This window comes from Panthera onca, chromosome A3, assembly GCF_046562875.1.
Source record: "Panthera onca isolate mPanOnc1 chromosome A3, mPanOnc1 haplotype 2, whole genome shotgun sequence".
Classification (NCBI taxonomy): Eukaryota; Metazoa; Chordata; class Mammalia; order Carnivora; family Felidae; genus Panthera; species Panthera onca.
Window position 1 is genome coordinate 19910123 of NC_138341.1, and position 118885 is coordinate 20029007.

The 118885-nt window shown below is 49.0% G+C and overlaps 2 protein-coding genes across 5 annotated transcripts; one reads left to right on the forward strand and one right to left on the reverse strand.

The window, feature by feature from the left end:
- Positions 1–602: 602 nt before the first annotated feature.
- Positions 603–83172, forward strand: EFR3B (EFR3 homolog B). 4 transcript variants are annotated; one of them, XM_060650095.3, is made up of 23 exons: positions 603–953; positions 36398–36474; positions 37479–37606; positions 44657–44807; positions 58385–58506; positions 59319–59468; positions 60731–60865; positions 61347–61425; positions 62149–62284; positions 62542–62703; positions 63464–63575; positions 63967–64018; positions 65995–66167; positions 66283–66358; positions 66995–67156; positions 68349–68480; positions 70667–70734; positions 71498–71625; positions 72390–72481; positions 75439–75487; positions 76748–76854; positions 78172–78221; positions 78620–83172. In XM_060650095.3, exons 1-23 carry the CDS (start codon positions 869–871, stop codon positions 78723–78725), a joined length of 2532 nt encoding a protein of 843 aa, XP_060506078.1. In that variant the 5' UTR covers positions 603–868; the 3' UTR covers positions 78726–83172. The 4 variants fall into 4 exon arrangements, with proteins under 4 accessions (XP_060506078.1, XP_060506086.1, XP_060506095.1 ...); XM_060650103.3 differs by having other exon boundaries at positions 62176–62284; XM_060650112.3 differs by having other exon boundaries at positions 62179–62284.
- Positions 83173–85955: 2783 nt separating this feature from the next.
- On the reverse strand, positions 85956–89053 carry POMC (proopiomelanocortin). Its single transcript, XM_060646045.3, has 2 exons — positions 88933–89053; positions 85956–86875 (listed from the first exon to the last, which is right to left on the reverse strand). The coding sequence occupies exons 1-2, from the start codon at positions 89051–89053 to the stop codon at positions 86133–86135; spliced, it is 864 nt and encodes a 287-aa protein (XP_060502028.2). The 3' UTR covers positions 85956–86132.
- Positions 89054–118885: the final 29832 nt, after the last annotated feature.

Here is a 118885-nt window from a genome sequence, read left to right on the forward strand (position 1 = left end):
TCATTAGGGTGTGGGGCGTGAGCGTTCTGCCTGGGGTCTGTTTCTCACGCGGTCACAGAGGGTGAAGTAGGCCTGGGGCACAGGCGAAGGATCCTGCATGCAAATCGTACGATTTACACGTATAATCCGGGAGAGGTTTACAAGCAAGCGGGCTTCCTGCAGCAACTAGGGGGTGCGGTGGGGTGGGGTGCGCTTCCCGCGTCCCAGGCCCAGGAAGGAAGCTCTTTGGTAGCAAGCACCCAGCCAGAGATTGGCTGGAAGGCGGAGTTCTTAGTTCGGGAATGGGGCTTCGCTAAGGGAGCCAAGGAAGAGAGGAGAGTTATTCCTCAATTCCTCTTCCTTGCGCCCTCTGGCTTAGCCTACGCATCCTGGACAAATCTGCGGGAGGGTTGCACCTGCAGCTTCGGGCGCCCCTGCTGACCCTCGGGGCCCATTGGTTAGGGGTGATGTCTGTTGTCGTCCTGCGCATTCCGACACGAACGGGGAATTTGAGTGGGTGACTCCCCCAGGAACGCCGCATCTAGAAAACACGCCGCCCTGGACCTGGGGGCGACAGGCTGGGAAAGGCGCGTCTGGGGGCTCTGGTTTCTGGCTGGGCTGCCGCTGCAGGCGGTGGGCGGGAATTTGCCAGGGGCGGGGCGGGGCGGGGGTCGGGGCGGCCTGGCAGTGGCCGAGCCGAGGGGGAGGGACGTTCATTAGCATAGCCTCCTCCCCTCCCGGCGCGGCCCTGCCCAGCAACCCGAGCGGAGGCCGGCGGCTGAATGGGCGCTCGGCTCTGGGCCCCGGCCCTCCCGCGTCCCACCCTCGCTCCCGCTCCCGCCCCGCCCCGGCCTCCGCCGGCGGCCGCCATCCGCCGCCCCGGCTGTGAATGAAAGGCAGGCGCCGCCGGCGCTGGCTGCAGGCGACTCGGCGACGCGGCCTCCCAGGAGGCGCTCGCCCCGCAGAGATGTACGGTAAGGAGGGCTCTGCCTCCGGGCTCGCAAACTTGCAGGGCGCGGACCATTGTCCTCCTGCGGGGCCCGGCGAGGCCAGGGGACGCGGTCTCGGTGCCCGGCTGCGCTCTTTCTGTCTCTCTGTGCGCGCGCGCGGGTGCGCTGAGAGGACAAAGATGCTTAAGCCCGGAGACCCTGGGGTCCTCGGAAGTCCTTCGGGCCGGTCATTTGCTGCGTGGGGCGGGTGGGCGGTGGTCCGTCAGGGGGCTGGGGGCTGGGGTGATCCCGAGCGGCTGCGTCCTGGGGAAAGCGGGTCTCCCTTGGAGCCGAGCTGGCAGAGAGCGTTGGTGGAGGTGATCGTGTGACAGCATTTGCAGAATTAACAAAAGCGTGTTGTGCTGGGGAGTTTTATGCGGGAAGCCGGTCTGGAATTGCGGTGAGAGCTCGCTGCCTTACGCTCGCCTCTGAGGATTTGGGGGGCGGCGCCGGTGCAGAGGGCTGGGGCACCAGCCAGTTCTGGGAGCCTCGTGTCGCCGCCCCTGGGTGGACGTGGCCTCTGCCTGTTCCTGCCGCCCGTGGGTCCCAGGTTCCCTAACTTCCAGCTGTGCCCTCCGCAGTGGTGAGGGGAGGAGACGCTGCTGAGGGTGCAGCGCAGCTCTGGGTCGTTAGCCACCTTCTGGCTGCCCCGACCTCTCTGCCTCCTTTCCCCAGCCATCCCCTCAGCTGACATGCAACAGTTAGCCAGACCCTCCTGATGCACTGTTCTGCTTCAAAATTTGCCCGGCATTTCTCTGGTTTGGAGGCAGTGTGGATGAAGAAAAGAAAGCGCTTTGGGTCTCCCATTGCACCTGTAATGAATGGAACACTGGAAACCCAGAGCAGTTTTGAAATCAACTGCGTTGCAAAGCCTCCAGACGCTCTGAGCTGCGGTGTGTGTGTGGGGGGGGGGGGGGGGGGGGGAGGGGGAGGAGAGGGAGAGAGAGATGTGATCCCAATGGACATAAGTCCATCAGCCACCAGGACTCAGGTTCTGGCAGCTATTTAGGGCCAGAGAAAGAACTGGAGCTGTGCTCATCTCCCATCCCCACCATCCCCTCTGCCAGGCTGGGCACCGGCTCAGGTGGCACCTGAGAGGTGAGTGTTGTGAGAAGAGCAAGTTCCCCATTTAACCCACCACCGAGGCCGGCTCAGCTGCCTCACTCTGCACACAGACTGTGAGTCACAAAGTTTGATGGAGGCAGAGGAGGACGCTGAGCATGGTACGAATGCTCAGCGACTGGTGGGCCTCACTATTTAGAGAGAGAGAGAGAGAGACATTCAGCCTTGTCATGAGTGTCCTTTCCTGCCCCGTTGGTCCCACATCTGCATTTCTGAACCAGGTTGAGACATCAGCAGATCCTCTCCGCACGTGTTATTTCTCTTGGATGCACCAAAGGGAGGGAGCTCGACCCGAGAGTGTGTTCTGCTGGCCAGTGGGGACTCTGTAGGAAAGTAACAGGATGGCTGTTTTATAAGCTAGGAGGTTGTGAGGCTCCCAGAATAGAGGTATAGTTTCTTTCTTTCTGTTTCCCTCCCTATTCTTCCCTGCAGACTATGCAGCCAGAAGCTGCAGATCACTTGACAAAAGCATGTGACCGACTGCAGGGCACCTGCAGTGGGGAAGGAGTTAGGATAAGGCCCATCAGAATGGGTAAGAATTAGGAACCCTGGTTCTGCTGGGCCACCTCCCTGCATTTAGCCTGAGACAATTTTGAAAACTGATCCCAGATGTCTGGACCTTGGGGGTCCCACCCTGCCTCTGTTGTATGAAGCAGATCAAGGGAGCGTTGGTTGGTACAGAAAGGTGAACTGGGAGGCCAACATATCTGGAGGTTATTTTTGGACGCGCCACAGATTTTCATTTCTCTGTTATGTTTTTATTCCTCCAGATGCAAAGAGAGATGGTACTTCCTCCTAAATCATTCATAGAAAGATTGGAAGGAAGGGATCCTCTGTGCAGTTGCCTGCAGCAAGGGAAAATCACGGCAATGCTGGTTGGGAGATTATTCCCGAGTCTTGCTTAGCGCAAAGCCTTGTCTTGGAAGGTGTAAAAGGGAGCCCACTCTCCAAGGGGAGGGCTCGTTGGCCTGGATTTTAGTCCTGTCTTGGTTTTTGTGAAAAGAAAGGGTCCATGTGATACTTACAATCATTCTCTCTCCAGAAGTCAAGAGCGTGATGCAAAAAGGAGGGGACAGGGAGGCTGGAAAGGCAGAGAGTCACAGAATTCTTATAGTTGGTTCTTATCTTCCCATATTTTCCAAGTGATTTGTCCAAGGTGACACAGTTAGGTGGAATGGGGGAAAATGAAAGCCGTTCAGTGCACCCCCCCTCCCATGCCTTGGGTAAATGCTTACTAGGAAAATGCCACTAGGAATTTTATTGGCTAATGGGCCGCGAGTCCCCTATGTATGGCCAAAAGTCACCTAAGCTTTGGATAAAGGTGTCTCTTGACCACTCACCTTGATGACTTGATCCGCTATGAATTCGTAAAACCTGATTCCTGTTGCCACCTCTCAGCTGCTTGGCGATCCTGAGCAGATCTCCCTCACCTCTCCTCTTCTCCCCTCCTCACCTTACCTTGGACCCCAGCAACTCAGTCTTCCTGTGTCGTCAGTCTCTTCCATCCCCTTCCTTGTGTCTGTGGGAGAATAAGGGCCCCTTGTCTTGGCTGTAGGATACAGTGCCGTCTGGGACAGAAAGACTCCTAGAACTAGGGTCAGACTTTCTCAGTCTAAGAGCCAGTTCATGGCTATGTAACTGCAGACAAGTGGGGCCATCTCTCAGAATTACATCTCCGTATGAAGTGGTGGAATGTCTCCCAGGTCTGTGGTGAGCCTCAAAGCTGGGCAATGGATGTCACGGTGTGTCAAGAGGTTCTGCGCTCACAAGACCGGTTGCTCGAGAGCCTCGCCCCTCCAGGTCCTCTTGGCCCTTTACGCTTCTCTCTTCCTCACTGCCAACCCCTGAAGATGGCTGTTTGCATCTCCTCCCACCCCGGCTTAACCACATAGGCCATCTTCCCTCGCTAGCCATTCAAGCCCCTTCTGCTTTCCCTTCACCAAACTCAACCTCAGCTGCCTTCTCTCCACTCACTCATTCCTAAAGCCCAGTTGCTTTCTGGAAATGGCTCTCCTAAGGGACACAGGTGACTTCCCACAGTCTTGTGTATCTCCATGAACACAGATTGATAAGGAATCTGGAAAAATAAAAGCACTTTGTACTGAGGTAGAAAGGGTGTAGGCAAATTCTGTGAAAAAATGGGTTCCCCGTAGTGTTTCTTTGTGTCAGTTTCCCTATTCCTCTCTTTTGGGATTGGAGCCATGGCGGTCCTGTCCAGGAGTGTCCCACTTACCCACTGAGGGGAGACAGAGCTCTCTGAGAAATGCTACGAGGGCAGTGGGCCGTGGAGAGCAATTGGACAGGATGTCCCCAGAACCACAGTCCAGACACCCCGATCCCGCCAGAGCAGAAGCTGTTCCAACAGCTCGACTCCCATCCTCTAGGTGCTGCCTCATCCTCGACATCTGCCCTTCTTCAGGCTTTGTGATTGAGAACGCTGACTGCAGGGAAGTGAGCAACGGTGCACAACTTTCTGTGAAGATGCCTTACAGAGCACACACATGTGGCACCCATGTGGGTGGTGTGGAGAGGCTGCAGGGTGGAGCTGAGTCCCCCGGAGATGCAAGGCTCACTGCTGCAGAAAAGCTCCGTACCTCCTGCCACTCCGTGTGGTAGGCAGCTCCCACAACACGCACACACGCACGCACACACACACACCTGCACACGCATGTGCAACCTCCTCCCCCAAATCTTGAGTGTCCCGCAGCCCTGTGGTGTCGCGTTTGGCTTGGGACGGGAGCTGGGTGGCCCGCCTCCCCTCATGCCCGCCCCCACTCCTCTGGTCCCCTCAGGAGAACAGGATCTCTCTTGCAGCTCACTGTTCAGCGAATCCGAAAGCAGTTTTCTTTTTGCACATGTATAAAAGTAGAAAGTTAATATTACCCTATAGGCAGTCCAGAAAAAGGAGGAGGGAAAAGACTGTCCACAATCCTACACACTAAAACCAACCTTTAAAAAATTACTATTACATAAATTACCACTAAGAGTTTGTACTCACCTGCTTTTGCCCATTGCTTGAGGTTTCTTGCCCCATCCTGGCTGTGTTACCCTGGGCATGATGGTGAGGGAGCACCCGAGAGCCTCATAGCCTGGGTCTGAACTCTGACTCTGCCCTTCAGGCGACCTAGGACCTGAGCCTTCCTGAATCTGTTTCCTGGCTCTACGATGATGACAACGGCCACCCACCTCACTTCGGAGATTAATCAGGATAAGAGAGCTGCCCCCACTTTTTCCTTCCTTTCCCTCAATTCTCTCTCCTCTCTGTTTCTTAAGAAAAAGGTTGCAGGGAAACAAAAATATATGTCCCATAAGCTTAATGTTAGTGCTTGTGAGACCTGTTCCTTATATATATTTAAAAAAAGAAAGAAAGAAAATCTAATTTGAAAAGCTTCTTGTTTTTCCTGGTAGTCATCCAATCTTTCTAGAAAATCTGGAAAACACAGTAAACTATAAACAAGTATAATTGCTTTTACTGTTTTGATAGATTTCCTTCATGCATTTGTTTATGTGGTTGGAATTATTCATTTTACATATTTTTATATTGTATTTTTTTCTACTTAACATTAGAATATAAACATCCCTGCCGCTCCAAGTTAATGGCCACCATTTTTAATGTCGGTGTAACTGTCCACTGAGCGCAAGTGTGATTTCCTTATTGCACATTTAGGTTGTACTTACAGTATTATAAGCCTGGGAAAGGTACCTGGTACCCAAAGCTTTCTCTGAATTTTGGGATATTTCCCTAGGCTATTGCCCTCCAAATGGGTTGATCAAGATATATAAACATTTAAAATATTTGTTACATATTGTCAAATTGTTTTCAAATTGTATCAGTTATAATCCCACCAGCAGTCTTGAGAGGACCTATCTTCCTGTACTCTCAAAAATATTAAATATTGAGATTTTTTTTTACCCCTAATCTTTGCCAATTTGATGGAAGAGTTGTATCATTTTAACTTGTATTCTTTATTTCTAGTGAAGTTAAACACCTGCTGTGTTTTTTAACCATTTGCATTTTGGTGAACTTTCATAAGTGAGTGCTTGATTTATTGAGGATATTAACTACTTGCCTGTCATTTGCTTTATGCTTTGCGTTTTGAAGGGAAATAGGTATAATTTGTCAAGTATTTGTGGAGTGTCAGCTACATATGATATTCCATAGAGCATCAAGGGGGATACAGAAACATATAGAAGTTTTTTCCATCAAGAAAATTGCAATTTCAGTAGGTAACCAAGTGGTAAAACATGCAAAATTGTGAATGATACAAAGGTAGATTCAGTGTTGCAGGTAGAATGGAGTTACTCATTAGACGTTCAGCCAGCAGAATCTCAAGGTGGAAGAGAGCACTGCGAGGTGGAGCCTTTTGGGAGGACTTCAGAGGGAGTCCGAGGGCTGGATGGAGAAGAGGGTAAGGGTGTGCCAGGTAGAGGCCCCAATGTGAGAAAGTGCACTGGGGTGGGGAGAGAGCAAACTTATCCAGAGAGAACTTGGGGCAGGTACTAACGAGGTGAGGTGGAGAATGACTCGACGGATGAGATTTTGTCAGGATAAGGGCTGTTCACTTATCCCTACGGGCGATGGGAGCTATTGAAGATTTTAAACTGCCAAAAGGCTGATTTGCTCAATTGATCTTTTAGGGAAATAAAGCTGGGGGCACTGCACAGAATGGACAGGGAGATGAAGTGAAATGAAAAGGAACAGAGGTAGTTGTTGCAACCACAGGTGGTAGCCAAAGGAGTGAGAAAAGTTTGGACCAGTTACAATTGTGTATTTTCAATGGAAATGTTTGCCCCTTAAAAAAATAAAATAAAATAAAGGCAGTAGGACTAGGGGCGGGGGGTAGGGGGATAAGGGAATTGAAACTTTTATTTTTGTTAAAGTTTATTTATATATTTTGAGAGAGAGACAGCACGAGTGGGGGTGGGCAGAGAGAGAGAGAGAGAGAGAGAGAGAGAGAATCCCAAGCAGGCTCCGTGCTGCCAGCGCAGAGATCAATGTGGGGCTCAAACTCCTGAAACCGTGAGATCACAACCTGAACTTAAACCAAGAGTTGGACACTTAACCAACAGAGCCCCCCCCCAGGGGCCCTGGGAATTGAAACTTAAAAAAAACAAAAGCATTCCCATGCTTCATAAAATGTGGGTTATGTAAGCACACATAGAAAATAGTTTATTTTTGGGAACAAACTGAGGGTTGATGGGGGGTGGGAGGGAGGGGAGGGTGGGTGATGGGTATTGAGGAGGGCACCTTTTGGGATGAGCACTGGGTGTTGTATGGAAACCAATTTGACAATAAATTTCATATATATATAAAAAAAAAGAAAATAGTTTATTTTGAAATAGGTGCTAAATCACTTAGGGCTATAAAGTTATTATAATTTAACTTGTTCTAAAGATGATTTGGAACATATAATTTATACACATACATACACACATATAGATATACCTGTTCTACAATAAATAAAGAGATCAAAGCAAAGAAAATCTAAGAATTATACAGAAAAAAGTAGAGCCAAGTATAAAGTTATTTCAGGAAAAAAAAAACACATACCAACAGGCCCTGTTGTAAATTCAGTTTTGAGTTTCCTACAGGAAATTCAGTTCTGAGCTTCCTGTAGGCCAAAATAGAGGGGAAAAGTCATTTGTAAGACTCATAGCATCTGTAGGTATTTTTATTGTTGTTCAATTGTCTAGGCCAAAACCAGCTTTTTGAAATGCTGAGATGTGAGAGAAAATCCTCCCTGAGCTCCTCCTAAAAGAAGAGATGTTTCATAAATATTGGTCTAAATTAGATTTTTCTGTTGCAAATATAGTTCCCTTAATCTGCTCTATACCAGTTTGGAGAGTATTAGGACCTGTCCAAATACAAGTTTATGATTCTGGTTCCTCACCTTGAAATTGCTCCCGGCTCTGTCCTCGACTTCCTTCCTGGTTTGACACAAGCCAAGTCTTGCTGAGGTTCTTGACCCACTTCACGGCTGCAGATATGAGTTCTCCTTCCATGGATGAATGTGAGTCTTCTAAGGGTTTTCTCCCTGGAGAAGCCATTCTTGTCTTTCCAGCTAGAGAAGCCGTCTGGTCACTCTCGTTCACGATCCTTAGCTTAACTCCCTGCACAGCTGTTTATCACCATCTAGTATCTCTCTTGTCTGTGCTCCCCTAGACCATCAGCTCCATGAAAGCAAGGAACTCATTTCTCTCTTTCCCTCCTGCCTTTTTAGGGCATAAGTCACTGCCTGGTACAGAGTAGAGCACTCAGAAACCTCACTGAATGAATGAATCCTAAGTTAAGTGTCATCTTTTTTATTTACCTCTTTGTAACTTTTGATCCATGTTTCAGCCTTAAATGTGTTTTGAATAGCAATACAATTACTATTACTTCAGTTCCCATTCATTGGGCACTACTGTGTACCAAGCAGTAGTCTAAGCACTTTTTATGTATTAACTGATTTAATCTTCCCCAAACCCTATGGGTCAGGGATTATTATTTTCATTTTAGAAATGAGAACATGGAGGCATTGAGAGCTTTAGTAACCTGCCCATGGCTACACAGTCATGTGATGAGGCTGGGATTTCAACCTAGGCAGAGTGTGGACTCCCCCTCCCTGACACAGTGCTGTCTCCATAATACTCTGAATGTTTCAGAGAATACAGGCCTTTCCTTTGCAGAGCTCACTCTACCTCACAGACTCACCCATGTGAGTGCAGAGCAGTGCTGGGGAGTGCAGAAGACACAGATGAACCCCTGAGGAGGGTGTGCCTTGTCTTTGGTCCCAGGCCAATCAACACAGATGCTGAGAGCTCTCACTTCTGAGTCTGATCCTCTGCCTCTGGGTACCCTTCTCACTTCCTTTATCATTGTTTTGCTTTGTGGGAGAGAAAGGGCCCCAGGAAAGCCCTAGGTGTGGATAAGTAAGTAAGAAAGGAACCAGGAGAACAGATTGGTGAGGGCAGAAGGTGGATACAGGAGCCGGTGATGGCATGAGAATCAAAGAGGCCTGGGCACTCATCTCAGAGAGAGGGGCAGGTAGAGGAGTGGAGTGGGGCTCTCACAACCACCACTGAGTCACACAGTGGTGTGGTCTAGAGAACAGAGACTGGGGACCTTCTTTAGCAGGAGTACCTCCTGCTTCTCTGACAGTTTAGCTGGGAATTAAAACTCCTGGGGCACCTGGATGGCTCAATCGGTTACGCATCCGACTTCAGCTCAGATTATGATCTCATAGTTCATGGGTCCAAGCTCCATAGCAGGCTCTGCGCTGACAGCTCAGAGCCTGGAGCCTGCTTCAGATTCTGTGTCTCCCTCTGTCTCTGCCCCTCCCCTGCTCACACTCTGTGTCTCTCTGTGTCTCAAAAATGAATAAACATTAAAAACAAAAACAAAAACAAAAAAAACCCCCTCCTTCCCTGTATCTTCAGGACCAGCCAATCTGGATGCAGTAATCACTGCCTCTGAGGGGTGGGTTAGGACTGAGCTGTGTGTGTGAGAGGACAGTGGCCCCAGTCTCACAGGGCCACTTTCTAGCCATAGGACCCTGGACAGTTCCCCTCTCTCTGAGCCCATTTCCTCCCATGTAAAATAGGGATAATCAGTCTGCTTGATGCAGTGAGGGTGAATTTGGGGGGGGGGGGGTCAAATGAGATAATGTCTAGGTGCATGTATTTACATTATTGGACATTATGCCCATTAAAGGTGATATTATCCCCACCCAAGCAATTCTAATGGATGCTTCTGGGGCATGTCCACTACCTCTCCAGAAACAGTGAGCATCCCTGTGTACAAGGATGGAAATGTCATGTTTAGACTGTATTTGTTAAATGCCTTAGATGGAAGGGTCTGATACAAACAGTGTACAACCAGAGAACTGCTTCCTTATTGTGAGCTAGACACCTGTCTCTGAAATCTACCTGCCAGATTGGTCCCCCAAGACGCAACAGCGGTAACACTGATCATATTGAGCATTTTCCTGTCTCCTAGAGGACCATCCATGGATTGGACCATCCGTGTCACACTGGTCATGGTCCATGACCATGTCCCTCTCATTCTAGCACCAGAAAGATGAGAAAATCTCTTAGACCACAAAGAGGATAGACGTGGAACCTTTAGCTAAGTCTTACACTATGCTAAGTTCTTGTGCATTACTGACATTTAGCAATGAGTATTCCATGTCATTCTATTCATTACCTCAACTCAGAATAGCCCTTTGGTGGTGGATGCCATTTTCCTGGGGTTGAGCTGACACAGAGATTCAGAAGTCCAACAATTTGCTCAAGCTCATGCAGCTGGTGGAAGTCATTTCTCTCCATTGTCTCCTAAGCAGGCCCTCATAGAGCTTCGTGGGAGATCAAACACTGCCTTTGTACCTGGTGGCAACTAATGTGCCTTATGCCAAACAGCAAATTTCACTATAAGGAAGAATTCCAAACTGAACATTTTAGTAGATTTGGCACAGTTTCGTTGTAGCTTTACATCTAGGACTTTTAAGCTCAGTGCCCTAATGCACCTCTTGTGGTCTGACTATACATCTGAGAATTAGGGCTTCTGGGTTCAAATGCTGACTTTGTCATCACCGTACAGAAGGACCCAGATACATTCAAGCACCTGGGAAGCAGGAGTCTTAGACTCTTAACTTGGCAGAGCTCTACGCTTCATCTCATGCTTAGTGAGAAAGACTTTGCTCTGTGTCCCAACTTTCTTTTTAGGTGGATAATGCTTTAAATAACATTTATAAATCATGTGAAGCAGAATCCCCAAATTACAGGAACATTTATAAAGATCTTGGCAGAGATCCCTTAGAAAGGAAATACCTGTAATAAAGTGACGTCTTCTCATTACTTTGTACAGGAGGGATGCTTCTAGGGAAGAAGCATACAGGATAATGCTGAAAAAATCCAAAGCCGTGCACCCTCCTGCCACATCTTCACTGTATCTTTGCTGTTATTTTTGTTATTTATTTGTCACACTGAATGTCATTTATTTCTTCCTCCACTAGATCTGTGAACCTCTTGAAGACACAACCTGTACCTTAATTTTCTTTATTTTTCTTATCATCCAGAAGAGATCTTTGGGATATACTATACTAAGAGCTCAAATGTTTGCATTGAACTATAAAATCATTGGATGTTTCATCCATCCATCCATCCATCTAGCCAGCCAGCCAGCCAGCCAAACCGAGCAGCCTATGTTTCTAGGGTACGAATGGTAGTGGGTGGGGGCAAGGTGGGGGGGATTCAGAAAGAATCCTGTAGTGACAGCAACAACATTTCATCATCTTACTTTGTCTTCCCCCATTGGTCATAAGAATATACCAGAATATAGCCATTTGACTTTTCCTCTAGACTTTGATGGTGTTTAGTCATGAGAAACAGCCACTTGACCTGCCTGCTGAAACGGTGAAGGGCAGTGAGAGATACATTCTCACACGTTTCCTCCTTGGTTTGTGGAGCTCAGAAAAAATGCCACAGTCTTTTTCTTCAAAAAATGAAGGTCACTTCGTAGTATAATTATGGGTAAATCTTTATTTTGATTTCCATTCATATCTTTTGTGCATTATACTTTCACAAACCAAGGAAGATGAAAAGGCCCTTTAAAAAAAATTTTTTTTAATGTTTACTCATTTTTGAGAGAGAGAGAGAGCATGAGCAGGGGAGGGGCAGAGAGAGGAAGGCACAGAATCTGAAGCAGGCTCCAGGCTCTGAGCTGTCGGCACAGAGACCGATGCGGGGCTTGAACTCATGAATTGCGAGATCATAACCTGAGCTAAAGTCAGATGCTTAACCAACTGAGCCACCCAGGCGCCCCGAAAAGGCCCTTTGAGGCAGAGGCAATGAAATGTCTGTTTCTCATTGCTTGGAAGCACCTGGCCTGAATGTTCCCGGGTAAAGCACTACATGGCCTTGTGCACCTTCAGTCTCAGAGCTGGAGTGTGGAGGCACCGAGTGGAATAGCGGGGATGCGAACCTTGGCTGAGGGTCATCGACAGAATAGAAGGGGAACAAACACCAGGGTCTTCCCATTGTTTCCATCAAACTCTTGAAAGTGCGTGGTCCTATTAGCAGCCTGGCCCAGCCCCTGACAAATACAGTAAACACGTCCGACTGTCTTGAGAAGTTTTGTCCCAAAGCTATTCCACAGCACTGCTAGGAATGTCCTCTTCTCCCCCAGACAACACCATCAGAGAAGAACAAGGGTGAGTGTTCTGGAGAGGAGTGGGTGGTGCTGGACGTCGTACAACGCTTTCCTTCTGCTTGATCAAGGACGTTCACTTCTGTGTCGGGAGGGAGAGCTGCCCATCAGGGCTGATTCTGGCTCTGTGAATTTGAGCAAAATTCTCAACCTCCCTCAGATTTAGTTTCGCCATCTACAAATTGGGAGAGCTGGCCTGGATGGTCTTTAAGGGTCTCCCAGTTCTTAGATCTGCTAATGGCTTGAAGGAGCTGTCTGTCCCAAGGGCGAGGGAGCAGGGGCTGAGGGTATACCCACAGCAAGAATCTTCAAAAGATCTGGATGGCAGTATAGACACCTGTCTCTGAAATCTACCTGCCAGATTGATCTCAGGTCCTCTATGTAAACTGGCTATGCATCCATTTCCTCATTGATAAGATGAGGATAATGATCTCTTTGTTAATCCAAACAGTGTCTGTCTTGGGGTCCTGTTGACTGGGGCGATGCAAGCTGACGAGTATGTTGGGGTGGGTGTGGGTGAGAGCTGTGTGGCTTCCAAGTGCTGGGCGCTACAATTTTGGCTTTATGTACATTCCAATTTCACACAAATCCTGTGTGGGGTGTATTCCTTTCCCCTGGCCCATTGTCAGATAATAATAAGAAAGGTCAGAAAAGGGGATGCCCGATAGTCAGTTGGAAGGGCATGGGACCCTTGATCTCAGGGTTGTAAGTTTGAGCCCCACATTGGGTATAGAGATTGCTTAAAAATAAAATCTTTAAAAAAAAAAGTTCAGAAAATTCAAATGACTTGTTGGAGGTCAACCAGCTCATAAAGTGGCATAGCCAAGAAAAGAACCAGATCTATTTCATTGCAATGTTATTTTCTTCTATTCTGCCTGGATTCTTATTGAAAACACCATCATTAATTGCATTACATCAAAATTTAAAACTTCTGGTACCAAAGGGCTTTCAATTGCCTGCTCTGAGATGAGCAACAGAGTACAAAGGCAGTCCGTGGAACGGGAGAAAATATTTGCAAATCATACATCTGATAAGAGATTACTATCCAGCATATACAGGCAGTGCCTAGAGTTCAACAACCACCACAGCAAACTTGTTAGAGAATGGACAAAGGACTTGAACAGACATTTCTTGAAAGATATATAAATGGCAACAAGCCCATGGAAAGGTGTTCAGTGTCACTAATTACTAGGGATTTGCAAAACCACAATGCCATAGCACTTCAGCTCCTTAGGATGGCTCTGGTGAGAATGTGGAGTGATTGGAACGTCCAGGCACTGCTGGGAGAATGCAAAATGGTGCAGCCGTTCTGGAAAGCAGCATGGCGGTTCCTCAGAGAATTAAAAATAGGATTACCATACGATCCAACAATTCCACTTCTGGAGATATACCAGAAGAAGTGAAAACAGGGCCTCAAAAAGGTATTTGTACACCCACGGTCATAGCAACATCATTCAAAATAGCCAAGAGTGAAGGCAACCCAAGTGCTCATCCACAGATAAAATAAGGAAAAGGTGATGTATACATACAGGGGAATATTATTCGGCCTCAGGCATGGTTGATGACCTGGCATTAGTCACCTGATTGCTCATGGGGCGTAGAGAAAAGGAGACTGGAAACTGACGTCATCATGTTCTTTGGATCACTGAAAAACTCCTCCAACTTCAACGACGAATGTTAACTTGTTTTTTTTTGTTTTTTTTTTTTAAAGAAAAAAGATCTATATAAATAAAACTGAGGGCAGGTCTGTTACTGCATTTGGTGAAAGGGGCTGGAATGGGGACGACGTTTGGCGGACGCGGCAGGGGCGGTCTGCGTGGAGCAAACGTGCATTCACCCGGGTTGGGGGTGCGGGGGTGTCCCATGGAGCTAGCCCCCGTGCTTCTGAGCGGTGAGACTGAAGCTCCGCAAGAGGTCTGGCGGGAAAGGCACGCAAGACATATTCCACAACGGAAAATAAACAGTGGATTCAGATGTTGACCTCAACTGACCCACAGGGGCTGGCATCTCAAATCGCAGGTTGATTTTTGCCGCAGCCGCCTCTCACACAGGCAGCTCTAAATGGCCTGCTCTGAGGTGAGCGGCAACAATTTTTATTTATTTACAAAAAAGCTTCGGCTCCTCGAGGGAGCCAGCCTATAGTCAATGCGCGTGTACTGGCCCTGAAAGAAACCTGCTGGGATACTGACAGTGGTTATTTCTAGTGTGCTAGGATCACGGATGATTTTTGAATCTTCTTTAAAAAAAATTTTTGCATTTTACACATTTTGTATAGTCAGTGTGTATTTTAATCGCAGGACACAAATATAATTAAAAGCATTTTTCGGGGCGCCTGGGTGGCTCAGTCGGTTAAGCATCTGACTTCAGCTCAGGTCATGATCTCACGGTCTGTGAGTTCGAGCCCCGCATCAGGCTCTGTGCTGACAGCGCGGAGCCTGGAGCCTGCTTCAGATTCTTTGTCTCCCTCTCTCTCTCTTCCCCATCCCTGCTCTCATTCTGTCTCTTTCTCAAAAGTAGATTTAAAAAAAAAAAACATAAAAAAGCATTTTTCATCATCAAAGACCTGTGGATAGTTATCTAGAATCTTCTAAGTATGTTTTAGAAATGATTATGCAAGAATGCACGCAAAAATGATAGAAATTAGAAATCAGATAGTGGTTGGGTGAGGGGCTTGACTAGAAAGGGGAACACTGAGGGATCTGAAATGTTTTCTCTCTTATTTCAGTGGTGGTTACACAAGTGTATAAACAGTTGTCAAAACTCAAGGCCGTGAACTCTTAAGATCTGAGCATCTCTTGCACGTTAATTATATTGCAACAAGACCATAGGAAACCCAGGAAAAGAAAACACGCATGCAAACAATAGCAGGTCTGTTTTGCATCTCTGGCAGTCGGGTGTGCCAGGAGACAGCCAAGGACCTGTGCCAGCCGGCACCGGGGATCTTACCCGCAGCCCAAGATGGTCCCCAGCACCCCAGTAAAAGCGGTCATTGAGAGCTGCTGGGCAGGGGCGTGTGCTGCTAGACAAAGTACGTGCTGAGCAGAGGGTGCAGGAAGCTGCTCCAGGAAGTCGAGCTCCTCGCTGGCAGCCAGGGAGCTGATGGTGCTGGCGGGGCCGTGGGCAGAGAGCCCACAGAGCAGGGCCAGCTGGTGTAAGGCCTCTCGAGCACTGCCACTGCCATTGCCGACTCTCTGGGACTTTAAACGACAAAACAAAGCCTGGCTTTACCAGCCCTGCAGCACGTCTCAGCGCTGACATAGGCACGGCTGATGGCTGGGCAGGGCCAGGCATGTGTACAGGATTGATTTTTCCATATCCTCCGTGGGGCTTCTGTGACCTCACAGCCCACAGGGATGTCTTTTGTCTAAGAATGCTGAGCCTTTAATGGCCTAATTATTCACCTGTTCTTAATAATTCTTAATAATGTGCTGGCTTGTGCCATTTCTGCACAGAGACCTATATCTTCCTGGCTAAAAAAAAAAAAAAAAAATTCTTTGTCTAATGACACATTGAAAGGGATAAACTTCAGTGTCTCCTTTGCAGGCCGAGGTCAGCTGTGAACAGTCAGACAGGCCTGGGTTTGAATTCCACCTATTTCACGTAACAGTTAAATGACTTTGGATAAGTCCCTTAACTGCTCTAAGCCTCAATTTTCCTCATCTATAAAATGGGGACAGTAGACCACACCTCAATGTTGTCGGGAGGATTACATAAAATAATGCATTCGAACCTCTTAACGGTTCCTGACACATAATGGGAGCTTACATGTTAGCTGCTGTTAGTGTTAACAGGAGAGCTCGTAATAGATATTTTACTATCAACCTCCTCTTTAGTGACAAGATAGCAGTAACAGGGCCCAGGGATATGCTTCCAAGGAGGCATTCCGCGCTCCTCATTGACAGCTTTCTAAGGAGCTGTTCCTTTCCAGCTGGGTTTCTGCTTTCAGAGACGCACCGCACTCTGCTCACCTGCCTTCTTAGCCCACTTGCTTTTTGCTTCATGCGGAGGGCAGAACCTTCTGGAGGGACTGTCTTCCTCGTGCAGGTACGTCCGGAACACCCATGCGCACTGGAACCGCTTCATTAAAAATGGGTCTTGGCTGTGCTTGGCCTGCTGCTTACTTGGCATTTTTAGTATGACTCAACCTAGTACTTGTTTTGCATTTTTGCAGAATTCTGGTGCTTGCTCCTGATTCTGTTTTGCATTTCAAAAGTGTTGCTTCTGAAATTTCCCTCTGGCAGCGAGACCACCCTGGTCCCGGCTTTATTTTTTTAGCAGCTCTGGGCATGGTGCCTGTTTTGTGTTCTGGCACCAACAGCTCATGCTGTGACAGACTCTCTGATTATATATTTGGACTTTTAAATGATTGATCTTGGATTCATAGCCTTTGAGAGTCTGCATCTTAAATCTGCTAGTTCTTCTATATATTTAGAGCACTCACACTTGCTCTCAATCAGTTTGGCTCCATAACAATGAAGCTTCCTCTGGTTTCTATATTTGGTACTGTGTGTTCATTTGGAAAGCTGGAGGTGAGTAGCCCTGCTTTTTATAGGCTGCCTGGTGACCGCAGTAGGAAGCTGGACACATTATGGGAATGGGGAAGGCATACATGTGCCGTAAATCCTAAATCCTAATTTCTAGTTCTTAGCTCCAACCTTAAACCAAACTGCCAGGGAAATTTCTAATATTGTATTGTTTTCATGTAATGGATTCTACTGACTATGTCGCAAGCTTGTTGAGGGCCGGTCTTACCAGAAGGCTTCTTCTCCTCCATAGTTCACGTGGTCTTAAAAAAAAGAATCAAAGGGTGCCGGGTGGCTCAGTCGTTTCAGCATCCGACTTTAGCTGAGGTCATGATTCGTGGTTCAGGAGTTCGAGCCCCGCGTTGGGCTCAGTGCTGACAGCTCAGAGCCTGAAGCCTGCTTTGGGTTCTGTGTCTCCCTCTCTCTCTGCCCCTCCCTGCTGTCTCTCTCTCTCTCAAAAATAAACATAAAAAAAAAAGAATCAAATGATCAGTGTGCTGAGTAGTAGGTATTGAGAAGAATACATTTCAGATGAATGAATTCCCACAGTGAGCTCAGAACACCGTGCAGACAGCTATACACATAAGCAGTAACTTTTTTTCCCCTTTGCTCTCATTCATGAAGATTCCCTGGGCTTAAAACCGCCACAAAATACTTCCTTCCACAAATGTAACCAGTACACTACTTATACTGATAAACAATGCTAATGAAGTAATATTAAGTACATTGGAAAATAGCAACAATGCTCTGTTAACAGCAATTCTATCATCAAAACTACAAAATATGTCTAGGGTCCTGAGGCCACTTTCAAAGCACAAGGTGTGAGGGTCACCTCAGACGTTGGCCACCTGCCCCCCCCCCCCCACCGCCCCGGGGCCTGTACTGCTGATACTGGAGACCGCCTATGGGTCCTCAAGTATGCACACCTGGCAGCCGGGTGGGGGGTTGGGAGGTCATGGCTGGGGGCAGGGGGTGGGGGTAAGCTGCCAAAGCAACGCGTCTGCCATGATGGACGCACAGATAGATCAAACATTACTTTTGCTGTTAAGTAAATGACTCATGTAATATTCTAGGTGCTTCTAAATTAGAAGTGATGGAAGCTGACATTACACCCTACACCTCTTCCTCCCTTCATGGTGGCTGTCCACTTACCCATTGTATTTGAGATTCCACTGTCACCGCTCTACTGAAAACCTGTCCGGAAAGCTGCCAGCAGAGGCCTGACTGCCAAGCCCCATGCCTTTGCTGCCCACTTAACTCTCAGGTTTTTCCTTTCTTGACCGTTTGCACTTCTTGAAACTCTCTTCACCCCCAAACTGGGTGCTCACCTCCGTCTGGTAACAGACGTCCTTGCCTGTCACTGTGCAGATGCTGTGAGGCTCTGTCCTTGCTTGTCTCCAAGGGTCCCCCTGAAAGCCCCTCCACCCCCCGCCCCCGCAGCTGTCAACTCCCCTTGGTGACCTCCACGGGAAAAGGGAGGGAGAGAGGCTGAGGGGAGCCCGCATTTTGCCCATCTCATCTCTGGTCCTCCACAACCGCCCCAAATGTCATCACTCGCTCTGGGGCAGGTGAGCCACCAAGCAGAAGCCCTTCCTTCCTCCTGATTCCCTTTTTACCTGCTCACCACTCCACTGGCAGCGAGAGACTGAATTTGCACACCCGCCCAGTGTGACTCCCCACGTTTGTCACACCTTCAAGTGGGCACCACTAGTTCACAGCTTGTCTCAATCCTCTGCCTGGGAAGCCTCATTCCGCGGCCGATGGGAGAGGCAGACCGCACTCCAACCCCCTAGGCACTGGAAGTAGATTCCTTACACATTCTACAGCACAATGAAAAGTGGTCGAGAGGTGCTTGGCTGTCTCACAGTCCATGGAGCGTGCGACTCTTGATCTTGGGGTCGTGTGTTTAAGCCCCACGTTGGGTGGAGAGATTACCTAAAAAATTTACTAGTAATGATAATTCTCCCCTTGGCCTGCCATCCGAGGGCACTTCACCACCTGGCCCCTCCCCACCACTCCAGCCTCACCAACGCTGCCCTAGATAGACTGGCCATCCCTCTCCCGGAGTGCTCCCTTGGACTCGGCTCCTCTGAGCTTTTGCTGATGCTGTTCCCCCTGCCTGGAATGCCCTCGCTTCTTGTCAATACACTATCTGTGCCTCGTTTCTATTGGGAAGCATCTAAACTGAAGCGACATCTCCACCCTCGGAAGTCTCAGCATGCTGTCTTTCTGGCTCCAGTGACACTTGTACTTCCTTTTGTTATGGCTGTTTGCATACATGCTTTCACTCCGGGGGGATGGTGCCCGTGCATTCTATTTCTTTTCATCTTCCACCACGTCTAATGTACTCGATGTGTTTGCATTGCATGCATGGGTGTGTGCCTGCGTGAGTAAATGAAATAACTTCTGTGTCCTTCATACCAACATTGTGTCAAAATTCTAGCAAGAACCAAGCCGCGCAAGTGCAGAAAAGAGCCCGTGTGTGTGTGTGTGTGTGTGTGTGTGTGTGTGCGCGTGTGTATCTAAACTCTTAGATTCCAAATATTTGAACAGAAAATTGTTCTTACCAGATTTGAAAAGAAAATGGAAAAACATGAAAATCATGTACGTTTATGTATTGCCCATGCATAATACATTTTTTGTATTATTATCATCAACATTGTTATTGGGAGAGGAAACTGAAATAAAAACTAAAACTCTAAGTCAGAGCTGTCCGGGAGAACTTTCTGCGAGTACGTAAATGTTTTATATCTGCGTTGTTTGGTAACAGTAGCCACTAGCCACGTGTGGCTATCGGACACATAAAATGTCCCCACTGTGCCCGAGGAACTGAGCTTTAAATTTTATTTGATTTAAGTAACCACAGGTGGCTAATGGCTTCCATACCGGGTGCTTTGTTCCCTCAGCCCCAGGCCCCGAGCGCCAGCCCCCGTGCTGGAGGGAACCACTGCCAACCTGGCCCTGCCTATCCTTACCGGCCCTTCTTTGCATTTGCAGTCTTTTCTATACACATATTTATGTACATGCTGAGTGTGCTCGGCCTGCACGTGTGTCACACAAACGATGTGATGCCATATGTGTCCTTGTTAATTGGCAGTATGTTTGGAGAGTTGCTGGGGCAGCGCGCATAGCCCTGCTTTATTAATTTCAGCTGCTGCGTAGTGCCCACTGCCTGGAAGTTCCCTGGTTTAGTTGGCCGGTTCCCTATCGGTGAACATTTAGGCTGTTTCCAGACAAAGCCACCAACCCATTCTTGTCTGCTCCCCTGTGCATGTGGGCAGATGCAGAGACTGAGAATGGAATTCTGAACCAAGAAGACGAAAAGTGTCTGCATTCCCCCCGTGGTTCTCCCAGCCCTGGCTCTCCTGGACCATGCGGGCAGGGTCAGGGCCAACAGACGGTGCCTAGGTGCCGTTATTACTATTACTATTACTATTACTATTACTATTACTATTACTATTATTATTACTATTATTATTATTGTTATTGTTATTTGTAGGAAGCTAGCAGCCGTGTACTACTGTGATCTTTGTTTTCACTGCTCACACCGAGAAGCTGAAACCTAGATTTTATCTAACAGGTTGTGATGAGCTCTGAAAATATTGAGACATTAATAACAATTTGAAGATGCCACAGACAGCATTCAGCAATATAAGCAAGCTGAGTTCCATGCAGAATTTGAGAAAGATCTGGACTGTTCAGGGCCTCCTTTTTTGAGTTAGATTTCTAAACGAGGCAAAGGAGGCCCAGGCTGTGGGAATAGCCAAGAGTCCACATGAATTAGAATGAGGAGAGAGGCCTTTGTCTGTTCTGGTGGCCACGGTGTATCTTATCTTGTGCTTTTTTTGTTTTTGTTTTCTTTCCGCCCCAATTGGGAAGCATGTTGCAATAAAAAATTGTTTAAGATTCCATGCTAGCTTTTTTTCCCCACTGGTTACCAGGGCTACAGGTGATTTTAAAGTTTAACCCCGGAGGAGGAACGTGGTGAATAGCAGGTAGCATTCTTTGAATTAGAAACGACCCTCCGCAGCCAGGAGAGGGAATGGGCCGTCCTCCAACCAAGAAGGGAGAAAGGAAAGAAAGTGAGAACAGGGAAGGGAGCAGCAGCTCCGAGGGAACAGAGCCTGCTAGTCAGACTCACAGACCAGCGGAATTGGGGGAAAGAATGCAAACGTCCAGCGTTCGTGGCCATGAAAACAGGAGAAAATTCACTGTGGTTTGACACCCCCAACAGGTCAGTCACGTGGTTTCCTTTCCTGAACATCTCCTGTCCTAATTTAATCATAATTTCCATAGTTTGGGCCATACCGGGGACACACTTTAGTAGGTACCTTTCTCACTAAACACCCCATCCTAAAATGTTTCCATGTTGTCACCTAGTCTTGCAAATTATGCCAGAGAGGTTTGCACTTAAATTACTTATTCAAATACATTTCAGCCCGCTGGCTGGGTTTCACTCCGAGTTCCTTTGTTTACAAACATCGTGGTGAGCGTGTATCCTGTGCCCCTGATCGGCGGACATCTGGAAAATCGGAGTTCCGGTGCCGAGAGGCTTCCCTCCATTGTTTTCCCTCCAGATTTTTATCAACTTTTAGTGTATTGATTTTACTGGATAGTTTTGAGACTCTGGCCTCGATTCACCTTCTTTTTCATGGCTGATCCCAAACATCGTGCGTCACTCCGATGCAGTGCTCCTGAAGCTGTCGTGCCACAGTGGTGGCTGAGTTTCCCACCCTGTTTCCAGGGCCAGTGTGGCTAGTGACGCGCTGCTGGGGATGGGGAGTCCCCACTTTGGTCACGGGTTCCGAGCGCTCGACTTCCACCTCCACTTCTGTGCTGCTGTCAGCCTTGGCCTTGGGCTTTTCTTGTTGAGGGCGTGGCCCATGGGGCCCTTCCTTTCTCTTCTCATTGCCCTCACCCTGACTCTGGCCCTTATTGTCCTATGCCTTGGTTCCTGCTCCTCTTGATGGCCTCCCTTCTTCTGTTCTCCCTAAACTCGAATTCAACTGTCCGCATTACTGTTGTCGGTCTTCCTAATACACGATCCTCACCCTCTCACACCTGCTTTTCAACAAACCCTCAGATAACTCCTCACCTACGAGATACTTTCTCAATATCTGGAAAACTGTCCTAAGGAAATAATCCAGAAAAGGAAAAAAGCTGCAATGTACACGGACTTGTTTTTAACATTTCTAATAGCATGAAAGTGGCAAGAAGATCAATGTCAAATAATACGGAAAAGGTTCAGCAAATGATTTATTAGATCTTCTCACTGGGATTTTAAGCCACGTTAAAAATGATGATTATGGAGGCGCCTGGGTGGCTTAGTCGGTTTAGCGTCAGCTCTTGATTTCGGCTCAGGTCATGATCTCACAGTTTGTGGGTTCAAGCCCCACACTGGGCTCCTCACTGACAGTGTGGAGCCTGCTTGGGATTCTCTCTCTCCCTCTCTCTCTCTACCCCTCTTTGGCTGATGCTCACTCGCCCACTCTCTCTCTCTCTCTTAAAATACATTTTTAAAAAATGATTATTATGATGACAGTTCGGCAACAGGAAAAATGCTTATGAAATAAGTAGACCAGAGAGCTCACATTTATGGAGCACCTACTGTGTGCCAGCTCCTGCTAGGTGTTCGGTTCATCTCTCACCAATGAGGAAACCAACATACGGGCTTCGATGATCTGTGTGAGGTCACATAGTTCCAAGTCCGCGTTTTGCTTAATTTCAAAGTTCCTTGTTTCTATGCTATAAAATATGAAACCGTAGCTCTGTCATGACACAGTTTCTATTTGCAGTGTGCACCTGCTAGGCCCACATTCTTCCAGGCTCTGCCTAAATCCTACCTCCCCCAAGCAATCTTCCTTAACCACTCAGCCTAAGGAGCGTGAACTCTTCTCTGAAGCGCTGTAACATGTGAAACTTCTTTTGAGAAACATCAGTCCACCCAGGCTGGCTTACATTTTCTTTATTGGTTGTACCTTTCTCTCCAGCTAGACTGTCAGAGTTCCAAAAACCAGACCCGTGTCTTGTTAGCACCCAGGCAGCCTTTGGCAAGGGGGCGGGGCATAGTAGGTGCTCCATGTATATGTCGACAAGCCTATTTCTCCCTCCAGTTGTAGCCAACCTAGTGCCGGGCTGGCTGGTCGCTCAGACGGGCAGGGAGAGAGGCTCTGGCATGACGATGGAGCAGATCAGAGTCCTAGGTCAAGGTCCTCTGCAGGTTACCACCTTCATTATATGCCAACTTTCAAAAAACTGCTTTAAAAATTTTTTTTAACATTTATTTATTTTAGAGAGAGAGAGATCACAAGCAAGGGAGGGGCAGAGAGAGAGGGAGACACAGGATCTGAAGCAGGCTCCAGGCTCTGAGCCATCAGCACAGAGCCCAATGCAGGGCTTGAACTCCTGAACCGTGAGTACATGACCTGAGCTGAAGTCTGACGCTCAACCGACTGAGCCACCCAGGCGCCCCAATCTGGATTTGGATTTAAATCTCTAAACAGTTGTTTGTGCTTCACTTCGCACTCCAAGTATAAAATAAAACCAAAAGACTGTAAGGGTCAATCTTGCTCTGAAATTCCATTTTAGGGGCACCTTCATGAGTTTGAGCCCTGCACCCAGTTCTACACTCCAGTGCAGAGCCTGCTTGGGATTCTCTCTCTCTCTCTCTCTCTCTTTCTCTCTCTGTCTCTCTGTCTCTGTCTCTCTCTCTGCTCCTTCCCTGCTCTCTCTCTCTCTCTCTCAATATAAGTAAACTTAAAAAAGAAAAAAGAAATTCCATTTTATTCTGTCTTGCCTTCTCTCTCCTAAGCTGGGAAAGAGATTTTAATAATGATTAGAGTAATGTTGATGATGATAATACCTAAGAGTTTCTGAGTGCTGTCATATGCCAGAAAGAGTTCTTAGAACTTCACCTGTGTTGGCTAAGCCCGTCTTCACCACAACCCTATGAGGTGGGGTTGTTATGCCCATTGTGCAGATGAGTAGCCAGAGACACAGAGAGCTTAAACCCCTTGCCTAAGCGTGCACCGCTGGTGAGAACCTGGAACTGGGGTCAGAAACTGGGCTGTCTGGTTCCGGAAAATAGTCAGGATACATTTTCCCGGCCATCAGTGGTTCCAAGAGACAAAGAATGGAAAAACATTCTGTTTATTTTTAATGAATTTCTCACTTGAAGAGCAATACTGAAGCCCAGGGAAGCTTACAGTTAGTAAAGAATGGAAGCCTGACATGAAATCAATTGGACACATTTCTTTTTTCTTTTCTTTCTTTCTTCTTTTTTTTTTTTTTTTAATTCCCATCCTCAATTAAGGTGGTAATCAGATTAACCAAGATTGGCCGGAAAGCAGTGAGCACGTTGGAGATGCAGGGCACTCCGAAAGGTCAGGCTGCTGACAGCTATTGGTTTGCTAGACATGGTCTGGCCCAAACTGTCTCCCCAGGGAGAATTCAGCTGCTATTTAATTCTATTTCCAATAAGATCCGTCCTGAAACTTGGACCCTGCCTGCTTTCTTAAGCCCGTTTTTGTCAGCACATCCTCTTGGTCTGTTTACTCCCGAATCTTCCTGAAAGCAAGAAGACAGCTCCAGGCCCCTGCAGACCACTCTCCACTGCACCACTAACTAGTCCGGCAGCCACATGTCGCCACTTGATTTCCTTATCGCCAATGAAACCAAACCAGGCTCTCCCTGTGCGATTCCCTGCTTTCATTACCAAGGGCGTATTGCTGCATCCTTCAGAATGATGAAAACTTAGGGACAGCAATGAGAAATGATTAAATAAATCAGAGTCTGGTCAAAAGGCGCAGTAGTGAGTAGCTTAAAATGAGGTTCTGAAAAATATTTAGTAAGAAGGTAGATACAATACAAAGAGAAGAAAATAGATTTTAACACTACATAGGATGATCCCAATTTCATGCATATATTTAAAAGTATGCCCTGGGGCGCCTGGGTGGCTCAGCCGGTTAAGCATCTGACTTCGGCTCGGGTCACCATCTTTCGGTTCGTGAGTTTGAGCCCCACATTGGGCTCTGTGCTGACAGCTCAGAGCCTCAAGCCTGCTCTGGATTCTGTGTCTCCCTCTCTGTCTCTGCCCCTCCCCACGCTCCCTCTGTCTCTGTCTCTCTCTCTCTCTCTCAAAAATAAATAAACATTTAAAATAATTAAAAAAAATAAAAATTAAAATATGCACAAACACCAAAGCAAAAACTAAAACACACTAAATTTTAGTCGGGGCGGGGCGGGGGGGAACCACAAACCTAACAGGAAACTGAACAAGAAATAAGAGTGAGAATTACTTGCGAAAAATAAAAACATGCAATTGTATCTGCAAGAATTTTTATGGGGAGAGGGGGCGCCTAGGTGTCTCAGTCAGTTAAGTGCCATGATCTCGATGTCATGATCTCGAGGTTCTCGAGTTCGAGCCCCACGTCAGGCTCTCTGTTATCAGCGTGGAGCCCACTTCAGATCCTCTGTCCCTCGCTCTCTCTCTATATGCCCCTCCCCCACTTGCACACAGTCTCAAAAATAAACTTTAAAAAAAAAGAATTTTCATGGAACGTTACGACCTATCAAATTAAGATGTCCACATTCTCTAACACAAATGAACGGATCTGAGAAAAGGCAGTATGAACACACCCTAATACAGTGCCACCCAACAGAACTTTCTGTGATGATGGAAATGTCCCGTTATCTCTGTGCTACCTAATACAGAATCTACCAGCCACATGAACACTTAAATACACTAAAATGTTAATAATCACAAATAGTGTGATTGTAGGTGATATTTCCATTCATTTTTACGTTTTCCTGTTTTACACATGTATACACATGAGCACATATTCCTTTTAAAATCAGAAACAAGAATAAAAAGGAAAAAGAGAAGATAGAACCTTTTTGGTTTTCTTACATGTTTCCCCTTTGGGAAGCTGCTGATTTTTGTCTCTGTGGATTCACCTATACTTACCAGCTGTCTCTGCCTCTAGAGATCCAGTTCAGATCTTGCCTCTTCCAGGAAGCCTTCCTGAACTCATTAAACTGCCAGAGATTTCTTCAGGCTTATGGACTCCTTTGTTTCATTGTGACACACCATGACCTTTAAATGTGTGTGGTCTCAACTGGAGAGCAAATTCCTCGATGGCAGAAACTATATATTTTAAACTTCCTTCTCTTTCCCCACCGCACCCAGCAAACACAAGTACTGTGCAATGCGCTGGGTCAGTTAGCATCAGCTGGACACAGGCCTGGCCCTCTCCGGAGGCCCTTCAGTCTACACCCCTTTCTCTCCGAACTTTGTTCTGTTTCCTCCAATTCATCTGGAAGGGGTGTCTATGCTAGCAGCCCTGGGTGAAATTTTATTGTAGATTGCTTAAATAGAATTAGTTTGTTTTGGTAAGGACGATCCAGGCCAGGCCTTGCCTTTACAAGGGGATTATAAAGCTAAGAAAATAAATATGAACTATTTTGAGCCGAAAGGCATTTTTCTCGGTGAATGGGGAGAATACAGTGGATGTTTCTAAAAAGGAAGCCAAGGGCCGGGAGAGGAGGTGACTTCTCTGGGTCTCACGCTGATCAAAGGCATTATACGTCACACCAGCTTTCCTCCAGGCCTGCTGGGCTCAGGATACTGTACTGCAGTCAGAGGAAAGAGACCTGAGGAATTTACAGTTTATCCGGGGGGAAGAAAATATGAGTCACTGGAATGACTTAGGCTGAGCAAGCGGTGGTAAGAAGAATGTGAGATGGTACAATAAAGCAGCTGACAGCGGGGACGGTAATGCCCGGAGCTGGGGTGCTATTAATGGAGGTCATTCGAGGAGGACCTAGCAGGTGTCAGTCTGTGCCTCTCCTGCCTCTTCACCATCTCCAGCTTCTGCCCGGTCCTCGTCACCCCAGCCCCCTCTCATCTGCAGCCGTGGGGCTGTCCATAACCGGGGGGCTCCCCCTGTCTGCTCCTCTGCAGACCCCCCCCCCCCTTCTTACAGCTGGCATGGCCTCTGGCGTCTGGGCTAAGCAGTCGCAGGAGTAAAGCCTGGGGGAGAGGCCTGCCTACTGCCCCCCGGGGGGGGCATGCAGACCAGAGCACGCACCCCCCCCCCCCCCTTTATGGGCCATCCCCTGTTGAATACAAAGTGGAAGTGATGACATCTAATGTAGTGGCTAGCCACACTCACTGCTTGGCTGTGAAACTAAACCCAGCAACAATTTGCCTCAAAAGTATACAGAGAATGACGTGAAGCAAGGAGACCGGCCAAGTGGCATTTACAAGGACTGGATATCAGATGCCAAGGAGGCATCCTAGCACAGTGGCTGTGGCAAAAGAAAGCACGGGATGAACCTGAGAAATTGCTGAGGATATATTTTAGGGAAAGTGATGGGAGAATTAGAGAAGCCTTATGGCAGAATGTCATGTGCTGTGTTACCTTGGGCAGGGCACTTAACCTCTCTGATCCTGCTTCTTTATAAAATGAGGATAACAGTACTACATACTTTATTGCATTGTTAGGAGTATTATAGTAAATATTTGTAAAGTGCTTGTTGTGGTGCTAAGCACAGAGAAGTTAGTAAACCCTGGTGTTTTTGTGTTTGTGTGTGTGTGTGTGTGTGTTGTGTTTGTTTTTTAATATTAAAGATCAGCACATGAGAAGCTGGGGCAGTGACGAAGGACAGGAAGGACTCCAAGGGAATGAAAATGAACACTGTATCTCAGGGGGCCTGGCAGATGATTCTGTGTTAATGGGACCCTAGATGTTTTAAAGAATGATGTATTTAGTGTTTGAGGTTTTCTGTTTGTTTCAGACTCCCAATTGCCCTGGTTAGTGGGTGGCCCCTATCAAGGGGACAGATCAGTAGAGGAGACAGGATCAGGCAAACAGAGCAAAGGAGAAACAGGGCTGCAGAGCGTAGGAGTTGCAGGGACACAGATGCTGCTGGCAGGGAGGTGAGAGGTCCAGAGTCCCCAGAGGCTGCCAGCAGCACTGAGATCTGCCCACACATGCTGGGCAGCAAGGAGCTGGGCCGGTGCTTCTGCCCCTGGCTGTGTGCCCGAATCACAGAGCGACCCCTCTGGCCCCTCCTGAGATTCAAAGGTGATTCTGATGAGCAGTCAGGGCTGCAGCCACAGGTCAAGGTGGGGCGGGGGGAGGGGCAGTGTGTGGCAGGGGCAGGGCACGAGGAACCCTGACTCCAGGCTGCCCGCCCCCTCACTCCGCCCCCCCCCCCCCCCCCCCCCCCCCCCCGCCTGGAGGGAGATTGGCTCTGCGAGCCTACCCTCAAGAGGCACAGGGGGTGACAACCCCAGAAGATGGGCTGGAGCCAGTGGTTCTCCAACACGCCCATTTCCCTGGGCCCTGCTAGGGAACAGAGGTCTTTTGCTAAATGCCTTGTCCTCCCCTTACTGACTCTGAAATTCATGATTCCTTTTCTGCCCAGTCGCACACTCAATCTTCATTCAGCAAATATGTACGATATGTACGATCATCAGCCCCTGGCCCCAAAAGATTAGACCCTGTCCAGGCTCTGGGATTCAGCAGGAACAAACAGGCAAGGTTCCTGCTCTCCAGAAACTTACCTGCAAGTGGGGGAGACAGAGTGCAGACACATAGAAAGTGTGTCAATTGGTAACAAGTGTTGTGAAGAGGAATGAAGCAGGGGTAAAAAATCTGTACAATATGGCTCGTACAGTTAGGGCAGAATCAGTCACAGGGAGATGGCAGGAAGGGAGGGGTAGAGCCACTGGGGCAGATCTAACTATTCTTAGAGTTTTCAAGTTCGAGGAAGCCACTGAAATCCTGTCATCGGACACTGTTAATCCCTACTGATGTGATTTCTCAGTAACCAGAGCAGCTATGTTCTAGTGAAGTTGGCCATATCATTTGTCCTTCTCTTTCTTAAAATAGGTATAAAAATATTAGGCAAGACAGGTCCCAGAGACAGAGGAGGACCCTTAATAAATTTATGTTTAGCTTCGTGTGGTTGGATCTGCTAGACGTGATCCCTGGAGAGTACGAGAGAGCCCTAAGGGAAAGTACTTCTGCCTTAAAAATAAAATGGCTCAGAATGTAAAAGGTTCTTTTACAGGCACATGGCGGTGCGTTAAACCCCACCTACTTCTATGTACTAACATTAAGAATAAGTATTATCAGTAGCGGGACTAAAAATATATATATAAATGTGTCACTGAATCTCTCGTGGCAATGAATTGTTTTCACATTCTTTTAAACGTCTTCTGTTCTTTCGTTTATTTCCCCAGCTGGGTTGTGGCTACTTTGAATCCATTGTCTTCTGGTTGGAAGCTTTCTAGCGGTGCCTGTGGGTTCCCATCACCCCCTGAGCTGCTTTGGCACCTAGAGGCCAGGGCCCCTGACCAAGCCCTGCCAGCTCTCTCCCTTATGAGAGAGGCGACTTTCATCTCCTGCATTCGGCTCTGATTACTTACCCAGGAAGTGCAGACTGCTGCTCAAGGCTTTCTGCCCTCTCGCTGAGATTCCAAAAAATCTCTTTAGTTATATGACTGGTCCCTTTCTAACCCTGAGCAGATAAGACGGTACATAAATAACATTATGTTTCTTTTCCTCAGTGATTCTTTCTTGCGTTTCCTCCAATCAGGATAGGGTCAGCTATATGGCTTCAGAGTTGTCCACCCCTCCTCTTTTGAAAGTTACCTCTGGTTGCTTAAAAACAAACAAAAAAGCAATTAACTTTTTCTATACCTCCTCTCTGCCCCAAAAGAGCAAGGCTATTAATTTTGCTTCTCCACCTAATTTTCCTTAAAACCGGGTATGTAAAGGGTTAAAAAAAGGCAACAAAAAACTCCAAGTCCAGCATAGCAGATCAGTTTACAGACACTTGTATACTGGTTTCCTCATATAAACACTCTACCCCTGCGCCATGCCTCCAAGATTCTACTGTTAGAGATTATTTTGTTTAGCTTTTAGGGCTTTTTAAAAAGATGCATATGCCCTCTGGAAGACTGTTCATCAGCTGTTAGCATCTTGTGAATTAGATAATCAGATCACTGAAGCAGACAATTTTGATTTTCAGCAGGGTGCTAATAAGGGCATGTTCCCGGGACCGATGTGAGCAGCCTGAAGGTCCCAAATGCCTTAGTTGGAGAGCTTTAGGGAAGGTGAGAGAAATGAGGAAAAGGTGAAATGCTTTACAGCGAAGTAGAGGGAGGGGAAATAGGAAGAAAGCGTCAGAGGGAAAAGACAAGGCAGCCGTCTTCGGGGGGGCCCTGACTTTTGCTCCTCCTGCCCATTTGCCCTGAGCCATCGGATCCTGTCTGAAAGCACTCGTGGTCATGTCTGGGCTGACAAGGCTCCGAGCTCCAGCCTTGGTGTCTCTCATAAGCCCTTGGCCTCCTCACCAACTGCCTGCTAGACGCTGACCCACCTGATGTCCCCCCTTCCCTGGCCACAGCCACCCGTGTCTTCTCCGGTTCGGTGGAGGGTGTTGCTGGCCTTCCGTCATTGTACCTGAAAGCCTGTGGTCCCACGTGGTACCATCCACCTCTCCCCCCACCCCCCCCCCACAGAGCCCCTCCAGTCCTGCTGATTCTGCCCCTCCCTCTCCCATCCGGATAGCATCCCTCACTGCAGGCATTTGCCCTCCAACCTGGGGCGATCCACTCACTCATCTCTGCCTTAAATCTCCGTGTCCAGTCCTGCTTGCCACCTCCAGGTTGACGGTCACTGTCACCCACTGCTCACTGCTCCCAGAGCTCCCTGGTAACGCAGGCAAAACCTAAACTTGTTGGCCTGTTGCTTAAAGCTGTCCTCAGTCTGGCCCAGCCTGGTCCCCTGTGTCTTTCCCTCAAGGGAGTTGAAGAGAGAGGATGTCGAGGGCCGAGGTATCCCTTAACCCCCACCCCAGCCCCCTGGGAGGGAACCATGACCGTCTTCATTTTTCATGTGAGGAGACTTGGCTTTAGGTGAGATAACTTATTCAAGGTCAAACAGTAGGAAGTGGGGAGAGCTGGGACTTCAGCCTAAGCCTGTCTGACCCGTGAGCCCAAATTCTTAACCACTGTGCCCGGGTGCCTCGAAGACTCAAAGTGCGGTCCCTGGTCCAGCAGCACCGGGGAGCCGTGTGGTGATGCAGCCTTTCAAGCCCCGGCCCTGGGGGCTCAACCAGGATCTGCACGTCTGTAAGTTCCCCACTGGCGTGCACTTCACAGTTGGAGATTTTAGGGAAGAAAAAAAAGCGTTCCTTACCCTCTGAGGCCTGGGTCTGAAAATTAAACTGACAAAGACAGGGGCACTTGGGTGGCTCAGTTGGTTAGGCATCCGACTCTTGATTTCGGCTCAGGTCGTGATCTCACGGTTTCGTGAGTTCAAGCCCCGTGTGGGGCTCTGCTTGGGATTCTTCTCTCTCCTCCCAGTTTCTGTCTGCCTCTCCCCCACTCATGCTGTCTCTGTCTCTCTCAAAATAAATAAATAAATAAACAAAAATAAACTGACAAATATTAGCGGGACAAAAGCGCATACATTTGAAATTTTACACGGACGTGGGGGCCTTCACTAGAGAATGCGACCCCAAGATCTGAGAAGAGCAGGAGGCTTTCATACCTTTTAGGCAAAAAAAAAAAAAAAAAAAAAAAAAAATCGAACCCAAGAAATTTGTGAAGAATTGACAAGACAAACGGGTTGGGGCTGAAAGTGATGAAAATGGTAAATGGTGAAGAAGTAACTAGGGAGATATGGGTTAGCTTAACAAAGTTTGTTTGCAGATTCCTCGGGTGCCTTCTCTGCCTGCAAAAGGAGATTCTCCTGCCTTTATGCAGAAAAGGGGGAGTTTTTTTCTACATTTATTGCTTCTTGATTACCTTCAGGTCAAAATACGTTTTATGTCAAAGAGGCATATTTGGGGGTGATGTATTGTGCTTTCCTCCAGGGCACAATGCCTTGGTGGTTCTTCTCTTTCCGTCTAAGCCTCTGGCTCTCCCAGCTCCGTGGCAGTGCTAACCCATCCCCTCCCTGGTATGGTAGTTAAGAACATCGTGGCCTCTGGAAGTAGATTTTGGGGGTTCAAATCCTGGGCTGCCACTTATCAGCTGTGTCGCTCTAGGCAAGTAACTTAACCCTTTGCTGCCTCAGTTTCCACATCTGTAAAATGGGGATAAAATAGTGCCATCTATGGGTTGTTGTAAAGATTTAAGGAGCTAACACTTGTAAAGTGTTTTAGCACACTGTGCCTGACATGTGAGGAATAAAGCACCCACTGTGTGTTTCACCCCACATCTTGCTTGTCCCTCTTTTGAGAAGCCCTTCCCCTGACCGTCAAAGCTCTAGGTGATCTCACCTTTTCTAAATTCTGTGGCAAATTCCCTAAGAATTGTATCTTAGGGAAAATCTTTTCCTCTTATTATATTGATGAGGAAACAGTCTCACAGATAAAACGGCAGAATCAGGACTTGAACCCAGTACTTTTCAAATCTAAAATTAACTCTTTCCAATGTGCTACGTTAATACACTTTCTATCCCATTGTGGTATGCCGTGCATGTGCCTTGGAAAAAGAATGTTAAAAGTATTCATCAAGGTGATATTTGTAATTGCAAAAAAAAAAAAAAAAAAAGAGAGGTTGGCTTGAACATATCTCCACAGATTTCTTTACTTTATGACTTTCCAGAGGCTGTAACAGGCTGATTTGCACTGTGAATCTGGAATAGGGAGATTTGGTATGCACACTTTCACATTTCATATATTTGCTCAGTTTCATATATTTATTTGTCCTTACACCCTTTTTCTGGGGGATTCTTGCTAGCGTCTCACAACCAGTGTGTCACAGAACATGATTTGGGGAAGGCAGCTCTGTTCTCCCTCCACCCCATGTGCTTGTCAGTTCACTGAAGTCTGTCTACCTTCACTTCCACCAGAGTGATGCCGGCAAGTTGGGTGTGAGGACCGAGGGGGAAGTCCCTCAGGACCAGGCAAGAGGGTCTTTGGCTTCACGCTGATGAGCCAGCAGGAGGCGAAAACAGGCATCTTTATTGAAGATGTAGAGAGAGCAGATATAGATGGACCATCCATGAGAGTCGGAAAGAAAAGGGGCCCGAGTCTCGTCTCTCTTTGGGGTCTGGGGGTTTTTACTGAGGGCAATGGTCTGGTGTATGTGTCCTCTCAGGCATCCAGGAACCAGTTAGAACGAAGATGAGAACCCAGGTGTCATTCCTTGGGGGGGGGGGGGGGTGCTTGGCATCGAGATATCCAGCACCTGTGTTCTGGAACACGCATATGATGGCTTCCTCGGTCACCTGGTCCTTCCTTAGATGTTATCTATTCCAGAGAAATCATTAACTCTTTGCAGCACAAGAAGGACATTACCTTTGCATTACAAGGCATGTGTGGAGTAGGGTACGATGCAGGTCCTAGCAAGACTAGAAGCCCAAAAAGAAGCCAAGCAAAACCCCAGCCTTTTCTCTCACTTCCCTTCTGTCTTCCTGTCTCAATGCATGACAGTGGCTGTGCTAGTGACAGACCTTCTGAGGCCCAGTCCTGTGGATTCTCTCCAGTGACCCCCTTGCTTGATCTCGGCTGCGCCCGACTCTGCTCTGTCGCGTGAGCCTCTGGCATGTCACATCTGCATTGGGGTTTGCAGAGTTAGTGCTGAGGCAAGAAGGTTCTCGGGGACGCTGGCTTTGGGAGGGTGCTGGCAGTCACTAGAGGTGGAGGTCAAGTTACTGTGACTGGCAAATACATAGAGCTGCCTTGGGCAGGTGGTACACGTTTCAGACCCACAGGTCAGTGCGGTTTGCTCTGAAGGAACGTGCCTCGAGTCTCACTTCTCAGGCCTTTGGATGTCCGCTGGCCTTGGTCGCTGTTGCTGAGCAAGTGCTCAGCGGGGAAAGCGTGGCGGAAAGCCCCGCTCAGCAAGGGCTCAGCGGTTCTAGGCCCGGGGATGCAGAGGGAAGGACCCTACTGGTGAGCCTGCTGTAAGGGCTTGCAGCCATCAACTCACAACAGCCTTTTGACATTCTCGCCCAGTGTCCTTCCTTGCTCAGGGTCACACATCTGGGAAGCGGCAGGCAGTGCTGGGATTTAACTGGAAAAGCCATGCTGTTGACCACTTTGCCTCTTACGCTCTCAAGGAGTCTGAGGAGGTTGGAAAGAAAAAACAGACTAGGAAGAAGCACTAGGGCGCAAGTCAGGAAGCATCCCCGGAGCAAAAGCGGCTTTGCTGATAAGGGGGTATCTGCTCTCCTCTCTTGTTCTCCAGGCCTCCTTACCTCTCCCTGTCTGGTGGGAAAGTGCCCTGGGGCCTTGAATATGACTGGCTCCCAGCGGGGCCCTATCCTGCTGGCTCCTCCAGGCCTTTGTGCATTCCAGGGAGAGGCCCATCAGAGAAGGAGGCACTGATGCATCCTGAGGTGCACCCCTTCTAGAACACAAAAGAGCAGGAGATCAGCAGGCTGCCTGGTTTCTACTGGGAAGAAACTGAGCCAGCGGGCCTGGCCATGCTGCTGTAGTCAAGACCCCCAAACCCCCTTGGTGCCCCTGCACAGAGGTCTCTACCCTGAGTACCCAAAATGGGTATTTTCTCGACAAGTCAGAGTTTCTAACAACCGTGAGCTTGGCCTCTGTCCTGTGCAGGCCCTGCCTCATCGGTCTTCCAAAAATGTTTGGGGAAGGGACTGACACTGGGGCTTTTCAGTTCTAAGTTCTCTGTGTTGCTATTTTCCCACTCCCTTAAGACACAAAGGGCCCGTGTTCCTGTGTTCCCAGTTTGGGGGGTTTGGGGATGGTGAGGAAGGAGGCTGCCCAGAGAGCAGAGGGCACATCCTGGGGGCATCTTAGGAAGAAGCCTGCTGACAGCTGCACCTGGCAGAGGGCAGGGTGGCCTAAGGGGGGAAGGAGGACGGATTTAAATCCCGGGCTTGGAGGCTCAAGATGGAGAACACCACCCCCGGAGCTGCTCCGTCGTGAGAACTGGCCCTGGATGCCAGCCAGCCAGACCCCTAACGCCTCCTCCCAGGCGTGGGCAGAGAGGGGATGAGGAGATGCCAGGCCAGCCCAGTGAGCCTGACCGGGGAGGGCCTGGCTCTGCAGCCGTGGACCAGTTCTGCTGTCCTCCTGTCCCCTAGCAGGTGGGAGGCGGGGGCACACAGCTACCCGTGGAGTGGGCGAGGGGTGTCATGAATCAGTCCTTCTTCAGGGTGCCCCTTGGCGTCTCCAAGATAGCACCCATTCCCTTGTATCCCAGTCACCCCTATGGCCCAAATCTCTGCTCCTTCCTCCTCCTGGCACGGCCGCCCTGCACCCCCTCCCAATCAAAATTCCCAGAGAGCCTCTTTTCTTCACAGCTGTAAAGCTCTTTGTGTGATTAAAGTAATTCCCACTAAAGTAAGTCATTCTTTTCTGAATGACCCATAGGCTTGATCCTTCCAGGGTGCATTTGCATTTCAACTGGAGAGTTTGTACAAGCAGAATTAAGCATTAATTAGTAGAATGAGGGAGCAATTATTTTTGGGGGGGGGGTGGTGGACTTTCCCAGGCCCTTCCCTTCCCTCCGCTCCGCTCCTCCCCAGAGTGCCCACTCCCCCCACCGGGCAGTGAGGGTTGCGGCTGGGATGCCGAAGGAGAGATCCCTGCAGCCAGAGGAAGGCTAGACAGCATCGGTTCCCAGATGGTTCAATTTCCTTTTCACTGAAAACTTTTTATGACCTTAAAAGAGTCAGTTTTTCATTTTCCCAAGGTTTGTTCTATTATTGCTGATTTCCTAACACCATCATTTGACAGCAGCAAACGACAAAAAGGTCATATCAAACAGTCTTCTAAATGGAATAGATTCAGCTTTCTAAAAATGCACCACATTGTTCTTAGTCTCTCGTTTAGCCACAGACTGGTGGACTCTTCATGGGGTGGGGGGCCGGCCTGCAGGACCACCACCCGGCCGGCCCCTGAGGCCCCGCCCCCCTCCCCGCCCCCCGAAACACCATGGTTTTCAAACACTACCGCACACTGCATTAAAGATGCATTTTCAAATGTTAATAATTAATGGTAATGTTAATTTATCATAGTTTCATCTAACATTCTGTAATGGAAATGGCCCCAGGGGACAGGATAGTAGAGGGGATTGAGGAGCAGAGAATAAAAGAAGTAGGGAGTCCATGAGGGGCATTGGGAGGAACGAATTCCACCTTCCCAGGACACCGGCGAGATTCTTGGGCTGCGGGAGGAGGTTTATAGTCCTGCCCGAGAGAGGGAAAGAGAGAGAGAGAGTCCACGTGTGCACGCCTGCCTGCATGTCAGGGAACCGGGGAAATATATGTAGGGTAGCACCTGACCTTTGGGGAAGCTCCCACCCCTCCAAATGCTCCTCCACGGCCTGGCTTCGTGAACAAGAGCTGGTGTGCTAGCATCACGCTCCCATATGCCACTGTCCTTGACCCCCAAGCAAAAGACACGAAGCGGAAAGGGCAAAGGTTTGGAATGTGTGCCAGTCGTGGGAGACGCCCAGCGCAGGGGCCCTGGCACTCTGGGGGAGGGACCTTTCTGTTTTCCACCTGGGTTTGGCTCCTTACGAGCCGCCTTGGCCTGGTCGCCAGGTCCCCTCAGCCTGCCTGGGAGGCTCCGCTCATGGGTGTTTCTTGCCATTACAGGTGTGTGTGGCTGCTGCGGTGCTCTACGCCCCAGGTACAAAAGGCTGGTTGACAACATCTTCCCTGAGGATCCCGAGGTGGGTCCCACCTCCACCTGGCTTCACCCCGCGCTGTCTCACCCCATCCAGGGCTGCGAGGGGGAGGCGGGTCTCCCGGGCCTCCTGCCGCTGGGCCTGTTCAGACCCTGGTCAGTGGGGAGAGGCGGCCGGGGGCCTGCAAGCAGAGGAGGTCTGGATCTTTCTGAAGTCAGGATCTGCAGAGGGCTCTGGAAGCTTGTTTTGGCACGCTTTGGGCCTTTGCTATACAGTTGAGACGTCTTTCCCACCCATGTCTATCTGAGTGATGGTTCCTTGAACTGCTAACTCCCTTGATGGTTCTATGTCCCTGCCATTTAGCGTGAGTACTTCCATTCTCGGGTTTTGGCTCAGGAGCCCATGTCTTCTCTGCGGCTCCCTCTGGTACCTGTCAGGTGGTTTGGGTGTATGCACGCCGGGGGCCTGGCTTACTGGCTTCCAGGCTGCCACTCCCCACTCAGGCTGCATTACGGGTCGTGTGGTTTTGGAAATGTCAGGATGTGACATATTCTCGACTTGCTCTCTGGAAATCAATGACAGCTTCTTGATAGACAGTTGAAGGGTCACATTTCCAGCATCCTCTGGAGAATTCCCTAATTGCTGCTAAGCTGCCCCCTCTTCCCATTCATGCCTTGGTGCTGGATATCCAGCATATTTTAATTCTGAGTTGCTTTCAATGAAGCCTTATTATTCATACACACATGCATATTTATACATTCATGTATATATATATATATACACATGCACACACATACACATACATATGTACACTTATACCACTATTCTCATTTATAGCTGGCATATTGTGGGCTAAGTTGTGCGTTCCTGGAAGGCAGGAACCATGCCTTGATCGTCCCTGTATCCCTGAAACCCACATGGGGGGTTTGTCACATACATAATGGCACTCTGCTAAATGATGATTAAGTTGGCATATTATTTACTTTTAGACTTGAGCCCTTCTAGCCATGGAACGGCCACAGTGACACATGAGGGCCTGTGTTTTGCAGGATGGCTTGGTGAAGACCAACATGGAGAAGCTGACCTTCTACGCCCTTTCAGCTCCAGAAAAACTGGATCGAATTGGCGCCTACCTCTCCGAGAGGCTCATCCGCGATGTGGGTCGTCATCGATATGGGTAAGAAGTGTGAGAAAGTGAGACAGATACTTTCAGAAGTGGTATTACGTTTTTAAGGCAAAACACAGGGTCCTTTTATGAAAATGACGGTAGACTGGGTTATTGAACAGACTGAGAAAAAGGGGCCTGGGACTGAGGGATGGGCTGCATGGGTTCTTCCAATGGCAGGGTAAAATCTGATGCTGTTGCCAAGATGCGGGAAGAAGGAGATGTAGACTTCCTAGGAGCACCTCTTTTAACATCCATGTACCCCTTGGGTCTCCATCTAGAAGCCCTCATGTGCAGTCTGGGACCTTGAAAAGTTAGTCTAGTCCAGAAAGTGCCATTATTCTCATTCAACCGATCAACCTACTGTCTTAAAAACCATCTATGGATGAGCCCTGTTGTATGGAAACCAATTTGACAATAAATTTCATATTAAAAAAAATAAGCATTTGTAAAAAAAGAAAGAAAGAAAGAAAGAAAGAAAGAAAGAAAGAAAGAAAGACCATTTACATTCTAGTGAAAAGGCAAGGTTAGGGGTAACTTGTCCATTAAAAATACACTTAAATGAAATATTTATCAATCTTCTGAGAGGGAAGACTTGCTATGTTTAAAAGAGAGAAGAAATCTTAAATGCAAATGATCAATGGATTTAACTGTTTAAAAATTTAAATATTTTGATGTCAGCAAAGAAACCATCGAAATTTAAAAGACAAACAACAAAAAGATGTGTTTTGAAAGAGGTGGGGAAGCTGAGAGGCTCAAAAATGTGAAGCAAGGGCCCCCAAAAACCAACCCACAGAAGAGGAAATAGGAATAATAATATTCAATAAATTTATAATCAAAGATGTGCCTTGAAATACTAAGATACCATTTTCACTTATAAACTGACAAAAAAGTATTTCCAGTATTAACCAAGGAATGGCGACATGAGACGCACTTTCATACTTTTCTAGAATGAGTGTGAATTGATTGAAACTCTTTAGAAGGTAGTTTTGAAATATAGGTCAAATCTTCAAGAACATTTATGCCCTTTGATCCAGTAAATTCGTTTTCTATTCATCTATCCCAAGAAATCAATCTTAAGTTATAAACTAGCTTTACACAGAGAGAGATTCATTATGGTGTTTTTTACAAGAAAGAAATAGTGGAAATTAATGTCCAATAAGAGGAAAATAGTTTAGTAAATGATGATGTTTATCATTTGGTGAAATATTATCTATCCAACAAAAATGATGTTTATAAACATGTTTTCCATATAGTAATGAAAATGCCATAAGTACATGAAAAATAGAATACATAATTATGTATACAGTGCTTTATAATCAATTTAAAAAATAAACAACAACAAATCTCAATGCCTAGAAAATATAGTAAAAACAAATATGCCATAAAAGTGAAGAGTGTTCATTTTTTGAGCAGTGTGGCTGGGTGTGTGTGTGTGTGTGTGTGTGTGCACGCGCACTTTGTTTTGTTTTCTATCTACCCTTTTTGTGTGTTTCCTAAATGTTCTCTGTTGAGCATGTGTTACTTTCCAATGAAAAAAGTGAACAGTAGGACCTGCCCTTCCCACACCACAGTTTAGAGCAAAGCTGAATGTAAGAGAACCCAAAGATGTCCTTGGTGATGGGGCGAGGGATGGGGTAGATCCACGGGGCACCTGGGTGGCTCAGTTGGTTAAGCATCCAACTTTGGCTCAGATCATGATCTCGAGGTTCATGAGTTCGAGCCCCACACCGGGCTCTGTGCTGACAACTCAGAGCCTGGAGCCTACTTCGGATTCTGTGTCTCCCTCTCTCTCTGCCCCTCCCCCACTTGCTCGCGCGCTCTCTCTCTCTCTCTCTCTCTGGCATAAATAAGCATAAAAAAAAAAAAAAAAGGATGGGGTAGATCCAGAGCAGTTGTTCCTAAGTTCCAGTGCTTCTATTCTCCACAAAGTCCATCCTGTACTTTCCTCTGCTTCTACCTTTCTTCTGTTGCAGACTCCAGATTACGGACGGCAGCATTAGAAATTGTCTCCCTGCCCTGTCTTTCCTGTTCTGGTCCTTCCAGTCGAGAACTGCTAGCTCTGATCTCCAAAACACAGACCTGAAGCTATCCTTTCCTGGCTCCTTTAGAATAAAATCCAAGCTCCTCAGCTTGACCTCTGGAGGCTTCTAAACCTGCCCCTAACTCGCCACTCACCAGCCATGCTCACCACACCTGCCCTGCCTGCTCTAGACCCACTCCACGTGGACTGGCTGACACTCCTCCCTGGGTCTCTGGGCCTCACACCTCTGGGTGCAGCGCTGTCTCCCCTCGACCCCCGTCATGGGCCCCCACCGCTACCCATCAGCCCTACCACCTGCCAAGGCCCCTTCTTCCTGGTGAAGCAGAGCAAGAGCTGGAGTAAAAAGGTTTACATTGTGCTTATAGGGTGTAGACGTCCCACCTCTGCAGGACCCACCAACAAATCTGAAAGCAAGCTATCCCGAGGATAAAAGCAAGACCAAAAACAGTACATCCCTATCATCATTTTATAAAATAAAAGTAGGCTACATGCTCAATAAAAAGGGCACAAATACACTGTACATGCTGATTATATAAATCGCCTTGACATATTATAAAGCATATTCAGGCAAGTAAAAATGACTTTATCCTAGACTGAATCTAAAACTAATATGCTAGCAATAACATTAAGCATTTAATACTAATTTTATCTGCCCTCTCTGCAGTGACGGTTCTCTTGGTAAAAATGTGCTGTAGCCCGCACAGCCACTTAGAATCATTCCACTGCCCTCAGAACTACAATTCAAAATTGGTATCGTTCTGTTAAAAATAGGCATTGCAGCATCTAAGTAAAGCCTTGAACGCCTCGTTGGAAGCTTTAATCATAAACATTTGGAGAAGAATCTGTTAGATCTGATCTCCTATTCTCTCTCCTTGCCCGCCCCGTCTTTCCCTACCCAGTGCCGCACTCATCATTATTCCCTTCCTTGTCATTAGTATCTTCCTGATGGCAGCTTTGGAAGGACAAAATATTCACATGCAGACAGTCTGAGGGGTTGTGTCTCCCTGTCATCATGCACGTGTCTGTGTTTGCTGTTTGATTTTACGGACGTGAACCTTGGGTGTTCGACCCAAGTCACAGAACCATCATCTACCCCACGGCCTCCCCGCTTTATCACCCCGCTCCAGTTGTGTGTGAACTCTGCCTTAATATGTGCTTAGCATCAGGGGTGATAACGAAATGTGGGCAGAGAGGGAATAAGGTGTGAATTCTAAGGTGCTGCTCACTGACGTGAACGATGATGGGCAGAGATGTCTGCCTTTCCTCTCAGACCACACCTGGTTCCCAGGCTCTGTGTACCTACTCCTTCTTGGTTGAGCACAAGGTGTTCATGCAGAACAAGCTGCCCCTTCTGGAATTCAATAGGAGATACTTCTTGCCTCATTCCCTGTATATTTTCCTCAGGTGTTGTAACTCACCTCCTGCCATGGGCCTTGCCCCGGAGTTCCTGTTATTATAACCCCCAGGTGTCCTCTCTTGGTGTTGGTTGCTGTCCATGAACCCAGTTCTAGCCCAGACTCCTTGGGCTCTGCTTTACTCACCTGCCTTACTCACCTGACAGCTCTGAAGCCCTCCCAGTACATCCAGAACCCTTGCTGCTGTTGTCTGTACCTCGGGCTCCTGCAGCGGGCTAGTCTTCACCAGCACCTTTCTGCCTTGACCCACTCCTAGTACTCAGACCGGTTCAGTTTCCTGGACCTATTACTTCCCTGGATTCCTTCCAGGACACTGAGTCCAGATCACCCAGGCTGACTGGCCCTGGTCCTGTTGAGCAGACATCACCCTGAGAAGGCCATACTTTATTCTCTTGGAGACTATAGGCCCAGCTACAGGAGATTCCTAGGGAGGTTAAGGTAAGGTAGGACCAATGCAGAGAGCCTTGGACTAGGAGGTTCCAAGGTCCCTTTGCCTTCTAATCTTCTAAGATGCTTTGAAAGCTCAAGTTCATCGTTATAATCCTTCCATCCTTAGTATGGGGGCCCAAGATGGGGAACAAAGAATAGTATATTCAAAGAACTAGGCCTTAAACTTCTTGACTTTTCAGTTTCTCTTCTACCATTAATTTCCAGTTTCCATCAAAATCTCCACTCCTGGTTAGTAGCCAATTTTTTTTTTAATTTATATTTTTTAATCCATTCATTCATTCATTTTGCTAGCAAAGGATGGCTTTTCCTTTTTAGGATTTTCTGGGAATTTTTTTTTTTATAGGAAAAGGAAAAGCAGCAATCTAAACTCAGGAATTTGGGAAGTCTTCTAGTTTCTTCTCTTGCCAAACCCCACTCCACCCCTTCCTTTCCCTCATTTGAACTCTGTGAGCTAATGGTGAAGCCTTTCCTACATAGGATGCTGGGATGATTCATAGGAGAATAGAGTTCTACACTGCTTGCCCCCGTTTTCCCACCTGCCATGTTTGGTTGCTCAAATGTGGCCAGGTTTGTCTGCAAGGAAAGCCTGTTTCTTTTGGAAGGGCCCCAGCCAGGCTGCTTCGCTGACCAGGACAGCCAACCTGAAACATGCCAGGACTTCTGCAAGGCATGGCAGCTTTCCTGGACTGTGACTACGATGGCCTCTAAAGAGCCAGGAATGGCCAGCACCGCCCCCCACCCCCTCGCCCAGCAGGACATGGTGGTTCTGATTCACCCGAAGGAGCTCAAAGACCCAATGCTGGCTTTGTCTTTGAAAGACATCCTGTAAATACGAGCATGGCCTGATCCATTTGTAAACGTGCCCAGAGATAACTATGTAATAGCATTTAATGATATTAAGTAATAATTTAATAAGAGTGGACTCAATTCACCTAACATTTTAAAAAAGTGGACAGGATAATGTCAGAGAGGCTGTTTTTCTTATGATTGCTCAACATAGAAGTTAGCTCAGAGGTACCTAAGAAATGGTATCTGATGTCTTTAAAAAAATTAGGAGACACCATGACTGCTGTTACTTTATATATTTGGATTTGCAAAGCTGGCTCGCGCACCGTGAGGCAGTTTGGACACACAATGTCTGAAACTGAACGACTGCCAGGAGAAGCATTGTGCGCCTTGTGTCCTGTCCTCCTGGCACCTCCAGAATTCACCTTGTCATCATGCTTCCTGTGCTTTCTTTTTATTTAACCAAACTTTGTTTTAAAAAGAAGACAAATGGGGAAAGGAAGGAAAAATAAAATAAAAACAGAGAGTGAGGCAAACCATAAGAGACTCTTTTTTAAATATTTTTTTAATGTTTTTTATTTATTTTTGAGAGAGACAGAGACAGAGTATGAGCAGGCAAGGGGCAGAGAGAGAGGCAGACACAGAATCCGAAGGAGGCTCCTGGCTCTGAGCTGTCAGCACAGAGCCCGACGCAGGGCTCCAACCCACAAACCTCGAGATCGTGACCTGCGCCAAAGACAGACGCCCAACAAACTGAGCCACCCAGGCACCCCTTAATGGGAACATTTTAATCATGTGGCCTGACCTAGCAGCAGAAGGGGCTGGGAGGTGGTCTTGATGAACAGCCACGAGCTCAGTTCAAATTCTAAATTACTAGGGAAAAAGAGGGGAAAGAGATTCCGGGGGAAACTCACAGCATTCTGCCTCAGATACCTAACTCCCTAAAGAAAACTACAAAGATTTGAACTGGAATAATTTTGGACAGATTTGCAGCAGCTTCCTCAATAGAGTTCAGATGATAACCTATTCCAGTAAATGTCTACTCTGTTTTCTTTAGTATGCAAGGGCCTTGCAAGTGGGGCATGCACCCCTTCATGCTGTGTCTTACCTGACCGTAGGCTCCTGTCGCCACTGTGGAACAAATGTTGGGTTTGGGCTCAGACGTGCCCTCCTAATTCTCAGCAGGAATTTGATTTGTGGCACTTTTCTGGGGATTCAAGAGAGGGGTTGAAGAAGACAACCACCAGGATAATCAGGGCTTGTCCTGCGAAGGCTAGTTTGGAGAGGATTGGGTATTTTGAGCATAGAGAAGAGCAAGAAACAGGAGATTGCTGCATTCAGGTGGTTGAAGGGCTTAGCCCTCTTTTTTAACTGCTCCCAAAAGTAGAATTATAAATACAGGATAAAGGTATTAAGGTTTAGCTTGAAATATAAAGAAGTTTTAATTTCGTTGTCAAAAAACAGGATGGACTGACTTACTAGTAAGCCCGTTCACCGTTAGATGGTGAGTATTTCTGGTTTCAGAAGATGTTCACTCAGGTTTTAGACTTTAGAAGAATTAAGTAGTTAGGGCCTTAGAGTTGGCATAGAACATCGTCTTCATTAGGTACAGTATGCATTACCTAAATATGGTAATACCATGAACCATATCGTGTGACAACCCTAGGACTTCTGAGGTCTTTAAACACAATACATGCAGATTTTATATTCCTTAACCTTTGCAGTTGACTGGTCCCCAGGCCCATCTCAGATTCTTCATAAACATTCTTCCGAAAGTTCTTCTCTTCCTCCCACTAGAGCTATCCCTCTCCTTCTTTGGAACCCTTGTGAGATGTCCTGCATGATTTTCTTGTAGCGTTTCTTTTTAGAGGAGGTATCTGTGTGTTTATCTTGTCCATCCAACTCCAGGCCCCGTAAGTTGAAGGACTTCCTCCTTACACCCCTGCACTGACTAAGACAGAGCTTTTCTCCCGCGGGTGCTCAACAAACACTTCCTGACCTTGGATCAAATGATTCTCTGATATCATTGGGTTTGGGTTCAGAATTTGCTCTTCTGAGCATCAATCCTTTCTGGTTGTATCTACTCACGAACTGGTACACCTCACCTGTCCTCGTGTTCTTCATCTGTGGAGGGAGGGGCTGGGGGGCCGGTGTCTGGGCTCCCTTCTGGCTCCGTTTCCTTCTGACTCTTGCGCTGGGCTGGAGTGGGCACTGGTTGGAATGGCTGTGCAGATGCTGGCCACCTACGGAAGAGCCTCATTCCCCAGATGCTGCCCAGGTGGCCACTACGCTGCCATCTAGATTGTCCCAGTCACGTGGTGAGGGTGGAATGGGTGTGAGGCCAAGTGACGGTGTTGCTTTCCCCAGGTACGTGTGCATCGCCATGGAGGCACTGGACCAGCTGCTCATGGCCTGCCACTGCCAGAGCATCAACCTCTTCGTGGAGAGTTTCCTTAAGATGGTGGCCAAGCTGCTGGAGTCGGAGAAGCCCAACCTGCAGATCCTCGGCACCAACTCGGTAAGGAGCTGCCCAGGCGCTCTGGAGTGGGGAGTGGGGAGCATGGCGGTGGGGCACGGAGGACGTCTGGGTCAGCATTGTTATCATCCAGTCCCGTTTGGTTTCCGATCCTAAGTACAACTCTCCTCTTATCTTAGTGTCTGTCCCTCTGAATAAAGGGACTTGTCTGAATAAAGGAGCATTTGGGGGTTTTCTTTTATTTAAACAAATACATGAGAAATAAAGTAAATTTTAAAAATAAAATTCACCATAGTAAAGCATATGATTCAATGGTTTTTGATACGTTCACAAGGTTTTGCAACTATCACCATCTACTATATTTATCTTTAGATCTGTGATCTTGAAGCTTTTTTTCTAGTAATAGATTTTTTCCTTAAATAATTTTAAGTGGAGCCCCAGTAGATATAAAAATAGATGGAAAAGGAGTCATTCCTTTGAGGGCAGGGCGTGCCCTATGCTTGGCCCCTGACTCCATAGGGCATACTTTGAAAGCTGTCCAGCTTGTACTTCTTTCAAAGAAGCATAGCACAGAGGCATCAGTAAGTGGAAAGATCATGCAGAAACAGGAAACAGGGCTTCTGGCTTAGTTCTGCCCTTACCTGGCTGGGTAACTTTGACTGGGCTGTCTTTTATGGACCTGTCTTTTCATCCATATCGTGAGCTGATTGAACTTGGTCCGAACACAGTGATGCTGGTCTCCGTACAAGAGGCTGCTATCTTGATAGTTACGGCTTGGGGAGAGAAGGGCTATTAGGTGTGTCAAGAACTCCCTGCTTCATATTTATCTATATATACTTGAATATCCTGGTGGCTTTCTTCAATGTCTTGCCTTCTGCCTTATTCCTCCCCCTTCAGGGCATACTTTCAGCTCCAGGTCTATAGGCAGCTTGGTGTTAAAAGCCCTGATAGGCACCTATTTTACAGACATCACAAAAGAAAAGCTAAAGGTTCGCTCTTAGCATTCCCAGCCTGACATTTCTGAATTTTTATTGCATGGATCACAACTGCCTTCCTGTTCTACCTAAGTTGATTTACCCAGAAGAAGATAGTCTTTAAATTTTAATTTTAAGGAGCAAAAGTGGCAACTATTCCCTTCTCTTTCCTCTCCCTGTGAGCCAGCTGCCTTTGACAAATTTCATATACGGTAGCTGAGGGTGAAGTCTTTTGTCAAGTTGCCCTGGCAACAGCTTCAGATACTGTTTCGTTTGCCCTGTTAAGATAACTCTAGTCTAGGAGAGAACATCGGAATGGAAAATAAACCAGTCATCAGGCATCCAGAGGGCCTCTCCCCATGGGGGACCATAGAAACAGGTGGCTGCCAGGGCTACCTTTCCCCATAGCAAGCCCTGGCCCCGCGGTAGGCGATTGGTTAGTTCCTGCCTTGTAAATTCCCAGATTCCCATCACAGCCCATCAGTGCATCAGCAACAGATGAGAGTCGGCTAATGATTCCTGTATTGCAGACAATGAAGGTTATATAAGGACAAGCAATTATGAGTAAATTAAGTCGAATAACTAGTAGATCCAGAGTCCAACTTTGGAGGCAGCTTTTGCTAGTGCTGTCCCTCATCCACGTGCTCTTGCCAGCTCTCAAAGCCCGGGGACGTCCACAAGGCTCCCTAAGAATCATGTTCTAATGCTCCTCATTGTCTTAGAACTGCCAACATGCTAATACTCGATGTAGTCCTAGAGAGTCTAGCCTAGGAGTTTCAACTGGTTTTCATGGGGGTTCGAGGCCTTGTGGGGGCAAATGAGGACCTGGAAGGAGGACTAGAAAGATCCTATGTGGAGGTTTGCAACCTTTCATTTGGATGAAGGGTTTGGCTGCTAGGAAGTTAACAGAAAGACAAGGAAGGAGGGGGAAAGAGAATATAAGAGGAAAGGAAAAGGAAAAAAAAGACCCACCGAGCTCATTTAAAATCTTCATTTTGCTGGATTTCTCTGCTTGGAAAAAGAAGCCCCAAAAGTCGGATAGCTTGTCTGCTCGCACAGCTGAAGCGCTGGCTTTAGACGGTGATTTATTTAGCCCCGTGCCGTGTTCTGTCCCTAGAGTGCACTCCTGTCCCTAGAGCTCTGCTGTGCCACCAGCCTCCCTGTGGCCAGGCCAACTCCGTGACAGGTGGCCCACTGCCTTGTGGCTGAGAAGTTGAGAGAAACCTTCCCCCTGAGCCAGCTCTGCCTCCCTGTACCTTTTCCCTCAGAACTGGCTTTACTGCCTGAATCCACTCAACAAACCTCTACCTTCTGCAGAGCGTCTCTTCAGAAACCCTAGACACTTCAAGGTCCCAAACCTGGCCAATGACAGAGTCTCCTGCAGAGTTTGGAAACCTACAGATTCTCAGGTTTCAACCAGACTCACTGACCAGCATCTCTGGAGGGAGCACGTGGTCACCTGGGAATCTGCATGTTTTCACCTCCCATGTGATGCTAGCAGTGGATTTGGGGACCACTGACACACTGTAGTCTTCAACCTGTACAGGGTTTCTCTCTCCCTCCCCACCTCCATTCCTTTCTTCATCCCTAATAGATGTTTATCTAGCTTGTAAGAATGACCTTGGGTTGACACTTGTCACAAAATCCAAATTTGCTAATACCGCTCCTGCACATTACATGCAGTAAAGTGTAATTTTTAAAAATCTTCCCTCAATGAGTATAGCTGAGTTTTGGAAGCTGATAAGTGACCAGGAAAGTCTGGAGAAGACAGGGAGCCAGGGCCAGCTAAGCTCGCTTTATTTGTTTGGGGATTTGCATTTGTGCCTCTGCCTCATTGCCCGTGGGGTCTAAATGTGTGTCTCAGGGACAGCACAGTGACCATGTGTCCTGACCTTTAAGATTAGTCACGAATGATGGGCACCTGGGTGGCTCAGTCGGTTAAGGGTCCGACTCTTGGTTTTGGCTCAGGTCATAATCTCATGGTTCTTGAGTTTAAGCCCCAAACTCTGCCCTGACAATGTGGAGCCTGTTTCAGATCCTCTGTCTTCCCCGTCCCCCACCTCTCTCTGCTCCTCCCCCCAAACAAAATAAACATTTTTTTAAAAAAGATCACTCACTAATGATAAACTGAAAATGTTAAATCTGAAAATGCCAAGTTCCCCTACATAACCAATCTACTCTATTAGCCTAATGTATACAAATAGTAAACTCTTATGACGATTCATGGATTACAGTTTGCACTTTTATCCCTGCCTCACAACATATAGAAAAAATAACTCAATATAGACCAAAGACCTAAATGTAAGAGCTGAAACTATAGAACTCTTAAAAGAAACTAGAGGATTATGTGTTCATGATCTTGGATTTGGCAATGGATTCTTAGGTGCAACATGAAAAGTAGAAACAACAAAAGAAAAAATAGACAAATGGACTTCATCAAATTTAAACCTTTTGTGCATTCAAGGACATTACCAAGGAAGTGAAAAGACAACCACAAAACTGGAGACAATATCTACAACTCATGTATCTGATAAGTGTCCGGCAACCAGAATGTATGAAAAATAGCTACAACTCAACAACAAAAAGACAACCCAATTAAAAAATGGTTAAAGGACTCAAATAAGCATTTCTCCAAAGATACACAAATGGCCAAGAAGCACATTAAAAGATGGTCAACATCACTAATCATTAGGGAAATACAAGTCAAAACCACAAGGAGATTCCACCCCACACTCACTAGGATGGCTATTAAAAAAAAACAACAACCTATAAATGACAAGTGTTGGCAAGAATGCATAGAAATTGAAACCCTCATATGTTGCTAGTGGAAACGTGAAATGGCGTCAGCCCTGTGGAAAACAGTTTAGTGGTTCTCCAGAAAGTTAAACATATAGAATTACCATATGACTGAGCAATTCTTCCTAGGTATATACCCCAAAGAGCTGAAAACAGATACTCAAACAAATACTTGCGCACAAATGTTCACAGAAGCACGATTCACGATAGCCAAAAGATGGAAACGACCCAAAAGATCACATAGTGTGTAATTTCTATGAGCTGTCCAGTCTAGGTAAGTGCATAGATACAGAAACCAGAATAGTGGTTGCCCAGGGCTGGGGAAGAGGGGTAGGAGAATGATTGCTTAGTGGGTACAGGGTTTCCTTTGGGGATGACGAGATGCTTTAGTTGCACAATATGAATGTATTCAATGCCACTGAATTGTGCACCGTAAGAGGGTTCACTTTATGTTTTGTAAATTTTACCTGAATTCTTTTTCTTTAAAAAAATTTTTTTAATGTTTATTTATTTTTGAGACAGAGAGAGAGACAGAGTGCGAGCAGGGGAGGGGCAGAGAGAGGGAGACACAGAATCTGAAGCAGGCTCCAGGCTCCAGGCTCTGAGCTGTCACAGAGCCCGACACGGGGCTCAGACCCACAAACCATGAGATCATGACCTGAGCTGAAGTTGGTCGCTTACCTGACTGAGCCACCCAGGAGCCCTGAGTGTCTGACTCTTGATTTCAGCTCAGGTCACAACCTGACAGTTCATGAGACTGAACTGCACGTCAGGCTCTGTGCTGACAGTATGGAACCTGCTTGGGATTCTCTCTCTCTCTCTCCCTCTCTCTTGCCCCATCCCAGCTCATGCGAGTGTGTACCCACATGCACTGTCTCCAAAAAATAAATAAACATAAAACAAAATATTTAAAGTACATTTTTGTCTTTGCTATGAGAAATCTGGGGAAACCAGGCAAGCAACCCATTCCCCACCCATCTCTCAGCTGATGTTTTATCTCAGGTAGCATTTCTCCCTGTTGACCACTCTTCCTTCAGCCCCCCTTGACATCCTGGTCCCATCACCCCAGCTCTTCCCACCTGGTTCATCCTTCTTAGTTTCTGTGGTTGGCTGAGTAATGGTTCCCCAAGGATTTCCATGCTCTAGACCCGTGAACATTACCTGAAATGGCAAAAGGGACTTTGCAGATAGAAATCAGGCTGAGGATCTTGAGATCGGGAGAGTCTCCGGGATTATCCAGGTGGATCTGAGGTAATCACAGGGATGCTTATGGGAGGCAGGAGGGTCAGAGTCAGACAGAAGGTGCAATTTTGATGGAAGCAGAGGGACAGAGGGAAAGATTTGAAATGCTACTCCACTGGCTTTGAAGATGGAGGAAGGCGGCCATGAGCCAAAGGATGTAGGTGGCTTCTGGAAGCTAAAAAAGGCAAGGAAACGCTCTCGTGGAGCCTCCAGAAAGCACACAGCCTGGCAGACCTGTTTTAGGCTTCTGATCCCCAGAGCCATAGATAATAAATTTGTATTGTTGTAGACCACTAAATTGTGGTAATTTATTACAGCAGCAATCGGAAATGAATATACTTTCCGGCAATGATTCTCTTCCTCCACACGCCCCTGAAATGTTTGTGGTCTCCACGGTTGCTGCCCCATCTTCTCAACCCGTGTGCTCCCCCTGGACAATTCATCAACTTTTGCGGTTTTGGCTGTCATCTCTAGACTAGAAACGCTCCCGTATCCAACACCAGTACAGAAACCACTGCTGGAGGTGGGCTCCCCGAAGGCGGATTGAGTCTGAACGGCAAGGCCAGTGTGCAGCTTAGGTCACGGGGGTCAGCACCAGCAAATGCTGGGGATCCCTCTAGAGCAAAGGCAGCTGGTGCTTTCCTGGGTCTGTGTTTGCCCGGCCGGCACGCAGGGGCTGCTCAGGGCCAGAGAGATCACCTTCCCGGGCAGCAGGGACCGGGCTTTCCCAAGAGACCTTAAAACCGAGTCAGTTTTGCAAAGAATCTTGAAAAAGAGAGGGCATAATGTGGGTGGACAAGAGAGGATGTCCTAGGTCTAGGGAATGACGGAGCCTCCTCTGGCCTCAGCAGGACATGATCGATCACATCACAGTGGGGCCGTTTCTCTCTGGCTTTACTGAAAAGTGCTCTGGGAATTTGTTGTCAGCATGAGCAGCTGGCCGTCGGGGCAGGGGGTGTTACAGTCAAACCCGTGTGGTTTACAAGGTCTGCTTCCCAGCGAGGATTTGTCTCGGTGAAGCTAAGAAGCAGTTCCCGTCTCTCCTGGTGGAACAGCCTGCAGGCCTAGACCCCTGAGAGAGGTGGGCTCCTCTCTGTGCCCAGCGTTCCAGACTGCGGTTCTGTTGTTGATGGCAGGAAGCCGCGAGGCTCACAAGCCTCTTCTGCACAAGAGGGAAAGGCTCACTTCTGCTTGGAGACACTCTGTTAGCACAGACGTGAGGCCAACCAGCTCAGCTTCCATTTTCCACATGGGGTGGGGTGGGGGGGAAGAGCTGTTTTTACAATGTCAATATTTGGAGATTACTTTCCCTTTATTAACTCAGGCCCTTAGTAACTCTCAGTATTTGCATAATTGTGGCTCCCCCCCTGCCTGTGCGGAGGGTCGTGATCTGCTCGGGCAAGCGCGCCCTTTGTTGTGTATAAAGAGCTGAAACTTTGATCTTGAAAGGGTGGCCCTAGCCGTGCCTGGAGCCTTTGAAGTGTCACGTGCTCAGAATCTTCCGTTTGTTGCTATGGAGACCTTCCTCATCATTACTATATCTTAGAAAAATAAAACCAAAAGCAAACCCAGCTTTATTATTTCACAATCTTATTCATTAGGCAAGCAGCATTCTAACAAAAGCCACTTGTAAGGTATGAATTAGCAATACTGGGAATGAAGCAGACAGGAAGTCCCTTCTGTCTCATGCTTTATAAAAAAGAGCCACGGCCTCACAGGTAAATGGGCCCAGTGGGAATCCAGGGAGTGTTCAGAGCAAGCCAAAAGTGAGCTGAGGGGAAAACGAGGCTGCACTGTCAACTGGGGCAACTCAGATGGGGCAACTGAGGCACAGGAAGCTTAATTAACTTGCCCCAGATAAGCTTCATAAGTAGAGGAGGTGAGATTCAGAAATGCAGCCTGGGGGTGCTTGGGTGGCTCTCTCGGTTAAATGTCCAACTCTTGATTTTGGCTCAGATCATGATCTCACAGTTCATGAGTTTGAGTCCCGCAGCAGGCTCTGCGCTGACAGCATGGAGCCTACTTGGGATTTTCTCTCTCTCTCCCTCTCAAAATAAAGAAATAAAAGTTTAAAAACTAAAAAAAAAAAAAAAAGAAAAGAAAAGAAAAGAAATGCAGACTGTCTCCAGACCCCTTCTTATCACCATAACGCTGTGCTATCTCTCATTAGAGGGGCGAAGGCCTTACTCACTCTAAAGCCCTAACGTTCCAAACGCACGTCTGCTGGGCCTTGGCATTGCCCAGGCGGACTTCCACAGTGGGTGTGGTGCCTTGACCAGGGACCCCACAAAATACCCCGATTTGACCTTCTGAACCACGGTTACAGAAGGTTCCTGTCAGCCCCTGGAAGACTCAGGAGCAGCTTAGGGTGGGCAATCCCCAAGGGACAGCATAGGCCAACCTTCCCTGACCGGGCAGCCATACTTTCAGACTTGAGAGAGGGAAGCTCCTATCAAGCCATCACACCAAGTGTTCCTAGGGATGTTCAGAAATCTTGGTACCAAAAAGTTACCTATTTTACATTTATAATGCAATAAGCAGGGCACACACCCTCTGCGTGGGAGGTTCAGGATGGGCATTAAGTGCATTCTCATCATCAGACCTCTTAGCAGGGCGAGAGTCCTGGCACACATGGGAATGGAATGGTTGACAGCCTAAGTCTCAAAGCTGTAGCCCCCAGGCCATTCTGGGCCCCAGAGACGGAGCCAAGGGGAGCCAAGGCTGGGTCACCTATCCAACCCTTGGTTTCACCCCAATGACTCCAGTTCGAAGGAGATGGTCTTCGAAGGAGACGGCCATCTATCCAGCCTTGCCTGACCTCCATTACCAAGGACATGCTTCTCTACATTTCCCAGCATCCTGCATAAGCGGGCTCCCTCCCAGCCTGACTGGGAACATTTCCAGATCTACGGGTCCAGCTTGCCAGTAAAGGGACAAAGGACACAGGGTTCATAAATCCCCTGCCCCAGAATTTCCAGGGGGAGAAGTCGGCTGAGGAATGGCTCTTCAGAATGCAGATACCCGGGCCCTCCTCCCTAGGTAGTCTTGTTTACCAGGCTTGGGGTGGCTTAGAAGTCTGCATTTTCTACAAGCTTCCCAGGTCATGCCAATGCACATCAAAATTTAAAAACCACAGGTGGGGATGCCTGGGTGGCTCAGTCAGTTGACTGTCCGACATCGGCTCAGGTCATGATCTCATGGTCCTGAGTTCAAGCCCCACCTTAGGCTCACTGCTGTCAGCACAGAGCCCACTTCAGATCCTCTGTCCTCCTCTCTCTGCCCCTCCCCCATTTGCACACTCTCAAAAATAAATAAACATTAAAAAATAAAATAAATAAGGGTGCCTGGGTGGCTCAGTCGGTTGAGCGTCCGACTTCGGCTCAGGTCATGATCTCACGGTTTGTGGGTTTGAGCCCCGCATCAGGCTCTGTGCTGACCGCTTGCTCAGAGCCTGGAGCCTGCTTCAGATTCTGTGTCTCCTTCTTTCTCTGCCCCTCCCCTGCTCATGCTTTGTCTCACTCTGTTTCTCAAAAATGAATAAATGTAAAAAAAATTTTTTTTTTAAATAAAATAAATAAAAGCCACCGGTAGAGGGTGAAGAACATCAAAGTATCAGAATTCCCAAGTATGGAGCTTGGTGGCCCAGCTCCACCTGTCACAAGCTGGTTGACCTGAAATAATTCCCTTGCTCCCTTAGAGCTTCAGTTTCCTCATCTTCACAATGGGAGCAATATAATCCTGCAAAACTCACTGGTTTGCCAAAAGTTACATTAGATGATGCATGTTTTGATAGACTGAAAAATGCCCACTGAAGGATGTCCACGTGCCCGTCCCTGGGACCTGTGAACATCACAGGTTTATAAGGAAACAGGTTCTCTCAGATGTGATTAAGCTAAGGATAGTGAAATGGGGAGATTATCCTAGATTAGCCCAATAGGCTCTAAATGCAGGCACGAGGGTCTTATAAGAGAGAGGCAGAGGGAGATTTGACCCAGAGGAGAAAATAATATGAAGATGAAGGCAGAGATCAGAGTGACGCAGCCCCAGAAAACTAATACGATGCGTAAGTGGCGGGTGCCATGGCAATATTTAATGTGGTTAACTAACTAAAATTGAAATTAAAAAAAGAAAAAGAAAAAAAAAGATAGAGAATAAACTGAGAGCTGACGGAGGGGGTGGAGTGGGGGGTGTGCTAGATGGGTGATGGGCATTGAGGAGGGCACTTGTGATGAGCCCTGGGGGTTTTGTGCAAGTGATGCATCACTGAATTCTACTCTTGAGACCAATATTGCACTGTATCTTAACTAACTAGAATTTAAATACAAGTGTGGGGCGGGGTGGGGGGGGAAGGAAGCATTTAATGTTGTCATGACTTAGATCAGAGGTGTTAGCTGCTTCTTTTGCATACCGTTGCCATCCACACCCCACGGGAAAGATGGCACGCTGGGCCCGGTGTGACCCCACCTGATACGAATGCCTACCTACCAATAGCTTTTACTGGGGCCCGTGCCTTTTGAATATTTGGAGGACCTCCGACAGAACAAGGTATGAGTTAAACCAGAGTTCCCGTTAGGCCAGGCACTCAGGGAGCTTTTCTTAATTATCTCTACTTTATTCACATCCCTAAGAGATGACGTGTGCATTTGCAAGAGAAGAAAAACAACGTTTGGCCGATTTGTTCCTGGTCTTGCAGTGATGGCTGCTGGATGTCCCATGCCAGCCCCACCCTCCTGCCCCTGGGAGCTGTGCTCTGTCCCACCTTATTGCACTAAATGACCTCAGTCCCTGAATGGTGCTTCAGGGGGCCTGGCCTGGGGGTGGCTACGACTAGGTTTCTTCTCTCCACATCCCTAGACATCACATTCAAGGAGTGTTGCCTGCACGGTCCATGCTGCCCATCTGAGCTCCTCCTCTGTGATTGCCTGGCTGGGCCTGTGTTGGTGACACAAAAAGGACAAGGGTCACACTGCCTAGTCCTGGGGCTGATGGACCAGACCGTACTCAGCCGCTGTCACCATGGTCACTGCAGCACTGTTTCCCGTGCCAGGCACTGTGCTGGTCACTCGGCATACATCCCCTCATTTAATCCCAGTGTCCGCCCCGTGACATAGGTCCCAGTGTCTCTACTTTACAGATGAGGAACCCGTGGCTCAGAACTTACACAACTTGTCCACAGTCACACAGATGACAAGAGGCAGAGCAAGGAAATGGCCGTCCAACAGCGGCCCCAGCAGCGTAGGGGGGACCGTTGTCTACTCAAATGGGAGAACTGTTATGTCAAAGCAAAATTTGAGAAGAAGACTCAAAACTAAGTTTTGGGGAAGAAGAGTGCAGAAGAGTAAACATCCAGGAATGCAGACAGCCCCAGAAGGGAAGAGTGAGGGACGTTAAAAGAAACCGTTCAGAAGAAACTGTTAGCCCGGTCTAGAAGGCCACCCATGGTTGTAGAAAAGGAATCTCCATGCGTGTTTTCTATCCTGTGTTGTCTCAGCAGCTATCATGGAATTTTCAATTTTTTTTAAGTTTATTTCTTTATTTTGAGAGATAGAGAGAGAGCGTGAGTGTGCGTGGGGAGGTGCAAGGAGAGAGAGAATCCCAAGCAGGCTCCACGCTGCCAACACAGAGCCCGAGGTGGGGCTTGAACCCACGCACCTTAAGATTATGACCTGAGCCGAAATCAAGAATTGAACACTTAACCGACCAAGCCACCCGGGTGCTCCTCAATTTAAACAAATTGATTGCAATCTCAATTCTCACCTTACAGCCAGTGAGTACTAGTCAAAATATTTAGCAGCCTGTACAGGATGGATAACAGCCCGTTCTCAAAAGACTCTGGGTGTGAACAAGTGCTCAGGCCGTGCCCTTGACCCGCCGGCTGTCAGTCCTGCTCCTGGCTTCATGGCGCTTTGAAGAAGAGGAAGGTCAAAGTTGGAAGTGAAGGGGAACTGGCTGTCACGTCCCACAGAGGTCAGGAACGGCTCCAGAGCAGAGTCAGTGTCAGGAAACGGGGCTGGTGTGCTTAGAAGACACCCAGGTGGTCTGTCAGTGACCCTGCCGTATTTCTCAAATGGGGACTGTCCCGTCAGGTTTCCTGGGTGGGACCCTGCTCAAAGGTAAACCCCTGGGGCTCCTGCCAGAGTGACTCAGCACGTCTGGAGCTGGTGGCAGAAATCCGTGTGGTTACCGAGCCCTGTGACTCTGTCACACAGGAATCTCTCTAACTTCGAGTCATTCTGAAAAGTGAAAGAGGTGATGTGTGTAAGATGCTTCGGGGGGTACGGACATGCCTGAGCTTCTACACGCTCATCACCACTGGCCCCCAAACTCCCAAACCAGTGGACGTGAAGTCTGGGTATCCATCCTCCTGACATACATTTGAGTCTCCGCAGTCAGTAAATGTCGGAGACAAAATCTTTGACTATTTCTCCCTCTACAGTATGGTCTCTTTTTTTTCAGTTTTGCTTTAATTATTTTAAATGCGTTTGCTCTTGCATACACTCAGGTTATGTTGTTTGCAGCTGCCTCGTCATATGTGAAGTAGATACAGTATGCACTGAAAAATAAAGAATCTTAGTGAATGAAGACCGTGGGAAAACCAGAACATGAGGGAAGTGAAATGTCCCACTTGAAAGCCACACCGCCAGTGAGAGGTCGATCGGCAGTTAGAACTCCCCATGGTTGCGTGTCCCCTTTGAGTAGATGAACATTTAAGAACTGTCTTGAGAAGTTCACATAGACAGGGGTGCCTTGAGTGGCTCAGTCGGATGAGCATCCAACTGTGGCTCAGGTCTTGATCTCACAGGTCGTGGGTTCAAGCCCCACGACGGGCTCTGTGCTGACAGCTCAGAGCCTGGAGCCTGGTTCAGATTCTGTGTCTCCCTCTCTCCCTTTCTGCCTCTCCCCTGCTTGTGCTCTCTTTCTCTCTCAAGAATAAGTAAATAAACATTTAAAAGGTGGGGGGCACCTGGGTGGCTCAGTGGGTTGAGCGTCTGACTTCAGCTCAGGTCATGATCTCACAGTTTGTGAGTTCGAGCCCCACATCGGGCTTGCTATTGTCTGTGCAGAGCCCTCTTTGGATCCTCTGTCCCCCTCTCTCTGCCCCTTCCCTGCTCATGCTCTTTCCCAAAAATAAATAAACATTAAAAAAAAAAAGTTCATGTAGCCAAAGGCTGACTTGATTGTTGTTTCTAGACTTCCTGAACTCATGTCTAATCGGTGACCACGACACCTCTTGTGCAGAACCACATCGATAATGCAAGCAGTGTCATTTGGATTTATTGCTAATATCAGAATATTCACTTTCAAATAGATGTAAACGTTTTAGATGTTAACTTGGCAAGAAAGATCTCCTTATCTGCCTTGTATGTTGAGATTCTCTCAGTCGGCAGAAAATAAATGCATATTTATTAGTGAAAGAATAACTAATGATTTTATGGAAGTTACTAATTGTCATCCAGGAAAAGGTAACAGATTTTTCGTAGTTAAATAGAGAAATAGACTGGCAATCGATAATGAATATTATGAGCGCACTAACTGGGTAATTTTAGAAATAATAGCATATCCTTTTAGAACCAACAAATGATGGCAAAAATTAAATAACAACACAAGACAAAATAATGGAGAATAGATTTTATTATAAGCGTAACCTTTTGAGTCATTCGCAGCACTAAATTTATAACATTAAACGAAATAACCTATAAGAATTATACTTAATTTTTAGCAATTTAACTTCACTTAGTCCATGATCCTTGCTTCTCCGTGGGATTCCCTTGAAATTAAGTCCCTATTTAGAATTGGAAATGTGCAGCCCGGGTGACGGCAGGAATCTAGCGGCTGATAACCCTGAGCAAGACTTAACAGAACTGAACGGGCAAACTTTAAAAATGTGCTCAAATTTTAAGCAATAAAACGGAATGACATTTTTAACATTTATTTATTTTTGAGAGACAGAGAGAGACAAAGCATGAGCAGGGGAGGGGCAGAGAGAGAGGGAGACACAGAATCCGAAGCAGGCTCCAGGCTCCGAGGCATCAGCACAGAGCCTGACGCGGGGCTCAAACTCACGAACCGCGAGATCATGACCTGAGCCAAAGTCAGACACTTAACCGACTGAGCCACCCAGGCGCCCCAGTGGAATGACATTTTTAAATCACATTTCAGATTTGTTCTTGATTCCCCAGAATTCGCTCTAAAGGGTTGAGGTATGGTTTGACCGTTGGCTTTGGCTGTTTCAGTGACTCCCTAACTGCTTTCCGGCCTCTGTGTGTTTGGTGCAGCTCTGGATGCGGATGGGGGCAGGAGCTTAAGGGAGACGCCTTCACGTCCTCACCTCTTCCATCCTCTGCTCACCTCAGCAGGGAAGGGCCATGAAGGGCCATGGGGTCCAGTCTTATAGTGTAGGCAGGAAGAGCGAGCAGGATTTGGAACCCATAGAGGTGTGCAGGCCGTGTGTGCTCTGGGAAGTGGACCAGAGCCAATTCCTGGAATGCGTGTGTCCTTTACTAGGGGCAGGGGGCCAGGGGACAGCAAGTCCCAGAGCCTAGAGCCCGAAGTGCAGAGCGCACTGGGTCACCTCTCACCTGTACTTCTCTCTCTCCTCCCGGATAGTTTGTGAAGTTTGCCAACATCGAGGAGGACACCCCATCCTATCACCGGAGCTATGACTTCTTTGTGTCCCGCTTCAGTGAAATGTGCCACTCCAGCCACGATGACATGGAAATCAAGACTAAGTGAGTAGGGGAAGTGAGGGGACCCCTCAGCTAATGACAAAGGCATCGATGGGTCTTATAGAGTTCCCAGCCCGGAGTGCGCGGTCTGATTTCATCAGTATTTACCTCTGCTCTGACATTTCTGGGGAGGAAGGGAGCACCTGGCAGGGCTTAGTGGGCAAGTGGACAGAGATGGGCTCCCAAAACAGGCTTTCAAAGGAAAACCTTCTGGGGCACAAAAGAAGAGCAGATGGAAAGTAATGGTCCTGGGAGCCAAATTGGAGAGCCAGCAACAGCACACACATATACACGTGCACATACCTGTGTTCTTTCGTTCAGAAGTACATGCATTTATACACCCAGAAACACACCCACTCACCACTCTCGATCACAGTATATACTCTGTGCCCAGAGTCTGGCAGCTCTGTGCCTCTCCTTCCAAACCCCCTCCTCCCCCGTCAGTTGCTCATATCCCTGCATTCTGCTTCATCAGTTCTTGACATACTTTGAGCCTTTATATCCCGGGCTCAAGCTGGAACAAACCCAGAGGGGTGCTAACGAGGAGGAGATGAAGCCCAAGTGGTACTGGGCAAGGGCAGTCTGACAATCTCCAGGATAGGCCAGGGGTCGTGGCTTCCTGGGCTCACGCCCACCAGCACAGGAAGCCAGCCAGCCAGGGGCTGGGTCACATGAAGGGTAGAAGGTGAGCTCCGTCCTGCCTTTGGGTGGACGAATGCATCCCACCCCCCATGCCCTCTCCTCTCCTTACCACAGACACTGGGCTTCTCGGGGCCCGGGAACTACCTGGCTGCATTTTGCCCCTTTCCTTACAGAATCAGAATGTCAGGCATCAAAGGTCTGCAAGGGGTGGTGAGGAAGACGGTGAACGATGAATTGCAGGCCAATATCTGGGACCCGCAGCACATGGACAAAATTGTCCCATCACTGCTTTTCAATCTGCAGCACGTAGAGGAGGCAGAGAGGTAAGCAGGGGAGGCTGGAGCTTGGGCAGTGACACACGCAGCCCTCCCAGGCTGCCTTTCCCATCTGCTTGGGAACCACACGGCTCGGGCTGGTCGTTAAAAGCCTAGCTAAAAGGCCAGTGATCTTGGCTTCCGTGGCTTGTTCTGCAGTGAGTCCAAGGCTGGCTCCCTAGGAGTCTTGGGTCTGGCCTTCTGCCAGCTTGCTGCACCCCCCCCTAAAATCTGCATTCATGAAGGAAGGCTAGTACCTGTGCTGGGCTCTCTGGGGGTAAGTGTTTCCTGGTAGGAACACAAAGGACCAAGAGTCGGGTTACCTCTGTGTCTCTGAAAGCAGCAGGCCAAGGAGGTTTTTAAATGCTTTTCATGGCTCTAATTACTGAGGACTTTCCCTTCCTGACCTTCCTTCCTCCCTCACTTCCTAATGCTATTTCGGGCCCTTAAAACATGCTTCACCAGCCAGCAGCCACTGGACACAAGTGGCAGATACTGGGTTTTAATCTGGGAGCCCTCAGACATGGGGTTCATTCTGTCCCCGCCCCTCGCTCTTCCCATCTGTAAAACGGGATGCAGGGAAAGACTCCTGTTGCTGTGCATCCGGGCAGTGCATGAGGCTGTTTGAGGGCCTCTGTCCTTTGAGCCTGTGGCAGGAGACAGAGGGGAGGGAAATAACGTGCCCCCTGGTGGCTGTTCCTGGAATCGCACCTCACCGACAAGCTCCCTCTGTGGTCTCTGGTGGTCTCAGGGCCCAGAGGCCTGGGGCTCCTTCTTCTGTCCAGATCTGGGCCCAGACCCTGTGACTTCGGTACCACTGAGTCACATCTGAGGTAACCACCATGCCTCTCTTTTTCCTCCCTCCTCTCGCCCACTTTCTTTTGCTTTCTCTTACTCTGTGTGCCTCATCTTTTTCCTTCCCAAGCTTGGGGGCACGGAGAGACACTCGTGGTCTGTGCCTCACCAGGCCCATGGTGCGCAGGGTATCTGTCCTTCCCACGGGGGCACATCAAGCCTGTCCTCATGGATTTCCAGAAAGAGAATCTGACCCCTTCTCTCATGATCTTCCTCCACCCTGGGCTTCTTTACCCTATTTAATCTCCGACAGCCATGAAGTCTCCCTCATGGAGCTACCTCATGTAGCCCACGTCAAATCCCTGCCTGTCCTCCTGCCACCGCTTGCCAGGATGCAGTGCAGATACTCAGGCTGCGCCAAACCCGACTCCGGCTTTGCCTTCTGTCCCTTACCCACACACCGCGTGTTTCCGCAGCCGCTCCCCCTCGCCCCTCCAAGCGCCAGAGAAGGAGAAGGAGAACCCGGCAGAGCTGGCCGAGAGGTGCCTTCGGGAACTGCTGGGCCGGGCCGCCTTTGGCAACATCAAAAATGCCATCAAGCCTGTCCTCATGTGAGTGACCCCTGCCCCCAGCCCCAGCCCTCAGAGAACCGGTCGGGGTCCTGGCATCTTGCTGACTTGGAGACAGGGGAAAGAGGTGTTACGGTTGTGGTGCCGTGGCTAAGTCGGTCCCTTGTCTGTGCCTGCGTTCCCTGCGCCGTGACAGCAGAAGCCACCAAACGGTGGCCGTGTGCAGTGTCGGGGACAAGAGTTGGTAGGAGGCCCCCAAAACTGAAGCTGGGTGCCTGGCTTCATTCCTGAGTCCACAGCGGTGGAACTCTGTTCCTCGGCTTGCCTCCAGCTCTTGCTGTGGGACTGCCCGGGGGTCCCTCATTCCTTCCGCTCACTGCCACCTACAAGCCCTTCCTCACTTACCGGGGAGCCCTGCGAGGGGCTGGGTCTCTCGGGAGGCCGCTCTGCCGGCAAGTTTGTCTGTCCTCCCCAACATTGCTTTGCATTTCATAGTCGTCCCCCCATGTTTTCTCCTGCACAGCCATCTGGACAACCATTCTCTTTGGGAACCCAAGGTGTTCGCCATCCGTTGCTTTAAAATCATCATGTACTCGATTCAGGTACGGTGGCTCCCTGTCCAGCCTGTCCTCCTGGCCGAGCGCGCCTCTGGGAGCAGGACAGTGCACCAAAGGAGAAAGCCAGCTGTCCTCTGTGACTTCTCCTGAGCCCCTAGGTGTCTACACGTGCTGCTCGATCTAGCTGAGAGGAAGGGCAGTTTTCGTTTTCTTTCTGATACAGCACAGATCAATACTGTCTAAAATACAATTAGTGAGAATTCTTAGAAAAAGTAAATGAAAAACTCATGTAAAATACAAGCCCACAGACCACACTTGGCTGCCATGCATGGCCTTGTCACATTGCTTACTAAACACTTACTCTCAATTTCTGTACTATCCCCCTGTAATTGGGCTACGCTTCGTGCAGCACCGGACTAAATAAACCCTGTGGTCTACGGTGGCCCTTATCAATATAACCTGGGACCCGGGAACGAGGAAAAGGAAGACAATATTTTAAAACTGACTTTTGACCCACTTGAGGCGGAAGGGCCCAGGACAACGGTGGAAATCCAGGTGGCCACCGGGACTGGGCTCTGCTCCTGTTGGACCAAGGGAGAGGGACTGAGGAGAAGGAACCAGGGTATCTGGGCACCACCTCCAGTGCCCGCCCGCCTCAGGACCTCACTTCTGTCCACCCCGGCCTTTGGGTCCCAGTCGAGGGCTGCCCTGGCGCAGAGGCCGCGTGGGGGGTTGCTGTTTGGGGCCAGCACGTCTTCCTCCCCCCAGCCGCAGCACTCCCACCTGGTTATCCAGCAGCTCCTGAGCCACCTGGATGCCAACAGCCGCAGCGCGGCCACGGTGCGGGCGGGCATCGTGGAGGTCCTGTCGGAAGCTGCCGTCATCGCCGCCACCGGCTCTGTCGGTAAGGGGGCCCTGGGTGACAGCGTGTGGGGGCCGGGAAGCCTCCAAGGACAAAGAGCCGCCCTTGGCAGGAGGCTGCCTCCCCTTCCAGAAAAGGGCAAGGGAGCGCAGGGAGGCGTCAGAGCTGGTTTTCTTAGAAAGCAGTCAGCCGGGGCGGGGTGCAGAGGAAGAGGAAGCCCCTGGCTGGAAAGCAGGGCAGGGGAGAACGGGCCGAGGGTTCCAGCCCTGGATCTCGGGTCTCCCATCCACTGTGCTCAGGGCCCACGGTGCTGGAGATGTTCAACACTCTACTGAGGCAGCTGCGGCTCAGCATCGACTACGCCCTGACCGGGAGCTACGACGGGGCCATCAGCCTGGGCACCAAGATCATCAAGGAGCACGAAGAGCGCATGTTCCAGGAGGCTGTCATCAAGACCATAGGTGGGCCCCGGGACGGGGCCTGAGTGGGCGGGGCCCGGCGAGGGGCGGGGCCTGGTGGGCGGGACCGGGCGCCGCTGCGGGGTCCGACCCGAGTTGGGTGGGACGGGCGGCGGCCTCCACCAGCGGCGCGCTGGGGCGCTGGGTAGAGGGTCACCCGCTCCTCCGGCCAAATCGCGTTATTCGCGGACGTTGGAGAAAATGGAGTCGGTCAGCGGCGCGCACGGCTCACGGCCTGGCCCGGTTCTGGCCTGAGGGAGAGCACAGAGCGATGTCCGTGGTTTGCTGGGCTGGACTTCAGATCAGAGGCTGAGAGCGGCGAACTCCTCTGCACCCCAGTCCCCCCGGCCGGCCTCTCTGATGCTTCCCGGTTGGAGCGATGGGAGGGGAGGCGAGAAGGAAGAGAAAAGGCAGGAAGGAGGAAAGGGGAAAGGCCAAGGATGTGCACGTGGTTGCCAAGGGGAGAACCGTAGAGTCACCCCTCCGGCTCGTAGGACCCATCACTTCAGAGCCTTGCTGGCTTAGCACCGTTGGCTCCCCTCTCCTTTCCAGGGACGCTAGCCAACCGCAGCCTGGGCGACAAGTGAAGGAGCTGGAGTTAGGAAGAGCCCCCTGGAGTCATCTAGGTTTCTCCCTCTGCTTGTCTTACTTCTCTTCCTTAGAGACACAGCTCCTGCACTCCGGGCGGTAGTTTCCTCATCTGAGACCCTGGCAGCTGTGGGCCTCACCTGGGCCAACCCCCTCCACCATCTCTTTCCTGCAGGCTCCTTTGCCAGCACGTTGCCCACTTATCAGCGCTCCGAGGTGATACTCTTCATCATGAGCAAGGTCCCACTGCCTTCCCTGCATCATCCCATGGAGACGGGGAAGACCGGGTAAGCCTACCAGCAATCCTCCCCTTTTCCTCTCTTGCCCATTCCACCCCAGTTGCCCTTCCAGTGTTTTCTGGCTGACCCCTTTCTCCACTTTGACTTTCCTGGTTATGCCCTCACTTCTCTCCTTCTACTCTCAAATCCCTCAGTAGCCCTTAGTGGGATCCTTGGACCCCACAACAGTTCCTCAGGCTGCCCCACCACTAACTGCCTCCCACCTTTGGGGCAAGCCATTAATTCTCTGGTCTGCTTCCTGGCTCTGCAAGTCAACTGTCCTGAGTAACTCAACAAGATAAGCCTCATGGAGAATCTAATCACAAGGGGAACTGGGCAGGCAAGTGTGGGGTCTCTGCCCACATCACCATCCTGGTGAGTATTTGTGTCTGGTCTACAGAGAGAACAGGAACCGGCTGACCCAGATTATGCTGCTGAAATCCCTCCTTCAGGTGAGCCTCTCCCGTCCCCGTTCCTACTCAGCCTCTACAGGAGGGACCTGTGGAGGGACCAAGAGAAGGCTACCACATACAGCTGTGCAGGTTGCACACTGCACAAATGTGCCCAATCAAAAGGGTGAATAGGGGGCTGAAATTCAGCCTGTGTTAAACTCACTAGCAGTCTGGGCATCCACAGACCTGGGTCATCCAAGGCAGGCAGGGCATGTGTTCCAAATTTTCACAAAGGTTCCTTATCAGCTACGGATCTCCTTGTCACTCAAACATTGTCTCTGTACTGGGTTAGAATCTATTGGTTCCTGCCTTTTTTTTCCCTTCCAAATATCTGCCTAGGTCCCTTCCACCTATTTCCCCCTCAGCACTTGTGCCCATTCCAGTCTCCCAGCCACTATCTTTCCTTTCATCAGTGTTTTACATTCCTCTTCTCTACATCCTTGCAGCCATCACTGGAGTCCAGATTCATTGTTCTCAAATGCCATCTCAGTGACCAACTTGTTAAAATATATAGAGCTTCCCTAGAAACTTTGGGCCTTCAGTCTGAGTGGGGTCCTGGAATCTGTATTTGTAACAGGCCCCCCAGGTGTTCTCATGCACAGTCCTGCCTAAGCTCTGGACATCTCACAACTAGATTATTCTCATCAGTGCCCTTATCTCCATCTGTCCTCACCAATCATAAATACACAACCACAACAAGAATTTTCTAGAAATACTGTTCCCCACATGTTGCTCCTTTTCAAATAGTAGGTCTCGGCTTACAACTGATGTGCCTCTAGGTTTCAAACTTCTCAGACTAAAGGTAGAAAATCCCCAGTCGCCGGGGTGCCTGGGTGGCTCAGTCGGTTAAGCATCTGACCTCCGCCCAGGTCATGATCTCACAGCTCGTGAATTCAAGCCATGCGTCAGGCTCTGTGCTGAGCCTGCTTTGGATTCTGTGTCTTCCTCTCTCTGTACCCCTCTCCTGCTCCTGCTCTGTCTCTCTGTCTCTCAAAAATAGATAAACACTAAAAAAAAAAAAAATTAAAAAAAAAATCCTCAGTCACCTTTCCCTCCCTTGACTCGTCATCTCATCCCTAGCCCCAGTTTCTGTTCCAGCCACGCCAATCTGCACAGCCCAATTACTCTCATTCATGCCTTGCCTTCCCTCTCCCTAGCCCATGCTGTTCATTTCACTAGGTTTTTATAAAGGCTTTTCATGCCAACACCGCCCACATCTGGTTACCTCCTCGGTCTGTGTGCTCCTGCCATTCCTGCTGACTTTACTCTCATTATCCTCATTGTACCCAGCACCTTATCAAGGTGACGATTTGCACTCACACACACCCCGCTTCAGTGAATGTTTACTGTTGATGCCACCAGGCTCTGCTAAATCCTCAAGGGCCTGCTGAGTCATCAAAGGCATCATTTTCCAATATGGACTTAACAGTAAATATGTTTTGCGGCTTTTGAATGCTTTGACAACATCATGTGTGGTGTGTCTACTGATGCCCCCTGCTTTCATCAGAAGACCCCCAGTATGGCCACATAGAAAAGATGGAATGGAATGGTTGTTGCCCTTGTGTGGGTTCTGGTTCCTCAGCCCAGCTGTGAGTTCTTCCACTGTCTCGCCATGTCTCTGCAACTGTCCTTGCTCTTAATGCAACGCTGTGTTCCTGGCGGGTGTTCATCAGCTGAGCCCTGACAGCTGGAACATTAGGTTCTGAGGCTCCCTGTTCCCCGCGCCCCCCCCCCCCCAAGTGCTTAGCCCTTGCTTGCTTTTAACAACTTAAAACTTGTCTAGGTGGTTGTTGGCATGTTCAGAAAAGTTGCCACAGGCATTCAGGGCCTAGGGTGGAGGCCAAGGGGAGCTGGGCTGCGTGATGGCTAGAGAGGTTGGGTGCTTTAAACCCCACTTCTGCTGGCTGCTCCCCATCTCCTCACAGCATGGAAAGGGCCAGCGTTCCTTAGCGCAGCTGTGCTGGGCTCCCTTGCAGGTGTCCACAGGTTTCCAGTGCAACAACATGATGTCAGCCTTGCCCAGCAACTTCCTCGACCGCCTTCTGTCCACCGCCCTCATGGAGGACGCGGAGATCCGTCTCTTCGTTCTGGAGATTCTCATCAGTTTCATTGATCGTCATGGCAACCGCCACAAGTTCTCTACCATCAGGTGAACTTGGGGGTCTCCCCTCCAGTTGGTGTGTGATGGGGCAGAAGGCTCCCGATAGGTGTCACACCCAGGTGAGAGGACAATTCCCATAGTAGCCGCTTGTGTCCCCTCCCAGTACCCTTAGCGACATCTCTGTCCTGAAGCTGAAAGTGGACAAGTGCTCCCGACAGGACACCGTCTTCATGAAGAAGGTTAGCAAGTGTGACCGTAAGGCCCGAGGAACCCCAGGTGGGCCAGGCTCTGTGGACTCCCACCTCCCAAACCCCAAGTCAGTGCTGACCCCTGTCCCCAGGCCGGCTCTCTCCCTCTTTGAGTTTGCTTAGTGGGGATGACCAGTTGACCTCTCGGGGGGTCAAGCCCCCAGGGTCATGCTCAACACTGAGGCCGGAGTGAGGAGCACTGCTGGTGAGCCAGTCCCGGGCTGGGCTGTGGACCTCTGCACACAGCTGGATTTGGGCAGCAGCTTCTGTTGCTGGTTTCACTGCACTCACCCTTCCTTAGACGTGTCCTCCTGCACAGTGGCTTCCACTGGGGTCTGCTCTAAAGCCGTGCTCTCCCTGGGGTGCCTGGCTGGCTCAGTTGGAAGAATGACTCTTGATCTTGGGGTCATGAGTTCGAGCTCCACGTTGGGCGTAGAGATTACTTAGATAAATAAAACTTAAAAGAGGGAGAGAGAGAGAGAGAAGGCATCCTTTCCCGGAGGGTGGAGGTGGGAGGGGCACCCAGCTGTGGCACCGCCTGCAGATTAGTCCTCCTCCCCGATCTCCTTGCCCCTCCTTTCTCCCCCCACCCACTGTGCCCTTGCCCCCACCCTTCCCCCCACCCAGCACTCCCAGCAGCTCTACAGACACATCTACCTGAGCTGTAAGGAGGAGACAAACATACAGAAGCACTACGAGGCGCTCTACGGCTTGCTGGCCCTCATCAGCATTGAGCTGGCCAATGAGGAGGTGGTGGTGGACCTCATCCGCCTGGTGCTGGCTGTTCAGGTGAGACCTGGTGTGGGCAGCGCATAGGGGTTGGGATCAGGGCAGGGGACCGGTTTGGGCCAAGCACTCATGAGAGCACCAAGTAGAAGTGGCTCAACAGCGATCCCCGAGCCCGGGAATACGGCACCCTTGGTTGGCCCTTCCTCCAGAGACCACAAGCCATGGTTCTGTTTGGGAAACCACCAAACAGTGCTTCAGTCATGGCTCAGGCTAAAGGAGACCCAGGGAACGGGGTCTTTCAAAAACACCCTTTAGCCCCTAGTGTTTCGAGTCTCGCAAGGTCTGAATGAGACCCCAAGGACTATCAAGAGGGCGCTCATATAAGCTCCGCGTGATCCCAAAACAAACTTTGTCTAAAGATCGTCTGATCCCCAAGCCTGGCTGTGCCTCAGAATTACCATAGCGTTTATTAAAAATACATGTTCCTAGTTCTACCCCCAAGCCCTGGGACCTGGAGACTCAACAAGCCTCCGTCACGACTCTTAAGAGAGCCATGCTTCACCACAGAGGGCTCCAGACTTGCAGAGTCTTTCTGGGTGGAAGTATACTGTCAACGATGCTGGGATCTGGGGTGGGTCCCAGACCTCAAAAGACCAGGGTCTCCGAGGTTCTGCAGCTAGGTGGGCATCGTATCCCACCCTAGGAGCACGAATTATGGCAAATCTGGGAGTTGAGTGGTGGCCACCAGTGCTGCCTTGAATCCTGCAAGGCCAACCCAGCTGCTATGATGGTGTTCAGCCTAGAATTTGAGATTCCTTTGTGTCCCAATCCCTAGTAACTGTTGCTTCTTTTTCAACTTAACATATGGACCCAGTTTAGCAATCCAGTCCGGTCCCCCAAGAATCATTCAAGGTCTATATTGAAGGACACAGCATCCTAGAGGTAGGATTAATGATGAAGGTTTGGACCGTCAAAGTCACCAAAGCTGGAACTGCAAAGTGGAGAGTGAAGTCAATACCCCTCTACTCAAGTACTTATGAGCCTCCAGCTCATGGATCGTTCTAGGGATGATTCACTTCAGCTGTAATGAGGATGACTTCTGTCTCCCAGCAAGTTATGGGGCAAATGCTGGAAAAGGCTTAGTCTAGAGAAATGGGCCATCTCTAAAGAAGGTTGGGGGAGGTTGGGGGAAGGGGGTCACCGGTATAATTTGTCAGTTAAGAAACTCCAGGGCCCCTCTGTGTTGCCACAGGATGTGGCCCAGGTCAATGAAGAGAACCTGCCTGTATACAACCGCTGTGCCCTCTACGCGCTGGGTGCAGCCTACCTGAACCTCATCAGCCAGCTCACAACAGTACCTGCCTTCTGCCAGCACATCCATGAGGTTGGTGTCCTTGTGACCCTGACGGCTCAGGAGCCCCTCAACCCTGGGTTTCCCCAGAATAACTTTTCCTTAATTGTGTAAGCCCTGTGCTCAGTCCAGGCCTTGAGGAAGGGTTGACAGAAGAACTAGGGACAGTGAGGAGTCACTAGAAGTAGCATTTCCTCCTGGGTAACATGACATAGCATGGTGGGGTTGGCCACAGGCAAGAACCTATACCCCTTCCTCACCTGCTGCTACCTGCCCGCCTTGACTTCCTGTCCCTCTGTGCTGCCCTCACTCCCAGAGACATAGGTACACATGCCTCTCATGTGATTTGGGACTAAAACTACTTTAAAAAAAATTTTTTTAACATTTCTTTATTTTTGAGAGATGGAGAGAGACAAGGCATGAGCGGGGAAGGGGCAGAGAGCCAGGGAGACACAAAATCTGAAGCAGGCTCCAGGCTCTGAGCTGTCAGCACAGAGCCCGACACGGGGCTCGAACTCACAGACTGTGAGATCACGACCTGAGCTGAAGTTGGTCACTTAACCGACTGAGCTACCCAGGTGCCCCTGAAACTACTTTTTAGAAAAGTTTTATTCTGAAAGTTTTCAAATATCACAAAAGCAGTGTGAGTAGAACCATGCAGATTAAAGAGTTATGAAGGTTTTCCCATGTTTGCTTCATCTATCTTGTTTTCTTTTTCTTATTTTAAAGCAAATCTCAGCTATCATGTCCTTTCACCCCTACATATATCAGCATTGTGCCTCAAGAAAATATGGACACCTTCCAACATCATTGCCATGCTATTAACATACCTGATTAAGTTATCGGAAATGCCTTGGTGCTATCTAATACCCGATCTATAATCACATGTCCTCATTTGTCCCCAAAAGACATTTTAAAACACACTGAAGTGTTGGGGCACCTGGGTGGCTCAGTCAGTTGAGCATCCGACTCTTGATCACAGCCCAGGTCTTGATCTCAGGATCGTGAGTTTAAACCCTGCATTGGAGCCTACTTAACAACAACAACAACAAGAGGTGCCTGTGTGGCTCAGTTCAGCGCCCGACTTGATTTCAGCTAAGGTCATGATCCCAGGGTTGTGAGTTTGAGCCCCACATCGGACTCCACACTGAGTGTGGCACCTGCTTGGGATTTTCTCCCCCCCCCCACCCCTTTCTCTCCCTCCCCTACTCATGGGCTCTCTCTCTAAAAAAATAAAATAAAATAAAAATTTAAAAACAAACCAACAGGGATGCCTGGGTGGCTCAGATGTGTAAGCGTTGAACTCTTGATTTCAGCTCAGGCCATGATCTCACAGTTTGTGAGATCGAGCCCCACATCGGGCTCTGTGCTGACGGTGCGGAGCCTGCTTGGGATTCTCTCTCTCCCCTCTCTCTCTGCCCCTACCTTGCTTTCTCTCTCAAAATAAACTTAAAAAAAAAAAAAACAAAATAAGGAAAACAAACCACAATAATTAAAACCACTGTAGTATTTACAGGTGGAATGGGATAGTGTCTACAATTAACTTTAAAATACACTAGCAAAATGAAAGAAAATGGGAAACCTCCAGTCTCAGCTGGCTTGGGGGTGCTGGGGGGATGGGGGAGGGTGCTGTGTCACTGTGCCCCCCAGCATGGACCAGTGAAGGGGTGCAGGAAAAGCAATGCCCTGACATCCTCTTTATTAAAATAGCAGCATCGTGGCTTCCTCACCTCCTGCACAGACTTGTGCCCCTGCTATCCTCCCCCTGCTTGCGTCTTGGTAACTTCCACCTTTCCTGTCAAAAATTTGCAAAGGGTACTGAGGGAAACTCCTTCTGTGACTGTCCCTCAGGATGTTTTTGCAGTGCACCTGGGTTGGGGGGGAAGGTATGACTTATCCTCCCTTTTCCTGTTCACATAGAAAACGGAAGTAGGGCACAGGAGCCAGAAACCACAGTCCCTTGGGGGGCTAAGCACCTGCACATGCAGGACACTTAATGCATATGTGTCATGTGTCATTGGGGATAGCCTGAGCAGTCTGCCTGCCCTGAGGACCCCTGTGGATCTGAGTTTATCCCTCAGGAGCCTATCGGTAAAGGGCTCCGCCAGGGAGTTTGCTGGAGGAAGCAACTGCTTGGAGGGAGAGCGCTGTCATTCGCCTATGCAGAGCTCCCCCTCCCTGGCAAACCCAGCTCTCATGTGATTTCCTCCCAACTCCAGGTGATAGAGACCAGGAAGAAAGAGGCTCCGTACATGCTCCCTGAGGACGTGTTTGTGGAGAGGCCTAGGTGAGGAGCATACTTGGGACATGATCAAGGACACCCAAGGTAGCTGAGTAGAGGGTAAGGGGTCTGAAGCCAGGAGCTGAGGCCTCTATGGGCTCAAGGGCTGAAAGTGGACCCTGCCTGTGGCCCAGAAGTCCTGGGTCAAGTGTGGCCTTCCTCACATGGCTGTAATCCACGCCTCAAGCCATGTCGGTGCGTTGTGCTATAGAGTATGTGACATGCCCTCTGGGAGCCTCGCCCAAGCCCATGGGACGTGCATCTTGGAGGAGCCGTTCCTACAAGACACCGGATGGATCTAGGTGGCATTCTGGGACTGAAGTCTGTGGGCCAGTGTCACTTGAGCCTCGGAGGAACTCAAGGAAAATACTGGGAAAAAACAAAATGTCCAACAATAGGGGTTTATGATATTATTAATATAGCTTTATGGACCGTGGCCTTTCCACCGCAATGTTTTGGAAGAAAAGTTAATGGGAAACAGGTGCTGTGTAATCGGTGGATAAAATCGATCACAGAACAGGAACTTAGGGGGTGGGGTGGTGTCTCTGTGTGTGTGTGTGTGTGTGTGTGTGTGTGTGTGTGTGCATACAAGTATGTGGCTGAGGGATTCTGCACAACATGTAATGATGTTGTCTCTGAAGGGTGGGACTATGGGTGGTTTTCTTTTCCTTCTGCTTCCCTGTCATTTTGTATGATGGATGTTCCTTGTGTAACAAGGAGAGTCATTAGGAAATCACTCTGGTTGCCTCTTTCCTTCTTTGGCTCCCAGGTTGTCTCAAAATCTTGATGGAGTAGTGATTGAGCTCCTCTTCCTCCAGAGCAAGATCAGTGAAGTCCTGGGGGGCAGCGGCTACAATTCAGACAGGCTTTGCCTGCCCTACATTCCTCAGCTGACAGGTAGGAGCCCCGTGCGAGGACTTCCAAGCCTGCCTCTGCCTCTTCCCCACCAGGAAGGGTCCTGAGAGTGAGGGACTTGTGTGTCCGTAGGTCGCCTCCCCGGCACCTTGCGTGTCACCCAAGAGCTGAAAGACACAGTGAGATCCTCTTGATTCCCCAGCCTGTTCTCCTCAGGGCAGGATCCCTGGGGAACGTGGCCCACGAGATAGGCTGGCCTGTGGCTGGGAGAGGCCCCATTGAGCCGGAAAGTACCCACATGGGCTGTGGTGTAGAATCAGAGACCCAGTTCTCTGCAGCTCACTTCCTGAAAAATCTTAGACAAGTCTCCTGGCATCTCTGGGTTTCGGGTTCCTTGACTATAAAATTGGGATTAACCACACCTGCCTTAGAGGGTTGGTGTGAGACGTGCATGAAACAATAAAGGCAAATGCACTTTAGCAAGTGCTTCACCAGTGACAGCTAGCTACTTGCGCTGTGAGTGGATGACACTTACTCCAGGTGACATGTGCTCTCTGGTCATGAGCAGCTTCTTTGTGCTCATTGATGATTTCAAAATCTTAGCCACGAAGAACTAAACCCACCACCCTAAGATGAGCAGAGGAGGCCGGCAGCCTTCGATAAACCAGCTGTCGCCTTGGTGTATACTGAGCCCTCAGAGGACTGTGGGCCAGGCAAAGGTGGGGGCGGGGGAGATGGTGCTAGAGGTGTGATCCTGGCTCACTCTGAGCCCTGGGAACTCTAGCGTCTGGGCTTCCCTTTCCCAGATGAGGATCGCTTATCCAAGAGGAAGAGCATTGGAGAAACCATTTCCCTGCAGGTGGAGGTGGAATCTAGGAACAGCCCAGAGAAGGAGGAGGTGAGTGTCCTTAATATATTGTCCTGCATCCCAAGGGGAGGGGACCTGCTCTTGCTTCCTATGCAATCAGATGCTCCATATTCCAGGCTTCCTTAACTGCATAACCCATTTAAAGTCGCAGGGAAAGCAAATTTCTCAAATATCCCATTTTCTTACTGACTCATCATATATGTCATAGACCTTTCCATCTGGAAAAATTACATGTGCGCCCCCCTCCCCCTCAAGCCCCCACCCCCCCGCCGCACACTCCCATGACAATGTCACACAAATCACTCTTGAAAGGCTTGCTGGTAGTTATTCCCCATTTCCAATGGAGGCAGACATCCACCATGTTGGATATTGGAAGGCCTAATAGGAGAGATGGGGGTGAGAATAGTTTTCATGGTGTTTCTTCCAGATTGATCAATAGAGGTGCTTTTTTAAAGACTAAGTTGCAGCTTCAAGATGTCATTGTCACTCCACCATCTCTTGGGGGCTGTGAATATCTAACTTCTGTTCGAAATAACTTGTGGCATCTCCCCTGCCCTTACTTCCTATACCTGAGAAAATAAAGCAGATGTGCCCATGAGTCAGCGAGAGGAAGGAATCACAATGAAAATAACCAACTTCTGCAGAAGAGACGAAAATAGGAGAGGGGCAGAGGGGGAGAGAAAGGGGTCATGAGGGAGGTGAAGCTGTAAGACAAAATACACTTGTGTTTAATGGTGTCTCCTGCCATTAAGGGAATTGACGGAGACATGGGGAAGCTTCAGTGAGAAGTGAGGAGGATTTTCATTGGAGGTGGGGTAGGCCAGGACAGTTTGGGTTGGGGGGGTGGTATGCCTTCTGCCCCTTGGGGCTGGTGTAGCCATGGAGGACAATGTCAACCCTGAGCCTTTCCTCAGATGCACTGGAGCAAGGAGAAGTCACTGGGGCCCGGACCGAGCCTCTCTCTATGCCCTCAGCTGCTTTCTCAACTCTTCTCTCATTGGGGCACTCGTCTGGAACTTTCCTATGGAAGGAAGGAGGCTCTGACTCACACTAATTGGAAGAGGGGAATGAGGCTGAACCAAGTGTCCTCCAAGGCCTTCTGGCTCTGCAGGACAGGGAACCTCAAATGTGTCAGGACCACAGCATGAGCTGGCTGCTGTTTCCTCCAGAGTTGTGGTTCTCCCTTCCGGAATTTAAGAAAGCCTCGGGAATCGAGGAGTAAAGCGAGGTGGAAGGAGAAATGCTGGCATGTGTACAGAGCTTCCTACTCTCTAATGTCGCCTGGGCCACCAGAATGGGTCCCTTTCCCTCCTGGAGAGTCCACCTAGCTCGGGGGGTGACTTGGTAGCTGAAGCAGGGGTGTGGGGGCTTCCACCCCATGACCTTCTGCCAGGCTACCCTTCTTTCCACCTTCAGCGCACCATGCCCCACCTGAATCCTGTGCTGGCTCCCTGTAGCCTTCTATGCCAAGTTCATAGCAGTTGATCAATAAATGCAGGTTTAGTCAAGCCCCAAACCCAGTACCTGGCATTCAGAGCCGTTTATAGTCTGGACTGGTCCTACTGGATCATGTTACTTCCCTCTCCTCTCTGGCAGAAGCCACTGTGCCCCTGGGGCTGGTCTGCTCAGTCTCCCCCACGTGGTCCCCTTCAGCTGCCGGTCTTTGCTGTAATCCCCTGTGTGAGTCCCTTCCTCCGCACCTTTGTTCTCATGAGCCACCCACTCCTCCATGCCCAGCTTGTGTCCTGTTTTCTCCATAAGCCTCTCTCTACCTGCCCTTAACCAGCGACCTTCCTTTTCTCTGTTGCCACCACCCAGTTCCCTAGCACCTCACACGTTGGTCAGTGCTGAGTGGCTGCGTGGATGGATGTGCAGAGAGGATGACTCCTGAGAGTGACCGATGGCACAGCTGTCTCAGGCTCATAATTCCTGAGCTAACAGATTGTGCCATTTCTACTGAGGGACCAGCCAAGAGTCCTGCACAGACTCAGTGTTCACTGAATATTTCCTAAATGACTGTATCCCAATACGTACATCTCTGGCTTTTCCAGCCTCCATTAAACACTAAACAAATCAGAAAAATACAGTAGCTCAGTGAATTTTCACACAAGGAATGTACCCGTGCAATCACACCCAGATCAGGGAATAGAACATTGTCATTGCCCAAGAGACCCCCTTCGCAAAGGGAGCCACTAGCCTGTCTCAGGTCACTTCCTGACCTCTGTGTCAGTGAAGTCATTCTCTTCTGTGTCTATTTCTTCCACTTAATGTTATGTTTAAGTGATGGGAGATGAGTGAATCGTGGGGCCCGCCTCGAGCAGCTCAGAGTCTACTGGGGACTACCTGGGACTTAGTACAAACGTTTCATGACTTTCAGCCTCTGGCCTGAGGCGACGATCCATGGGGTAATCCTTCTTTGGGTTCATTATTTGCCACCTCCTTTAATAGGCTCTTTGAGGACTGAGATCCTGGGACCCAGGTCCTTGGACCAGCCCCAGCATGTCTTACCTTTAGTAAATACTCATATCACCTCGGAAGATAATTTTATATCCTAAGCCTTCAAAAGTGTTATCCAGTTCTTGAAATTTACATTTGAGATATTTGCCAACTGCTTCCTCTCGCTGCCAATATTTTCTGTTATGTTCTCAGATTTTTTTGAGTTTGGCAGTGTTTTCTTCCCACGGGGCTTAATGCGACCAGCTAGGGGTGAGGGCGGCGAGTTCTTTTAGGTGATTCTCAGCACTCTGAGGAGGAAGGGACCTTCCCCCTCCATCTCACTGCAGCTCTGTTCTTCAGTGGGGAGCTCTGCGCCTGCCTGCGTGGGGAGCTTCGGGGACCCTGGTGAGAAGGTGGTGTCCTGGGGGCGTTTCCCCCCATTGGGACGGTCTTTTGAGAAGCAAAGGGGCTGCCAGATAACTGAGGAAGCCAAGGCTGCCTCCCATACCTCCATCCCCCTTTTCTGAACACTTCTGTTCCTTCTCCCTCAGCGAGTGCCTGCCGAGGAGATCACCTATGAGACGCTAAAGAAGGCCATCGGTAAGTTGGAGGGGATGCCGGGGCTGGGTCCTGGGGGGAGGCGTGGGTGTGGGCAGCCTGATGCAGGATTCAGCCCAGAGGTAAAGGGAGGCCGGCGGCTTCCCCTAAACTCCCAACAACTACAAAGCTGCAATGATCAATTCTGCTTTCCGGATGGGGATCGGTAGTGCTGCCCAGCATATCCATGTCAAGCCACCCTTTCTCTACTGACAGCTCGCTGCCTGTAAAAGTAATCAGTGGAGGGGCCCTGGGTGGCCCAGTCAGTTAAGCGTCCCACTCTTGGTTTCGGCTCAGGCCACGACCTTGTGGTTTGTAAGACTGAGTCCTGCCACAGGGCTTTGCGCTAACAGCTCAGAGCCCGCTTGGGATTCTCTCTCCCTCTCTCTCTGCCCCTCCCTTGCTTGCTCGCTCGCTCGCTCTCAAAATAAATAAACTTAAAAAAAAAAGTAATCAACTGAGGGTTGCAGCCAGTTAGGGAAAAAACAATTTTGTATAAACACTTTGGCTATTTTTTGGTGGGTTGTGTTACAGAAGAATGAGCGGACCAATGAAAGATATTAAAAGCAAATCAATTGATATTTATTGGCAATAGATCTTAAAATGTAGTACCTCATTTATCTGGATTATTGGGCAATGCAGTATTCCAAATAAGAGAATTTTTCCCAGAACTCTCAAATGCCAAACGGTTTTAATTTTTGTTGTCTTTGAGGGTATTCTTTCTGAACGTGCATAAAGTGTGAACGTACTTGACCGTCTTCATTTTTGCCGACTCATTTTGGATACTAAAAGGAATATGTAGAAGCCTCGAACTAGACAGCCTCGGACTGCTGGGCCATAGGGACCTAACTTTGTATTGCCTCTTGTGACCTGTCTGGCTTTTCCATCGTTGATGTCCCTTTCAAATTAGCACCAGAGTACTTCTTGTTCCAGGAACTCCCTTTGAGAGTCCAAGTGGTAATGCCACTCAGGGCTTTAAAAGCCCAGCTTAAGGATCCACTTACCTAGTTCTCAAACTCTTTCGTGAGGAAAGTGGCTGAGCTCTCAGGCTGAATCAGGAAAAGATCTAGACCTCGTGGGCCAAATAATGGCACCCACCCTCCATGCCCCGCTATCACCCTGCCCACCAGCAGAAGGCAGAGCCTGAACCACAATCACAGACAGTGCTCCCCTGGAGGGGTCCTCCCATCTTCCCATCTCCAGCCCTTGCCCCCACATCAGCAGAGCAGGACCTAGGGGCTGACTCGGCTCTCTGTACCACAGTGGACAGTGTGGCGGTCGAAGAGCAGGAACGTGAACGGCGGCGACAAGTGGTGGAGAAGTTCCAGAAGGCACCCTTTGAGGAGATTGCAGCACATTGCGGGGCCCGGGTGAGTGAGGCACAACAGGGGTAAGTCTTTGGGGAAAGAACAGATACTGGACTTAGGCCCAAGATGGAACTGAGTTTCTAGGAGACTTGGCACTTTTGTTACCCAGAAATTAGAGATTCGGTCCCCCCAACAATGCCCTGGCACTACACTGTTTCCCCCCAAACCAAAAGGCTTGGCTATTAGCCCTACACTCCTTTAAACCTCACAATCTCCATGTAGGGAAGAAGTCCTGACCTCAGGAGCTCCTGTGTGAAGCAGACTGTAAAACTTATAATAGCAAGTAGGCAACTGGCACTTAGGCACACACCCGAGCATCTTCCATTTATTAGCTTATGTCATTCTCATGACAACTCTGTGAGGCTGGTGCCTTTATGCTCACCTCGTCATGGAGTGGTGGGGAAAGGAGCCATGGCTTAAGAGAGATGGCCAACATTTGCAACACAGGGTTCCGCTTCCAACCAGGGGACCCCAGCAGGGGAAGTGGAACAGCCTGGCCCTGGAAAAGAGATTGGAAAGAGAAGATGCCAGATAAGTAAAAAGAAGGACTCATGTCTACGTCTGTACTTAAGGGAAGAGCACAGACTTTTCTTGAAATTGACTATAGGCCAGGATTTGTTACTCACAGTGGCCATCTTAGTGACAGTGAAACAACTGTAAGCATCCAGAATCCACAAATAACTTTTATTTTATTGTAATTTTTCCTCTCAGTAAAAATACATGTTATTTTCTTTTCCGTTACATATGATGTGTCATATATTTCTAGTATATCATAATACATAATAATAACATAATCGTTTATGTAGATACATATAGATTTTTCTGGGCCTATGTTATTCTAACCTCAGGCCCGTCTCCAGAGGCAGGTGCTGCTGGTTTCATGAGCTCAGAGTTGAGGTCCATCCCTGAACACGTACACAGCCTCACTGTCTGTGCCCGTGGCCTTAGTTGGAGCCAGAAGGGACCGGAGACAGCATCCTCCCTAATCCAACTGTGCACAGCTGCTCCTTGGAGTTAAGGGAAAGTCTGAAACCAGCTCTGAGCCTCCTGACAATATGCCCGCCAAGCCTTACTGCCCCGCTCGGAGAAACTCGGCCCCTTAAGGGACTGCCTGCTGAGGTCCTTCTGGTGGTCCTGGCCTCTGTGCTTTTGTTGGGTGGCCCTCCCTGATCTGAACCCGCGGCCAGGATCCGCAGATAAGTGCTGTCGATGAGCTCACACCAGTTCCCTTCCTAAGACGGGACTCTGGACGGGTGGGCTCCCAAGAGCCAGCACAGGTGCGAGGGAGCCCCCAGCTCACTTCCTTCTGTTTGTGTCTAGGCATCACTGCTGCAGAGCAAACTCAATCAGATCTTTGAAATCACCATCCGGTAAGTGGCAGCCTTGGGCAGGGCCCCCTGCTCCCAAGTCCTCCCTCTCACCCCTGTCTCCAGGCCTCCCTGTCTGCAGCCTCTGTCTCCAGGGCTGCAGTCAGCCACCAGCTCTCCCGGACAAGGAAATCGAGACAGCTCAGTGAACCCCACAAAGAGCCAGGGGCCCCAGGGTCCAGGGCTGGTACTTCCTAAAACAATGATGTCGCTGTAAAAAAGCCTTCAGTAAAACTAGACTTCAAGCTAGATCCTAGAACTTGAAACCTAGGAACCCATGGAGTGACAGTCTCTGGTTCCTGTGCGAAGAAAAACCCAAATCAGCTACTCTTTTTGACTGCATGGGTTGGGACCCAGAACCCGCTTCTCATGCCTTTGTCCTCCGTGTGTCCCTGCCTCAGCCCCCCGCCGAGCCCGTCAGGCACCATCACCGCAGCCTATGGCCAGCCTCAGAACCACTCCATCCCTGTCTACGAGATGAAGTTTCCGGATCTGTGCGTATACTGAATGCCAAAAGACAGAGCTCCTCGGAGGGGTGGGGTCTGAGGGAGGGGTTCGCCCTCACAACCCACCCCTGGGACATGGGAATCGAACTGGGATCTCAGAGAAAATGCACCTTGGTTGGCAAGCACCTCCCCAGCTAAGCAAAATGGAGTGGCGGAGGGGGGCGGGGGGCCCTCCCGGCCCTCCCACTTCCTCCTTGTCTTCCCTGAGGGAGATCAGCCTCCTGCTCCTCTGGGGCCAATAAGCATCCCACCTGCCCTTTGTTTCCTCCTTTGTGTCAGCCTGGAGCCGGGCGCCATGGTGGTCTTTTCAGAGGGAGGCTGGAGTCTCCAGAAGCTCCTCCAGAAGCATGGCGAGGGCTCTCATGGGGACGGGTCGGGGAGCAGAGCCGCCAGTCCCCCCGGGAGGGAACTAGACAGAGCCAGGGTCAGGCAGAGGAAGGCACAGACTGCAGTCCAGAGGAAGCGGGGGCAAGGCTCCCAGCTCCTCCTGGAAAGTGGTGGCATACGAGGCTGGAAGATGGCTGCGCTCTTCCAGAGTATTCCCTCCCCTCAGTCCGGAGGCCTCCGGCCTCTGGGTGTCACTTCCACTCTCCTGCTCATGCCGCCAGTTGTGTCCTTGTGAATCTTTCTAGTATTCATATCGAGCCCTTCCAACAGGAGTCCTTCCAACAGGAGCCCTTCCACGCGGGGCAGGAAAGGATGAAAATGAAGGGCGGCAGCCTGGCCACAGAGAGGGCTGCCCCTCCCCAGGCTCGGCCTGCCTCCTGTAGAGGAGCGGGCGGGCTGAAGTGGGCGCAGTCACGTCCTCTGTGGCATCTTCTTACTTCCTTCGTTCAGAGGGAGCTTGTTGGGTCCACCTGTGGCCCTCTCCCTTCCAGATGTTTCTCTGAGTGGAGCTTTCTCTCTCTGATGCCTTTCTTCCTAAGGATCCTAGCATGTTTCTACAGCCTCTGGGTTGCGGGAGGGCAGAACGAGAGAATCTGGTTCAAGAAGATCTGGTTCTGCATGGCATGAGAGGAGCCGCAAGGGCCCGCAGGCCTGCCCACATCACTTTCTTTGGGAGAAGCTCCCAGCCTGGTCTGGGGAAGGGGCGGGGGAGGGGGTTATGGGGAGTAGCACTTTGCATCTCAAGGATGTCAGGAGTCAACCTAGTGGATATTTCGTTCAAGGAAAGAAGGATCCAGCACCTAATACTGGAATGATCTCTTCACTCTTTGGATGAAGTCAGGACATCATCACTGCCAGTTGGCAAAGCTTGAGGCTTGGGGAGAGGCAGTGGAGACCCCTTTGGGTTCTGGGTTTCCATTTTCCCTGAGTGCCATCCGTGTGCAGAGGAGGGGCTGCTGCAGAGCTGGTAGGCCGCTGTGCTCCCCGCCCCCCCCACCTCCCCCACCCATCCTCCCTCCAGGGGCCTTTGTGCCTCCAGAGTCTCCTGGGCCCCCTCCAGCAGCAGAACCCCATGGTCCAAAATAGCCCTTTTCTTCTCTTCCAGGCAAACATCCCCTAACTTTTCTGAGCCGATGTAACTCACAGTAAGGTGTGAATGGTCAGATGATCCCTCCCTGGAGAATTTGTTTTTTAAAAGAGGGAGGGTGAGTAGATTTCTTGACCCAAAGGAAACCCTTTGGAGGGTACAATTTTAGGCAGTGTGGGGAAGGGTCAGAAGCAGGATGTTTCTGCTAAGGGGAGGGCAAGCTTCTCAGGCCACTCTCCGGTCACACCCGTGCACACAGCCCTGTGCAGACACACGATGAAAGCCTGATTAGTAGGACAAATCTGTATTTTCCCAAACTGGGAAAACCTTAACATATGCACTTTCCCATTACATGTGCAATAAATGGTTTGGGTGGAGGGGGCTATCTGACTCTCGTTCCCGTAGTTTCTACCCGTGGTCGGTGCCCCTGTGCTGTGGGCCTGTGGCTTCCAGACAGTCTGCATGATTACAAGGCCCAAGGAGCCTGGCTCATGTGCCCCACCCGCACCCCACCCCCACAGCTTTCGGCTGGGTTCTATGGCTCTTGGCTAATGCTCAACCCAAATTTATAAGCATGAACTTAGATTTCTCTTTACCTTACTATCTCTTTATTAGGAAACAAAGTTTAAAATAAAATGTGAAGGCAAATAACCTTTGGAAAAAACTTGAGAGAAAAATCTCAATCTTGAGCCACAAACATGTCTTCCCTTACTGGATCTTTCCATCTTTATCCCCTACTTGACTTTGATGAGAAACCTGGTTTCTTTCTCGTGTCTACTTGACTTTAGGGTCTACCCCATGACAGCTGCACCCTGAGCACTGCCCTTTGGGGTCCTGGTCCTGGGGCTTGGGCGTCACGACCCCAGAGCCTCTTTCTAGAGCCAGCCCCAGAACCAGAGATCGGGAGTCCCACTCAGATGCCTCCCCCTCTCCCCCACCCTGGGAATAGAGTGAAGAAAAAGGTACAGGGCTCTCATTCTTCCTACACTCAACCCTGTATCTGTCTGAAGCAGGTCTTTCTTTACATCACGGCTGCTTAGCAGAGATGTGCTTCTTTTGGAGAACTAGCCACTTCTCGAGTGCTCTCTTCTCAGTTTCAGTTTAAAAACTTACACTCACTGGAATATTGGATTGCCTGCTGACATGAAGCAGAACCTAGATTCTAGCCAAATATGCCTCAGAGTCAGAAAGTGTAAGGTGACTGTTAACTCAGACAATTACTTGGTCAACACAGCAGCGTCCTACACACACACACACACACACACACACACACCCTTCCCGCAGGCTCAAGGAGAGAGGCAAAGCAGAGTGTGGGGGGCGCTCAGACCCTTGGCTTAGAACCACTGCTTACTGCCTTCCAAGCCCTCTGGCGTCTGGCAGTCCTTTGTCACATGACCGACCCTTTTGGCCACCTGTCTCTGTTCTGATTGTAAGCCAGCAAGCCCATCCAAACCAGCTGCTCCCCAGAGCTGCTGAGGACTCTTGCTTCATGCCCAAGGGGTAGGTTTGGTTAGCACTCAAGGCATGAATGTATTTGAGATTTGAAGTTCTATTAATTTGGTTGAGTCATGTAAGTGGATAAGAAGCCGGTCAGCAGAAAGTACTGATATGATGCTGGAGGCTCCTTGTTTCCCTTGCAGGGGGGTCCCCAGTGCCCTGTGCCTGTTCCCATTTTCCTCTCTCTGAAAAGCAGGGATAAGTGGTTTCTTGACTCCTAGATGCCTCCTCACCAAAGAAAGAGCCCAAACAGGTGAGAAGAATTAGAAAAGCCCTCACTCAGAGGCTGTCTTCTGTCCAGCCTCCTATACAAGTATAAACAGATGAGAAGTGAAAAGGTGGGACTGGAACCATCTACAGTACTTGAGAAGTATGAGGGACATATACATGCTGCCCTTTGCCCTGGGTGTTCTGGGTCCCATAGGATGTGTTTCAGTCTGCCTAAGAGTCACAGCAGTCTTGGGGTACCGTTGAACAGTTCAAAGACCAGACTTGTGGGCTTCCCTGGGGGGCCCCTGGGTCATGATAGCTTCCAGTTGCTATTACGTGGTCCCCAGGCCTTCTGTCCTGGGTACAGAGAGTGTCACCGAGAAGCGAGACCATTTCTCCCAATCCTTCTCTGTGACCATAAAATGGCAGCTTGCCTATGGGGGTCTGTGGGAAAGGACTAGACCTGTGTGTAAGGTTGAGCGTTAAGCTTAAAGGTAGACAGGAAGGACAACTCATCAGAGAGGTCATGCCTGCTTCCCTTAACCCACAGACCCTGGAAGGCACATCCTCCTGAAACAAGGTGTCTTCCTGGTGTCTGAGGAGGTTTAGGGCCCTGTGCTGCCTCTTCATCCCCTAGAAATCTTCTGGTTAGAGTGACCCTAGGTCTGAAGATTGGGCCTGGCCAGCTGGGGAAGTGGGGAGGAGACGGGGACTGTGAGCAGGGCTCTGTGGCCTGTTGGAGTCAGAAGGCAGTTTTCTGTGCTCTCCTTTAGCATTGGCCGGGTTGGCCGGGTTTTTTCTCCTTCAGAGGACCTTGGGGCCTCGGGCGGTCACCTTCCCCTTCTGAGCTCTTCCTCCGTGAATGTCGATTCTGGCCCGTGGAGTGCAGAGCGGCAAATCCACGAATGCCGCAGCATTGCATAGATTGTAACGTGTCTGTGTCCACTTGGACCTTCGTGACCTGGCTGAGAGTGTTATGTGCCCACCTGCACACGTGTGTGTAGTGTAGTTCATAGTTGGCAATATATGTACATAACAGCTGAATTATTTACATGGGAGTGCAGAATTAGTGCCTGTGGCAGTGTTCTGTATTTTAAACTCATTGAATCAAATTAGTTTTATTTTAAGGAAGGGGAAAGAGGCTAGGGGTTGGGGGGGATTGTAGGAAGAAGAACTCTTAGCAAGATCATTCTTTAGGATTATTAGTCATGGTTTCCCAATGAGTCTTCATGATGCCCTTTGCAAATAAATGTTAATGTTGTCACCACACAGTTGTCTATTTGATTTCTTTAAAGTAAATGGTTTTGGGGGGATGCAAACAGAATCTGAAAATACCAACATTAACAACTGACATTTAGCCACCTCCGCCTACCATTCTTTACTCACCTAACAAGGAAGGAGAAGAGGAAAGGATGCTAGCAAGATGTAAACATAAAGCTCAGGATTCCCAGCATGGGAGCAGCATCTTCAGATGGGAAAGCCTGGGCCATTTCTTCATCACCGTGACTAGACCCTAGCCCCATAATATAACCCACAGTGGGGGAGACTTTATCTTAAGAATCTGGCTTTCTGGGGCGCCTGGGTGGCTCAGTCGGTTAAGCGGCCGACTTCGGCTCAGGTCATGATCTCGCGGTCCGTGAGTTCGAGCCCCGCGTCGGACTCTGTGCTGACAGCTCAGAGCCTGGAGCCTGCTTCAGATTCTGTGTCTCCCTCTCTCTGACCCTCCCCCGTTCATGCTCTGTCTCTCTGTCTCAAAAATAAATAAGACGTTAAAAAAAAATTAAAAAAAAAAAAAGAATCTGGCTTTCTGATTCCCTTTACACAGGGTTTCCTGGGAAGCATTCAGTTTTCTTTAATCATGAACTCTTAGAGCATCAAAATATGGGGTTTTATGTGCAAGTGCCCTACACAAATGTTTCCCAGCTGGATTTGATCTATGCTGCCCCCTGGTAGGTCTAGAGCAATTGACACGTATGTGTATCTCTGTGTGTATATAAGCATTTGGGGGTTTCTTGTGAATTGTAAATGTGTGTGGCTGTAAATCCATGGCCTCAGCGTTGTACAAACACCATGGGGACATATAAAAGAAGCATAACCCCTGGCCTCTGCCCTTTGGAGCTTAGAGTTTCCCTAAGGAGAACACAAGACATACACGCAGCTAGAAACTTGCCACTCGAGCTGGTCTGCGTGCCCTCCTATGCTGAGAATGAGGAGGCTCGGCTGGAAGAGATCACAACTTTCCCAGCAGAATTGGACTCAAGTCCAGGCTCGTGTTGTAAAAAGAGTTTCAAAATGGTGGGGGAAGGTGGAGAGTTCGGGCAAAGAGTGAAGGAGGAAAGGAAAAGAGAAGATCAGTAGGCGGAAACATGGGAAATGGGGTTTGGTAAGGAGAGTGAAGCTAATGGACAAGGGTCCTGCATGCCATGTCCCAGAATTGGACATCGATGGAATTGACTCTTGTACCAGGGAATGTGAGGAAAGAGAGATTTTATATACATTAATATGAAGAACTTGTGTGTAATGGGTTGGGGAGGAGAGGGACTGAAGACAAGGACACCAGTTGGTTAGGAAACTGCTGGATGATCAAGGCTGAGCACTGAGAATAACGAGAAAGGCTGCAGCTAGGCAATATGGGGGGGGGGGTGCAGTTTGGGAGTAGCTAGAGGAAAAAGAAAAAGACATGAAGGCTTGAGCCTGAGGGACTGGAAGAAGCATCTGTGTATATTGTGTTGTATTTATGCAGACGTGTCTCTGTGGCTGTGTGTGTGTGTAGGTGAGAACAAGTGTTTGAGAATATCTGTGAGTAGCCTGGACGTGCAGTGAAATCTGAATTACCAACCCTCAGCTGTCACACGTGGCTTCTCGGTGATAAAAAGACCACATCCATATTCTCATTAGTCCTACAATAGCCCCCACACTAGGAAGGGAGGGGTGGCTGGATGAGAGAACTAAATCTTGGGAGAAGTTTAGTGACTCGCCTAAGGTCACACAGATAGCTCGATCCGGGGAAGCGTTACCATAGCTTCCCACCCACAGCCCACAGGGGCCCCCCCAGTTGCAGCGAGCTTCAACCAATGGGCTCGTTTCAACCAATGTTGGGCTTGCTCTCGGAGGTGTTAAAAAGAAAACCACAGGCTCAAAATGGCACCATTTAGGCCACGTCACCAGGGCTTAATACCCTACCTACCTGCGGTTTCAACCTCCCTGAGAACTATAAGTCTAATTCCTTAATCAGGCATTTCCTGATAAGCACCAATCAGGTCATCTATCACACAGGCCCTTTCCATTTGCGCACAGGTCAAACGCAGGCCTGTGCAGGCGCATGTGTGGACACCCTCCCACCCCCAAAGGTCAGGTGATCAGCATAAGACTTCCTGCTTTTCCAAGGGCAAGACCTTGCCTGGAACAAGCCTTTCTTTTCTTTTGCCGGTAACTTTCTTGCCCAACCCTCCTTCCTATAAAAATCTTCCATCTTGGGGCACTTGGGTGGCTCAGTCTGTCAAGCGTCCAACTCTTGATTTCTGCTCAGATCATAATCTCCCTGTTTGTGAGATCTCCCTGTTGTGAGTCTAGTCGGGCTCTGTGCAGATAGTGGGAACCTGGTTGGGATTCTCTCTCTCCCTCTCTCTCTCTGCCCTTCCTTGGCTCACACTCTCTCAAAATTAATAAAACTAAAAAACCAAAAATTTTAAAAACCTTCCGTCTTATATAACTCCCCTAAGTCTCCCTCTACTTACTAGATGGGATGCTACTGGACTCATGAAGTCACTTAATAAGACCAATTAGATCTTCAGATTTACTCGGTTGAGTTTTTGTTCTTTAACAGAGGGGTGGTGGGGAGACCCTGCACCCTTCCCTTTAAGACCCACCCACGGAGGGGTGGGCATTTTCATTCCCACGATGACCTATAAAACGTACTACCATGACCTATAAAACATACTACCACTGTCTCTCCAATATATGCTGCTCTTTTTTTTTTTTTTTTTTTTTTGGTATATGGATTATGTATTTTTATTTCATTCACCCAACGGACAAAGTCGGAGTCAGGTGCGAAATTTGAAAGGTTTTATTTCCTAACTACAGGCAGCTTTAAGAGGCTGACTATCTGGGGCTATCACGGCCTGAGCGAGTAGCACACCCAGGCTGGGAGGCGGCAGGAGGGCAGGGGAGGAGAACGGGCCTTAGGGTCGACTTCCTGGGAAGAGAAGCCTCTGGCCCCGCTGCACATCACTGGCCCTTCTTGTGGGCATTCTTGATGATGGCGTTTTTGAACAGCGTCACCAGAGGCGTCTGGCTCTTCTCCGAGGTCATGAAGCCGCCGTAGCGCTTGTCCTTGGGCGGGCTGCCCCAGCGGAAATGCTCCATCTTATAGGGCCCTTCGTCCTTCTTCTCGGCCACCTCGGCCTCTGCCACCAGGCCATACTCCAGGTCGGGCAGGGCCGCGGCGCCGTCGGCCGGGCCCTCGGGGCCGAGCGCCGGCTCCGGCCGCTCCCCGGCCAGCTCCCTCTTGAACTCGAGGGGGAAGGTCTCGACCGACTCGTCCTCGGCGCCGTTGGGGTACACCTTCACCGGGCGTCGTTTCTTGCCCACGGGCTTGCCCCAGCGGAAGTGCTCCATGGAGTAGGAGCGCTTGCCCTCGCGCAGGCCCAGCTCCCCGCCATCGCCGCGGGGCCCGGGGCCGCCGTCGCCCGCCGCGACCTCTTCCTCTTCGCGCTTCTGGCCCGCGCTGCCATTCCGGCGGCCGAACCGGTCCCAGCGGAAGTGGCCCATGACGTACTTCCGGGGGTTCTCGGTCAGCGGCTGCTCGTCGCCGTTGCCGGGGAGCACGGGTGTCTCGGCCGAGAGGTCCGGCTTGCACGCCCGGATGCACGCCTGCGGGAAGGGCGGCGAGCGCGGGGTTAGGGCCGCCCCGTCCTGCAGCCCCGCCCCCGCGCGGCGCCTGCGCGCTCCGCCCCTGCGCGCCCCAGACCCTGGGCACGTGTGGGCGGGTAATAGGATAGGGCTTTGGCGGCCGTGGCCTCTTTGCCGAGGACCTGCCCTCATGGCGCCCGCGAACATCCGACTCGGCTGAGGCAGTCGCCTCTTTTGTCCCCTGGGCCCCTTGGTTCTTCTGCCTCGCAGCCACTAGAGATACCCCATCCCATTCGGTGGTTTACTTATCCCAGGGCTTTTGTGAATAGGGTCAGTTCCTTACCGTTATATGCATGATATATAGGAATTGATCAATAAATGGTAAATCGAAGATAGTTGTTGGCATTTAATGAATATTGAATAAATAAATATGGTTCAGTTCACGTCTGGGAAGGGCATTGGGCTGGAAGTGGGGGCAGAATCTATTCAGGTGGGAGGAATCTGGCCTCCAGAGCCTATATTTTCAATAATGCCTCAACCTGACCCCAGTGATCTGCAAACCTAACTCATGCCCTACCCCAGCCATCTCCCTGTACATGCCTCAAATGTCTTCCCATGCCATCTTGGACTTTTTTGCGTGTTTTTTTTTTTTTTTTTTCAAGTCTTTTGAGCTGATCCTGCACTTTCCCGGATCAGTGAGCTTTCAGAGGGAGTGGTTCACTTCCCTGTCACCTCATTCTGACTGGAGGGAGGGGTAAACAGCCAGGATTGTTTCCATTGCTTGGGTCATGGAGCCTATGTCTCTGCTCTCTGTAAGCAGACAACTAAGTACAGTGCACATTTGCTTGGGAAAATGACCTATAGGCTGCAGCCTGGAGTTCTCAGTGATGTGGGACTGCAAAGGAGGAAACAGAATGATCCCACCCCCTCTGTTGAGTTGGGAATTTCATACTCCAGAGATTTAGAATTATGAAACTGCAGAATATTAACCGTGGAAAGTAAAAACTATCTCATGCTCCTCCCCCCTGGACACATAACAAAGCAGGAGGCTCGGGGACATGAAAGGAGCTTGGCCAGTTCCCACGACTCTTCGGTGGCAGAGCTTAGAACCCATGGGTTCTGACCACGCTCGGAGCTCCTTCCCTGGTGGGCTCTCAGCAGGAGAGGCTGTGCAGTGGGTATCTCCCACCGAGAGTCTCTTGGGTCTCTCCCTGAACTAGAACTCACAGAATTCCCTGGGCCCGTTCTTTCTATTTTATTGTTTACTATTTTTCTATTTTAATTTTTACTTTCTATTATCTTTCTATTTTGCATGCAACACATGCAGGTTGCCCTGTGTTTTTGAGTTCTCTCTCTCTCTCCACCTTAACTAGCTTCTCCACTGACAAAACACACTGAATGTAGTGACGTACAGTCCACCCTCACCAGGCAGGTGCTGGCAGCAGGATGGAGCTCAGTCACTGACACTGGCAGTGTGTCTTTTAGTCCTTGACTTGGTATAGCTTCTCATTTGTGCCTCCCAGTACACACACACACACACACACACACACACACAATTCCATCCTGGCACAAAGGGCCTTTACATGCTTCTGGAAAGGCCGTGGAAGGTCAGTCCTCCAGAAGAATCATGAGACATTTGGCACCAGTTAGAGGAAAATGGCACCCGGGTTCTTCCTTCTCCCTCTAGAGATGATTTGTAGTACTACCTAGCTGCCTTTGTAATTGATAGTAGATAGAAAGAGAGTAAAAATGGAATGAAAATGGCAAGGGACACGAGGTTATTTAAAAAGGAATAAAAAAGCTGAAAGGTTGAAAATACAGAATCAATAGAGCAATAATTATTATTACTGTTACTATCGCTCTTATTATTTTAATGGTGATATCTCGAAATAGCTTAAACGGAGTGGGGTCTTCATACAAGAAGACAGGGCAGGAAGATAATCAAGTGGAAATTGTGGGCCAGACCCATCTCCCTAAAGCTGCTTCCTCCCCTCCTTGGCTCAATTCTGGCTTCACCCTAGAGATCTGTTTCTGCCCTGAGCTGAGTTACCCATATCTCTGGGAATGAATTTCCCCTTCCCCACTCCCCTTTCTTTTGTGCCTTCCCAGTTCCAGCCCCAGTCCCATCTGAGGCCCAACCAAGATGGCGGCCATAGCCCACATACCAGCAGGTTACTTTCCGTGGTGAGGTCCTGACACTGGCTGCTCTCCAGGCACCAGCCACTCACTTCCATGGAGGCCTGAAGCAGCAAGGCCAGCAGCAGGGCCCCTGGGCGGCTGCAGCACGATCTCGGCATCTTCCAGGCAGGCTGAGGCTCTGCAGAGGCAAATAAGATTGGTGGGACCCCTACAAGGAGTAGAACAATGTTGGCCACTGACCAGGAAGAACTGTGAGCCAATATTAACAACACATTCACTTGTGGAGCTCAAGGCTTTTTGAGGACAGGAGCAGTTCAAGGAGAAGTTTGGTGTGAGTTGTGGTGGAGAGGAGGGGAGCGGGACCTGGGAAATCTATGTGCAATTTCCCCTTTGTCTCCTATTAAAATCAGATCCCAAAGGAGGTTAGGGCTGGAAGCTATTTTAGAGATCATTTAGTCCGGCCCCTTATTTGAGAGATGAGGAAATTATTATCTCCTCTCAGAGAGAGATAATAATTTGGGTGTTCATGACAAGGCAAAGCTAAGTTGTCCTGTTTCCCTGAACTTTCCCATTTCACCATTTTCATGAAGCTCCAGTCCTAACATGCCAGATTGAAGGAATAACTTGGGAAAGACAAAGGATTCTGAAATTCCTGCTCAAGATGGTCTATTTCCCTCCTGCTCCACCAGGATCCTATCATTCTTCAGAAATTGTTTCCAGGGCGCCTGGGTGGCTCAGTCGGTTAAGCGTCTGACTTCAGCTCAGGTCACAATCTCACGGTCCGTGAGTTCGAGCCCCGCGTTGGGCTCTGGGCTGACGGCTCAGAGCCTGGAGCCTGCTTCCGATTCTGTGTCTCCCTCTCTCTCTGCCCCTCCCCCGTTCATGCTCTGTCTCTCTCTGTCTCAAAAATAAATAAACATTAAAAAAAATTTTTTTTAATGTTTCCTACAAATAGTAGGTTTGTATAAAGGCAAATAAAACCTCTGGTCAATGTGGCCAAAACCTCAGCTAACCTAATTTGATGTCTTGTGCACAAATCACTCAGATGATCACTATTTCTCAGATTTCTGCAGCTTTGAGATTTATTTTAAAGCAGAACCCCATTGTTTTAAAACTGGCTCATCTTCTTGAATATATACCAGACCTCCTCTTGTTCTTAGAGCCTCTCAGATGCAGTCTGAAATAGCTGGACTTAAAGACGCTATAAATGTAGAAGGGAAGAAGATGGACCTACAAAGCAGAAGGGCACTACCCACCCCCCATTGTGAGCACCCACCAAAGACACTTTCCGAGAAGCCAGAAAGTACCTGGGCAGATGCTGAAGGCAAGAGGTCAGGATGCAGTAAAGAGGAGGGCAGTGATGCTGCCTTTTGCCCCCTGTGCCCAACACTTTCCTCTAGCTCTCCCACTGCATTGTCCCCCCTCACCCAAGTCAGCTTCCAGAATTGACCCCAAGTTTATTCATTAGCTCACCACCAACCCACAATCATTTTGGATTTCAGAAGATCTCTTCAACCAGCTGTAGAAAGAAACCTCATGGAATGAGAAAAGTAATTCACATTAAGGGGTGGATGACTAATTTTCTTATCTCTCTTAATGGACATTTGCATTTTAAAATGGTTGCCTAAAAGAAACCTCTCATTTGTGGAAGGGTGGCCAAGGCTTTTTTATAGAGAAGGTTTTGGAAATGAAAGTTCTCTCTGGCTTTCGTTGTCTACTTTAGAAAGCCATTTCCTTTTCTTTGCCCCAGCCCCACTCCCCCCCCCCCACCCCCCACCCCAAAGCTGAGCTAGCTCATGGCTCCCTTCTTGAATGATTGCCAGGCACAATGGGAGTGTTTTCAGAGCAGCCATTAGATGGCGCTGGCAGCCAGTGAGCTGGCCCATCAGCACCTCAGGCTGAAGGGGCAACTGGGAGAGCATTGATCCACCTTGGTGTCCAGTCTTGACCAGGGGCAGGCTGCTCCTGTTGTAGAATTTTGATGCTCTAGTTCAAGAATGGAGCCCTAAGTTGGTGGGCAAAGCAATTTAGATTAAAGCTCTGAGACCACACAACACATTTGGGCCATAACGATGCCAAGATTTACAAGAGAAGCAGAAAAATGGTAATTACAGGGGCACCTGGGTGGCTCAGTCAGTTGAGCATCTGACTTCAACTCAGGTTTTGATCTCACAGTTCATGGGTTCGAGCCCCACGTTGGGCTGTGTGCTGACAGCTCCGAGCCTGGATCCTGCTTCAGATTCTGTCTCCCTCTCTCTCTGCCCCTCTCCCTGCTTGTGCTCTCTCTCTCTCTCTCTCTCTCTCTCTGTCAAAAATAAATAAACATTAAAAATTTTTAAAGAAAAATCATAATTACATATCACTATGGGCAAGTGTAAAATAACATATTCATAAAGAAAGAAGTAAAATCATACAGATCTGGCAGTCCCCTCAACTATACTTCAGTTCTCCTCAAGGTTGGTCATTCTGGGATGATGATTTCCATTTTCTAAAAACACACCTCATGATTTCAGGCCTACCTGAAAAGCCCCCAGAGAGCATTTCCTCTCTCTCTACCCCACTGACTGTCTGCATTATACAACATGGTAACATTCTCACTGCCCACCCTGTCAGAGTTCCATTCTATTGCTAAAAAGTTAGTTTTCTGAAAGCAATTTGTTTTCTTTTTACTTATGTGTATTTTCCATTTTCTACAATGAGCAAATATTACCTTGTGTTATTTTTTTTTACAAACAATAAAGCAATGGGGAGATGTCGAATATTGTGCTTTTTGTAGGTAGGGAGAGTGTTATATGTAATACAATAATTGAAAACCTTGGAAAAATAAATAGAAATTTGTAATTTACTAATCTTGATATTAACTTTATAATGGAACTATACTTATTAGAATTTCATATGCGTAGATGAACGCTCTTTGAGCTAAACAAAGCATTGTGTTTGTCAGTCTAAAGCTGTACACTGGCCATGCCCTTCTGTAAAGATCAGAGAAGCAGAGATGCAGAGTTTTCTCCTTTCACCATGATACACAGACATTCAGTCCTAAAACAAAGTGCCAACGGCATATTAAACCATCAAATAAGGTGTAATCTGGGCATATCTTCACAATGGACAAAATAAGTGCACACTTGTACTTTCCTTGGCTTCTTCCAGCAATTCTGTGAGAACCACCACCTCCCCATTTATACACGAAGAATTTGGGGGATCCAAATGCCCTGCAGACTCTCCCTCTTTCCCGGGAAACCTCCTTTGCCTGAGACTCCATCAGCTCAAAGGGCTGCTTCCGCCCTGCAATCTAGGGTCTTGGGGCTGGAATAGCCACTGTGCGGTCCCGTGGAGGGCACACACACGAGGTGGTTCAGAACCTTGGACAGTTCCCACACAGGCCACCTCTTTTTAACCCCAGCTGGGTAGAGGAGACCCGTGTCTTGATGGGAGCTTAGCCACATCGGGTGCGCTAAGGTGGGCAGGGAAACGGAGACTCAGGGCTCTGAATCCAAAGACCTGAATGCAGGGAGTTTATTGTAACTTTTAGCCTTTACTCTCCTGCTCCCATACCCAACGTTCATCTGCGCTAGAGTATATGGTATCTTTTAAGAAGTGACATGTACCCAAGAAAATCGGGAGGAAGAGGAGCCAAAAGACCGGGCTTTCCCTAGATCTCCCCAGAAGTTTGTTGGAGACTCAGCGGTCCTAGCAGCCCAACTCCCCGGAGAAGGCGAGGCAGCAGGCTCCTGGAAGGCACTCACTGCTTTCAGCGTCGCAGCGTTCGCCCAGCAGCCGAAGCCTGGCCCTCTCTGCTCCTCTTTGGGCGGCTTCCCACGCCGCATTCAGGAAACAGAAAGTTTTCAAGAAACTCGGGACCGCCACGAACCTAAGGCTCCTCGAGTCAGCGATCGGAACCGGGAGAGAGCATCCCGAGGCCCCGGGGCCGGGGGTTCCGGGGTAAGAGCGAGGTTCTGCGCCGCTGCGCCCTTACCTGTGGTGGAGAGGCTGCGCTCTGGGCGAGTCCCGCTGCGCCGGGCGGGGATGCTCCTCGGCCTCGCTAGGTCACTTTTCTTCCTTCCTTACTCCCCGTTCGCCGCCGCCTGGTCCGGGTCGCTCTCCTCGGTCCTTATATACCTGCGGGGCTCGCCCGGGTGGGCAACCGACGTGAACTTCCCGGCAGCGTAACCAGCAACTCCCGCGACCATGAGAAGGGGGGGGCCACGGGGAGTTCCAGGTAGGGGCTAGCGCCAGAGCAGATGTGCCCGGAAAGGGGGCTGGATCTCTGCCTCCGGAGGCTGGAATTAACACTGTTCCGCTGAAGGGTGCACCTGGCAGCCATCAGGAAAGAACTTAATTAAGGATGGTGTTGGGTCTCCAGGTAGGACGAGCAGGCGGCTTAGCACCCCGGTGTGGGGCAGGCCTAGGGCGCCTGCTGAGGTCGTTGAGGAGAGGGTGAAGTTACTTGTGTGCGTGCTTGGACGGGCATCTGCCTCCTTCGCATTTGGAGGTAAATATCACCGCAAAGGGGAGTTACGTCTGTAATGCCTCAGATTTCCCCATCGTTTGGAAACTGCGGTGAAGATGTCATGGGGAATCACAATCCCTCTGTTCCAGGTTAGGGGTGCGGTTGGGAGTTTGGGGGGTAGGGGAAAGGGGGGGTGTCCAGAGAAGGTCAGAAGTCACTCACCTGAGGCCCAGGGAAGGCCACCTTCTTGGGGGTGCAAAGTCAAGTTGCACTGCCCCTCCTGGGTCCCAGTCCAGAGCAGGCTCCCTCCCGCACCCCAAATCCCCGGGGGGTGGGGGGGGAAAGGTGCTGTTGCCTTTGAGTATTAATGAGGAGCGGGAAGAAGTTGCTCTGTGAAGAGCAGGCGAAATACTTTCCCTGTGGCCTCTACCTTAACCTGGAGTAAAGAAGCAGAAAAAACTGTGAGGAGTCATGGGAGTGGAAGGGAGTGTTGGAACTAAACAGAACTTCCAGTCAAGGCGCTTGTTTTATTTTTTTAATTCTTTTATTTTTCAAGGAGCTTGCTTTAATCTGCCAATCGCAGGAGCTTTCTTTCTTCCCGGTCAGATGTTCTTTCGGATTCCCAAGACTCCCTTGAGAAATTCTGATTAGTGACCTTGGCTTTATATGATTCCACAAACCTTTCCTTTTGGGACCCAGGAAAAAAATCTAAGCTCCTAAACAGTAAACACTGTACTTTATCAGCTGGTCTCGCCCTCTTTCCAGGGTCATCTCCCACCTGTCCATCTTGCTTCCTGGCATTTCAATCATCCACAACGTCCCCATTCTCATGAACACTACTTTCTCAAGCCGTCATCTCTTTGTCCGCGCCACTCCCACAACTGGGACCTCCTTCCTGTCTCCACTCACCCAGGAAAATTGGACTCTGCTACATTAAGATTTACCTTGTCAATTATCACCTGTTGTCTGAAGCCTGACTTGGTTAATTGTGCTACCTGGGGCATGAAACACGGCTTTCTCTGCTCACCAGAGACCCCCATTCCCATCCCACCTGTACGCATAGCTTTTATTGCTAGAACAAATTCCATGCTGTCTTCCGTCTCCCCTCCCACCTACTCCTGTCCCGCTACCACCAGGCTTGTGAGTACTCTAAATCAGATTGTGATTTTCTCTTATTGTTCTTTGTATTATTTCATAATACAATGAGAGGCAGCTGGTGGTAGCAGAAAAGCCAGACGAAGAAAAGTTCAGACTGACCCAGCTTCTGTCCTCCTTTGTTAGCTGAGTTCTTAATTCCCTGTAGCAGAACTGAAAGACCTCTGAATTGCATATAGAATTGCTGGGTGGGTTGGGGAACCAGGATCCAAAGGTGGGGCGGGGGGGGGGGGGGGGGAGGGGGGCAAAAGTTGGCTGGAATCAAGACCCAAAGCAGGCTGCTGATCAGATCCAATTAGAAAGAAAACCAGATCACTCCTGAAGTAGGCGGTTGCTGTTCCCACTTAAGCAGATGCCACCAGGAAGGACTGACCTGTTTCTTTAGCACCAGCTTCTCTTTGAAAGCCTAGAACAGGTCACTTTGATTGAGGTGGCAATGTGATTCTCCCCCTTTATTGTGACAATGTGGCGAATGACATCGCTGATTTTTAGTGTTACACCAACCGTCTACTCCTGGATTGAGCCTAATTTAATTATGCTCTGTTATCTTTATACAGCACTGGGTTCAATTTGCTAATATTTTATTTAAGATGTTTTATCCATGCTTATGAGCTTGGCGTGTAATTTTCCTTTCTTGCAGAATGCTTGTCAGATTTTGGTATCAAATTTAAGCTGTCCTCATAAAACAAGCTGGAAATCTCTACCCGCCACTCTTTTTTTATAGTTTGGTACAATTGGTAGTCAATGGTGTTTATCTCTTCCCGAAATGGTTGAGATAACTCATCAGTAATATCATGTTTGTTTGTTAAATGACTTCGAATTACAGATTCAATTACTTGAATAACACTATTCTAATAATCGATTTCTTCTTGTGTCAGTTTTAGCAGGATGCATGCTTCTAGAAATGTATCCATTTCATCTAAGTTTTCTAATTTATTGTCTTAAATTTGTTTTTTATATCTTCTTATTATCTTCTCAGCATCTGTGGACTCTCTAATTATGGTCCCCTTTTAACTCTAATGTTGGTAATTTATGACATCTCTCTTTTTGTCTTGACTAGTTTCTTAGGAGTTTATCAATTTATTAGTGTTTTTAAAGAATCAATTTTAGTTTCATTTATTTTCTCTATTGCATGTACACTTTTATCTATTTCTGAAATTTCTACTGTTATTACTTTTTTGCTTTCTAATTCCTAATTAGTTGTTCTTTTTACCCTCTTGAGTTGGACATTAAATGAATGCTTTTACTTACATAGTTGATATTCAACCTTTATTCTTTTTGATATATATGTTTATGCTATAAATTTGTTTTAAAGTATGGCTTTAGTTTAATCTCACAAGTTTTGCTATGTTGTATTTCTATTGCCATTTAGTTTAAAATATCTTATTTTCATTGAGAGGTCTGAATTAACCTGTGGGTTACTGAAAAGTATTCTGCTTAACCTCCAAACATTGGGGATTTTCTAGTTATGTTCTGAAACTAATGTTTAGCCTAATTACCCTGTGGTCAAAGACCATGCTCTATTTTATTTCAGTCCTTTGAAATTAGGGGGGTGGGGAGAGCTGCTTAATAGATGGACATATCCCATTTTTATTAATGTTTTGTATGCACTTCAAAATAATATGTATTTTATGGTTGCTTAAATATTCTATATCCTTTCTTTTTTTTTTTTTTTAATTTTAAGTAATCTCTACACCCAACGTGGGGCTTGAACTCATTACCCCAAGATCAAGAGTCAAATGCTCTACCGACTGAGCCAGCCAGGCACCCCTCTACATCATTCCTAATTATTTGTCATTTTATTTTATTAGTTACTGATAAAAGTGTGATTTTTAAATCGTCCCATTATTTTCATGGATTTATCTTCTTCTCCCTTTAGTCCTGGCATAAAAATAACTTTCAAAAAATCAAATGGTGAATATGGGGCAGTGGTAGAGGGTAATATAGGATCAAGGATAAAGAGAGCAGAAAGTACTGAAGCATGGTTACATGCTGATGGGAATAGTCCAGTGGTGAGGGGGAGATTGAGAGGCGGGAATCAAATAATCCAAGTCTTCTACGAATCCAAGTATTAGTAAGATGAGATCCAGAGGAAGAATCTGACCTTAGAACAGTAGAGGGTCTTCTCTTCCACAATAGTGGTGGAGGAGAAGAAGGAGGTACAGACACAAGTAGACTTGTAGGATAAGCCATAGGAAGATGAGTGGACTTCTCTCTGAACCAAAGCCTTTACCTTTTAACCCGGTATTTCCTGGGAATTATCCTGAGGAAATTACCTAACAGTTACACTAAATGCTGTTCAAGACTATTCATACAACATTGTTTATAGTAGCAATAAAATAAAATAAAATAAACATCTATAATTGGATATAGTTATAAAAATCATGGCAAAGTCATGTAATGAAATACTTTGAAGCTATTCAAAACAATGTAGATATTTATTTCCAGACACAAAAAAAATAGCCACTATGTGTTGTTAAGTGGAGAAAGTATAGTAAGATATAGATATAAATAGAGATAAAGATAGGAATTGAGCTAAAGATGAAAAGATTTCAAAGTGTTGGGGCATCTGGGTGGTTCTGTCGGTTAAGCGCCGACTTCGGCTCAGGTCATGATCTCACGGTCTGTGAGTTCGACCCCCGCGTCAGGCTCTGTGTTGACAGCTCAGAGCCTGGAGCCTGCTTCGGATTCTGTGTCTCCCTCTCTCTGCCCCTCCCCTGCTCGTGCCCTGTTTCTCTCTGTCTCTCAAAAATAAACATTAAACAAAAATTTTAAAAAAGATACAAAGTGTCAGTAGTGGTTATTCTGGTTATCTAATTACAAACCACTCTCAAAACTTAGTGATTTGAAACAACACTCATTTTGCTCAGAAATCTGCAGTATGATCAGGGGCCAGCATGTCCCTGCCCCACTTGGCATCAGCTTGGGTAGCTTAAAGGCTGGTGTCTATGATTATTGAAGCCACTCCTTCACATGACTGGTTCCTGGGCTGGAAAGACTCAAACATCTGGGGGCAAGAAGAGGTGGGGCTCCTCAGACACTCCTTTCTGTCTCTGTGTCTCCTTGCCACGTGGTCTCTTGCATGTGGCTGCTTTGCGGGGACTGGACTTACACAAGGCTTATGTCTCCCAAGCACGCACCTGGAGGTGGTTTGCTCTGCCAGGTAGAGGCAGTGGGGGTGGTCAGCAAGAGCTCCCCAGAGAAGCAAATGCTGAGTCGGGCCGAGCCTTAATACAGTAGGTCACCAAGACGAAGAAAGGAAAGGCAATCCAGACAGAGGAAACAGCACGTGCAAAGGGCTTCAGGCAGGAGAAATCCGGTTATGTTCCTGGCACTCTGGGTGCGTGTAGCAAAGGGAGAGAGAGAATACTGGAAACAGAAGCAGGAGGGGAGGAAGTGAGGACCATTTATGGACTGAGTCAGAAGAACACTCGGACCAAATGTCTATGGCAGTGAGGATAATCAGAGGGGAGGGAGCCCGGAGACAGTAAGGGATGATCAGAGAAGTCCAGTGCTCTGCTCCAGGGCCTGGAGACCAGTGCAGCCAGGAGTGGCAGCGGGGAGGGGGGAGATGAGACAAAGGAGAGGGCATGAAGCACAAAGAGGTACATCAATGTGGGGGAGGGAGTCACGGACTCTTCCCTAAGGTTGTTGTGGCTGCGTGGCTGGCACAAGGCCACACCGTGGCTTTACAGCTCCACCACCAGACTCCCTGATCCTAACCCCCCTCAACGACTGCTGAACTGTGTGACTCGCAGGAAATTCCCACCCTCTCTGTGCTTAGTTGTCCCGTCTGTGAAACGAGGGAAATGGTTGTAGGAACCCATGAGGCTGTCATGTGGATGCAATAAGGTAACACACATAAAGGTCTTAGAGCAGAGCCCGACCAGCCCTTCGGAGCGTTAGCCCTTGTCCTTATTATTATAGAAGCACTGGCCCAGGAGGACCCCGCCTGGGAGGGGGAGAGGGGAAAAGGCAAGAAAGAAGGGAAAGAAGGAAGGAGCATACAGGGGGTCTCTGGACAGGGTAGATGAGGGCTCCTTTAGAGACGCGGAGTGTGACAACCCTGGGGCTGAGGTGACGCACCCACACCTGGAGGTGGGCACAGGGCCAGAACTGCTCTCGTCATCCCAGCTTTTCACCTTTGAGGGTTTAATTGAAAAAGCAGTGTCACCGGGGTGTGAGTGCGTTACAAAGACAGGTGCAGGGGTGGCCTCCAGGGGCGAGGGAAGAGCTGGGAGGACAGCAACAAGGATGGGTGGCTGGGAGCCCAACACGGGAGGGTGGCCTTGCCCTCAGCCTCCAGGCACTGGAGCCAGGCAATGGGGGACATTTCCCTGGGAGAAGAGGAGCCTCTTGGTGGGGGAAGCCAGGGAGCAGGACCCCGCCAGGCCCCGGTGGACCGGCCCTGTGCTGCAGAGAGGAGGGTCTGTGAGAAGGTTACAGCAAGGTGGATGGGGTGACCAGGGTGGGGCGCTTTGGGCACATTCTGCTTCCCTCCCCCACCCAGGAGCGGAGGAGGGAAGGGAGGGCAAGGAGTAGGGGGAGAGGCTGGGAGGGTCACTGAAGAGTCAGGGTCTGTCCTGGACTCTTAGGTTAGGACAGTTAGGCTCTGACTGGATGCAGGGTTCGCGGAGAGGGAATTTGGGCAGAATTTAGTGTGGGGCTGGGGGCGGGCAGGCTGGGAGGACTAGCAAGGGAGGGGGTTGGGGGTGGGGAAAAGCTGAGACATGCCGACTCAGCTACTGTCCAGTCTGCTCTCTGCCCCAAACCAGGCCCCCCAGGCCCCCGTGGTGCCCACACAGTGCTCCCTCGGAGGTCACCAGGTGTGGTGGGCAAGTGCTGGCCCGGAATGCCCAGATCTGCTTCTATCACTCATTCACTCGACAAATGGCTATCGACCCTCACACGTGCCTGGACAGACCTCTCCTGTGGGGGATTCAGCTCTAGGGAAACTGAAAATAAAGTAGTCAGTATTAACCTGAAAAACAGACACTGCCAGGGCGCCTGGATGGCTCTGTCGGTTGAGCGTCCGACTTCGGTTCAGGTCATGATCTCACGGTTTGTGGGTTCGAGCCCCCACATCGGGCTCTGGGCTGACAGCGCAAACCTCTTGGGACTCTCTTTCTCCCTCCCTCTCTCTCTGCCCCTCCCCGACTCGCTCATGCTCTCTCTCTCAAAAATAAATAAACTCTTAAAAAAAAGATAGGCAATGGCAGTTATTTTGCCAGCAAAAATGGGTTTATTCGGGGGAGGATGGCATTCCAGGGCACACAAGCTGCAGCAAAACCACAAGCAAGTCTGAGGAATAAAGGAGAGGCGTGGTTTTTAAGGACAAAACGGGTGAGTTGGGAAAGCTGTTATAAACTAAAAGGACACTGGAGTAAACTGGGACTTCGACGGATGACTTTTCACTGGTAGAGCTGTTGTCCTGGGTGATGAGAAAACCTTCTCTTCCTCCAGCTGGAGTAGTAGAGTAGTATCCATGTGCAAGGTCAGGTCTAGGTAAGGTCAAGTCGATCTCTTCCTGTCGCCAATGGACCACAGGTGGTAGGGCATGAGAGCTCCCGACTCCATTGCAGTGAGGTTTCCCATTACTAATTTTCACGTCAATAAATAATTACAAGTTGTGATAAGCACAAGGCAGGCAACTGAGTGGGAGAGGGGAGGGCAAAGCTCCTTCGCAGAAGCAACGGCTGGTGCCAAGACCCCGGGTCAGAGGAGATAAGAGAGTTCCAGGAGCTGCTGGAAAGGGAGGAAGGAGAGGAGGGCAACCCTCGGAATGGAGGGACGTGAGGGCACAGGTCTCGAGGACTGTGATGTTGACTTAGATGATGACTTAGATTTTTATGCCAAGAACAGAGGGAAACCAGTGCTGGCTGTTAATCAAGGGAGGAACTGGATCCTCTCGAGTTCCTCTAAGACATGGTCCCGGCTGTTGTCCACAGAACCAAGCAGAGGGCGAACAACCAACGGCTTCCGTTTAGAGTCAGGATCAACAGGACTTGGAGATGTGGGAGTGAAGCAAAGGGAGAGCTTAAAGAAGCTTCCGGATTCTGGTCGTGAGTCGGTGGGAGCTGGGAGCCTTCAGAGACATGGGGGAAGACTCCGGGGCCATGGAGGAGGTTTGAAGGAGGAAACCTCGAGCTCTGCGGCCTCAGGCAAGTTACTCCTCCGAGTTTCCCTGGGGACTTTCAAAGCCCCATCTCCTAGTGCTCACGAGGGTTCTTGCACACCGAGCAGGTGTGAGAAATGCTAACTACCAGTAGATTCTCGGCAACTGAAACACTAAGAATTCTCCAAGGGGAGCCTGATGGGGGTGGAGGGGGCAGACAAAGAGCTAGCCTCCACAAAGGGGCCCTGAAACCTGGAGCAGAGCAGAGGGGAAAGTCCTGGTGCCCCCTGGCCCAGGGAGTGGGGCGGGTCCCGCTGCCCCCCTCTATCCCCTGCCACCCACACTTCCCGGCCCCAGCCCCTTTCACGGAGCTGCCCGTTCAGCACTGCAGCTGGGCCACTTCTCGGGCCTTCAGTTTGACCCCAAGGGCAGAGAGGAATCAATTTGTGCAGAGAATCGGAATGAAAGCGATTTCAATTGACCTTTGAGTGGGGTTTTAATTTGCTTTATTACAGCCAAAGGGGCCTCATGAAGAGACCCTTGAGACTGCTTTTATCCACTAATGCGTGCATTAGCGCAGCAGCCTGGGCCTCGTCTGGATGCGGGGCGGGCAGAGGGGGAAAAGGCCAGAGAGGGCCCAGGAGCCAGCGTCCACGCCCCTCCCAGGAACCGGTTCGCAGGCCCCTCAGGGTCCAAGGCAGAATCACACGTGGAGGAAGAAGCAGTGGAAGTTTCCAGCCCCAGGTCTGCTGCTGGGACGCCTCGAGACCTGGGCCGGCACCTCTGGGTTGGTCTCTGAACAGTGGCAGGGAGGGGACTTGTGGAGTGGATGGCCCCTCAGTCCCGGCCAGGCCCGATGTTCTGTGGTTGTAAGCTCATATCTGCAAACTCTGGGGTAAAAGTAACTGGTTTTATAGAATGTGGCCTCGAATGGGGACAGCAGAGCATGCTGGGCTAAGGAGCAAAGCTCTGTCCTTCCTCCTCATAGGTCGCTGTCATGCTCTTCCCAGTTTTCTTGACATTTCTGCTCTAGTCCCCTCTATGGGCCAGTCAGATCTCTGTTCTCTTCTCCCCCAATTCCAAAGGAAGCCAAGGGGGTGGCTTGATGAATTCTCTTCTCTACTGGGCAGAGCCCTGCAGGCAGCTTCCTGGGGGGGTCCAGGTGGCCTACAGAAAGCCAGCCCCAGAGCAGAGAGCCCCCTGAAATTGCTTCTCTACACAGGGCCAATGTCAGTGCCACCGGGTAGGACAGACGCATGTGAATTCATATTTACAGTCCCACGTTAGAAATGTCACCCACTCTGTACGTGGGGATGTGGCCACATGGAACCATGGGTATGTTCTTTCAGAACCACTCCCTTATCCTAATCCCTTTCTTCAAACTGAGGGCTTGTTCCTTTGCAGTCAAAGTGGACTTCCCGGGGGGCGCCTGGGTGGCTCAGTCGGTCAAGCGTCTGACTTAGACTCAGGTCATGGTCTCCCGGTTGGTGAATTTGAGCCCCACATCAGGCTCTCCGCTGTCAGCACAGAGCCGGCTTTGGATCCTCTGTCTCCCCCTCTCTCTGCCCCTCCCCCGCACGCACCTGCACGCACACGCTTGCACGTGGGCGCATTCTCTCTCTCAAGAATGAATGAACACTAAAAAAAAAAGTGGACTTCCTGGAGGTGGGGGTCTTAGTGAAGATGTCACAGACATTAAGGGGACACCAAGCTCTCCTACGTGATGTCCCCCTGCAGCCACCAGTTCCAGACAGAGCCCAGGTGCCAAGAGCCACCATTCTGATGCAGTGATGGTCAGAAGGTCGTTTTGTAGGGAAATGCCTTTGTTGGACAGCTGCTTTTCCAGAAGAATGCGGAGTTCTCTAGCCAGGAGTTGAAGTCAGGAAAGTGACTCGGTGGCCAGGAAGGACGCTGATAATGCACATCCATTAGCGCATCACAGGAGAGGCATTCAGAAGCCCGGAATTGTCCTCCTCTTCCAGATCCAACAATGGCTTCGGTGGAGGGGCTTGAAGTGGCCTTTCTACAGGCACTCAGCTCAGCCCCTATCTCTGAGCCCCACCCGCTGGTGCCCCGCTTCCATTTCAGGCCCTGCTCAAAGGAATGGAGGTCCGGAGAGCCCACGCCCTGCCCTCAAGTCCTGTTGCCCTGGGAGAGTGACGCCAGGCTTGGGCAGTGCCGGTGCACCATGACCTGATCTGCCACAGCGCCAAGAGACCGCTATTCCGCACACGCGCCTGAACCTGGGTGTGCACGTGTGGGGGGAGGGGCAGGGGGAGGACGTGAGCAGCGCAAGGACATCTGGAAGGTAGTTTGATCTGGTTTTTAAGAAACTGCCTAAATCTTTCTGTCCAGATGAAAGTGATGCCCTTGGGGCAGCTGAGTGGCTCAGTCGGTTAAGCATCTGGCTTCGGCTCAGGTCGTGATCTCAGGGTTTGTGAATTCGAGCCCCGCGACGAGCTCTGTGCTGACAGCTCAGAGCCTGGGGCCTGCTTGGGATTCTGTGTCTCCCTCTCTCTCTGCCCTTCCCCTGCTCACGCTCTGTTCTCTCTCTGTCAAAAATAAACATTAAAGATATTTAAAAGAAAGGAAGGAAGAAAGAAAGAAAAGAAAGTGATGCTCTTCAAAGCATCCCCCTGTAGGGGCGCCTGGGTGGCTCAGTCGTTAAGCGGCCGACTTCGGCTCAGGTCATGATCTCAAGGTCTGTGAGTTCGAGCCCCGCGTCGGACTCTGTGCTGACAGCTCAGAGCCTGGAGCCTGTTTCAGATTCTGTGTCTCCCTCTCTCTGACCCTCCCCCGTTCATGCTCTGTCTCTCTCTGTCTCAAAAATAAATAAACGTTAAAAAAATTAAAAAAAAAAAAAAAAAAAAAGGCATCCCCCTGTCGTTCTTGATACCTGTGGTGGGGCCGGGGCTGGGACTTCCTGCAGACCCCTCTGAAAGAACTGCCCCAACACCAGTTTCTAAGTCACCCAAGAAGGCCAGTCTTCTGACTCCAAAGTCACATTTTTAAAAAATGTTTATTTTTGAGAGAGAGACAGAGACAGAGAGAGACAGAGCTCAAGATTGGAAGGGCCAGAGAGAGAGGGAGACACAGAATCCCAAGCAGGCTCCAGGCTCCGAACTGTCAGCTCAGAGCCTGACACGGGGCTCGAACTCCCAAACCGTGATCATGACCTGAGCTGAAGTCAGACGCTTCACCGACTGAGCCACCCAGGCGCCCCTAAAGTCACATTTTTAAAAATGCATCCATTATATTCCTCTTATTTCTCCTTTATATTATAGTTAGGTCTGTATACTGAATTTTTTTCTGGTTGTGGTGGATGTGGGAAGGTTATATTATCTGTGAATTTCAAGGTAGTAAATAAGATCTTACAGAATATTTCCTTTTAGAAGGGAGTTTTGCTGCTGGTGGGAATGTAAAATAATGGAAAATAGTTTGAGGTGCGTCAAAAAGTTAAACATAGAGTTACCATATGACTAAGCAATTCTACTCCCAGATCTATATCCCAAAACTTAGACACGAATGTCCGTAGCAGCATTATCCATGATAGCTAAAAAGCGGAAACAGCCCAAACGTCCATCAACTGAAAAATGGATAAACGAAATGTGGTATATCCTATACTGTGGAATATTATTTGGCAATCAAAAGAAATAAAGTACTGATAGATGCTACAACACGGATGGATATTTAAAACGTTTTGCTAGGGGGAGGCGCCTGGGTGGCTCAGTCAGTGAAGCATCCGACTTCAGCTCAGGTCATGATCTTGCAGTTCGTGAGTTCGAGCCCCGCATTGGGCTCTGTGATGACAGCTTAGAGCCTGGAGACTGTTTCAGATTCTGTGTCTCCCTCTCTCTCTCTGCCCCTCCCCTGCTCATGCTCTGTGTCTCTCTCTCAAAAATGAAATAAACATTAGAAAAAAAAAAAGAACAGGCGAATGCATTCAGACAGAAAGTAGACTAGTGGTTGCCTCGAAGATGTTGGGGAAAATGGGGAGTGACTGCTTATGGATATGGGAGTTCTTTTTGGAGTGACGAAAATCTTCTAAAATTGTGGTGATGATTGCACAGCTCCGTGAATATAATAAAAGCCATTTTACTGTAGACTTTAAATGAATAAATTATGAATTATATCTCAATGATACTGTTATTTAAAAGGGGGTAGTCTTTTGAGAGACAAAGATGTGGCTACAGAGAAAGGCATGTATCAAATCTTTCAATGTAACAAAAGAGGAGGGTATCCTGCGGGTGTTAGGCGATGTAAGCCACCCTGACCTACTATCCCTTTGTATAAGAAAAAACACCCAGTCTTTCCTCCTGTGTCTTTGCTGTGTGTCTCCTCACTCAGAACACTTCACTTTTGACATTTCTGATCACTTTTTTTTCCCCCACATCAAGGAATTTTCCATAACACCAAACGGGTGTCCTATAATTTCACTCAATTCCAACACTATCTACCTGGTCAGATCCCACAGGCTAAGGGTCCTTCCCAGAAGCCTTCCCCCACCCCACTCCAGATGCCAATCGCACATTGCAGATACCCTGGTTACCCCCGACTTCTGTCTGATTTGGCTACAAGTCGGAGGTTCCCATGACCCTTTGCTCAGGTTGGGTTAATTTGCTAGTGCAGCTCACAGAACTCAGGGAAACACGCATATGGTTTTATCGAGGATATGACGGAGGATACAGCTGGACAGAGGGCAATAAGTATAAAATAGAATAAGGTCTCTGACTGCCTCTGGGTATTAGGGAAAAAGAACACAATACCACTCGAAACTGAAAAATCAAGTAACGGATGTTTATTTCCGTTTACAGAAATAAAACCCTAAGCAGCAAATTAGTGGGCAAGAGAGGGAGAGAAGTAGTTCACGGTTAATGCCAATATGACTCCTATTGGGAAACCAAGAGACAATATCTGAATCTCTAAATAAAGAAGTAATGAAAGGTCTTACATAATAAGAGTATTCATCAGTGCTAATCACTGAACGATAATATACACCTTGTTCAACACCGCAGAATGAGAAAGAAAACATGGTCCATCTAGTGAAAAATTCTGTTTGGTAAGTATAACATACCGTGTGAATTGAGGTATCGTGTGAAATATAAAGCAATATGACAGGGGCGCCTGGGTGGCTCAGTCAGTTGAGTGTCCAACTTGGGCTCAGGTCATGATCTCGCGGTCTGTGAGTTCAAGCCCCGCGTCGGGCTCTGTGCTGACAGCTCAGAGCCTGGAGCCTGCTTCCGATTCTGTGTGTGTGTGTGTGTGTGTGTGTGTCTCTCTCTCTGCCCCTCCCCCGCTCATGCTCTGTCTCTTTCTCTGTCAAAAATAAATAAACATTTAAAAAAATTTTTTTTAAAAAAGCAATATGACAAACTGGGACCCAATAAAGCATATTCATATATGTAAATGGACTTGAATCATCTATAAGGAAAAAATATTTTTAGATAGGTTTAAAAAATCCAGTTGATTGCTATATAAAGGAACATACATGTGGGGTGCCTGGATGGCTCAGTCAGTTAGGCATCTGACTCCTGATTTCAGCTCAAGTCACGATCACAGAGTTCATGAGACCGAGTCCGGGATCAGGCTCTGCACTGACAACATAGAACCTGCTTTGGATTCTCTCTCTTCTCTCTCTGCCTCTCCCGAACTCGGGTGCACACACTCTCTTTGTCTCTCAAAATAAATAAATAAACATTAAACAGGAAGAAAGAAAGAAAGAAAGAAAGAAAGAAAGAAAGAAAGAAGAAAGAGAAAGATCAAACAACAAAAGTGGAGAGGGCATCATTTTGGAAGAAAATTTATAAAAAATTATGGTGTATTCCTAGAAAAAAATACCACTTGAAAAAAGAACAAACCACTGATACAACGACATGGATGAATCTCAAAAACATTACACTGGGTGAAAGAAGTTGGAAGCATTCATGATGTATGGTTCTGTTTGTATCAAGTTCTCCAACAGGCAAAATTCATCTAGGGTGACAGAGGTCCCATGAGTATTGACCCCGGCGATGGCGAGGAGGGCTGGCCAGGAAGACACTTGAGGGAACTTTCTGGAGTCAGGAAAATGTTCTAAGTCCTAACGGGCTGTGGGTTACACATGTGTCTGCGGTTCTCAGAAGCGAGCAAAAGGTATACTCACCGGGTGTACAAGTCGTGGTAGGTAAATTATACGTCAATTGGAAAGAGAAGGGACTAGTGGCCGTGTTTGCCCTTAAAGGGTCTCTGGATTCTTTAGCAGCCCCGACTGAGCAGGGCAGGGTTGCCCACACACCTAGCCACCCGAGCAGCACAGGCTGTCTGCGGTGCTCTGGTCCCCAGGGCTGCTGGTGGCCTTGCCTTGAAAGCACCGGCCACCACCGGAGACAGTCATTGAGAGGAAACAATTGTTGCCTTTTCAGCGGAAGCCCGGGGTGGGGGCAAAAAGAAGGTCTGCCAGGCTCTGCCTTTCCCTAACAAAGCCGTGACCTCTTCTTGAGCAGTTGCTGCCTGCATTCTGCAGCCTAAATAGGGAGAGGAGGGGAGGGAGGTTGGAATAAAAGGGGATAGTCACATCTCCGTCTCTTCCCTCTGCTTTTAAAAAGCTTGAGCTACTGCCAGCAGAAGTGATTTGCTGGGTACCGGGCTGAAGAGGCAGATTTCCCAGATGGAGCTGCCGGGGAGACGAACCCGGGGAGGGGAGAGGCTTTCAAGAGGGCATTGGCCCGGCTGCATCCGCGCAGGCAGGGGAGTCACGGGCCTTTGTGCCCGCGGCCTTCAGCCCATGGCACTCACGGTAAAGTGGCTGGAAGACAAAGGCCCCGGAGCCCCGTGACTTTCTGCCGGAGTATGTTTCAGACACTAATGACGGCCAGACCCCGGTAATGGGATGTGAAGGGCGTGGAGGGGGGAGGCCGGGGCAGGGTACCTCTCACAAGTTCTCGGGGGCCTGGGCTCTCTCCTCCACAACCGGCCCCTTCTGCTGCCCTTGCAGGGGCCTACCTGGCCATCTGGAATGACAGACTCGAACCCCAAGGCCCACATGCGGTCGTCAGGGGTGTGCCCTTCATAGTTGAGGAAGGGACAGGGATGCACGCTGTCCGGTAATCCTGAGATTGGCCGGAGCGTGTGACCCAGAGGGGTCGGTGGGGGCCAGACGCGAGAGGGGCTCCTTCCCACATGAGCACGCAGAAGCCTCTCCCTCAGATTGATGGCATTGAGTGCCTCTAGGTTGTAGTAAGATGTGTTGTGATGTGAAAAGATTCTCATGCTATTATTGCGTGATAAATGGCAGGCCGTAAGTCAGTGTCTGTGGTGTGAGCCCATATTTGCTGTTTTCGAAGAGTGTAGACAAGAAAACTTAAAACTCTGAGGGGAGGGTGCCGCATGTTAGCAATGCTTATCTGGGGAATACGGGGAAGTTTTTCTTTTCTTTTTGCTTGTCTCTACTTGCCAGACTTTCTGAAATAAGCATATAGTCCTTCTGTAAGACAAAATTTTTATTAATCATAAATTTTAGGGGCTTCTGGCTGGCTCAGTCGGTAGAGCATCCAAGTCTTTTTTTTTTTTTAATGTTTTAATATTTATTTTTTTTATCTTTTTTTTTAAAATTTTTTTTAACGTGTATTTATTTTTGAGACAGAGAGAGACAGAGCATGAACGGGGGAGGGTCAGAGAGAGAGGGAGACACAGAATCTGAAACAGGCTCCAGGCTCTGAGCTGTCAGCACAGAGCCCGATGCGGGGCTTGAACTCACCGACCGCGAGATCATGACCTGAGCCAAAGTCGGACGCTTAACCGACTGAGCCACCCAGGCGCCCATGTTTATTTATTTTTGAGAGAGAGAGAGAGAGAGAGAGAGAGAGAGAGACTCTTAAGCAGGCTCCACATTCAGCTTGGAGTCAGACATAGGGCTCGATCCCACAACGGTGAGATCCTAGTCTGAACCAAAAATCGAGAGTCGGAGCCAGCCAGGAGCCCCTGAGTTGGCTCTCTTTTAAGATGAGGAGACGGTTTGGAAAGACGGTCTGTTCCCTAACGGGCCGGATGGCAGGTGTGCCCAGAGACGAAAGTGCTGGCAGGCACTGACAAGATGGGTATCAGACACAAAAACGGACTCTCACTCATAGTTCAGGGAATGTAAACTGAAACCAGTTTGCTGAGTTGTAAATCTGGATTTATGTACCCGTCCTGTCAGCATACCTACCTGTCCTTTACCACGGCAATCCCATCTCTGGGATTTGTCCTCAGAAAGTGCACGAATCGGTGCATGGAGATCTATGCAGAGGGGTGTCTGCATTTGTAAGAGGAAAAGATGGAAACAACGTACGTATCCATCAGCTGGGGATTGCTTTAATAGGCCGTGGTGCTTTCGTATGCTGAAGGGACGGCGAGCCTCACGAAGCCGGCGCGGTACCTGTCTCTTCAACATCACATCAGAGCGTGCGTGGCACATCCCTTCCTTTGTTCGAGGAAGGAACAAATGAGTGAACAGACAATAGCTATTTTAGAAGCACGACACTGAGGTCTGCTACTGCAGATGGGCAAAGACAGCCAGTGTATTGCTGAGTGGCAAACACGGGTCTCAAGCCAAGAAGGCGGGCTTTCACTTGCGTTTGTTTAAGTCTGGAAGAATTTCCCTGAAAGCAAAACACAAAGGGCTTGGGAAGGACGCGCCGCAGGTATGAACAGTGCTTATTGACAGATGAATTGGATTATAGAGTCTGTTTATTCTTTTTATTTATCTTTTCCGACTCTTCTGTAATGGCCACGTTTCAGTCTTCTACGAAAAAGCACAATGGTGAGTTTTATTTTTTTTAAGTTTATTTATTTATTTATGTAATCTCTGCACCCAACGCGGGGCTCAAACTCACATCCTCCAGAGATCAAGAGATGCGTGCTCCTCTGACTGAGCCAGCCGGGCACCCCACAATGTTAAGTTTTAAAAACAATAATGTGGAAGTGAATTCCTGACCCACAGAATCCTTGACTGTAATAAAATGGTTACTTTGAAGCTGCTAAGTTTGGGGGATTGAGCTGTTACAAGAATCAAAACAGGGGCGCCTGGCTGGCTCAGTCGAAGAACACGCAACTCTTGATCTCGGGGTCATGAGTTCGAGCCCCAGGATGGGCGTAGAGATTATTAAAAAATAAACAAAGTTTAAAAAAAAAAGAATCAAAACAACGATGATTCGGAAGAGTATTCAGCCTTTATCGCTTATGGTTTCTAAATAAATACTATTCCATGACAGAGACAATTCTACAATTTGTGCAACCAACCAGCCACTGACAGCCACATATATCGTGAGTTTTTACTGTTCATTTATTCACTAAATATGTATTGAGGATCTATTATGTGCCAGGCATGCAGTGAGGTGCTGGATATTGGGAATGCTCTGGTAAACAAAGAGGGTTTGTTCTAGAAGCTTACGCTCCAGTGAGAGACAGACACTTAAGAAAGTAAATGTTCGGGGCGCCTGGGTGGCGTAGTCGGTTAAGCGTCCGACTTCAGCCAGGTCACGATCTCGCGGTCCGTGAGTTCGAGCCCCGCGTCAGGCTCTGGGCTGATGGCTCGGAGCCTGGAGCCTGTTTCCAATTCTGTGTCTCCCTCTCTCTCTGCCCCTCCCCCGTTCATGCTCTGTCTCTCTCTGTCCCAAAAATAAATAAAAAAACGTTGAAAAAAAAATTTAAAAAAAAAAGAAAGTAAATGTTCAAATAAATGGATAGTTACAAATTGTGAAACATACTACGGAGGGAAAAAGATAACTCCTAAGAATCTCTAATATGGTGCAACATTTGAAACTTATAAGGATCAAGATAATAGTGATAAACAGTGCCGGGGGCGGCACAAGCAATTAGTACTGGGAAGAGCCGAGAGCTGTTTAAGGAAAGAAAGATAATCAGAGCGCAAATTTGTCTCTGCAGAGAACAATATTTACATAGTCCTGATGATTTCACTCAATGTAAAATATAAGTTTGGGGGTGATGGAATGGAGGTAGCAGGGTCTGGGGAAGTCAGCAGATGCTTTAAATGGGTAACTCGGAACGAGCAGCGGTAGCATGTTATTTAGGGAAATGGAGTTAACTACCAAAACACACGGTGAAAAGTGGTTATTTCTGAGGAAGTGGAGTGGAGTGTGTTGGGAAAGAGGTGAGCGGTAGACCAGTTGCTTTTCATTCATTCACTTACTCAACACATACTTGCTGAGCTAGTTTGGTGCAAGGCCTTGTTCTAGGCACTAGGGATACAGGAATAAACAAAACAGCTAAAAGATGGAGTTTATATCCAGAAGGGAAGACAATAAATAAAATCCTTACTGTGTTACAGAATAGTAAGTACTATGGGTGGGGGGGTGGGGAGGAAGAGGAGAGAAGGATGGGAGGGGGAAGGAGTTACAATTTCAGATAAGTGGGCCAGAGATGGCATCACTGAGTGACATGTAAGTAGATGAGTGAAGATGGCAAAGGAGACAGCCACGTGGACGTCTGGGAGAAGAGCATACCAGCAGCGGGAACAGCAGGTGCAAAGGCCCTGGGGTAGGAGTGGTCCTGGTGGGTCTGAAGAACAGTAAGGAGACCTGCGAGGCTGGATTGGAGCAAGCAAAGGAAGAGAGAGGTAGGAAACAAAGTCGGGGAGTTAATTGGCCGCCAGATCAGGGATGGCCTTGTGGGCCACTTAAGAGTTGAATTTTCTCAGTGGCTCAGTCGGTTAAGCATCTGACTCTTGATTTCAGCTCAGGTCATGACCTCATGGTTTGTGAGTTCAAGCCCCGCGTTGGACTCCACGCTGACAGCAAGGAGTCTGCTTAGGATTCTCTCTCTTTCCCCCCGCCATGTCTCTCTGCCCCTCCCCCACTTGCGCATGCAAACAGTCTCTCTCTAAATAAATAAATAAGTAAATGAATAAATAAAACTTTAAAAAAAGAGTTGAATTTTCTCACCAGAGATATAGATATATATATATATATATATATATATATATATGTATATATATATGTATATATATGGCTCTGATTTAATTTTTAAATGTATTTTAAGGAAATAACTCTGCTAGAGAGTAGATTGGAGGGAGCAAGACTGGAGATGGGGATCCCAACAGGAGACCGCGAAGGCCGTTCAAGTGAATGGATGGGGTGTTGGCAGTGGAGACAGATGGATCGAACCGTTTGGGATCCAGTTGGGATCCAGTTGAGAGGTCTTGTTGATGAACTGGGGTCAAGAACGTAGGCAGTTTTGTCCCCAAGTGCGTGGCTTGAACGGTTAGCTGTGTGCCTTGTACCAAGACAAAGGAGAGAGAGAGTGTTCACATGATATATTGACTCACTGAGTCTCACAGTCTTCCGAGGCCTCTTGGGGGAACCTCTAAAGCCTCCTGGCTGGAACTCACACATTACCCACAGGAATGGAAAATGGTGCCTCTGCTTTGGAAAGCGGTTTAGCAGTTCCTCAAAAAGTGAAACGTAATTCCATTCCTGGGTGTCTCTCCGGGAGAACTGAAAATGTATTCACCCAAAAACGTGTACACAAATATCCATAGCAACACTCTTCATAATCGCCCCCAAATGGAAATAACCCAAATGTCCATCCATGAATGAATGGATCACCAAAATATGGCGGTATAAAGTGACATTTTATGTGAACACAAAAAGGAATGAAGCGCTGACTCACGCTACAACACGGATGAGCCTCGGAAACAGGCTTAGTGGAAGACGTCAGAGGCAGAAGGCCGTGTATTGTGTGATTCCGTTTATAGGAAACGTCAGCACCGGCAAATTCACAGAGACAGAAAGTCAACTCATGGTGGCCTAGAGGCTGGGGAGAGAGGGGAATGGGTAGGGACTGCTTGTGGGTTGGGGTTTCTTTTGGGGGTGATAAAAATGTTCCAGAATTATCCAGTGGTTATAGTTGCACACCCTTGTAAATATACTAAAAGCCACTGAAATACACACTTCAAAATGGCGAATTTTATGGTATGTGAATTATATAAAAAAAAAAAAAAAGACAGTTGGCTGAATGGGACTGGGGCCATTGGGAGGTTGGGACTGAAGACCTAACAGAGGGAGAATCAGCACAGAGAGGACATTTGCAACCACAGGAACTGAGAGGTGCACCAACAGAGCACATAGTGGGGAGAAGCGGTGGGAGCCTGGTGCCCCATTTAGAGCCCCATTTAAGGCGTGCATGGCAGAGAAGGGGCCCATTAGAGACCCAGAAGGGGAGGCCAGAGAGGGGGCAAATCAGGAGCCTGTGGAGCCACAGGCTGCAGAAGTCATTTTAGACGGTGCTATTTCAAAATACGGTCCACCAAGCAGGGATGCCCAGGTAAGAGTCTCCACCTGTTTCTCTAGGTTAAATCCTAGAGGCAGAACTGGGTCAAACGACGTGGGCCCTTGTAATTCCGAGAGTTCTTGTAATTCTTCCTCTCATCAATGTTGAGTGAAACATTAGTAATGGACAAAACCTATTTCTGTTCTGGATTGGGGAGTGAGAGAACCAGGGTGCCCGCCAAGTAGAGAGAGGACCAGAGCCGGCTCAGGGGCCTGGGAGAACAAGGCGAGGTTTGGGTTGCTGGCCATGACCTGGCCCAGAGGGCAAGTACCAGAGTAACTCGCAGACCTTGGGAACCTTGGGGGCGAGGTGATTTGTACTGTGGGAACAGAGCCCATCTGAGAGCCCAGGAGAAGGAACAAAGTAGAAGGGGGCACACAGTACAGGGCAAGAATCCTCATCCCGAAATCCCGGGTGGTCACTAAGCCGCTCTGTGACCGTGGATCAGTCACTTGACCATTCTGGGCTTCAGATAACTGTCAAATCTGAGTTCTGACCAGGCATTTCTGGCCACAATCCTATGCCCTTCAGAAATCTGTATTTCCTTTTTGAGAAGAAGGACAAATCTTCCTTTTCACCCCAATCACCAAAATCAAGACCGTTTTTCCTTCAGAGATTTTACTCTTGCAGTGGTTTTTCCGTTCTCTGTAGGGGGTCAGGAGGTCACTGATTTTGAGCAAGCTCTATTCGGAGCAGCTCAGTCCAATTCAGCAAATTCAGTTTACTGCGTGTCCCAGATGCAAAGCCACCACCATCATTCGCCGGGATGGCCAGTCTCCCTGCTGCCACCTGGTGCCTGTACAGACTATTCTCAGTGCAGCAACTCACGCGGAGCAGAAGGCAGAGTCTACAAGAGCCAGCCCACGGGATCTGGGGGATCTTGCACCCCTACAGGACCCACACCTCACACACACACACTCCTGGCTGAGCAAACACATTCCCACCTGAACACACTGCCTCAGGGCCTTTGCTCTGCCTTCTCCCAGAGGGCCACTAGTCTAGCTCCCTCATTTTATTAAGGTCTCTGCTCAAAATCAACCTCCTGGGGTATTTCCCCGATCTCTTTGTACAAAACAGTACCCCAGCCTATCGCTGTCAATCCCCTTCTCTTGCTTGTTTTCCTTCAGAGCACTTAGCACCACCTTCACATGGAGTGCTTCTCTGTGCCCCCAGCCACCACCAGACTTGTGAGTTTCCCGAGCACCTGGTCTGTTGCTTCCCCAGTACCCGGAGCAGTGCCTGTGGAGACGAGGCAGTTGGTGCATGTTGGGGGAGAATGAATGAACCTGCCCACAAGCCCCAGCCACGCACAAGTCAGTACCGCCTGCTTTTTTGAATGGACACCCAAATAAAAACACAGGTTTCTAAATAAGCCCTTGACTCTTTTTGCAAGGCTTAGAATCTCTCCAGGCCTGGGTTTTGCTGTGTAAATCTGAAGGTTAGCAAGCCGGGGACAAGCTCCAGGAAGGTAGAGCTTGAGTCCTATTAGCAGAGAAGACACTCGGAGGGGCTCAGCACTCAATAAATGACTGGTTCAGAGGAGGTGCTGGGCCAGTGGAACAGGTTGTGTTCTTCGCACAAAAGAAAAAACAAAAAGAGAGAGAGAGAGAGAGAGAGATACTTTTGCCCCCAATCTGGGGAACTGAGATCTAGGTGTGGGGGGAAATGAGATTGATTCCTCTCATCAGAAAGGTCCCCAGGCACGTAACTAAGCCTGCACGTTAAAGTGTTTAGAAGAAACTTGGTCTGATGGGTATTGAGGAGGGCACCTGTTGGGATGAGCACTGGGTGTTGTATGGAAACCAATTTGACAATAAATTTCATATTAAAAAAAAGAAGAAACGGTCTGGCGGTTACAATCCCCAACAGTAGGGCAGCCCTGCCCTCTGGTGGCCACTTAGTGCAGTGCCACCCCGGAAAAGCTTAGACAACCATTGGGGGAATTTTTTTTCGTCGTAGAAGTTGCCGGACTCCCTTGTAGACAACCGAGAAGCCCAAAAGTAAGGGAATAAAAATCACGTACCCTTAACACCTCTGGTGCCACTGGAGTTTCCAGGCCTGCCTGTTTCATACCTAGTTCATTCCTTCAATCAAGTATTTCACGGCACTTAACCTCCCAGCTGTAATCACTCTATTTTTTATCTTGATATGCTCACTTCTATCGTAACCTGTGTTGCCGCACGGCCTTCATAAAGATCACTGCAGATGGCTAGATGGAAGCCCACTGAGTTAATGTCCTCAGCCATCGGTCCAGTATGTGGGTGGCTTCTTCTTCAAAGCAGGGTGAGGCATATGAGAAGCTTTTAGTGTCTTCGTCACAAGAGTGAGGTCCCACTGGCTGAGCGGCCTCAAATGCCACCCATGTGGGTTTTGACTGTCTCCAGGTCCTCAGTCCTGAATGGGTGCTCTATCTAGACCCAAAGTAAGGGCACACAACTGCCGTCCAAATACCTGCCCTCGTTCAACGACTGCCACCTGCTGGCATTATTCTAAAGGCTGGGGGTGCAGCTCTGGAAAAGGCAGGCAGAACCCTGTGCCTCCTGGAGAACGATTCTGTGGGAAGGGGGTGGGGAACACATCATCACAAGAATAACTCTAACTCCGCTGTCATACATGAAAGTATATAACAAGTGTCCCTACTTAATCTGACTTCATCAGAGGGGTCCACATCCCTGGGGAGGTCTTTATTAAGCTCAGAACTCATGGATATACAGTAATCAGGCTGGGGCCAGGCAGAGGGAGGAAGTGGGGAGAGGGACGGCCAGGCCAGATCTCCCAGGAGTCTGTAAGCCGGTGAGCAAGTGTGGGGTTTCTCCCGGGGCTACAGGAAGTCACTGCCGGGTTTTGAGTGTTTTGAGCAAAAGACAGGCCTTTTAGAAAGATCCCCTGTAACAAACATAACCAGTTCGAAAGTGTAACTGAAGACAAGAATCTATTCATAAGAATAGCACAAAGAAGAAACTATTTAGAAAATCATTTATCAAGAAAGATGTAATACGGATCTACAGAAAAGCTGCGAACTTTCCTGAGAGACAGAAAAGACTCGAATGAATGGAAAGACACATTTTGTCTGGAATAAAGGACAGTATTGTGAAAACATAATGTTTTCTTAAATCTGCCTATATGGGTGCCACATGCATGTAATATAACTTGGATCCTAGGGCCCCTGTTTTACACTTTTCCGACTTCCGGTACTTTCCCTCCACAACACGTATGACAGTGCGATTAGATTATTTTCGTAGATATGTGTTTCGGCTGCCTACCCGTTACATTGGTAAAAAGAACACTAAAATTCATCTGGAAAATGCACGAGTGAAAATAGCCAGTAGATTTCTTTTTTAAAAATCTTACCAGGTAATAAAATATGTTATAAGGCTGGAGTAAATAAAGCAGCTTGGCACACATAAATACAAAAATTGGCAGAATAGAACAATATTAAAACAACAATAGAACACAATAGAGAGACCAGAAATGGACCCTGACTCTATGTGGAAATTTAGAACATCATAGAGGTGATACTACATCAGTGGGGGAAAGGATTCTTCAGTAAGTAGCACAGGGAAAATGGCTTGCCATTTTGAAAACACTTAAATGTGGATCCATACCTTTCTCTGCACCCAAATAAATTGCGGCTGGATCAAAATTTTAAATGTAAAAACTGAACCGTGAAAGCATGAGAAGAAAGCATGCATATATTTCTATCGCACCCCGTAGAAAGGACAAGCAAGACGACACATAGCAGAGAAAAGAGATTCGTGTGGATAACATATTAAAAGCTCAGCCTAACTCAGAATTTAAAAAATAGAAATTAAAAAAGGAAGTTACTATTTTTTCTGAGGCGCTTGGGTGGCCCAGTCGGTTAAGCGTCCGACTTCAGCTCAGGTCATGATCTCCAGGTTTGTGAGTTCAAGCCCCGCGTCGGGCTCTGTGCTCACAGCTCAGGGTCTGGAACCTGCTTCGGAGTCTGTGTCTCCCTCTCTCTCTGCCCCTCCCCTGCTTGCGTTCTTTCTCTCTATGTCTCTCAAAAATAAACAAACGTTAAAAAAAATTTTTTTTTCAAAAAAAATGCAAGGTGCAAAAAAACAGGCAGGTGCAGAAGTCTGAATTGTTTGTGTTTTGAGGTCGCACACCCACACATCTAATTATCTATATCGTTATGTATACACACGTAGATGAAAGCATGTATATGCTTTGGAAAAATTTGGAAGGATACACATGAAACTGATGGCCTCTGGGAAGTAGGCCTGGAGTTCGGGGGAGGGGGGGAGGGGGGCGTCTATCTTTCACTTTCTACCACCTTATAAACTCCTCCACCATCTGAATTTTCACACTGAGCATGTATTACCTCCGCAATAGTACCAAAATTGTGGCTGCTGTTGTTGTTTTAAGATCCCCAGGCTGCCATGCAATGAACTGGCCACGGGGGCCGCGGGGGCCTGTGGAGAGACGTTTGGCCATCCAGAGAGGGCACGCCGGTGGCAGGGATGGCCGTGGTGCTGAGAGATAGGTGGATTGCAGACTTACCTAAAAGGCAATGCTGACAGGCCGGTGAGAGTGGGGTCGTTCTGAGCCCCCACAGACATTCTGCCACCCCTCAGTTCTGCCCTATGACAAATGTCATTCCCCCTCCCCCCCCACACACACACAACACCGGACTAAAAGCTCTGTGAGGACAGAGACCATGACTGTTATGTTCTCCACTGCAGGACCCAGGAGGCCAGTGGCCACCAACACTGGCTTTAAGAGCTCAGGGCCTAAGTGGGAGACACCCCCTCCACCCCCAGGGAAAGCAGGGAAAGGGTTTGAGCCGGTTCTGCCCACCGACCCCAATGACTCACACACACACACACACTTTCATGAGTACAAGCCTCGGCACCCGGTAGGAGCCTGCTTGGCACCCGCTGGATAAGTATTTGAATGGATACCACCTATTCCCGATCCAGAAGGCTGTGCCAGCAAATATACCCCCTACCCCCTACCCCCCACCATTCGCTGCCCCCATGCCTGAACCCTGCTTCCTGCCCAGCACAGATTCTCCTGGCTGGGTGGACTTGGTCCAGGAGAAGGCTGCCCAGACTCCTACCTGCATTCCTGAGCCCTGGCCCCACACTCCTTGCCCCGCTCAGGCCCCCAATCCACTGAGCAGGGAGCCACAGATTTGTCCCAGAACCCCCAGGAACATCGGGGTGGTGTCTCTGAGGAGGCAACATCTGAGCTGGGCCTTGAAGCACGAAGAGGAACGCGTTCCCACCAGATACAAAGGAGAAAAGAGGATGTAGGTGTATATGGGAGCCAGCGAGCCGCTGCAGGGAGGGCTGAGGGCCTGGCCGGGCTGCAGTAGAGGCAGCCAGCTTGGGAAATACTCGAGGGGGTCACACTCATAATGGCCACCTCATGCCTCGATGGGCCTCTGTGCCCCGCTGTGCCCCCTGCACGTGCGGCTTCTCACATAGCTGTGTGTGGGGTGCGTCTTCTCTCCCAGACTCTGAGGTCCTCAAGAGAGAACCTCGGGTTTCATCTCTGTGCCCAGAGTGCCCGGCACAACCTAGGGCACAATGCTCAACGAATGTTTGTTGACCTGAGAAAAAGGGGGGGGATATTTGTAATTGTGGCAATCACCCAACTGTAGACACAGGTCAGAACTCCATGGGTTGTAGATGAGTTGGTGGACGTTATTGCTTGTGAATTACAGCCCAGCGTTGGGTACGAAGCGGAGCAGACGGGGCATCTGTCTTTGCAGGTCACCAGACACTTTCACTTCACTCATCCTGTGTCGCCCCAGCAGCAGCCCCATTTCACAGATGGAGAAACTGAGGTGTCAGTGGCTTGCCCATGTCCCACAGTGGCCAACCTGGGCCCCACCCTCAGAGCTTGGTGCTCACAGGATATGAGTCTAACGGACATTTTTAGAGGATGTGGTCCAGTAGAAGTTATAGAAATTCAATGTGCAGAGGTTATGGCTCC

Bases quoted from the DNA above. Each gene is read 5' to 3' on its own strand.
- EFR3B (XM_060650095.3), top strand. From the start codon at position 869: ATGAAAGGCAGGCGCCGCCGGCGCTGGCTGCAGGCGACTCGGCGACGC. The intron at 66,359-66,994 runs GTTAGCAAGTGT...CCCCCCACCCAG, and splicing joins ACACCGTCTTCATGAAGAAG to CACTCCCAGCAGCTCTACAG. The intron at 68,481-70,666 runs GTTGGTGTCCTT...TCCCAACTCCAG, and splicing joins TCTGCCAGCACATCCATGAG to GTGATAGAGACCAGGAAGAA.
- POMC (XM_060646045.3), bottom strand. From the start codon at position 89,053: ATGCCGAGATCGTGCTGCAGCCGCCCAGGGGCCCTGCTGCTGGCCTTG. The intron at 86,876-88,932 runs GTAACCTGCTGG...ACACGTGCCCAG, and splicing joins TCAGGACCTCACCACGGAAA to GGTCTGGGGCGCGCAGGGGC.